Source organism: Crotalus tigris, unplaced genomic scaffold, assembly GCF_016545835.1.
Source record: "Crotalus tigris isolate CLP2741 ecotype Arizona unplaced genomic scaffold, ASM1654583v1 scf7180000017861.769447, whole genome shotgun sequence".
Classification (NCBI taxonomy): Eukaryota; Metazoa; Chordata; class Lepidosauria; order Squamata; family Viperidae; genus Crotalus; species Crotalus tigris.
In genome coordinates this window covers 2,287-146,465 of record NW_024096682.1, presented here as the reverse complement: position 1 = coordinate 146,465, position 144,179 = coordinate 2,287, and the positions used below count along the sequence as shown (strand labels likewise).

General features: G+C 38.5%; 3 protein-coding genes across 3 annotated transcripts; 2 read left to right on the top strand and 1 right to left on the bottom strand.

Annotated features, from left to right (window-relative positions):
* Nucleotides 1-6,036: 6,036 nt before the first annotated feature.
* On the top strand, nt 6,037-10,313 carry FABP7 (fatty acid binding protein 7). Its single transcript, XM_039343539.1, has 4 exons — nt 6,037-6,397; nt 7,558-7,730; nt 8,804-8,905; nt 10,025-10,313. Exons 1-4 carry the CDS (start codon nt 6,325-6,327, stop codon nt 10,073-10,075), a joined length of 399 nt encoding a protein of 132 aa, XP_039199473.1. The 5' UTR covers nt 6,037-6,324; the 3' UTR covers nt 10,076-10,313.
* Nucleotides 10,314-51,862: 41,549 nt separating this feature from the next.
* On the bottom strand, nt 51,863-55,487 carry CCDC185 (coiled-coil domain containing 185). Its single transcript, XM_039343538.1, has one exon. It carries the CDS (start codon nt 55,083-55,085, stop codon nt 53,004-53,006), a length of 2,082 nt encoding a protein of 693 aa, XP_039199472.1. The 5' UTR covers nt 55,086-55,487; the 3' UTR covers nt 51,863-53,003.
* A 20,721-nt stretch (nt 55,488-76,208) lies between these two features.
* Nucleotides 76,209-124,543, top strand: CLVS2 (clavesin 2). The gene is made up of 5 exons (XM_039343536.1): nt 76,209-78,537; nt 87,279-87,453; nt 116,070-116,180; nt 117,993-118,213; nt 121,213-124,543. Exons 1-5 carry the CDS (start codon nt 78,149-78,151, stop codon nt 121,298-121,300), a joined length of 984 nt encoding a protein of 327 aa, XP_039199470.1. The 5' UTR covers nt 76,209-78,148; the 3' UTR covers nt 121,301-124,543.
* The last annotated feature ends 19,636 nt before the right edge of the window (nt 124,544-144,179 follow it).

The window sequence follows — 144,179 nt, the reverse complement described above, 5'->3', positions numbered from 1 at the left end:
CAACAGCACTGAAAAAAGTGCCTTATGACCGGTTCTCACACTTATGACTACTGCGGCATCCCCATGGTCATGTGGTCAAAATGCAGATGCGTGGCACTGGTTCATGTTTATGACGGTTGCAGTGTTCTGGAGTCATGTGATCACCTTTTGTGACCTGGCAAGCAAAATCAACGGGGAGGCCAGATTCACTTAATAACCGTGTTACTAACTTAACAATTGCAGTGATTCACTTAACAACTGTGACAAGAAAGGTTGTAAAATGAGACAAAATTCACATAACTGTCTCATTTAGCAACAGAAACTTTGGGCTCAATTGCGGTCATAAGCTGAAGACTACCTGCATTTACTACTTTGGCATTTTTGGTTTACTTAGTCAACAGTAAACTTAGGTTTACTGGGCCAACTTAGGCCAAAAACGATAGATTCTCTTATAAACTGATTTTATCTACTTTAAAAAAAAGATGGACACATACAATGTTCTCTTCGATGTATACTTTTTGTTTCCAAGAAATGCATTACCCCGCTATATAATTGTATGAATTGATGCATAGAAGCATATTTATCTATAAACTTAAAGCCAGATTAAAAAAAAATACTTCTGCTTGTAGAAGGATAGCTTATATTTGTAGCTCTTCAGCCAAATGAGTATCTTAGTTTCATCAAATTAGTTTCATAAAGTTATATACTAGTCTGAAAAGAGTTCCCATTGTATTCTAGTCTTTCAAATTCTTTTATCCTTGCACTTTTTCTTTGGGCTGCCATGATTTCCCTTTTCTACCAAAAAGGTCCTCTACGTTTCTGAAAAACCCTGATATAATTCTGCTATGCTCTAGAAGCCAATAATGTAGCCTAGGCCAACTCTCAAGAAAAGAAGGAAATAACTTGGTTGTCAGCTAGACTGAAGAAACAAAAAAAAATGAAGCTGAAATTGCTACTGAATAGAAATATTTATAGACTTAAAGTTATATTGCATTATGTAATAATTATAGTAAATAATTACATAAAACATAAGGTGATGTTAGATGACCACAGAGTTCAACATCACTTCATTATTTTGATATATGTTTACTTATAAAGGAGAATATGGGTTTGAAATGAGGGGTCCTTGATGCTCTCTGAGCTTGCTTGTTTTCTTGCAGACATTTCGTTACTCAAACTAAGCAACATCATCAGTGTTACTAGTTTGGGTAATGAAACGTTTGCAAGAAAGCAACCAAGCTCGGAGAGCACCAAGGACCCCTCATATGTTTACTTCTTCCATAGTTACAATCTTGTAACTGTTAAATTTATAAGTATGCGTATTTATAAGTATGCATATAGGTTAAAGTGTGCTCCCTAAGGTAACATTGTAATGCCAGAGTACATATTATAATACAGAAGGGGCAGGAGGGAGGGAGGCACTTGAGGAAGATCAAAAAACCGACTAGAGAATCCTTTTTATTAATAACGGAGTACTTGGTAAAATACATACATACAGTACTTACATATAGTATTCCTTTCTACTCAGCCATCACTAGCATGCCTTTATTGTGCTTTCATGGACAGATTCAGCTGTTTTCTACAGAGGATTTCTCCTTGTATCCCTGATTGAAAAATTAAAATTGTTTTCTCGTCAGTTTTATTAGTTTCATCTTTCCTGGATAAAGCCCATGTTAATATTCTCTGAAATATTCCTGTACTTGGACACATTTCTTTACAAGAGGGAACAGGCTAAATAGACATGCATATAGGTAGTCCTCAACTTACGATCATAATTGAGCCCAAAATTTCTGTTGCTAAGTGAAACATTATGAATCACTGCAGTTGTTAAGCTAGTAACACAGTTGTTAAGTGAATCTGGCTTCCCCATTGACTTTGCTTGTCAGAAGGTTGCAAAAGGGGATCACATGACCCCAAGACACTGCAACGGTCATAAATATGAGTCAGTTGCCAAGTGCCTGAATTTTGATCATGTGACCATGGGGATGCTGCAGTGGTTGTAAGTGTGAAAAACAGTCACTTTTTTCATGCTGTTGTAACTAAATCAGTGGTTCTCAACCTTTTTAATGCTGCGACCCCCAACCGGTCGTAAGTCGAGGACTACTCAATCGGTCGTAAGTCAAGGACTACTCAACTGGTGCAGCACCGTTTGCAGAATGGGACTTTTGGCGGGCTCAGCAGGGCAGAGACAGCCTGGACAATTCCTATTGGCTTTTGAAAGCCAATAGAATTAGACTCTATTCAAGAGAGTCTATTCTATTGGCTTTCAAAAGCCAATAGAATAAAAGGGAGTAGCACAGCTAAGGAAAAGGAGAAAAAAATGGCGGACTGCGTTGTTTGGCGACCCCCGTGAAATGATCGTTTGACCCCAAATGGGGTCCCGACCCACAGGTTGAGAACCACTGAACTAAATGAATTGTTGTAAGTCGAGGATATTCCTTTTGATAATGAGCTCATCCACATATTCTGCTTTTGGGGGGAAATTGTTTGTGGAGGACAAGTACATAAGGCACTGGTTCTTCCTCGTTGCCAACCTCTGCTGAGACAACTTGAAGTTAGCAAATTCCCCTAACTGGCACTGGCATAGCAGGTCTGCTTTGGAGCCATATTCTCCTACACCGCCCTCCCCTCAAATATTATCCCATCAGTACCTATTGGGCCGCAAAAGAAACCAGAACTTTGGTTTTCACAGCTATGTAATTTGATGCATTTTAAAAATAACATTGAGCCACAAAGGGGCACTGCCTTAGAAAACAAAACTGTCAGCCACATTCAATAGACCAGACAAGAAATTAACCTCACAGGGAGGCTAAAACTATTTTTTTTATTGAGATTGGCTATAGTAACAGAATTTTGCAAGTCTGATTATGTTTTACCTCCTCTTTAAAATTCAGTGAAGTATTGGTTTGCATTCCTTCTGAATTTTATCAATCCCTCATGGACTTAAAATAATTTTTACCACTCAATGCCTTGGCAAAGGTGTTTGTATATCTCCATGAATGTCATCTTCCATACTCTGTACAAAATCCCCTCTTGAACTCTAGAACCTCAGAATTTATCAAGGATTTGCTCCTGGTTAGCCCAAAACATGGCAACAACTAGATGACAACCAAGAGAGACAGAAATCCTAACCGGCCTAGCTGTGGAAACATCTGATTCAGTCACTGAACAATTCACTTGCTCTGAAAACTTTCTTCGGTTATAAGACAGAAGCATGATTTATGTTAATATAATTTTTTCCTGGCTCACTGATTATAGAAAAGAAAAAGAAAAGACGGCTGTGTAGATGAAACCAAGGATAGATGTATCACAATTACTCAGGAAGAGTATAAATAGGTTTCCTAAAGGTATTTTCACAAACATCCAAGTGAAACTGGAATTATTAGGTATTTTGACTTTCTCAGAGATTGGGCTCATCCATGAAGTCACTTGCATGCTTTCCCCTCAGAACCAAGATGAAATCATGTCAACATAGATGACATTGGCCTGATCTAGAATGGAGCTGTTCTGTGCTGCTATCCATACAGCTTTACTGCACAATTTTGTAAAGCCACAACCAGAATAACTGATTGATTGATTGATTGATTGAATGAATGAATGATTTTCTTAAATCAAATTTATATGGCCACCCATCTCACCCAGTGACTTTGTGTGTACAGTGAAACCAAATATTAAAGTATGTTGCAACACCATAAAAAGAATAAACATGGTTAAAACAAGACTATGAGAGGGAAGATGTTTACATATGGTTTAACCAGCATGCAAGCTCAGGGTATCCACAGGCTTGCTAAAAAAACAACCCCATGTTTTGAGAGCTTTAAGGAAAGCCATAAGGGTTAGGACTAATGTCACCTCATGAGGGATGGTGTTCTACAGGATGGGTGCTATGATGGAAAGGTTCACCTCCTAGATCCTGACAAATGGAACTCCTTCACAGACAGGACACACATGTACTATACATTTCCTACTGTCATTCAATAAACTCTTTCTCGTTAGTAAGGGCCACTTCCAAGATATCAGATCTTGAAGTACTCACCTCAATTTTATGATAAGATAACCTTTATTGTCATTTTTACTGTGAACACACTGGCACACATTAAAAATGAAATTCTGTTGCCTACTCTCAAAAGTGTACACATACATAACATACATAACACACATAAAACATGGTATATACATTATGTACTATATACATGTATATGTATCTATACCCTTACATATAAATAACATATAAATATTAATCACTGTCCATTTTGAATACATAACGGAAGGAGGAAGCTTTAGAGTTCACAAGGACTGTATGGAACAAAACTGTGACTGAATCTGGATGTTCTGCTTCAGATACTACGGAGCCTCCTCCCAGAAGGCAACAAGGAAAGCAGGTTGTGAGGAGGAGGTGTAGTATCCCAGACAATCCTGCGGACCCTGCTCAAGCAACGCTTATATGCTATGTCCTGGATGGAAGGGAGGGAACTGCCAATAATCTTTTCTGCCATCCTCACCACTCTCTCCGCCACCTTCCTGTCTGATGCATTGTTACGCCATTTCCTCACTGGGGTTGCCTATCCCTTTAAAACAAGGTGTATCCATCAAACACAGTCTCTGCTGGTGGCATTCATCCCATCATGCTGTATAATGTCTATTATACCATAATTGTCTTTGTGCCTTATGACATCTACTTTGCTTTCCTTACTATCCCTATTTAATGGATAGTGTTTATTTAATATCTGTATTTAGGAGCTGTGGTGGCACAGTGGTTAGATTGTGGTATAGTTTGATCCTGATTGGGGCTCAAGGTTGACTCAGCCTTCCATCTTTCCAAGATTGGTAAAATAAAGACCCAGATTTTGGGGAGCAATGTGCTGACTCTGTAAACCACTCAGAGAGGGCTGTAAAGCACTATGAAGTGGCATATAAGTGCTATTGCTATTGCTAATGCATTATTTTACAGACATTTTAAGACAAGGGTGTCCAACCTTGGACTTCAATTCCTAGAATTCCCTAGCCAGCAGTTATGGGAGTTGAAGTCCACAAGTCTTAAAGTTGCCAAGGTTGGAGACTCCTGTTTTAGGATAACAGGTTAGACTCCCTGTGTTCAGTCTTCCTTTTCTTTTATGCTTCTGTTTCCTTTCTTTCTATGTTAAGCTGGGAGTTTCCCCCCCAAAAAGTTGTTTCACTGCTGTATTTAATCCATTACATGACAGTTTGTTAAGTAAAAACATATCACCAGTTGTCTTGGGTTCCTTTGGCTGAAGAGTTTACTAGATGTAATAGTACTACTAGACGCTATTTCATTTCAGTATCTACAAATGAGTTTGGGGGAAAGCTCTTTGTTAAGCCATCACACATTTTCAGTATGCTTCAAAGAAGAAACATGTTGTCGAGTCCTTTGTGGTAACAATGTTCAGCTGACATACTGCATTGAAGGACAACCTTCCTTGTCCTTGACAAAACTATGTCTTTGTAAATGATCCTGTGAACAGGTTTTAGTGATTATACTTTATTGATTTCCATCAAGGGAGAAGATGGACAGGGAGGAAGATTTCTGAATACGTTTTTTAAAAAATAAACTCTAGTCATAGGAAATTTTTTAAAAAAACTCAAACTAAGTTATATTTTACTTCCACTCTTTCCCCAAAAACTTATTTGGCAAAAATATTGAATATTCAAAAAAACCTGAAAAATATTGATTGACTATAACAGGATAACCAAAAAAATACTAAATATAACAAGGGGATAAGCAAGAAACTATGACTGCATTAGTTATAGTTTTGTAATACAAATTCTTTTATTCTAGCATTAAAGGGTCCAGTCTAAAATCCAATAACTTTTGCTTTTCTTTCCAACAGCATCCAGCATTCTTTTAAAATTGTCACCCGCATAGAGTGTCAGCGGAAATGCATCTGATTATCTTATTGTGCAACTCCCATTCCGAGGCTACAATATCCCTTGCCAAGTTTTCAGACAGGACTTAAAAGACTCTCACATCATTTGGCATTCCTCTCGTTTGCAGAAAACCCTTTTCTTCTCTCTCCCTCACGTTTCCCAGGCTCAATAGGATGGCTAGTCCAACCAGCTCTGTTGACCCAGTGGCCTGATCCAATCATCAGCTGAATATCAACCTTCCCACCAGCTTTCACTCCCCACCCCGTCCCACCTCAAAGGAGTAATGGGAAAATCCAGGAGGAGGCAACAGTTTAAATTGTTTTCAGTTTCATTGGATGTTCCCTCAGTGTGGAAGCTGAGCAGGAGTAACTGTGCAGGATTTAAACCGAGTTTTAGGGAGAGTAGCAGTTGCTATCATAGCAGCTTTTGTCTCTTTCTCTCACTCACCCCACAGTTAAGATGGTTGAGGCATTTTGTGCTACTTGGAAGCTGATTGACAGCCAAAACTTTGATGAGTACATGAAAGCATTAGGTATGTAGAAGCAGCAGCATATAAAATCATCAATGGATTCTTTTTTTTTTTTTAACTTATATTTCTTTCAGGGTGGTGTAAAGATTACAGAGTTTGGATTTTGCAAAGAATGAACTCACTGGAGTAAAATCATGCTAAACGGTACTTGGAACTGAAACATAATGATTTTTAAGCATGTGAACCACATGTTTGTGTGTGTGTGTGTGTGTGTGTGTGTGTGTGTGTGTGTGGTTCAGTGAACTGTGTACTATTATTTAGATTAGCATGAGCTAATCTTCATCTTAGTTAAACCAGACTAAGGTCTGGACTGAAATTGATTCTGGTAACAAAACTAAAATGGGAGGATATATATTGTAAAAATGCATGTTAGTCAAATACATGATTACAGTATAAGAATATTTATTTCAAAGATTTTTTGTAATGTTCCATTAAATTCAATGAATCGATAGATTTGTTAGATTTTAAATATGTGAGTGTAACCAAGTTGGAAAGCTAATTTCTCTTTCAATGTAAGAAAAATGGATTGCATGGGGTTTGTTACTTGTCTGTTTGTAGAAAATAGATTGGAGGGTGGGGAAGAGGGAGAACTGAAAAAGTATTTTGCCCAGGTCTGTGTATGATATGTTTTGTACATCTCTAGAATATATGGGAAATAAGTGGTATTCAGCACAATAACAAATCCATTTACAAATATAGGTTGTTTAAATTAAAACAATCTGAATAAACATAAATCTTCTGCCAAGAACCTAAAGTAATAATTTGCATCACTCCATATTCTCATATTCATCACTCCATATTCTTGCATCACTAATTTGGTGAAGTCAAATAATATTGAAAAGAACAGGGGGTTTTTTTGACAAAGAAAAGTGCAAGTTCATTGAAATAGAAGAGCTATGTCAAAAATAAAGTTCACGTATTGTCATTTTATTTGTACATTCAGAAATACATTTGGCTGAGTACCTTGGAGTCTTCTATTCAGCTCTGCTTAGAATTGTAACTAGATCATTACTACTTTTGTTACAAAGAATTGTTCTTGATTTAACAGCAACAAGTGCTGTTTTGGTTTGGTGCCTTCAGACAGATTGCTTCTTTTTTATTTAGGAACTCCAACAACATAAAATGGATGTTTCTGGTTTTTTAATTTATTTTATATATTAAAGGAATTGGCTTTGCTACTCGTCAAGTGGGGAATGTTACCAAACCAACTGTGATCATCAGCCAGGAAGGTGGCAAAATGGTTATTCGAACACAGAGTACTTTCAAGAACACAGAAATAAATTTCAATCTTGGAGAAGAATTTGATGAAGTTACTGCAGATGACAGGAATTGCAAAGTAAGTAAGAAAAAAACAGCCTTATTTTATTATTTTTCAGAGTTGGCAGCAAGAGATTTTGAATGCAGAAAGATATCTTTAGTCTAAAACAAAGATAAGAAGTTCTTAAAGAAACATTACAGCTTAATTTCAGTGTAACCTACACTGATGTAAGAGAAAGATAAAAAGATTCATCAACTTGCTTTGCAATTTAAGTTATGATGCTAAGCATATATTTTCAAACTATGAAAGATCAATAAAATATAATTGAAGATACTTTAATGATTGTATGTTTGTATTATTTTTTGCTGAGGCTTTAACAGTGGCAAACCACCTGCTCTGCTTATCAGGAGACTTCCAAGGGCATGAGAGAAAATACACTTCACCTCTGAATCTCATACTTGTTGCCATTATGCCTTATTTTATTGGGATTCCTGAAAGGTTCAAAATTTGCTAGGTTCTGTTCCAGACTGGCTTTTTAATCTCACTAGAAGTTCTGTTTTGGTTCCTATTTGAGGCACTACTTAATCCTATGTCTTAAACTGAAAATGTTTTAAAGCTGAAGTCTGTTAACTGAAATGCATGCTAAATACACCTTTAATACGAACAGGCATACAATTGCACACAGAAGAAGAATTTGTTTACCGTATATGCCGGCGTACAAGGCGACCCGGCGTATAAGACGACCCCCGTCTTTGGCGTCGATTTTAGCGCTTGCAGAAGTCGCCTTATATGCTGGCATATACGGTAGTTTTCATGTTCATTTTTATAAGTGATCTGCTAAAAATATCTTACTAACAAATTCATTTCTTTGAAACTAGTGGTCCAAAGGGCACCAAAAAGTTCAGATGGCACTGTGATTGTGTAGTTTAATCCCACCTCTTTTAATGTGAGTTACAAGGCTTTGATCAAGCAGCAACAGAAATCACCAAGAATTTTCAGACCACTGCAGCATATGCCCCTAGTGGTGCTTCATCATTCAAAAACTGAAGTATTTTGTAACTCTCCTTCAGATAAAGATTTTCAAGTTTAACTGTTAAAGATGAATGAATTGTTTGGGCAATTTTTATGACACTTTCCATCTATTTCCACAGTCAGTTGTGAGCATGGATGGTGATAAATTGGTTCACGTACAAAAATGGGATGGCAAGGAAACAAACTTTGTTAGAGAAATTAAAGATGGTAAAATGGTCATGGTAAGTAAAAAAAAAATTAAAGTTAAAAAGGCTCCTGAAGGTTTACTATGGCATAGATATTATCACAGGGTCCTCCTTTCCATACCTAAGTACTGATCAATTATAACTTCTAAAAACATACCCAGTCCCATTACTTTTTGTAGCTCTATTGTTAATTACAAAACATGTGATATTTGTCATATATAGTGATATTTCTAATATATAGTGATATTTTAATACAATCATATCACTTCAATGTTGACAGAGATTAAAGCAACTGAATTCTCTCCCAGAGTCTCATATTGCAGAAATATGACATTAAAAAGAAAATATCTTTTTTTTTTCCAACAAGATGTGTTAAGATACTTCCATGGACTTAAAAAATTGACCTCTTTCATGTTTTTTCTTTAGTTTTGTTTGGAAACGGCATTTTTTAAAATGGAAACATGATTGATTTAGAGAAATTCCTGCATTATAAAGTACTTTTTTCTTCATTAACCAACCATCCATTATTGCAATCTAGAGCCAATTCAATTATTTCAAAAAATGTAACATACCTGATAATCTTGTAATGTATTTATTAATGGACTAGCTGACTATGATATTTGTAAGGGAAATCTGTAACAAGTATAAATAGGGCTGCAATAAACAAGAATGAAATGTGACTTATGAATAGCACATTAACACATAAAAGAAGCAAGCACAGTTCTGACTGGTTGACTAGAATATATTATGCAAATATAACTTCGTTATGCAAGGCTGAAAATTGAACATAAGGGAATAAGCATGAACACAAATTGCATAGGGAGGGTCTCCCCACACCAACTTGTGTTAAAATCTTTCATTTGTGTTCACTGTTATTTACAATTTCTCTACATCGATATGAAAATTTCAAGTTAATTCATGCAGCAAAAGCATGAAGAACTGAAATAGCACTGGGTCATTTGCTTGCTATGTTTGGATAAATTGTCTTCTATTATGATATTGCAGAAATGTAACAGATTCAGATATTTCAAGAACATCTAGCTTTTGCCCCAGTGTCTTGTCAAAGACCACATGATTCATTTATCTCTGCACAATTATGCTCAACAGTCTATATTTGTTGTAAATTGTCTTTGTTTGTACTCACTGAACTTGCAGACTCTCACCTTTGGTGATATTGTTGCTGTACGCCAATATGAAAAAGCATAACATCCGTCAGCTTATTGTCCGGGGTATTAATATTTCTGGATGGAAGAAGACCTGTCTTTAGAAGCCATCTTTGAAGTAAAAATTGCATTGCTGATATGGAAAGAACACCAAGTGCTACTTTGTTGTTGTTGTTGTTTAAAAAAACCTCTATGCTATCAACTTGGAAACATTTTACTTTGTAAATCACTACAAATAAACTTTGCAATAAAATCTTGAAATGTCTCCTTTTACAACAAAAGGTATCCTGACATTATTGAATACTTGAATTGAGTTGAGTTGAGTTGAGTTGAATTGAATTGAATTGAATACTTTATTTGCCAAGTGTGATTAGGCACACAAGGAATTTGTCTCCGGTGCAGAAGCTCTCAGTGCACATGCAGAATCATCATCATCATCATCATCATCATCATCATCATCATCCCAATAAGAGGGAGGAGTAAGAAAGATAAAAAGGATAAATAATAATGCTGCAGCCATACTACGTGGGCAAATACACATAGACAGTAGATGGCACTGTGAGAATTAGGTGTTCAGCAGAGTGATGGCTTGAGGAGAAAAAAACTGTCCCTGTGTCTAGTTGCTTTGGTCTGCAATGCCCTTTAACGCCGTCCTGAGGGGAGGAGTTGAAACAGTTTATGTTCAGGATGTGAGGGGTCTCCAGATATTTTCTCAGCCCTCCTTCTAACTCATGTAATATACAGGTCTTCAGTGGAAGGCAGGCTGCTTGCATGTTCTTTCTGTAGCCTTAACTATCTGTTGGGGTCTGTATCTGTTCTGTTTGGTTGCCTCTTTGGTTGATTTTATAAAATCAAAGCCAAATAGAGCCAAAATACCCTGGCTTAATACTAAGTGTATAGTGGTCCTTTAAAAACAGTTTTAGTAAATAAGTGCTTTACTTTAATAGTTTGCAATAGTAGACAAAAATTTGGCTAAATCTCTCCCCTCCGGTTATCTGTCATAGACTTGCACGTTCTCTCACAAAGAGACATGGTTTCAATGATACATACAGATATCAATCCTTCCACTCAGTTTACTTCTACTTTTCTCTCTTCCTAATTCTTAGGAACAGCCTGCTGTCTCCCTCTAACACTTCCTCTCATCTCCTGATTAATTGCAATTCATGGACTCTCCAATCTTTATGCTGGAAATGTGTTTCCAGAAACAATATGTGTGGAGGTAAAGTTTAATATGTGTTTTGTAAAATTTCATAACCCATGGAAGCTTACACCATAATTAGTTAATAAACTGTTATTAGATGGAAAGGCTTGTGTTCCACTGCTTTAATTCTTCAGAAACAGGGCTTCTTCAAACTTCTTTTTCTTGGCATGTTTAATGCAATGGGGGAAATGAATTGGGTAGACAAAAGCAAGAGGACTCATGGAATGGGCACCCAACTAATTTCAGCCCATGGAGAGCAAATCCTTCTCCTCAGACAAGAGAACATTGAGTTCTGTTAGCCCCAAACTAACAATTGCTGTTCCTCATACGTGAAAGAAAACAGCATATACAGAACTTACATACAGTGTCCAAAGGGAACTGTCCAAAGCAATTTTGAAACATGCTCAATTTACAAGGGGAAATTATTTCTCTGACCTGAGTATTCAGAAGAGAGAAAAAGTGATCTGCAAATGACAGGCACCTCATGATTTATCGCACAAATGATCCAGATTAATGTACCTGCATGAGACATCAGGCAATTGATGCAAATTACATAATTGCATTATTTGCATGATGACATTATCAAAGCTTTTAACAGACCAGGTACAGGTGGAGGCAGTTTCTTAGCAGGCATAAGTGTTCATGGTCCCAAACTCACAGCACACATGTGATTATGTCAACTTAGAATTGTTTAAGTGGTGCTTTCATTTAAATACCCACATAAGGATTTGTTGTTTTATTTTTAAATCCAAGTGATGCCAACATCATTTTTCACTGAACTTTTAAATGCTTAATATAAGTGAAAAGTGCCATAACTAAACAAAGCACTCAACACTGAACACCACACATTTTTATTGAATTCATGCTGAAGTTTATATGATGTTCAGTTATATGAAAGTAATTCCTAATATAGGAAAGAAACAAAGAAATCAACACTATTTCTTACTTCTAATAAAATGTTTGGTGATTTTGCATGCAGTTAATTGGTATTCAAAGGCTACAATTGAGCAAGGTTTATGGAAAGCAAGATGCCCTCTTTATCTTTACGTCTGTAATGTAGCAGTGATGCCGGAGAAGACTATATGTTTTTCTCAACGCATATTGGTTTGTAGGGTGGCACGGTGGCTCAGAGGATAAGACACTGAGCTTGTTGGCTGGAAAGCCAGCAGCCCAGGTTCGAGACCTGAGCTCCACGCAATCAGGTGAGCTCCTGTCCTCATCCCAGCTCCTACCAACCTAGCAATTGGAAAGCTTACAAAAGCAAGTGGATAAACAGGTACAACTTTAGTGGAAAGGTAACAGTGCTCTGTGATGTCATGCTGGCCACATAATTGTGGAAATGTCTTTGGACAGCGCTGGCCCAATGGTCTTGAAATGGAGATGAGCACTGTCCCCTATAGTCGGCAACGAGTAGCAGGGTAAAATCTGTAGGGACTCCTTTACCTTTTTTCTTAATACTGGTTTGTGTTTTCTTCTTTCATGTGATCATGAATCACATACACTTATTACATTATGTACTGGAAGCAACCATTCATAATTTTATGATCTATAATTAATACCAGAAATCAATTTTGGAAAACATTCTTTGATGGCAGGATTTTGCAATTCACAATGCCATCAAGATAGAGGAGCAGACCAAAGATTCAGTTGAAACAGTATTTGGCCCTTTAAGATGTGCCAATTAGCCTCATCTGGTTCTGGAACAATGCGATTCACTGTGGGTCCCAATGAGAATCTCACTTCAGAAAATAAAAGCTCTATATTTCTCTCTATGAGAACAATCCCCTGTAAAACTGATGAAGTGGCTTAAGAACTACAAAAATTTAGGATATTATAAATGTGTTAGTTATTAAGGCATGGCAACGCTCTTTGTTGTCATTATTTTAATGGATGAAACAATAGGTTCATAGTGTTGCATTGCTAATTTTAATAAACGGATCAATTTTAATGTTAGCCTATAACTATAGGAAGAGCACTAGGATTGGCTGGCCTAGATAGCAGCTAGGGTATTAGCTGGTGCCATATTTCTTATTGATTAAGCTATGTTTGGATGGGAAGGACCTTCAACATGACTGTTAGCAAGGGCTTGTATACTGGATTCAGAACTACAACTCATATATCCAGAATATGCTTTTCTCCTACCTGGCTATGGCGCTTTTGCGATGGTTGTTCTTTCAGAATTTATCACCCAGACTTGGTGTATAGGTTGGGGGCAGTGGACAGCAAGGAAATATATGCACTTCTTATTTACTGCTGTGACTGAATGGATGCCGCTTCCTGTATTGTTGAATTTGCAGAGGGGTTTTAAACCCCAGGAACATTGTTAGTTCTCTTCTTGACATGACTTGTTCTTGCCAAACCTGCAAAAAGTGAGTGAAGCTTAAGCTCATAGCCCATTCAGTGGGACAACAGAGTCTCTTGATGCTGAGGTCTGGCCATGATTTCTTGTACTGAGTTTCATAGCTTCTCCCTTTTGGCTACTTGTCTAGACTCTGGGCCTCTGTCCCAAAAGTCTGCTCTCTGCAAGCCTCCCCCAAGGGTATGTACATAAGGATATTGTCTTGCATAGGTTTTACTTCCTTCGGTATGGAACTGAAAAGTAGGCATAGATTCAACTACGGCAGGGTTTTTCCTAGTTGTGCCAGTAGGGCTGGTAAATTGGGGCTGTTGTGGCATCATTTTACATGTTATGTGTTGCAAGTTGCTGGAGGCACACCAAGTATTGTCCTAAACACCTTGACTTTTTCTATTTGTCAGTGAAAATAATATTGTCTGGCAGTCTTGGGTTAGCAACTTTTGGGTTGTAGTTTGGGTTGGGTTGTCAAATATATTTTAATTTTATTTTTTCAGTCTTCTTGGTGGTTTGTGTTGTCCTCCCTTCTAGTTGAACTGGCATATAACATAATTTATAACAATATTTCTGCTGATATAATACAATGCATTTTCTCTTCAACATAGCTGTGTAGGATTGATCTACTAATTAAGAAGATAATTAAATTATTTAAGCTTCCTGTTACACAAATAATCTGTACCATACACAGTTAATTGCATAGTGTATGTAGTAATTAAGCATAAATTATTGTAGGCCAAGGGAAATGTCACCTCTATTACGATGTCTCTTTGTTATCTTTGGAAAGCCATTCAGCTGCATACCTGTAGTACTGAAATAATGTACTTGTCTTACAGGGATTTACTATGAAAAATACTCAACCTTCAGAAGTGAAACATAAAAATGAAGCATTCATGCACTGAGAACAGAGTGAAGAACCTTTTGGATATTCCGTGCATCATTTCCGCAGAAATACCTACATAGACCTAGAATACTATGCAGATATTTTCAAATTCCTCAACTTCTAAACCTATGCTAGATCTGATCCTAGGATACATTAGGTGCAAATTTTACTGGTGTAATGGGAAAGTATAATGAGACCAATGCTAGGATCCCCACAAAGTAGCTTTTAAACCAGACCTAATACAGAAAGCTCTGCCAGTACTAGTTCTGACAAATTGCTGTACTCTTCCAAATGCGGAATCTTGATGTATGTGTGTGAATCTCTGCAAGACTCTGGCTCATTTGTGTAACCTTATTATACTCCTCTCCAGTGCTTGTAAGGTTTTGTGCCTATAGTAAAACACATTGTGTTTTTAATCCATTAATACAGCTCACATCACTGCTGTCTGGGTTGAAGACTCAAAGCGGATGACTGTCTTTCCCAGGCCTGCTATTCCCAGGGATGTGAGAACAAGTTGCTGACTTCATCTCCATGGAGAAAGCCATCATTTGAGTGGTGTTAATTTCCATGGCAACTAATTTATGGAGCGTCCAAATAAAAGCAAAAGACAATCAGGATCAAGATGGGAAGGGAGAAAATAAATGCCCAATACTGACTGATTTAAATGATAACTTTATGACAATACATTCTGGTATTGTATTCTTCATACACATTAAACACATACTTGAAATGAAATATTATTTACCCAACAACTCTAACTTCATTCTTCATTTGGCACACAGCTGCTGTCCAATAAAACTTTATTGATCTGTCAGTTCAAATATATGCATTAAAAAGAATGGCAGAAGAGTACTTATTGCTAACCATTCATTAGGATGAATGATTTATGCTTCGACACTAAATCCATGTAAAACAAAGAAGAGACACTATAACATGGACATTTATACAAGATATGAAAAAATCTTGAATTGCAGCAATCAGAGTATATTTAGGCTATGAATGAACTTGGAAACGTCATCAATTTTATCACAACTTTCTCCAACTTTCATTTATCAGCAGGTGTTCTACAACTGTAAAAGTGACATCACCTAGAAGAAATTTAGCAGGCGAAACCATGGAAACAGAAATACTGTACCTACAGAGGAAGTATAGGTGGGGAGTCAAAATCTTCAAGATGACAGATGGGACATCACAATGTGAGTTTGACCCTTTTCCGTGTGCATGGATGTTGATACATGGACACTTGATCTTAGCCAAAGGCCAAAAAAGGATAAAACTGGCACCACAATGCTCTGTCACCTTTCTGAAATTGATGCCTCTACCCACAGCTGCCTGTGTGTGGAGTTGAAGTGATTGGTATAAAACTGAGTTAGTAAGTATTTTATTATTTTAAATGTAGATGTGCTGGCTGGAAAAATTGTGATCTTAGTAGTAATTTAGATTATATAAATAGTTCCTTTGAATTTTCAAGAATATTATATTTTTATTGACAAAGCTTATTCCAGATCTGTAAATCTATGACAAATTTATAACTTTGAACTGTGTGCATGTATGTATAGAGCAGTGGTTCTCAACCTGTGGGTCGGGACCCCATTTGGAGTCGAACGACTATTTCACGGGGGTTGCCAAACAACGCAGTCCGCCATTTTTCCCCCTTTTCCTTAGCTATGCTACTCCCTTTTATTCTATTGGCTTTTGAAAGCCAATAGAATAGACTCTCTTGAATAAAGTCTAATTCTATTGGCTTTCAAAAGCCAATAGGAATTGTCCAGGCTGTCTCTGCCCTGCTGAGCCCGCCAAAAGTCTCATTCTGCAAACGGTGCTGCACCAGTTGAGTACCTCGACTTACGACCTGTTGAGTAGTCCTCAACTTATGACCGGTTGGGGGTCGCGGCATTAAAAAGGTTGAGAACCACTGGTATAGAGGATAATACTGGCGTATGATCCAAATTACACCCTTAAGCCACTCTTGTTTTCTGGTGAGGCAGATTTGACCCTAAATTGTCTTAAGAAAATCTTGTTCAGACTAAGAAATGTTGGCAAAGCTTACAAAGTATTCACTCTGAACAGCAAACTGTTATTACCTTCACTGGATAATTCCTTTTGCCTTTCCAACTTTTCATTCATTCCAGATTCCAGGAAAGCAATTCTAAATTGCTTTTCTTCTGTATTTAGGTCTTACCAGATATACATACATAGATGCACATAAAGGATATTACACACACACACACACACACACACACACACACACACTGGTTTTTGATGCAGGAGACCAAGGTAAAATGGCTCTTACTAGTAGAGGTCCTTGGACAAAGACCTCCCAATGTTTTACCTGCCTACCTCCAATACAAGATTACACAAACTACAAGAGTCATGCCAGCATGTCACCTGAATTTATAAGGTCCACATCAGATGTTGGGGAACCAGGACAATCAGATGACAAGTGGGCTACTGGAACAAACCATATATGGATGAGACAAGACAATTTGGAATTGATGGAATGCTAATACAACAGAAGACCTAATGAGAGGGGATAAATGAAATGTATTAGGAAATTATGGATGGATAGAAGACCTATATTCACACTACCTGAGAAATAGCTAGTTACCCAAAATTTCAACATGATGAAAAGGAAGCTGCTCTAACAACTTGAGACAGATTCAAGAAGATCAGATGAAAAGCTGGATGGGCAGCTAGCATTTGAAACTGGAACATCACTGCTATCCCCTATATTACAAAGCATAGCAGCTGATATGAGGCATAAGAGCTAGCTACAATCACTCTCAGGATTGATTGCCAAGGCTCAATAGACAAATACTATCAGATAGAATGTTAGTAAATGTCAAATGATTGCCTCATGACCATTCCTATTGCCACCATAAATTAATCTTGTAGATAGTTGGCTACACGATCAAGAAGAACAACAGCATACACAAGCTTCCCCTGGGAAATGAGATTAGAAGCTAAGAGCAAGGCAACTTGGAGAGAGGTTAGCCAGCTGGTAAAGGGTGTAGAGATTAAGGATAACACTTGGCTATTGAAAAAAACACAAGAATCTGACTCCATCTGAGGCCCTCAAGACTGTTAAACAAAAGGTCAAAACATGAGGTACAAGGCTAAGGAGATAATCTAGAAAAGCAGATGACAAGACGATAAATGCCCTGTTCTCCAAAGATCCATCCAATGTGCACTACCAACTATAGTGCTACAACATATTAACAGCAGAGCCACCAACAGCAGAAATTGAGCAGTATTGGGAAAAAGAGAAGACACACCACACCAGTGCAAAGTGGCTGCAAAGTGCCTTGAGAACAGACCACATCCATTTCCCAGAACAGGAACGAGTCACTACCATAGCAGACATCCAACAGCAGGTCAAAAATATGAAGGGCTGGACAGCACCTGGCCTGGACATGTTCCACAGCTACTGGATAAAAAAACTAACAGCAGTGCATGATAAGAGCTGTGGTAGCACAATGGTTAGAATGCAGTACAGTATTGCAGGCTAATTCTGCTGACTGCCAGCAATTTGACTCTCACTGGCTCAAGGTTAACTCAGCCTTCCATCCTTTCGAGGCCAGTAATATGAAGACCCAGATTTTGGGGGGCAATATGCAGACACTTAGAGAGGGCTGTAAAGCACTGTGAAGTGGTATATAAACCTAAGTGCTATTGCTATGAACACCTAGCAGCCCAGATGAACCAGTTGCTAGCAGTAGGCTCCTACCAGACTGACTGACCTAAGGAAACACAGTGCTAATCACAAGGGAACAGCTCCATCCAACAGCACCAATAACCTGTCTCCCTAAAACATGGAAAGTTTTATCAGGCAACATAGCCACCAAGCTACAGGACCACATGTGCCAGTACATGAACACAGCTCAGAAGGGCATTGGGAACAATACCAGAGGTCCAAAAATAGAGTCACCTAAGGCTCAAGATGTAGACAGACCAATCTGAGTACAACATGAATTGACTATAGAAGACCCTGCTACTCAATGCCAAACACCTGGATCTGTGAATGCCTGGTGGTGTACAAAATAAAGAAGTGACTAAGCACCTTCCTCAAGAACTCAGTGAGACTGTAGAAGATAACTGTAGAAGTCAATTCAGGACAGCTCACAAAAGGCCGTGCAGCATATACCAAAGTGATGCACTTTCCCTGATGCAGTTCTGCATAGGTTTGGACTCTCTCAATCAGATAATTACAAGGATTGGATATAGCTATAATTCAAGTCTGGAACTGACATCAGCCACCTTCTTTTCATGGATAACATCAAAATACATGCTATGAGTAAACAAGACATTTACTCCCTGATCCGTCTGGCACAAATTTACAGTGAGATATTGGGATGCCATTCAGACTGGAAAACTGTGGCCAGATGGTAGTCAAGAGAGGGAAAGTAGTTAAGATATAATATAAATATCTTGGTATCCAACATGGAAACTATGATGATGAGGAAAAGTAGACAGTAACATCCAAATGCGATCAAAGGATAAGACATGACTTGAAGAGCCAGTTCAAAGAGAAGAACAAAATCCATGCCATCAACATGTACATCCTGCCAGTCATCAGATACCCTCCTGGTATAGTGAGCTAGCTAAAGAAGGACATGGGGGCTGCCAGTGTGAAAACCCAGAAGATCCTCATAATGTATGGAGGCTTCCACCCCAAGGTCAGCAGCAGAGTGTACAGCAGCCATAAGAAGGGCAGGCAAGGTTTGATGAGTGTCAAAACCAATGTCCTCAATGAAATCTAGAGCATCTAGAGGTATATCAGCAAGATGGCACCCTAATATGAGCTGCTGAGACTGTGCCTGAGGCAACAGAAATCATGAGAAGAAGATCAAGCAGAGGAAGAGGCATGGCAAGACAAGTCCCTGCATGGGATTAATCATCAACAGATAGAACCTTCAAATTCTCAGGCCTTTCACAGAGGACCCAAAACTGAGGAAGACACAGACAATCCATAGGGCTGAGAAGGAATGTTTACACAAACACAAGCAAAGGGATGTATTTGTATGTATAAGCCATTTGGTATTCAATCATATAATGTGGATACTTCATACATATAATAAATAGATTGGTTAGAAACACTATACTGTCTCCTTTTTTACGTAAATATTCATACATATTTGAGCATTTAAGTACATGTATAAGCCCTTCTATACACACATGACTAATATTATAAAGTGATATTGCACATACATAGAATCATAGGGCTGGAAGGAACCTTGGAGATCTTGTAGTCCAATCCCCTGTCCAAGCCAGGAGTCCTTATACCATCCTTGACCAATAGTTGTCCAATCTTTTCTTGAAAACATATATACTCTTGTTATACTATTGGCAGAAGAAAAAGTCTGTTTCCATTTTATCACATGTGGGTGGTTCTTAACTATGAAAATATGTTTAGGCACTAAAGAGAGTCAGAGGAATTTTGTCTTTTGTGATTATACCTGGGGTAGGTTTAGAAGCAAATCATGAACTTCAGTGTTCTTCCCTCCATGACACCCTTCTTCTTTTACCCATGACAGATACGTCACAAGTTTCCCTGTTCAGGGAATAAGTATGTGTGGCTCTGATGCTTGATTTGGGATTATCTTTATGGGTGAAAGGGGGGCAGAAAATACTGGTAAAATGCAAAGAACAGGAGCTGTATTTGGCAACTACTCTATTTTGTGTTGCCCAGGGACAGATGTTCGCAGGGGTAGAGACATAAGTAGCAAAAGATGAAACATATGTTGCAATGTTAATCAAGTGAGTAATGTACTTGCAGAGGATGCTGCAATGCAAAAACAGAAGGCTGGAGTTTGCCTCAAGGTACTACAATGCAAGTGTAATCATTTTTTTCATCATTGATATTCATATATTGACAGTTTGTAATCCAATATTCCAAACTAAAGGATCTCCTGAGTTAGTGAATTGTTATTTGAATGCTGGGGCATGCTGTTTTGTGGCTAGAAAAGTATGAGTCTATGCTAAACCACTTGATCTCTGCACATGGAATGGGAATGGGAGATAGAAATGGAATGGGAGATAGAAGTCATGTTATCCTTTGCCTGACACAGATAATTGGCTAAGGATAGCCATGACTTATTATGTCATATTAACACAATCACCTGTGTGATACAGTCTTGGTAACTGAAAGTTGTCTCAAACTTTTCTACTAAATACTTTGTGGTTCTGCTATTCTATGCTCTCTAGTAACTTTCATTATTTGGATTGTGGTAAGTCACATGGTTCTCCATACTAAGTAAATCATCAATCAAAGTTTAGAGTAGTTTAAAACAGTGGTTCTTAACCTTTTTGACCAAATTGCCCCCTTGAGACAGTGAGGAAGTTGTCATTGCCCCCCTCCCCCAACATAACCTCTCAGTCACAACATAGGAAATAATTCTTCAATTTATGCAAACACTTTTTTTTGTTTTCTTTAAAATTGTCATCAGGACATATCGATACAAATAGTTTATTTCCAGTCTTTTCCCCATATCTCAACTGTGTGAAAAATGTTGGTGCCACCCGGCACTTTATTCCCAAACTTCGTGATACATGTATTTCATTATTATCTTATTTATTCAAGACACTTAAATTTAATGACCACTGAAAACAAAATTCAATTGCAAGAAAGTGAAATGCCCGAAAAGAAAAACAGTAACATTTAATGATTGAATTACAAGTGAAATTTAAGACGCAAAAAGAAATATAAAAAGGGCATAAGAACAAACCGCAATGCAGGAACTAAGAATTTCAAGATGAAAACTCTGAAACTAAATTAAGATTTGAGGAAAGTATATATAGTCATGCACACTGTAAAAAGCATTAAAAAGACAGAAAGAAAATATAATATCAAACTGGAGTGCATGCTAAAAAAAGTACAATACAAAGAGACACATAAAATGTTTTACAGAGCACAACAAAAATTAGAAAATGAAGCTGAAAACTCAAACTGTGACATCAACATTACAGCTGACGTCACAGGGGACAGCCACTCAGCATGTGATGTTTTGAAAGAAGCGCTCCCCCTTCCATCACTGCCCATTCTGGCCAATGGCACGCCACTGTATGGGTAGAGGCTGCTGCGCAATGCGCATGAATATAAGCGATGCGTATTCACATATGTGCCGAAGCTAGCTAGAGGAACATTTGAAAACACAATTCAATCCACTAATAGCAAGCGATCTGATGTTTTTGTATGACAGATATACAGCGATTCACTGTCCAAAGAACTCCCAAAACTTCTCGCTCCATCGCCCCCATATTGCCCCCTTTTCATTCCTTCGCCCCCGCATCGCCCCCTTTTGTTCCATCGCCCTCCTGAAAAATGAAATCGCCCCCTGAGGGGCAATATCGCCCAGGTTAAGAACCACTGGTTTAAAACATATATTTTAATCAAATACATATCCATGGTGATGTTTCAAGTCTTTAGAATTTAACAGGAATTTTGATCCCCCACTCCCCTCAGTATTATGTTTCCTTCTTTCACACTTAAAGAGTTTTACGATGTCTGGTTCTTCCTTCATTTCCTCATTAGATTTCATAAATTATGTGTTGCCATATTTCAGCAAGATTTTCCCCCAAAATATTTATGAATGTATATATACACATAGATATTTTTAATCATTTGTTCGCTATACTCATTTTGCTGTTTGTTGTTAATAACTGAAGTTCAATATTTTTTGAAATATCTATCTGCAGATCATCTTTCTAACCTATAGCAGTTCATAACTTGTGATGTTTATTTCAGTAATAAGAATTTGTACTTTTTTCAGCATTTATCAATTGACCTTAAATGATACTAAACTAATAGTATGTTCACCACTTCCTACCTTCTGCTTTCACAACAAATTAATTTTAATGTATGTGAAAAGAGAATGAAATACACAAAAGAATAACAGTGGTAATTTTTTTTGCCATCCACTGTTCACTGCAGTCTGCTACACAGCACCATCCTCATCCTCACCCCACTATTATTAAGGCTTATATGCCACTCCAATCAGTACAGATAATACTCAACTTACAACAGTTCATTTAGTGATTGTTTGAAGTTACAACGGCACTGGAAAAAGTGACCTATGACCATTTTTCACATTTATGACCATTGCAGCATCCCTATGGTTACATGATCAAAATTCAGAGACTTAACAACTGGTTCATATTTATGCCCCAGGATCATGTGATCCCCTTTGGTGACCTTCTGACAAGCAAAGTTAACGGGGAGGCCAAATTCACTTAGCAACCTTGTTACTAACTTAACAACTGCAGCAATTCACTTAACTGTGGCAAGAAGGGTTGTAAAATGGGGCAAAATTCACTTAATAACTGTCTTGCTTAACAACAAAAATTTGGGGCTTAATTGTAGTCGTAAGTTGACGACTACTTGTACAATTCAGAGGAGTGTATATTCTATAGTTTAGTATGTACCTTGAATTACAAGGTAACCCAATTATATTAATAAAGCAAATAAATTATGGGTCAAATTTGAGCTATGTTGTCTTGCACTGCAGGGTTCTCAAAGCTTTTTTGTGAGATTTTTATCCAAGCAATTTCTCCAGAATACTCCTGGTTTATTTTACTTTTCCAAAACTTTGCAGAAACCAATCTGGCATTTAGAAATAGGAATTAAATCAGTTTGTTATGTTGCATTTATTTATAAAATGTAAGAACGACAGACAATAAACAGATAACAAAATTCATTATAAAATGCTATTTGATGATCTCCAATTTCTTCTAAATCTTTCTTCAACCGAAAGGACTAAATGGCCTTTGCTGCCAACAGTAACAAATTTTAACAATTTGCTTAAAATCTATGGCCCAATTCCAATGAAGTGTATTGCCACCTATTAACTTCCTTCATGGTCAAATTCTTTAATTACTTGCTGAAATACATTTAAAAGGAATGGTGCATCATAATTCCAATAAAAAATGGAAAACCTCTATTTAATAGTGTTTCAGTGGACTGAGCTGCAGTTGGCATGATCAAATTCTCAATTAAAGTAATTATTTGGGGTAAGATGCACAGTGTTGAACATTTTGTAGGCCTTTAATGGCAGGCATGGATACTTAGTAGATGAATTTAAAATTATGTTAAAGAAATTAATTCTCAGGAATAGAATGGCCTAATACTCTTAATCTTTGCACTGCTGTATGTTTGAAATCATTGTTCTATTGACAACTCTGTACTAGAATGTATTTAACAAGTGAGCTGGCTATGCTTTATTTGTAGAAGTACGAAGAGCTTTTTGTACACTTTGCAATTATCACTAAAACAACACACTAGAGTACCCGAATCTCAAGTCTTTTTTTCCTATATTTCAGTGACAACAGCAAACTACACTAATGGGTTCTTATTGTCTAATGTGTCAGAGGGAATGTTCTCAAGCCAGCTAGACATATTCTGTTTTTATCTTTGCTGCTTGCATCGTTATTGGGCTTCTGCTTTGAATCCCCATTGTTTCAGTGTTAATTAAGAAGGACAAGGCTGGTGGAAAGGGAAAAGAAACTTCCTAATGGCCACTTCTCATACCAAGTCGGGAATAGCACAGCATACAGCTTTCAAGATGACACATTGTTCTCCTCTGTTGTTTCACACAAAGGGGGAAGCTTGACAAGGCCATATCTAAAATTTTCTAAAAGGCTTGTTTCAAGACTATCCAAATTAATCTATCCCTTTAAAAAGCCTATCCAAGTGTACAGTGGTGGAGCATGAGAAATTTGATATGAAACTAATTAGCACAAAAGAAGAGAAATTATTCTTCAGCTTTTCCCCATCTTACCTCCCTTTCCCTGCTCGCCACATAATTAAGAAAAACATATGTATTCAAAATATATATCTGCACACCCACATCCACACACATTTATAAAACTCTCACAGAGAATGTTGAATTTATATCTGGGGCAGCCAACTTTAATAGTCCACTTTATTTGAAGGTGGGTGACTTCCTATTCTGCCTCTACTAACACAGTAGATGTGGAATGTTGAAGATAATACCTCCATTAGAAAAAATATCTAGAAACTTTTTTAAAAAAATTAGAAATACAAAGTTTTTCTAGTAGCTTTTTTCTTAAGAAATTTTATATCAAACCTTCAAACACAAACTTACTGTCTGAATATTTCATTTGATGGGAGTCATGACTTGAAATATAGATAACTACTGTACAATCCATATTCTAAACACTGATGATATTTTTAAAATGTCAACAGGCTACATAGTATCACAAATTATTTGAAAACTACCCAAGGTATAACGCATAGGGAAATAAATAACAAACCTAAGCTGCCTATATGATGGTGCTCAAAACTTTTCACGTGCAAGTTTAATAAATAAAAAGTAAATATTCTGAATATTCTTAGATATACTTTGAGGCAAACATTTGGCCAGTATACTTGTACTTACTAACCAACAATTTTAATCAGAGCTTATACATGAAGTAGATTTTTACTTTTACACTGAAGTCAGTATGAGTAGGAAAAATACAGAGGTAATTGTACTCTTTATTTAAAGACATATTTACTACCTCTTTTCTTCCTGTCTTTTCCTTTTTTCCAATATTAGAGTAAGACTTGAACTGATTTGCAAGTTCCTGTCTTGTTCAAGGACTTGACCCTTGTCTTCAGTTATGAAGAACAGGCAGTAATGACTTCTTAATCAGTACATCGTTCTTGAAATTTAATGAAGCACAGTTGTTCAACCTTTCCATCTTCTTCTTCTTTTTTTTTTTTTAATTCTGAGATCTTCAGTAGTTTCTCCTTAAATCTCATAGGAGAAATGAAGGAGTCTAGAAACTTCAGTGCATTATTGCCAAAGCTTATGAGATTTCAGCTTTAATAGCAGGAGGAAGTTTATTTGACTGATAAATCAATTTAGTGTATGCAGTTTATTAGTGCGACTTCTATTTTGTGAGTTGTGATGATCCAAGTTTATTTTATGAAGACTACAGTACTATGTAATAAACCAGTTCTGTTCAACACAATATTTGTTCTACAGAGATTGTACTGTGTATAAAGGCTAATCATATAATATGTATGCTGGCTCTACAGAACTCAGTTAATACCAAACGTTTTGGTATTTATAAAACAAACCAATACTGTGACTGTTGCGTCCTTGGCGGGAAAACAGACACGAGAAGCAGCTGGAGTTCTCAGTTTCTTTTATTCAGCGTTCAGCTTACAGGAAGATGGCTTCAGCCTCGCCCAAACGCCTCGCAGCCTCTTATATAGGCAACTCCCGGGTAAATGGGTTACTTTTCCCGCGCCAGCACCCGCGCATGCGCACGGCGCTGGCGACAGCCTGTCTGGTCCCGGGCAGCTTTGCACCTGCCCGGGACTGCCTGCAAACGCCCGAGCCGTTTGCAAAGGCTCGGGACATAACACCCCTTTCCCCCGGGCTAAAACTACTACCAACATACAACATTTATTTTATATGACATTTTGCTCCCCAGTGCTCCCACTGTTTACTGGCCTTTGCCTTGCCAGCAATGTTATGTAGTCTTCTAGGTACTTAGGAGATTTCTTTGCTCTCTGTGACCTTCTTAGCTGTGGGTTACTGGCATAAGTCCCCTGACTGGAGGGAGGCGTGAGCCTGTTCTCTCTATTGTGCCCTGGTGTCTTCCAAGGACTGTGCCCCGATGCCTGGCCTGCTTGCTTGCCCACCGGGCTCGTCAGGCCAGGGCTTCTGTTACTTTGTGACCTGGTTGACCTACCTAGCTGTAGACCCTCAGGCCCCTTGAAGTGATAGCCGCTGCTGGGCGTCTCTGTAGAACCTCCTAGGTCAGTCCAAGACCTGTCAGGAGGCTGTCCATTCCCTGAACCCCATTCTGTGCTCGGGCTCGTGTGGGTTTCTGTACTTTCCCAAAACTCAGGTGTTCCCTGATTTGTGCTAGGGTTGTTGTAGTCGGGACTTGGTTCCTCGACTAGCTCTGTGTATGTTTGACCCCCTGTAGGATTTGGGGTAAGGTCAGGCCAACTTTGGGGATTGTGTGCCAGCTCTCTTGCGGGGAATGATTTGTTGGGATGCCCCCGGGTATCCTCCGTGACTGGAGTGCTGTGTGACGTGTGTGGAACGTGAGTATGCCCCCGGGGTGACTCCCTGGCTGGAGTAGGCGTGGATGCCTGGTAGTTAGGTAAGCTCATGGAATTCTTGTTCGGAGCTCTCGCGGAACCCTGGGATGGGCCGTTTGTGGCTCCCTCAGTGGAGATGGGCAGCAGCTCGTGCCCTTCCCTTTGCTCCAAAGGGTCCCCCTCCCCCCCTGGAAAGGACCCAGGAGTCTCAGCAGAAAAGTCTCGCCTAGAGCGAAGTTGGTCAATGTGCCGACGTAGGACACGACCGTTGTCCAGGGCAACCTCGTAGGAGAGAGGACCTGTGATCCTGGACACAGAAGCGGGGACCCATGTATGACCAGGCCCGTAATTGCGAGCCCAAACCGGGGCACCCACAAGTAGTTGTCTAGGTGCCCTAGGATGTGAGGTAGATGAAGGCAGTCTGTCCGGATGCAACCGGTCAAGTCTAGTAGTAAGTTGGCGCCCCCAACGAAGTTCAGCTGGACTTCTCCCTGTAGAAGTGGACGGTGTGGTGCGATAAGAAAGGAGAAAGTCAGCCAACCTGTGATGCCAGTCCCCGTAGGTGAGTCTCTTCAAGGCGTCCTTTGCGATGCGCACCATGCGTTCAGCCATACCGTTGGTGGACGGGTGAAAAGGCGCAGACGTGGCATGACGAATCAGGTTTGCCTGTAAGAAAGCTTGGAATTCGGAGGAGGTGAATTGAGGGCCGTTGTCGGACACAATGACATCTGGCAGCCCGTGTGCAGCAAAAATCCCCCTCAGTACCTGAATAGTCTTTGCAGTGGTGGTGGATGAGACAGGCACAACCTCAAGCCATTTTGAATGGCTGTCAACAAGGACCAAGAAGAACTGGCCCTGAAAGGGCCCAGCGTAGTCAATGTGCACCCTAGACCATGGGGACTGTGTTTCCTCCCATCTATGCACAGGAGCTTGGGGCATCTCTGGGCGAGATCGTTGGCAGAGGTGGCATGCGTGCACCTTAGCCTCAATATCTTTATCTAAAGCAGGCCACCACAAGTGGCTTCGTGCAAGAGCCTTCATACGGACAATGCCAGGATGACCCTCGTGGAGGGATTCTAAGACCCTAGTCCTCATTGAGGTGGGAATGACAACTCTGTTTCCCCAAAGCAGACAACCCTGAGAAAGGGACAGTTCGTTTCTTTTGGACCAGAAACTCTGAAACTCAGGACTAGGGCAGTGCTCAGGCCACCCGGACAGGACCCAGGAGCGGACACGTGAAAGTGTGTGATCTGTACCCGTTTCAGCGGTAACATCCCTGGCACTAAGAGGGAGCTCGGGCAAGGCTTGGATTGATAGAATGTTGACAGCTGGCGCGGGGTCAGCTTCTACTACTGGCAGAGGCAACCTACTGAGGCCATCAGCATGGCCCATTTCTTTCCCAGGCTTGTGGAGTAATGAAAAATCATATGCAGACAAAAAAATAGACCACCTAAGCATTCTAGGGGAAATGATGTGGGGAGTCTGCTTACGTGTGGTAAACAGTCCCAGCAGAGGCTTATGGTCAGTGAAGACCGTGAAATGCCTGCCATATAGAAAATCGTGGAATTTTTTAATTCCAGCAACAACAGCCAGAGCCTCCCTGTCTATCTGAGCGTAGTTGCGCTCGGCAGAAGACAGTGTTCTGGAGTAGTATGCAATAGGAACCTGAGTTCCATCAGACCTGAGGTGACTCAGGACAGCTCCAACCCCGTAGGGGGATGCATCACAAGCGATGCACACAGGAAGAGACTCGTTGAAATGTGCAAGAACACTGTTAGAAGTGAGCAAGGCCTTGACTTCTTTAAAGCAAGCCTCATGTGCTTGTGACCACAGCCACACAGCTTGTTTGTCTAGTAGCCTGTGAAGAGGCTCAGCTACACTAGCTTTATGTGGAAGAAAAGAATTGTAGAAATTCAGGAGGCCTAGGAAGGCCTGAAGTTCGGCCTTAGACTTTGGCCTGGGTGCTTGTAAAATAGCAGTTAGTTTGGATTCAGCAGGATGAATCCCAGCAGCATCAATTTTGAATCCCAGAAATTCAGTAGAAGGCACCCCGATCTTGCATTTGTCTTTTCTGAGCTTGAGGCCTGATTCCCTGAATCTTAACAGGACAGCCCTAAGTCTTTCAGCTAGAATGTGTGTGGAGTCTCCTGCAATCAAGACATCGTCAAAGTAGGGGCAGACCCCTGGTATACCTCGTAGTGTGTTTTCCATTACGCTTTGGAAAATCCCAGGAGCGACATTTACTCCAAACTGTAGCCTTTTTACTTTAAAGGCTCCCCTGTGGGTCACAATGGTCTGAGCTATGGCAGCATCATCATCAACAGGCAGCTGTTGATATGCTTGAGCTAGGTCAAGCTTTGCAAAAACACGCCCCCCCTTGAGAGAGGCCAGGATGTGACTGACCACAGGAACAGGATAGGCATGTTGCTGCAATGCCTTATTGAGTGTGCATTTGTAATCAGCACAAATGCGAATGTCCCCATTTGCCTTTAGAGGCGTGACAATGGGGGTCTCCCACGGGCTGGAATCAACAGGTTCTAGGATTCCCTGTTGGATTAGTTTGTCTAGTTCAGTGTCAATCTTACTTTTTAAAGCAAAAGGGACCCTTCTTGCTTTAATCCTAATGGGAGTGACAGTGGGGTCTAGCTTTAAGGACACAGGTGGTCCTTTGAATGTGCCCAGCTGGGGGCTGAAAACATCTGCAAATTCTTTGCAGACTTCCTGTAGGTCGAGTGTTTGTAAGCTGTTGAGTCCTGTGACGTGTATCCCCAGGGCCTCAAACCAATCGAGTCCTATGAGACTCGTTCGTTCACCCCCTACTACTAATAAGTCTAGTGGACCTTCAAAAGCTCTTGTATTGCACGTTAAGGGTGGCCTCCCCCTTAACACATACTCTTGAGTTCTGAAAATCTGTTAATACAATATCAGAAGGCCTTAACTTGGCCTTAGACCCACTACTGGAACAAATCTTCCTAAATGTATGCAATGAAATGATGGACAGGGCAGACCCTGTGTCTAGTTCCATAGATAATGGAACCCCTTGTAGCTTCACGTTGAGTGACAGCTTTTTCTTCATGGGCTTGTGTGTGCCTGTTCTACAGATGCTTCTTCGCGAAGCGCAAAACCCTACCCTATTCTGGCTGGGGAATCTGGTACCTTTCAGGCGTTCTTCTTGGGGTTGTGCCTTTCGTCGGCTCAGACACACAGCTGCAATATGCCCTTGTTTGCCGCATGCCCGGCAGGTAGCGGAGCGGAACTTGCAGTCGGTTCTCCTGTGGCGACCTCCACAGCCGATGCACTTGAGCGGAGCCGAAGAGCTTCCCTTCTGGTTCTCTTCCTTCGCGGGGTGTAGACGGTCGACTTCCTCGTCCGGATCCTCCTCGGAGTTTCGTCGGACGTCTTCCTGGTGCACGGACGCACCCTCTGCACTGTTTCTGATCGGCCGCATGTTTTTGATGGCGCTGCCTGCTGCTTCTTCTGCGGTGACTTCCCTTAAGGCGTCTTGGAAGGATAATTCTTCCTTGGCAAAAAGTCTCTGTTGTAGCTCTCGATGCCTTAGCCCGCACACGAATCGGTCCCTCAGTCGTTCCTCGAGGTCCTTGAACTCGCAGGGCTTGGCGGCCTTCCGTAGCGCGGCGATGTATTCCTTGGCTGTTTCACCGGACCGTTGATCCCTCTGCTCGAAGGTGTGGCGCCATGAGATAATGGACACCTTGGGGTGGAAGTGCTCTTTCAGCAGCTTCTTCAGGTCTGCGTAGCTTACAGACTCTACTGGAACAGGTGCTACAAGATTTTCTGCGATTTCGAAGGCGTCTTGGCCGCAAACGCAAAGCAGGGTGGCGGCCTTCAAGCTATCTTCCCTCACTTGGTTTGCCTTGAAGTAGTTCTCCATTCTGGATACGTAGGACTCCCACCGCTCTGGATGTGAGACGTCGAATTCCGAAAGCCTTCCGATTTTCGCCATCTTCGGATCTTCAGGAGACGGGTCTATCAGCCAGCCTACCCCCGAATGCGCACCGGATTGGCGGGTAGCTGCCGAGTCGACGCCGTTCCTCTTCCGCCGCTCAGGACTCCTTGGGTAAGCTTACACTTCTTCCTTTCCAGGTAGTGCAAGGCATCCCATCCTCGTCGCCAGTGTTGAGTCCGTGGCGGGAAACAGACACGAGAAGCAGCTGGAGTTCTCAGTTTCTTTTATTCAGAGTTCAGCTTACAGGAAGATGGCTTCAGCCTCGCCCAAACGCCTCGCAGCCTCTTATATAGGCAACTCCCGGGTAAATGGGTTACTTTTCCCGCGCCAGCACCCGCGCATGCGCACGGCGCTGGCGACAGCCTGTCTGGTCCCGGGCAGCTTTGCACCTGCCCGGGACTGCCTGCAAACGCCCGAGCCGTTTGCAAAGGCTCGGGACATAACAGTGACTGTAAAGTTCTCCTATTTTTTCTTCCTCGCTGTGATACTATGGTGATTTTATTGCAATCTTCAAAATGATTTTGTTTTCATCTCCTGCTTGAAAAACCAAGATTAAGTTACAATATCCTAGTTAGGAAGGAGAGGAGTGGAGCATGAAAGTGCAGCATGTATTGTTAATATAATAGCCTGAAATTTGTTAAATTAAAATCATTAAATCTGAAGTGACCCTAAATATTGCATTTAAATAATAATCATAACAGTAACTCTGTTAGTGGTCTGGAAAATTGTAAAATGGAAGCTGTTAAGGAAAAAACAAATTCCCTAAAGCCATGCTGTTAAGCTAGTCATGCAGCATCCAAAAGAAAAAAATGCTTTATTAAAATGAGAAAATGTAATTTTTTCTATTTCACTCACAGGTTTGTGACTTCCTTCAAGCATGGAGATTTAACTATTCAGAGGTTCTGTATTAAACACATTTATACCCAGATATCAATGGAGTCAACACAATTCCACATCTGTAGAATATCTGAAATACCCATTGTGGCCAAAAACTGTTAGTATGAAAATACACCTGGATTTTCTGTCTAAACTTTTTAAGTGTTTACAATTTTCCTCAAAAGCACCCACATATGGTCACAAAAAATAATAATAATTTTTCACAAAGCATTGCAGAGTTCTTTTGTTTATTTTTAGCCTCAGACTTCTATATTAAAAATATCCTTTCATACACCATCTGCTGTTTCACATCTCCTTTTATTTGCAGGCTTATTTTAAAGACTTTCATTTTTCCTTGTACCAATTTCATGAAAAACCTATTTGTAATGCTCAATTATTTCCCTCTTCTTCTAGAGGGAATTTTCACCTCTTTCATTGCAACCTCTTCTGTCATATTCCATACTGATCCAAAAAAGACTCCAGTATTGGACCACAGAGAGATAAAGGGGTCTTAAAAAGTCAGAGTGATTTATGACTGTATTGTGAGTGGAAAGATAGGATTTTGAGGACTGTATCTCTTTTTATGAAATAGTTTTGTGTTCCTGTACCCAAGAGTGAATATTACTGTTTGAGCAATACCATACTAGGAATGGTAGTAATTTAGCATAATTGCAGTATTATTACACAAGGGTGAAGGAAAGAGAAGCATCTCCATTTATTTTTATGCAAATGCTCTTCATAAGGAGTACCATGTTCGGTCTCTTGATTTTCTTTGATGGTATGCACATTTTTTAAGTACAGTATTCTTTTTCTTCTTGTTATAATGCAAACAAAGTCATTACTAAAAGCCAACATGGGTTTGTCAAAAATAGATCATGCCAGACAAATCTTATTGCATTCTTTGACCAAGTGACAAAATTAGTGGATCAGAGGAATGCTGTGGACATAATTTACTTGGACTTCAGTAAGGCATTTGATAAAGTATATCACAACCTACTACTTGACAAGATAGAAAAATGTGGGGTAGACAGAACCACCACCAGATGGCTCCGTAGCTGGCTGACCGGCCGTACTCAGCGAGTGGTCCTCAATGGAACTGCATCTATATGGAGGGAAGTGTGTAGTGGGGTGCCCCAGGGCTCTGTTCTGGCCCAGTACTCTTCAACATCTTCATCAACGATTTGGATGAAGGGATAGATGGGGAACTCATCAAATTTGCAGATGACACCAAGCTGGCAGGAATAGCCAACACTCCAGAAGACAGGCTTCAGGTACAGAAGGATCTGGACAGACTTGAACACTGGGCACTAACTAACACAATGAAATTCAATGGTGAAAAAAGCAAGGTTCTACATTTAGGCAAGAAAAACCAAATGCACAAGTACAGCATAGGTGGCACCATGCTCAATAGTAGTAACTGTGAGAGGTACCTCGGAGTCCTAGTAGACAATCAGTTAAATATGAGCCAGCAGTGTGCGGCAGCTGCCAAAAAGGCCAACACAGTACTAGGCTGCATTAACAGAGGGATAGAATCAAGATCACGCGAAGTATTACTACCACTCTTCAATGCCTTGGTAAGGCCACACTTGGAATACTGCATCCAGTTTTGGTCACCACGATGTAAAAACGATGTTGAGACTCTAGAAAGAGTACAGAGAAGAGCAACAAAGATGATTAGGGGACTGGAGGCTAAAACATATAAGGAACGGTTGCTAGAATTGGGTATGTCTAATTTAACGAAGAGAATGACAAGGGGGGACATGATAGCAGTATTCCAATATCTCAGGGGCTGCCATAAAGAAGAGGGAATTAAGCTATTTTCCAAAGCACCTGAAGGCAGGACAAGAAGCAACGGGTGGAAACTAATCAAGGAGAGAAGCAACCTAGAACTAAGGAGAAACTTCCTGACAGTGATAACAATTAATCAGTGGAACAGCCTGCCTCCAGAAGCAGTAAATGCTCCAACACTGGAATTTTTTAAGAAGAGACTGGACAGCCACTTGTCCGAAATGGTGTAGGGTTTCCTGCCCGAGCAGGGGGTTGGACTAGATGACCTCCAAGGTCCCTTCCAACTTTACTATTATTATTATTATTATTATTACTGTGTTCTACATATGGGAGACTTCACAGGAAGTTCTGCTATATTTACCTTCCTTATTGAGAGACCAAGGTCATTTTGTGCAGCTTCTCCCTGTTTTAATTCTCTGCAAGACAGTGGATTGTTATAGAGCATTTCTACCATTAACAATTCTCTACAAGTGGACTGTTATATAGCACCTCTGATCAGGTTTATGGTATTCTTGCTCTGGAGGGATGGACAGAAACATGTAGCAACTGGCCATTGTGATGCATTTACGCAACATTTTGCTAAATCATTCATATTTGCCTGAGCCTTGGGCAGAGTCTCGTACAACATGATCTGGGCTTCATTTCCCCCTGTGGACTCCAATTAAGTGGACAGGATGCTCTGTAGCATGGGCTTTGCTGATATGTTTCGAGAGCTGTAGTGTTATGAGTAGCTGAATCAGCAAAATGGCCCACACCTCTTTCAGAGGGAAAGTTGTTCTGTACGCCTTGAAAAAAAATGGAGATATAGCCGCTTCAGGAGAGGCTTTCCCTGCATTTGACTATACTGGAAAACTATTGTCCTGTTTCCAGCCTCCCCTTTTTAAAACCAGTTTGTCTATTTTACAAGTCTTAAAACTACCTAGATGGAAATCAACTCCAAACACCATACACTTCCCATCTTCATTAATTCAGGTTAAAAAATAAAACAATTAGCAAAAGAACAATCTTCAAGGAGGTTGTTGAGAATCTTCTTGTGATAGGGTTTCATGTACCGTGTGTCCTAGGGCAGTGGTGGTGAACCTATGACACGGGTGCCAGAGGCGGCACTCAGAGCCCTCTCTGTGCCTTCAGCTGGGTTTTATAAAATCTTTTCGCTTTAGGCCTCCGCCGCTGTGTACAAAAAAAAAGGTTCAATCAATCAGTCAATTTCAAATTCTCGCAGAAAAAAAATCTTGCAAAGTTGGAATTGATTGATTGAACTTTTTAGTCCCACCCAGTCTGCTGTTACCACTGCAGCCACGCCCACCCAATGGGCCATGCCCACCCAATGGGCCACACCCACCCAATGGGCCATGCCCACCTAATGGGCCACACCTACCCGGCACCCGACAATGCATATGTGGGTTTTGGGTTGCAGTTTGGGTACTCGGTCTCTAAAAGGTTCGCCATCACTGTCCTAGGGTAATGGATTATCAGAGTTCCTTTAAATCGGGATTAGGATTAGAATTATGCATGGAATAAACTCAGATGTTGTGATGGATTGGTTCTGGTTCTGCTCTTCATTATCTTATTGAACCTACTTGACCTCACAGAGTCATTCAATACTATTGACCAGCTTTTGGGTGGCTGCTGCAACTGTTGGAATTATGGCTGATTTTCTACAATGCTTCTACAGCATTCTACAAAGATTATACCAGTTGATCTCAGGGTGGTTAGAATGAGAGGTCAGCCTAACAGTCTCTCCTCTAAGCAGTGTTGGTCTAATATTTAACATGTGCATGAAGTTGCTGGGTGAAGCTATCTCTAAATTTGGATGAAGTATCATCAATGTGCTGATGATAGTTAGCTATAGATCTCCACTGTGAGTTGGGTAAGAGATACAGTAGAAATTTTGATCTACAACATTTCTAGTGGTTACAGTTGGGTAAAGTTAAACCCTAACAAAGTCCGTCCAAAAACCATCTGGTTGTCTAACTGCTGTAGTAGTAATTCTGAATAGGATATTACTTCGACTGAAGAATAACAGAGTTGGAAGGGACCTTGGAGGTATTCTAATCCAACTTCCTGTTCAGGCAGGAAGCTCCAAATCATTTCAGACAAATGGTTGTCCACTCTCCTCTTAAAGCAGCTCTACAAATTAGGAGTCATCCTGAACTCATAGGTACTGCTGGATTTGCAGGTGGAGACTAAGGCCAGAGGGATCCTTACCCAGCTTTAGTTGCTGTAACAATTACAACCCTGCCTGGAGCAGGAGGCTCTGGTGATGGTGACATATAACTTCAACATCATCATTAGACTAGATTACTACAATACATTCTATATAAGGCTGCCTTTAAAAACTATTCTGCATTTAAAGCTGGTGCAAAATGCAGCAGCCATGTAGCAAGTGAGATCCATGGCATCATATGGCTGGTATTGTATTGGTTCCCAGTAGTTTCTGAGTAGAAATTACAGTGCTGGTTTTACACAGCTTGGCTCTTAGGTACCTTCAGGTCTTCTTCCTCCATATCTCTGTTAAGATGTTTTGTTTGCCATATATACATTCTATTTTGGGATGGAAACTAAGAGGTGATATTTGTCCTTGATGGCCTAATACAAGTCACTCCCCCCACCACCTGACATCCAAATGGCACTGTCCTTAGCATCATTTGTAATACAGCTAAAAATATTTTTTTCTATAGGGCCTCTGTAGAATAACACTGTAGTATTTACTATTGGTGCTTTTAAATCTTATTTTATTTTAATGCAGTCATTATGAGCCTGTTAACTATTCTATTATTTTTATGATTTATTATTGAGGACTATATTTTATTTGTTTTAATTATTGTTAACCAGTAGGAATTCTTCTTTGATTAGAATGGTATACAGATGTTAATGATGATGCTGATGATGATGGAAGGGACTTTGGAGGTCATCTAGTCCAACCCCCTGCTCAGGTAGAAAACCCTATACCAGTGGTTCTCAACCTGTGGGTCGGGACCCCATTTGGGGTCAAACGACCATTTCACGGGGGTCACCAAACAACCCAGTCCGCCATTTTTTCCCCCTTTTCCTTAGCTGTGCTACTCCCTTTTATTCTATTGGCTTTTGAAAGCCAATAGAATAGACTCTCTTGAATAGAGTCTAATTCTATTGGCTTTCAAAAGCCAATAGGAATTGTCCAGGCTGTCTCTGCCCTGCTGAGCCCACCAAAAGTCCCAGTCTGCAAATGGTGCTGCACCAGTTGAGTAGTCCTCGACTTACGACCGGTTGGGGGTCGCGGCATTAAAAAGGTTGAGAACCACTTCCCTATACCATTTCAGACAAATGGCTGTCCAGTCTCTTCTTAAAATCTTCCAATGTTGGAGCATTCACAACTTCTGGAGGCAGGTTGTTCCACTGATTAATTATTCTAACTGTCAGGAAATTTCTCCTTAGTTCTAGGTTGCTTCTCTCCTTGATTCATTTCCATCCATTGCTTCTTGTCCTGCCTTCAGGTTCTTTGGAGAATAGCTTGATTCCCTCTTCTTTGTGGCAACCCCTGAGATATTGGAACACTGCTATCATGTCACCCCTAGTCCTTCTCTTCATTAAACTAGATATACCCAATTCCAGCAACCATTCTTTATATGTTTTAGCTTCCAGTCCCCTATGTTATAAATGTGTGTGTGTGTGTGTGTGTGTGTGTGTGTGTGTGTGTGTGTGTGTGTGTTATACAGGGCATATTACTGAAAGCTAATGCCATACATCAAAGAGAAAGAAACCCCAAATGATGGATATTCCAACATCATTGCAGCTTTAATAACAATTAATACCAAGAAAGTGTTGATGCTACAGTGCTAGAATAAATAGATCCTTGGCATAGCTGTACTATGGGCACAGATTTAATTTACCACCAAGACTGTAGGATTTCTACTCTCGGTAAATCCTTCAAGTGGCCTTGAAAGAATAATGTGACTTAAAGCATTCATTAAGCATCAGTATTCGTTCTATACTATTAAGATTCAAAACACTTCCACAGTAGAATGATCTCTTTCAAAAGAAATTAACATAGGATTCCTTTGTGAATACACTTTTAATTGGCAGTTTTACTTAAAACATAAATAAAAATAATATAGCTACACAGCAATAAAAGTTAAAAAGTCCTTTGGATAGCTCTCTATATTATATTACAACAGAGACCATGAACTATTGAAGAATAATTAAGAATAATATAAAAGCACACCTTGGTGATAAAATAAGCTACATTTACTCAGGGCTGACTTTGACTGTAGAGAATATAGTTAGATTTTCTTTGTGATTATATTTATTAATTAATTTATTTTATTTATTTTAAATGCTTGTCATTTTCCAGCTATAACCTCCTGAACTAAGATATACAAAACTGAAACAGGAGGCAGTATAAGTTAACATATATAGCAGCATAAGTTTGCAATATATAAGAAACAAATCTATCAGTTAAACACTCTAAGTTTCTGGAATAAGATATTTGAAAATGTCAGGATAAATACAGAATTCTTAAACAGTGCGCCCAAAGTTCTAGAATTAGATGATACAACAGAATGAAACTTGAATTTCCTTATAACTGGACCATTGATGGCTATACATCGATCCTGGAGAAAAGTAAATAGTTGCCATAGGTTTTTTTTCCAGCTTCCTGGCATTTTTAATTTTCTACACAGAAACTTTCTAGTTTAGCAGCAACAACAACAACAACACAAAAGAGATCTATTGAACGATCTCTATTATTCCAAGTTTTGCTTATGTCCTTGAGGAGTTGTTTTCACTGAAAAGAAACAAGAAAACTCTCTATATCATCTATCTGTCTATCTATCTATCTGTCTATCATCTACCCATCTATCTATCCATCTATTTAAAAAAAAATAAAGGAGTTATACAAGTATCTGGAAAATAATGGATGGTATATTACTTTTAATCCTGTTATGCCAAAAATGTTTTTAAGATACGCATTTCTTCCTAACAGTACTATTAGATTTTCATACCATTAAGATCATTTAAAAATTACACATAACCATATAAATACACATAACTTTATTTATTTATGAAATGCTAAATTAATTCATAATCCACACAGTTTTTGGCCTTTTGATCTAGATCACCTATGTAGGAAAAAAAAACCCATAGTTGATGTGTCTTAAAATTGCTAAAAGGGCCAGAAAAATAAAAAGGCTAGCATATACTGAGGAAAGTTTGAAAACATTTATAATACAGTGCTATATAAATAACATAAAATAATGTAATGTTACCATTTTCAGAACACTATTCATCTAAATTAAGAATATATGTAACTTCAGTATTTCCACAAACAGGTCTGTAAAATACTCCTCAAAAATAATTTGATCCTATAATGCAATATTGAAATAATGTTCAGTGTTAACCAGAAAGCAGTGGAAACATTTATTTTAGTTACATGTCTTCCTTTAGTTAAGCCACAACAAAACACTGATCAGATGCACATTTGTTTATACTGAACAGCTACGTGTGAGGCAGGGACAAGGGAATGCTAGAGTCCGTAGAACAGGCTGTGCACTCAGCAACTGCACACATTGGCAGCCTCTCTTGCGTGTATCCTTGGAATGTGGGATAGTTGTGCAGTGCCATGTGCAAGGACCTGACCCATGGTCATAATCTGCAATCATCCGGTTCCTCCCAGAGGTGGTGTAGACTAGAGAGTAAGGAAGATGGCCTTGATGAAAATATGCAGACCTCATGTACCTTCAAAAGGGCTTAAATCATTTTTTGAGTCCAGCACAGATCAGGCAAATGTCTTTCTCATTCACAGGAGTATAAGAAGGAGGAAGGGGAAGTATAGCATAATCAGACTTACATGATTATGTTATTATAGTCAATCTATGAGAGCCAGTTTGGTTTAGTGGTGAGGTCATCAGGCTAAGTTCCATTTTAGCCATGAAAGCCAGCTTGATGATCTTGAGCCAGTCACTTTTCTCAGCCAAACTCACTTCACAAGGTTCTTGTTGTGGGGAAAATAGGAGGTGTGTTGGATATGTTTGCCACCTTGAGAGTTATTTGTAAAAAAGAAAGAAAGAAAGAAAGAACTGGCTGAAACGTTGCAAAGCAATTTCTATTTGTCAATCCCTCTTTCTAAAGGAAATATTCAAGTATTTATTTTTTAGTATCGTTATGTCATTTGCCATAATTGTCATAATTTCTTGGTTCATATTCCTTTTTAAATATAATTTGGCACTTCATTTCCATGGTTTTCCCCACCCAACAGCAGAAAACATTCCCCCAACAATGCAACTCTTTGTTAAGCAGGAGCTGAGTAACAATTGGGTTGTATAAAATAGCTTTGAGGCTGCTTTTTATTGAAATCCTTCCATCCATTCTCACCATGTTTGGCACAGCTTCTAATGAGCCTGCCTGAACTTGAGTAACCTCTCTGGCAATTTGTAAGGAAGAAAAATTAGATGGATCATTTTATTCCATGGGTTGGTGATGAGGTAATTGGTTTTCATTACAGTATTTTCTTTTATAACTGACACATCTCAACTGGAAGACCCAGCACCCTCTGTGAGCTTATGAAGTCCTTCACAATTCCTGGTTGCCAAACTCAGGATCTTGTGACACTGCAGGGTTATTTTTTTTTCCCCACAACTAAATTCCAATTTTAGAAGGGCACTTTTTCTATAACTGACCTTCCTTTCATTTCCTCTTCTAAATAGTCCAGTGCAGAATGATTGATTATCCTCATTAGAATACTTCCCCCAGCTAAATCAAAATACATGGTCATATCCAACAAGTGTGAGGAAGTGAGAGAAGGAGAGTTTCAGAGTAACATTACAAATCAGTGAGTTTTCTTCAAAAGCAGAGTTCTGACCTTGTGATTTATTTCTTTCAACAACCATCATTTGATTTAGCAATGCTTTGAATAATAATCTGGAGGTACAAAATTTCTTTTTTTTTTTCCTGCAGTGGAAATGCAGCTGCTTACATGATGGAAAGATATGACTGACAAAACAATGATGGGAGAAGCATCTGAGAACTCCAGATAATCATTCTGATAAAGCTTTTTTTTTCCCACCTCATTTTTGCTTCCTATTGGTAGTAATCAGCAAGAACACAAAAGCAGGAGAGTTCAGTTTTTGCTTTTTATTAGAAATTGTATTGCAGCTGCTTCACACACTATAAACTTAATAATCTCATTGTCTGCTTTTGATGAGTATTTTTCCATTTGCCACCTAAAACCTATTTCCCCCACCATTCTCGGTGCCCAAATTACAAAGAATGATAACGTCACCTAAAATATTTCAGCAAAATAGTAAATTTGTAATCTCAATGGCAATTGTGGATATAAAAGTGAAGAATATCTCTTGTTTTAAGGTTTCTTTTATAGCAGCTGTGTTGTCTTCACAGGACTGTATATATGACACTCAGATCCCTCTAAAGGAAGGACGGAATAAAAATGAAAGGCACAAATAAAAATAGATCCCAGGAGCTCATTCTTGTGCTTCTATGTTTTGTATCTCCAGAGAATGGAAGATGATTTCTGTTCATAGCAAGAGTATTGTACACTTCATAGTAGCAGAATGGGTGGATGAAAAACATGCTTAGAATGAAATAAAAAAAAACCCTGAAAAACTCTTGATCTTTGTTGTGCAAGAAACTGCACCAGCTCAAATTGTCCATGAACAGCTCCTAAAACATGACACTCAGCAAATATTATACAACTCTTGATATCAACATCAGCTGCTTTCCTTTATTTTATGTGTTTTTGGATCATCTTATACTCTTCCATCTTATGAATGAAGGTGTAAATGTCTTTCTGAAGCTTTCAGCAACCAACATTAAGAACAACATATTGCTAGAGTGTTATTTGTTTACAGCAAAAGAGTAACCCTAAGGCCACATACTATAGCCATCAGATACATTTTTCCACAGCCTTTGGAAATCTGACAATCATTGTTGAAAATTGATAGTAAATTCCTATTGTTCTGAAGTAGAAAAATTAAGCCCTGAAACATCTTATCATTGTTAAAATACCAGGAAATTATATATCTACAAAAATGTCTCATAAATATTAATCTCTCCCATTCTCTCATCACCTTTATGATCCACAGCCATTTCTTGCCTTCTTGTATTAAGTTCAGCTTTGTCCTCCAGAGACTGGCTCATCTCCAACTTATAAATTCTGTTGCTTGTCTCTGACCTAAAAGTCTGGCTACATTTGTGAAAGGGTCTCCCCCATAGCTTATAGAGTTGCATACTTACATAATATCTATCTTATCTGTAGTCACTAGCTGTTAGTAAAAGAATTGGAAACAGCCTGTCCTTGAATACAAGAATTTCTTTGCTTTCATGCTTCATTGGTGTTTTGTGTGCTAGTGAATAACTTTCCTTCATCTGTCTTTTGAAAGAACAGATTCAAACTCCAGCATGAAGGATTGTAAACTGTCTGCTAAACCATGCTTGGATAGAACATGAGTGGCTGCCGCCAATCATGATGGACCTTATCCATTACATCATCACCAAACAAGGGCTAATCCTAACAATCCCACTCTTTCACGTCTGGGCAGTGTTTCTGTGATGAGGAATGGCTAAGAAAATGATAGGAATAAAAATGATAACTCCCAGATTTATTTATTGGTGGGTTGATTCTGAGGCGCAGTAAAATTGTTAAATATTTTGTCTGTATGGTAATAAGGAAAACTTGAAATGTTATATCCTAGATTCCAACAAGTAGTCGTCATAGGTTGCATGTAGAAAAATGGACATGAAAGTGATGAAAAGAAGTAAACATTTATTTTACAATTTGTGTAAGATACAGAGAAAAATAAGATAAATAAATTATTTCACCATTTTTTGTAGAAAAAATATTAGCAATTAATAGATAATAGTATCTAAGCTGGGGAAGATTGAGGGCAATAGAAGAAGGGGACAACAGAGAATGAGATGGCTGGATGGAGTCACTGAAGCAGTAGGTGTGAACTTAAATGGACTCCAGAAAATGGTAGAGGACAGGAAGACCTGGAGGAACATTGTCCATGGGGTTGCGATGGGTCGGACACGACTTCTCAATTAACAACAACAACAAGTATCTAAGCATCCTTTAAAAAGTAGACAGCTCCAAGTACTGCTATAATTCTGAGTATTAAAAAATGTTTTCCTGAAATCATCATATGTACGCATACATACTAAAGCTACAGATCATTCAAAGGAACACTATAGTCAATTCTGGCAAAAGGTTTTTCAGTCCATGCAAATACATGCTCGGAAAACTAAGAAAGCGTATTGAAGGTGGCTATGTCAGACGTTAGTTTAGCTGAATAGTGAACTTGGATGGGTTAGAACATAAAACATAGACTAATAGAGTTGGTGTCAGCTGTCCTCTGCCTGCTGCCAATAAACTCCAGACACAGAAGGAACAAGTGACCAGCAAACTTTAATGCAAAGAAAAAGTCAGCACTGGGAGTGAACTGCTCCCAGCACTTTACATAATGTGCCCCGCCCACCATTCCCACCCCAATCAGCAAGACAGCATCCGGTCCATATGGATAAAAAGTGTAGTTCAATGTCCGCTTTTCCCCCTTCCAGACACACCAATGCAGCCTCCACTGTTCCAGCTGTTCTATCAGGCAACCAGGCAGCACTCTGCCTCCTTCCCCCTGTGCCCGGTGGGAGGGAGAGGCAGCTGAGGTGAGGCATAATCTCCCCAGCGTCCGGCTGGCTTAGCTCAAATGCCCAGCCGATGGTGGGGACGTCTCTGCCGTCCGTTTCCTTGGAGGGAGGCACCCATGGTGTCTGGCGGCCTCATGACTCCCAGCTGCTGGCCAGGAGCCCAGCCAACTCTCAGCTGATTTCCAGGAGCCGGGCCAACACACGGAGGCTGGGCCGATTCCCAGCTGTTTTTCGGTAGTCGGGCAACACATGGCGAGTCTGCCAACTCCCAGCCAAAGTTCGCATGCTGGGCCAACTCCCAGCTGGCTGTCGGGAGCCGGGTGGTGTGTAGCGGACCCGCTGGCTCCCCACCGACATCCAGATGCTGACCTGACTCCCAGCTGACTGTCGGGAGTCGGGCGGTGCTCATGGCCCCCCTGCAAACGTCGGCCGGCTGCTGGCTGCGTCCTTCCTGTGTCCCACTGGCTCATGGCAAGCCCAGGGGCTTGACAGTTGGAAGGGACCTTAGAGTTCTAGTCCAAGCCCCTGCTCAAGCAGGAGACCGTACAGCACTCCGGAATAACAAAAAGCAGACTTGGAAGGGATCTCCTGTGGGTTCTCTGTGAAGCTCCAGATGAGCTTGTATTGATATTTGTGCACATGGTTATGATACTTCTCAGTGAGCTGTAGCCTTGGAAGATCCATGTCTTCACAAAACCGAAAGAGATGATATCAATAGAAGAGAATATATGTAGCTGAGGGTTGAACTGTAGAGTCCTTGGTGCTCTCTTGGTAGAGCCAAACTCATAGAGCTTCCCATTAGGAAGAGCTGAGTTTCATGCAGCACTTTTATAGTTTGCAAGGGCGTGTTTAATTCTTTGTTGTTGTTGCTAATCTATTAATTTAAAGTTCAACAAGACAAAGGAATTACCAGAATGTAGCAAGAGCCAAGAAGTGTCTAATGTTGAAAGAGCCAAAAGTGATAAATAAGTCATCCAATTCCACTGAAGAAGGAATAACTCTTTTCTCATCAATTCTGCCTTCCAAAATAGTTAGCAGTAATTGAAAAGAGATTAATTGTTTCAATGCTCTTGTAAAGCTAGAACAGTCTGCTGTGAATGTTTCATTAACAAATATATACACAACTGTAGTAATCCTACAAACGAATAATGCAGAAAAAAGAACCATAGCTTACTGGTCAAGCACAGATTCATTGCCTGATATCTGGAGGTGGACTGGTGAAAACATTTGTCTGAAATTCTGGAAAGTGACTGTACCAAATTAGATGGGATAATCATTTGACCTGGTATATTTTTTAAAATAGCATTTTTTTCTTCAGTAGATCTGCTGTTGCAGTGTATTCCAAGTTACTTCTGTTAATGGCCTATAGGCCAGGGGTAGGCAACCTTGGCTCTTTTATGACTCGTGGACTTCAACTCCCAGAATTCCTGAGCCAGCCATGTTGGCTCAGGAATTCTGGGAGTTGAAGTCCACGAGTCATAAAAGAGCCAAGGTTGCTTACCCCTGGCCTATAGCATTTTATGTTCCTAAGTAATAGAATCTAATCTTACATTTATAAAGTATAGTTTGCTTCAATTATTTCTCCAATTTCAGTGGAATCATGGTGGATTCACATATGTCCGTAGGGTAAGAATTTAACACTTTTATCTGTATTTCAGGGGCAGGCTGTTTAAAAGATAAGGGATGCCTGTTGGGGTCCAGCAAGTGACACTGCTTTACCAATGAGACCCAGAGCAGCCCATTCTGTCCAATCTGATAGGACAAGCAGGAATCAGTTTGGGGAGAGGTGATCCCACAAGTAACTTAGCCCATGCCATGTAGGGCTCCAAAGGTGACTACAAGCATTTTGAATTGTATCCAAAAGCCTATTAGGAAACAGTGCAGCTCAGATAGCAGCAGTGGAGAAAGTTGCAGTGCAAATTATTGAATGTGGCATTGAATTTGGGGTCAACTGAAGCTTTCAAATGCTTTTTCAAGGACAGTTTAGAACAGGGGTGAACTTCAACTCCCAGAATTCCTGAGCTAGCCATTCCTGAGCCATGTTGGCTCAGGAATTCTGGGAGTTGAAGTTCACAGATTGTAAAAGGGCCATAGTTCCCCACCCCTGAAATGTGTTGTAGTAGTTGATGAACATGTGTCCCAATTTATGAATTTTTGCAGGCAGAAGATTTGCAAGAAAATCTTCTCAGTAAGATTTGCTAAGAGGCAAGTGATAGAGTTCCAGAAATTCTGACAATTGAACTATTTCCCATCTCTGATTAATATATTCCAGTTTCCTTTATGGGGTTGATATTTTATTATCTGTCAAATTGTTTCCCATGATCTGATGAGATGGCCAGCCTTCAACTGATAATCGAGAAGATTGTATCTTCTCAGTCTTTATCAGTACAGACACAAACTCTTGTACTAAGTAGTTCTAAAAATCCTAGGAACAGAATATAATAATATAATAATTCTGGCAAAATGACAATCTGCTAAGGAGCAGTTTGTTTGTCTCTTCCTTTGTGACCTGTGCAAACATTTTGGACTGTTTTGGATAAAAACATTGAAAACAGAAATCCTAATTATCTTGTTCCTCAAGGGTATGTCCTGGCCAGGCAACCTCTTTTTTTAATCTATCCCCCAAAATTGGTGTCAGGCAAGTCTGTGTGATTAATTACCACAAAGGACATTCAAAATGGGAACAGCATATCTATCCACATAAGAAATGTTTTTTTGGGGGAGGGTTTGGCGTTATTTCATACACATATTTTCAATGAAAGGGAGGAAAGAGTCATGTCTTCCCTTTCTCTCTGTGTGAATATGTTTAGAAAATAAAATAGCTCAAAGAATGTCCCATAGGAAAAATAGGGACCATTGTAACAATTGAGATATTTCATAATTCCCTCTTTTTAATTCCATTTCAGGCCAAATGTGATGTCTCCATAAGCAACAAAATAAAGCATTTAAGGAATATGTGTGAAATCATGACCTGTAAAATATAACATTACTGTACATAAACTGAATGTTGTGCAGTTTTTGCTTTTCTGAATTTGTTGAACGCCTAAAAAATCTTAAGTAGCCTTTGTTAACTATTAAGAAATTCCATCTGTATTAACATAATGCAAAGATAATACTTGTTGAGCTGTGGCAGAATCCAGCTGTATTTTTGAATATTAAATTTTGAAAAAAACCAATATACAAAGTTTTGTAATATACAAAACTTTGTATATTGGTTTTTTTCAAAATTTAATATTCAAAAATACAGCTGGATTCTGCCACAACTCAACAAGTATTATCTCTCAGGAAGACATTTTTTTCCCTATTTTAAAAAAAAAATGTAACAAAAATCACATTAATTCAAAGGAGGAGAATTAGTATTTATCTGATTCTGCCAGGAGTATCAATAGAATTTCAAATGCTTCATGTGTTTGAACTGAGTCATTTTTCCTAGAAATACAATTTAGACACATCTGTGAGATAGAAAATCCCTTTTAGACATAACATTTGCTTCTGAATAAATGGAGACAGTGTTATTCTGCATTGTTTGATGTGTGTACATTGTAGGAACAAAACAATTGCACTACTTCCAAATCTCTCACCAACAGCTCTTTGGAATTATAAATAATTTTGTAACTCTTTAGTGCCCTCTTCTGTTTCATTACAGGAATGCTATACTGATAAGGAATACAAACTTCCAACAGAAATACATCCCTATTCATACCAAATGACTTATTGGGAAGTGTTACAGTACTTGTGAAACAAAATAGTGTTCCTCATTTTCAGTAAGCCAAGCACTAGTAGTGACATTCTTACATCCACACAGAAAACTTTAATCTATACTGTATCAATTTCTGTAACGACTTTTGAAAGCACATCTAAATAATACTTATTTACTTAAAAAGTACACCCCAATACCTCTGCAAGATAACTGTTCCAGTTTCATTTTTAAAATAATATCACGTTAAGTGTGTACTTATACCCATGCATAAAAAAACTAATTATTAGTTGGAAGATAACATAGGACAAGCCCTAGCTTTTAAAATTGGGTAATGACTTTAACTTTACATTAACCACAACCCTAGCCTAGACCAATAGTATAAACCATCCAGTATTCCTGCAAAGAAACAGTTGATTTTTATTCTACTAGTATGGGACAGATATTTCAATAACTATGCAAACAACATTAAAAAAAAGACTTGGAAAAGACTGGAATTACATGAGAGGAAGCAAAACCCTTACAGCTTGTTGAAACAGTTGGAGAAAAATTGCAATGCAGCATAGGAGGACCTTAAGAATGTGGTAGAGTCTCTACCTTCCATGTCATTCAGGAATTCAGGTTATGTTTCTATGACAGATATTTTTCTTATTCTTGCTAAAGAGAGTACAATTATGTAGCTTTGTAGATTAGGCTTCCCTTCAGACCATGGTAGAATAGAATAGAATAGAATAGAATAGAATAGAATAGAATAGAATAGAATAGAATAGAATAGAATAGAGTTCTGGAAGGGACCTTGGAGGTCTTCTAGTCCAGCTATTATTCTGAAAATGCATTGGATATTTTTTGCTACCTCTGTTTTTATGAGACTGCTTATATCTGATCTTTCCCCCTGTTAAAATTTCCATCAGAATAAATTATGCAAGGCCATATCTTACCCCAATAGGAATCTCTATCTATTTCAAATGCATTCCGACACCAACAATATGGGATCCAAGATATTAAAAAAGTTTATAATACAAGCTTTGTATAAAATAAAGCTCACAAAACTCCCATTATCCAGTTCCTTGTTAATACAAACATATACCATTTCAGACAAGGGACTGTCTAATGTCTTCTTAAAAATCTCCAGTGATGGAGCACCCACGATTTCTGGAGGCAAGTTGTTCCACTGGTTAATTGTCCTCACTGTTAGGAACTTTCTCCTTAATTCCAGATTGCTTCTCTCTTTAGTCAGTTTCCAATCATTGCTTCTTTTTTCTTTTTAATGTTTTATTGATTTTTAACAATTACAGTCTTTAGTGCTTAGTAAACAACATGTTGTGTGGGTTCACATATTAACATTAACTTCTTCAATGTAAATCTGTTCAGTACTGCACAATTCAGTGTTTTTTTTCTGATCCTCCTTTCTTCCCCATATTTTTTCCATTTTCCCCTCATTACATAATTACAATTCTTGCTACTGTTGATGTAAACAAAATTAAATATAAACATCCTCATCATATTTTACTAATATTATACAAATAACAATATCAATTCATAAATTAATATCATGTTTTCCATGTTCTTGTTAAAGTTTGATTTTCCATCAATATTTGAAATATATTTGTCAGTTATGATTTTCTCAATATTAATTACATTTATAAAGCTAAGAATTTTATTCATACCAGCCATTCTCTTATTTTCATATTTCCCATATCAAAAAAGAAAGAAAGAATGCTATTTTAATTCTAAATCATATCTTTCATTATAAAAGTCTAATTATATCTAAGGATCATCCATTCTTTTAATCATATTCAAACAGATATTTAATCCTATAATGCCCCCTCTAATAGGTCAAATCTTCTGTTTTTAAAGTCTAACTCTCTAAGACAAGTTCCCTAAATACAAGTCTTGTCTAGTCTCATAAATCTTAATAAGGGTAGAACAAAGTTTCATCTAGTTTTCTGGTCTTTATGTGCAGCCTTTATAATCCAATAGATTCCAGAATATGGGTCCAGTCCTAAAAACAATATTTTGTAGTGATCCTTTCTCTCAGGCATCCAAGAATTGTCAGTCAGGCAATATTCAAAGTGTTCAAAATGTTCAACCACTCTGAAAACAGTTCAAAAGTCTCTCCCAGCCAGATGTAGTCAAAAGTCATTTTTTTCTTTCTCTCCCAATAGTTCTTGAAATTAGAGGTCCAAGTTCAATAGGTGTTTATAATCCAAGAAGGTCAGGGTGATAAGTATGCCAAAATATTTCTCTTTATTGCCAGCTGTTCTCCATTAAGTTAGGAGTCACCAAGCAGCCAGGAAGCTAGTTGTAGTGCTATATTCAAATCCACCACTAGATTTCACTCAAAATCAATTTTCCACTCTTAAAACAAAGGGTTGATTTCTTATATTTCACCTCAATGTTTTTTTTCAAAGAGAAAATCTTAACAATTATCTCAATTCTCAAATTTATCCAAACTGTAGCTTTATGTTACTTCCACTTCAGTATTATGTATTTCTGTCCCCCATGAAAATTAAAACATTGCTTCTGTTCCTCTGGAAGGATTGGGCTATCCCCTTCCTTCTCACATTCAGAGGTTTTTATCTTCTTGGGAGCCTTTCCCAGGAAATTCATTTGTAAAATAGTAAAGAAAGGATCAATATTCTCACCCAGTTCCAAACATGCTGTTTACAAACTGCTAATTGATGCTTTTTTCCTTCGGTTGTCAGTGGCTAATGGCTGGCCAAATGTAGCCAGTCTTTCCCCTGCCAGTTTGGAGGGCTTTCCTCAGATTGAACGGAAAGACCACCATCTCTCCATGATCGACGAGGCACCCTTCCTTCTTCATGGCCTGTTCAGGGTGACTTTAGGTTCTTTTAGGCCCGCAGCAGGGAGAAATCGGACGTAGAAGGCAGAGCCCTACCTCCCTTCATCCATCTCGCTGCAATGCCAAACCAGAAGTCTTCCAACCATTGTTTCTTGTCCTGTCCTCACATTCTGTGCATATGCTTAATTGAGCATAAAAGGAAACACAGTAAAGCACAAAGCAGAAATCCAAATGTAATGTTACTAATTAATTAATAAATTAATGACAAAATTGGTTGAGTGGCTATAGAAATTGAATGAATGAATGAATGAATGAATGAATGAATGAATGAATGAATGAATGAAATAATTCATGCCTAGAAAAAGACATTGTGGCTTTCCCAATTGGTAACAGGCATATTTTGCATAAATGTCACAGAAGCCAGTAATGTCAATTATGAGCACACCCAAATGATAAATATACTGAAGGATTACAACCCAGTGTAGAAATTTATCATTTCCTCTACTCAAGAATTACCCAGAGTGTTCTTCGGGTTCCACTCTTTTTCTAGCCTTCCCCTTGTATAACACCATATATGTCAGAAAATAGATGCCAGATGCAGAATTACAGTTAATCATTGTACTATATTTGCAAACCATCCCTGCAAGTAGAAGCACCACCATAAAATTCCTTCAATTCTCAATCCATGAAGACATTCCAGAAAAAAATGGTATAGCTAAATGTATCAGAGATTGCTGATTAAGCATGATCGGTAAACTTGCATTCAGCGGCTTTTTCCAAGTATGTATTAGTGCAACCATGAAAGATTTTGTCCAAAAACTAGATTGAAATGGAGTTGAAATCATCTCTGTTCATCAGGATAACCTGCAGAGATTCAGCATAGGTATGAGAGTTTCATACAGACAAAAATATGAGTGATCTGTTGCAGAAACAAGGGACAGACAGAACTGTATCTTTAAGCAACACATTCTGTAGGGAAAGAAACCAAAAAAAGGTACAAAAGGGTTTGAATGTTGATTCTATAAATACGGCTTAGTCTTGAAACATTGCTCTGCTGGAATTCTTTCACTATGACTTTCTATTTTTTTTTTTTTTTTAAGAAAAGTGTTTATCTGAAGTTCTTTGATTCTTCTGAGCTTATGGTTCCAGTTCTCTGTGGAGTCAAGCCTGACAATAACCCCCTTAAGCACATTGCCCAGAAAAGGCTATTTGTGATGAGCAGTATTTGTAATAAATCTCTGGATTATTGGGATATAAAGAATTCAATGAAACAAGTTAAGTAAGTTCTACGGTTCAATCTGATTTGCTTCCATTGAGGTATACAGGAACTAATCTGCTGTATTACACCTAGTAATAATCCAGAGCCAACAGTACAGCTTTATTTCTCCAGACTCTGATATTCCACCAAACAGTTGTTCAAGGAGCTATCTGAATACATAGGATCTCTTACAGACATATGTTTTCTGCAGTTCTGCAGTTAATATAAATACAATTAAATAGTAGGCTAAATAAAAGAGAGTTTTTCCCATTTTCTCCCAGCAGTATGTGATACCATCGGAGAGGGAAATTTTTGTTATCACTGACATGGGGCTTATGTATAATGTGTGTAATAGAGGAAGGAGTATGTAAGCTAGAAACCCTGATCACAATCATGCTGCCTTTGGCCTTGATTATTAGTGAGGTCTCAATCTACCATCTACTGCTGCCTAAGAATCTCAGAAACAAACCATTGCCAACTCCTTTGAGTTAGTTCAACATGGAAGTCATTCATGCAATGTAGATCTTGGTCTCCATATTCTTCTCTAATATTGCATAAATATTAACTGGTACGTCTAGCTAAGACACTAATTCTAAAAAAAAAAGTATGTCAAAGCAAATCTTATCAGCTTTATAGCTACAGCTGATGAGAGAAATGAAATGTAAAAAAGAAGTTGTAAGATATATTTATTGTGCTAACTCCTGGCAAATTCAGTTTCAGTTCAACGTGCTTTGAAATACTTTCTACCAAGTTTTTATGAACACCTACCAGTGTTTCGAGCACTCGTGTCTTTATTTTCTCCAGCCAACTTACCAAATATAGAGGATGTTTATTTGAAGATTAAATCTCAGAATATAAACATCAAATAATACAATTTCATATTTTTTAGAAATGAACAGATTCTGGTCAGGCTTTATTTCTAAATTATCTTAAATGATATATGGTTAGCGCGTATGTGGTTGCCATCAGAAATTTATAAAGTTATAAAATTAACATTATGAAAATTTACAAAATTAGCATTGGCAATACAATGTCAGTCCTAAAGTACATAGGCATACAATAACAAATTTCTAATATCCTAAAATAATACATTCATGTCTGTTAAATCCTATGAAAGACTCATAAACTTCAAAGGACCAACTGGGATTTGTGATTAGCATATGGACTGCAAATTATTGCTTGATTTATTTAGACCAGTGTTTCTCAACCTTGACAATTTTAAGGCATGTGGACTTCAACTCCCAGAATTCCACAGCCAGCATTGCTGGCTGTGGAATTCTGGGAGTTGAAGTCCACATGCTTAAACTTGTCAAGGTTGAGAAACACTGATTTAGACGTACAAAAATAATGGTTTGAAATGTATTACTAGATGTTTTTCATTAAAATACTAGTACAGGTAGTCCTCAGCTTACAACCATTCCTTTAATGACTGTTCAAAGTTACAATGCCACTGAAAAAAGTGACTCATGACCAGTTCTCACACTTATGACCGAGGCAGCATCCCTTCAGTCAATGATCAAAATTGGGGTGCTTCTCAACAGGTATGTATTTACGATGGTTGCAGCATTTTTGGGGTCCCGAGATTCTCATTGCAACCTTTCTGGTGAACAGCTGATCAGCAAAACCAATGGGGGGAAAAACCAGATTTGCTTAACCACATGATTCCCTTAACAACTGTAGTAATTTGCTCAACAATCATGGCAAAACAGGTCATGAAATGCAGAATGACTCACTTAACAACTGTCGTATTAGCAGCAGAAATTTGAGGCTCAATTGTGGTCATAAGTCGAGGACAGCCTGTATTAATACTTGATTGGCCAATGTATACTTTAAACTGAAATGTTTTAAATGTCACATTTGGTAAAACATTAATTTTTAACTCCAACTGTCCATGGTAAAATATGATTTTAAAAATCATTGTTACAGGAATATTCAATCAAAATGTGTTACATTAAGTCAGGGGTAAAATATGATTTTAAAAATCATTGTTACAGGAATATTCAATCAAAATGTGTTGCATTAAGTCAGGGGTAAAATATGATTTTAAAAATCATTGTTACAGGAATATTCAATCAAAATGTGTTGCATTAAGTCAGGGTAGGTAACCTTGGCTCTTTTATGGGCTCAGGAATTCTGGGAGTTGAAGTCCACGAGTTATAAAAGAGCCAAGGTTGCCTACCCCTGCATTAAGTCATTGCTAAATTCTGTGTCGCACTAAGTTGTTCATAGCAGCTATGTGGATAAAGGTCAGTATTTCCTGTTCACAATAACATTACAAATGCACACCAGAGCTCTTTAGTGTATATTGTAAATTCCTTTAAACCACAGTACTTATCAGTCAAACAGTAATTAAGGCTGAAATCACTTTAGTGTACAGCAATGCAAAGTTCTGCAAAATGAATGCATTACAACCATCTACTCTGGTTAGAAGACAGTTTGTTTCCTTAAACTTCACTACAGGCCTCTGGGGCAATTTGCATTTCGGTGGGCATCTAAAGCCATTGGATCAAATGTATTGTGGTTTATCAGATCTCTCATTTTGTCTCTAAGGCCATAGGAGGCTCTGGCTATTCTCCTAGAGTCTTCAACAGCTGCGTCCTTGTACCTTAGAAGCTGATTGCTTTTCAGATCTTTTCTTCTTAAAGCCTCTTGCAATTCCCGCAGGTGGCATTTTTCATCATACTCGAGCTTCTGTTTACGGCAATGGTGATTCCTTTCCTTGGCACTATTAATTTCTTTTATATGTTGTGCTCTGTCTTGCATATTTTTGGTCATGATTTCCCTGGCCTGCTGTATCTTCATCTCAGCTATTTGCAACAACATCTCCTTGCGCCTTCTCTTTTCCTCCTCCGTCTCTTTAGCTCTAGCCTTCGCCACTAGGCCTTGCTCTTCATCCTTGTATGACTTTTCTTTCAGTTCTCTATTCCTTTCTTCAAGCAGCTGCTCAAGGATTTCCTGAGACCTCTGAAGCTTTTGTTCAATGCAAAGCCTCTTGTACAACTCATCAGCTTTCAGCTTGTCCTCGACTGGGTCTTTCATTTGCATGGGCTTGAGTTTCTTATAGTCATTCAGGTCTACTTTTCTCTTCTTCCTTTCCATTTCCTTTATAAGCCTCTTCTCCAGGGCCTGCAGCATCTTCTCTTTGCATGCATGAGAGTTCTGATCTTTGACATTTCGGTCCATCATCCGTTTATCCCAGAGTTGCTTTTCTTGGCAACGTTTCCTATACTCAGCCTGAAGCCTGGCATTTTCAAATTTCTCTCTACGTCTACACTCCTGCTCTTTAGCTAGCTTCTTCCACTTCTTGTCACGCAACAATATATCCCTCTCCCTAGCGGCCATTAATTGCTCTTCGTCTAACTTAACCTTGGCTTTTCTTTGATCCCGGTCCCTCTGCCATTGGTCCATATTGTCTGCCAGCTGGTATTGCCTCTCCTTTTCCAACTTCGCTTTGTGCTTCTTCTCCTTCCGCCTCATCTTTTCCCAGGCCTCAGAGACCTGGAGCTGCCTGTCCTTCATCTCTTCCTCCTCCTGATGCCTAGCTAACATCAGAGCAGCAAGCTTTTTGTCCCTTTCTGGAATCATCTCCTCGTATCTCTTCTCAGTCAGATCCTGGAGGCTGATCTGAGGGTCTCCCTTCTTGCTCTTGTGGTGACTGTGGTGACGGTGATGATGTGAATTGTTGTTAGGGGGCAAATAAGCCATTGGGTCTTCCTCCTCATACTGTCTCAAGGAATGCATCAGGTCTACCAAGCTGGGGCTGCTTTCGCAGGGCTCCTGCCAATCCCTTCTTTTGGTTTCCTTCTTCTCAAGCTTGGGAGAAGCTTTGTTGTCCATCTGAGTGAAGGAAAAAGAAGACGGGCAGACTGACGGTGGCTTGCTGACGTCGGTGGGAAAGTCGGTTCCATATTCCAGAGCTCTAGTCACAGGACTGGCCCATTGGTCGTCCCGGAGCAGCTCCTCCACCCGGGTGCACCGGCCTGCCGGGGAGCGGCCGGGCAGCTCGTGGTGGGGCTGGAAATCTCCGCCGTAGAGGGTGGTACAAGAAGTGGTGCAAGGAGTAGCGCAGCCCTCGCCGGCCGGAGCGAGGTAATGATGCTGCTGCGGCAAGGTGGGGCGGCGCAGGCGGGCCGAAGCGGCGGTGGCGATGGCTGGAGCCTTAGCGTGCGGGAGCGAAGCGCCCCTGTACTTGCCTTTGCGCGGCAACAGCATTCCGCCTTCGTCGCGGTACATTTGCGCCAGCTGGAGGCGCCCAAGGCAGCCCTCGCCTCCCGCCGCTTCGGGCTCCGAGCTGTAAGCCGGGTCCGGGAAGCACTGCGGCGGAGAGAACCGGCCGGGGCTGATTCGCCGGCGCGTCATCTCTTGCTGGGTCTCGCTGCCCGACAGACTGCAGCAGGACACGACGGGCGGCTTCTTCCGGCCCTTGTTGGTGCTGGGCGCGCCTCGGTCGCTCGGGTAGACGCGCCACCTGCTCTCCGCCCCAAGACACTGGCCCGTCCCCCGCCGCGGCCGACGCCGCTGCTGTTGCCGCTTCATGGCCGAAGTGGCCTGCCCGCTGCTCACGCAGCGCCTTGCGCAGCACAGTGAAATTGAGCGCGCGTCACAATGGGGGACACGGGGTCCCTCCTCCTCCTGGAGTCCATTACGACGCGGGGCCACAATGTGACCCTGCCCCACTCGCCCTTAGCTGGCCCTGCTTTCTCTTCTACCGAGGGAAAAAAAGACGGCGCGAGGGTTCCAGGCTCTAGAAGTTAGCTAGAATCAGACGTTCTAGTGGCGCAGTGGTTCTCCGGATCCCAGCGGAACTCCAGCTTCCCATAAGATTAGTGGAATGGGACACTAAAGTACCACGTGGAATCCCATCTCTTGTTAGATCAGAAGCCCAGATATTTTGATTCAAATGCAAACTAGAATACCACAAGCCCATTTCGGAATTTTCATTAAATATGGTGGTTCTTCCAGAAAGAATATGGCATTCCCTGAGAGAAACTGTCACCGGAGCTTTCATGAAACAACTTAGTTGTCTGAGACGTTACCTATTCACCAAAAAAAAAAAAAAAAAAAAAAAGGCTCCCCAGGGTAGATGTTACAAGATATAAAATAAATAAATAGAATGTTTTTAAAAGGCATAGCTGCAGAATTTTTGTATAAGTAGAAGACAGGAATAAATTCCAGGAATCCTAATATATTTTTAAAAGCATTTATTTATTAAAATGATTTGTGTGCTGTTTACTCAAATTACTCTAAGTGCAGGGTTATATTAAAACATCTACAAAATCCACTAATAGTAATATCTTCCAATTTTTTAAAAAATAAATGCCATCTTTCATTAAAACTTACTTCTCCAAACCCCTACAAATGATGAAGTGGCTGTGCCATAAGACAAATGACTAAACTAGTGAAATTAAATGGCAGAAGGGAACCAGTGTGGTATAACAGTTAAGGCATTGGGCTGGCATCTGGGAATCCCCCCTTAGCCATGAAAGCTGATTGGAGTTATCTCAGTCTTCCTAACTGAGGGAGTGTGGAGGAGGTGGAAGGGAGCCTGGTAAAAAATCTAACAATAATCCATTCTACTTGTGTATGTGAAAATCTCTGTCAAATATGGGTACATTAGCTTTTCTCAAAAATCGGATTTTTGTGAGTGTGCAAATGCACCTGTGAGCATTTCCTGTGTATGTATGATCATTAAAAACTCATGAATTGACAACATTTGCAAAAAACAATGACACCTCAGGATCATCTGTTAATTTAATACAAAAATATGTGATATGTTGGGACAAGTGCTCATAAGCAGAGTTTACCAGCAATTGGAGGAATATTTTCTTTATTTTTGTTTCATAACCCAGATTCTTTCATTAGCTAAACATGTTACAAGAATTGGTTCCTTCAGTAATAATTTCCAACAATGGGAAGTTCAGCAAAATACAGGTGTATTGTAAGAAAGAGAGTGATGGTTACATACAAGTGATACCTAACCAATAATCTGCACTTGAGCAATATTCATTCATCTGGTGGGATCGACAGTAGAATTCTAAGCTCCATGATTCTGGAGGACCAATCAATTAATTTATACACCTCACTACATAAAAACTGCTCTTCCATCATATTGTTGAGACTTGTTTCTTTTACCATTAGAGCTAATGCAACTAACACAGCTATGGTGAATTAGTGCTGTAAAAAAGTCCAGTGTTAGGTAAAAGTAGTAACAATAACAACAACAACAACAACAACAACAACAATAATAATAATAATAATAATAATAATAATAATAATAATAATAATAATAATAATAATAATAAAATTTGGAAGGTACCTTGGAGGTCATCTAGTGCAACCCTCTGCTCAGGCAGGAAATCCTATACCATTTTGGACAAATGGCTGTCCAGTCTCTTCTTAAAAACCTCCAGTGTTGGAGCATTCACCACTTCTGGAGGCAGATTGTTCCACTGGTTAATTGTTCTAACTGTCAGGAAGTTTCTCCTTAGTTCTAGGTTGCTTCTCTCCTTGATTAGTTTCCATCCGTTGCTTCATGTCCTGCCTTCAGGCACGTTGGACAATAGCCCCTCGTCCTTCTCTTCATTAAACTAGACATACCCAATTCCAGCAGCTGGTCCTTATATGCTTTAGTCTCCAGTCCCCTAATCATCTTTGTTGCTCTTCTCTGTACTCTTTCTAGAGTCAACATCTTTTTTACATGGTGATGACCAAAACTGGATGCAGTATTCCAAGTGTGGCCTTACTAAGGCATTGTAAAGCCCTCCCTAAGTTTATTGAAATTAGCTCTCTTGAAGTCCAAGACTCTAGTTTGACTGTGTTCTATTGCTTGTGCTTCCATAATGTTGAATTCCAATATTGCATGATCACTTCCTCCCAGGGTTCCTATGGCTTCAACACCTTCTATCATTTTATCTCTGTTAGTGAGAATTAGATCCAAAATGGCCAATCCCCTAGTTCCCTTCTCTACCTTTTGGGAGACAAAGTTGTCTGCTAGGTTTGTCAGGAATCTGTTTGATCTTCCACTTGGTGCAGAGTTTGTCTCCCAGTTGATGTCAGGGTAGTTAAAGTCCCCCATTACTATTGTGATGTGCTTCCTACATACCTTAGTTAGCTGACTAGCAAAAAGTTAATCTATTTCCTCTGTTTGATTGGGTGGCCTGTAGTATACACCTATGGCAATGTTATTTAGACTGATTCTTTAGGGGAAAGGACTAGCCTCTTTAAAGGAAGCTATCAGTCTTTTTTGTTTACTTTTGCGACTTTTTGAGAATTTGCAAAGAATTTTAGCTGTTTTTATTTCATTAAAGTAACATTATTACCCTAGATATGGATGTCAGTTTTATTCCTACAACTTGTGAAATGTTCCTGTTGATTTGAGTTCTTTTCTCTCACAACCTTTCTTCTTTTTGTCTAATCCTGTTTCTGTGATGACCCAGGGCACAGAGGCAATACAGTCAGCTGGCAATTCAAACTGCCCTTTAATTGCTCCAAATTTTCCCACCTTTCTGGCAAGCCCCAGAACAGAGTAAGACACACACACCTTCAGCAGCCTCTGTTGCTGTTTCATATACAGTTAGATTAGAAGAGTAATTTACTCAAGGCCACGTAGATAACAAGGAATGAAACATACATCCAAAAGCTAATGAGTCTGTGGAAATACAAGCTTGTCTGAACAGTTTCAGAAGAAAAGCCAAAATATAATCCAAGGTCTTTGAGCACAAATCAAGTTTGTCAGCCAGTCCAATAGTCAGAGTTTCAGGGTTTCCAAGCAGAAATCACAACACAGAACAAGAGATCAGAGAGTTGTTTCCAAGATCAGCAACAGCACACAAAACTCCAAGAAATCAGCATTTGTTCCCAACAAATGCCCCTCCCCACAGCGTCTCCTTAAGTCTCAGTCTCCAGGTGTGCCTTGTGGAGAGAGGCAGGATGCTCTCCTCCTGAGTAGTTGAGCCTGTCTGTGTTGTTCCCTCCTTCTCTCCACTCTCCATGCTCTAAGATCAGGAGGGAGTGGCCCTTGCTCATCGCCTGAATTGTCTTTCATGTTCATCCTGTCCCAATCCGGAAAGGCCCTGTCTTGGCCTGCTCTTCTCCACATTCCTCTGACGTCACAGACACTTCTCCCTTGAATTCCATAGGGTCCTGTGTTCCAGCTCATTTTCTTCAGCAGATTCAGGCTCTGACAGAGGCATGACAGTATCTATTTGCTCAATTTCACTTCTGAAGTATAATGTTCACCCAGCGATCCTATGTATCTTGCTTGTTCAATTTTGCATTAAAATTGTAAATCAAAGGTAAGGAAAATGCTTTTGGAGGTGAATAAGAAGGAAATATTCTCTAGAGACTTCAGCAGAGAGTCCTAAGGAGTCAATGAAAGATCATACATTTGGGAGGAAATTGGTCAATTTTCTCAATTCTCTATCCTGGAAATCTTAGTTAAATCACAGCATAGTTTTTGAGTATGTTATGTTTACTCTTTCACGGTTTTTCCTCTGCTGAAATTTCATTCTAAGAAAAATGTGGCTGTTCTATGCATTTTTTAAAAGACACAATTTCTAAAAAAAAATCCAGTGTCAAAAATGAGCCTTTGGTTACACAGTTTTTCTCCTCATTCCATAACGTCCTCATAAATTATTTGAAAAGAAGAAAGGACAGTGCCATCTGCAGCCTTGCAACATTTGTCTGTGAAACTACATATGTTACCCCCATATGTTTTCTCTCCTAAATTAGGGATTTTTGAATTTACCCCTGGAAGCAAGAGCTCATGTAGCTCCGGCAGAGATTTTTTCGAGCATGAATATCTAAAGAAAGTAGTGTCAAAGTGTCAAAGCATTATGAAAAAAGAATGAGAGCATGTAGGCAATATCTGCACATCTTAGAATTGCTACGGTTGAAAAATACTTTTGTAGACTCCTTCCATCCCCTATAAACACTACTGTATCTTTTGTCGGTAGATATTATTTGTATTCTAATATATGTGTGTGTGTGTGTGTGTGTGTGTGTGTGTGTGTAAAATGGATATAAACAATAGCCCCAAATTGACCTTCTTGGAATATTTATTTACAGATAGTCCTCAACTTATGACGACAACTGAGCCCAACATTTCTGTTGTTCAGTGAGATATTTGTTGAGTTTTGCCCCATTTTACAACTTTTCTTGCCACTGTTGCTAAGTGAATCACTGCAGTTAATAAGTTAGTAACCCGGTTGTTAAATGAACCTGGCTTCCCCATTGACTTTGCTTGTCAGAAGGTTGCAAAAAGTGATCCCGTGACCTTGGGACATAGCAATGGTCATAAATGTGAACCAGTCCCCAAGCAACTGAATTTTGATCACACGATCATGGGGAAGTAGCGAAAATCGTAACTGAAAAACGGTCATAAGTCACATTTTTTCAGTGCCATTGTAACTTTGATCATTAAATGAACTGTTGTAAATCAAGGATTATCTGTATTTATTTATTTATTTATTTATAAATTTATTTACCACTCAACTCATTTCAAAGCAACTCTGGGTGGTTACAACATAAAAACATTAAAAATCATTAAATATAAATATACCCAATAAAATCATAATATAAATAGAATTAAATCATTTACACAAGATGGAGAATGAGGCAGCCAGATGCATGGGGTGAGCGGAGGTGGTGTTATCTCTTACTTAACCACCTGGAATTTGAAGGTCTCCTACTGGGGCCCCAAGCCATCTGGCAGAGCCAGTTCTTAATATAGGCCTTGTGACCATCCTGCCTGACTGGAACACTTTTGCTGCCCTGAATCGTGGACTTAATAAACTGACTCTGGGTTTAGATTCCTGATCTCTGCTTGAGAATTTGCTTTTTACTTTCTGATTGCCTCTGGCTCTTGCCAAAATGGGCCTGTCAGTCAGTGCGCAGGGTTATAACAGCTGAATTGAGCAGCATATCTAACTAGGATGTTTATAAACATTATCCTGAGGTTCTAGGCATTTAATTCAGGACACCTGAGGGAATAGATTTTACATTATTTAGCAGGATCCTTATACTTGTAGAAACATTAATGTTGTGAAATGCAAGCAGAGGCTTATAGGATGCTTCAGCAAAGACCTGGCTTCCAGGGTTAAGGACAAAAAAATAATTGTTTAATCTCATCATAACTTGATGAGTCATAGTTCTTTAGATTATAGTGCGTTGGCATAAAGCTGTGCCATAAACCATGGTTTACAAATCATATCAAAACTTGCCTGCTGAAGCCTAAATGTGAAATCATAAAATCTTGAGAAGATAAAGACAGAGCAAAAACTAATTATGTTACTGCACTAAGAATGATTATACAGGATACATCACAAACAGACACATGACACTCCCTTTTGTTCAGTGTAGCATTTCTTCTAAATCTTTCTTGGCAGCCCGTAAGTTTAATGATTGGTATATGATTGACAAGGCCATATGTTTTTGTGCGTTAGTACTAATGCTCTGGTCCGACACCTCCTTCTCCTCTTCTGAATGTTAATGACATGAAGTTTGTCCCAGCAGAATGAATGAAAAGGATATCAGTCTCCCAAGGCTTTGTGCAGATGTTAGGATGTGACAGCTGCATTTGCCTAAGAGAGAACTCAACAGCTACAAGGCCATCTGGCCATAGAGCATACACTTTAAATTATCCAGCTACATGTTTGAGAAATCTGTAGTGAATATGAAGAAAGTATTATCTGGATACTGAATGTGGGCAACGCTGCGCTCTGCTTATAAGAAAAGAATGTGTAGGTTAAAAATGGGAACTGCACAGGTCAAAGTGATTTCTTAATATGGTATCATTGTCTCCCCCCCCCCCCAAAAAAGCTGAGCAGTAGCTTGTAAACATGATGTTGTTTATGGCCAGTCGCTCTCTCTCAAACCAATCTACCTCACAGGTTTGTTATTGTGGGGAAAATAGGAGGAGAAAGATGTGTTGAAGGTGTTCACTGCCTTGAGTTGTTTGTAAAAATAATGAAGGCAGGATAAATAAATGAAAAAAATAATTAAAATATAAAATAAATAAATAAAGTCACACTATCGTCTGTTAGATAAAGATTAGTTCTCTCACAGCCTAGTATCTATGCAGTATTGACTCGTTCATTAGATTTGTATCCCATCTCTACCTATAATGCTGACAATAGTGCATATGGCTAGTTGTCAAGGTAGTATGAGCAGAGAGACCCAAAAGCTCTTCCAGAAGATCTCTGGTCATTTCCCTTATGCCAATTGTAATGGAAAGTAGGAATGGCCTTAAGGAAGAGGAAGAAGAGGCACAACCGACACAGAGATTAAAGAAATTTGAGTCCAAAGCAGAAATGCAATTTGAGAAAAATGTCTCTGGCTTGACTGCCCGTAGTTCTCACACAATTAAAGGGAAGGAAGTGGGAAGCATACGCAGATTTGCAAGATTCTTTTTCTGTTACCTTATAATAAAAAGAGTATTATTATTCATAACTTTGGCTTCCTAGTCTAGTCTGCCTCGAAGGTTGACAGCCACTGTCAAAGGTGCTGTTAGTCCTGGGGCATGGAGGCAGGGAGAGATGGTGAGATAAAAAGACCCCTTGTGAAAAAGGCAGATCTTATCCAGTCCCCTCCAGGTACACTTTCTTAAGGTAGTAGCAATATGTCTCTCTTCTTCCACTGAGATCCTGGTTTGAAGTGTCAAGCAGCATAAAGAAGGAGAAGGCAGGATTTATACCGACATCCTATAAATAGCATTACATTAGATCACTTTGGAAAGGCAGAAACTATTTCTTCTTTATGGTCTGTACCCACTAGTTATGCAGGTTGCTAGGAATGGATTGCTGGCAGACAAGTCGTATCTGTATGCTTTCTGATAGAATCATGCCACAAATCATAGGAGAAGCAGTTAGGAAGGCTTTCGCCAACTTCACCAACCATTTATGGTTTGCATGGATAAACAGATACCAGTAACTCATGCTACTGCTACTGCAACATACTCTATATGAATCTGCCTTTGAACATAAAGTGGAAGCTGCAACTGATACAAAATGCAGCATCCATATAGCTAGAATAGAATAGAGCTGGAAGGGATCTTGGAGGTCTTCTAGTCCAGCCCCCTGCTCAAGCAGAATCTATACCATCTCAGACAAGTGACTGTCCAGTCTTTTCTTAAAAACCTTCAGTGATGGAGCACCCACAATTTCTGAAGGCAAGCTGTTCCACTGGTTAATTATCTTCACTGTTAGGGAGATTCTTCTTAATTCCAGGTTGCTTCTCTCCTTGATCAGTTTCCAATCATGTTTCTTGTCCTGCCTTCTGGTGCTTTGGAGAATAATTTGACCCCCTCTTCTTTGTGGCAGCCTCTCAAATACTGAAATACTGCTACCATGTCACCCTTATTTCTTCTTTTCTTTAGACTAGCCAAACCCAAGTCCTGCAGCCGTTCTTCATATGTTTTAGTCTCCAGGCCTTGGATCATCTTAACTGCTCTTCTCTGAACTTTTTCCAAGGTCTCAACATCTTTTTTGTAGTATGGTGACCAAAATTAGTTACAGTATTCCAGGTGTGGTCTCACTAGGGTTTTATAAAGTGGTACTAATACTTCACGTAATCTTGATTCTGTGCCTCTGTTTATGCAACCCAGAATTGTATTAGCTTTTTTGGCTGCTGCTGCACATTGCTGGCTCATAGCTGGCAAATAGGACCAGGGATTTTGGCATCAGAGGGAAATGAAAGTGGACTGGAGGTGTGGAGGGATGCACTTTTGCTATGCAGAAGAGCTGTTAACAATTTTTTTGTGGCATCATTGGAAACAAAGCACAGACAGGCTCTTTAGCAGTAGCTAACACATTCCTACACCAAAGTGCTCAGTGTGGGCTGAGAGGATATTCTCCTTAGTTGTGGATTTTGAAGGCAACACACAAGGCAGAGAGAAAGGCTTACTTTAAGCTTTCTGAGGATGTGAAGAAGATGTCCACTGATCCCTCAATTGTATCATGATACTTGATGTGGCAAGATGTGGCCATGGATCCCTGGGATGCTGTAATACCCAATAAATGAGGATTCCAAACACAGGGGTATTCAGTATGGCAGGTGATCATTTCATCACACATCCTTGGATACAAAGCATCAACCTCCAGCTGTTAGGAAGTCCAAAGTGAGGGTGCAGCAGTTTTCCAAAAGAGATTAAAAAGTTATGTTTGCAAACTTAGTGTCCTTTAAAAACCTTCACAACAATTGTGAGCAAAATGGCTAATCCCATCATCTCCCAGTGTCAAGCTCGTGGAAAATTGCTGTCCCATAGCCTCCATGTGAGAAGCAGCCATCTCCTGTCCTCCTCTAATCTGGAGAGTTCTAAGGAAACAATCTACTTCTCAGTTCTTCATTCTTTGTCACAGTTGTCAGCTCCACTTTCAACTAAAATTGTCTTTAGTTCACCATACCTTCTTTAGAAGTTTGGGGTTCCAATGCTCTCTATTATAGCCTCTGGTCTAATCTTTTATCAGAAAGCATCTTGAATATGTTCAAACTGCATCTTGCTTCCTTTCAATTTCGAATTTAAACCAAATGGTGTCACACTTGAATCCCTACAATTTTAATCTGTGTTTCAGTGAGCAACGTTAATTCATTACAGCTGCTTTTTGAGCTATAGATGGCCCCATGTCCAGAACCAACCAGTCAGGTATACTAATTTGATCTTACAAATCAAATTATTTTCTTCAGTATTTATTTATCCTAGGTTATTCTGTATCTATTTATCTTAGGTTATGCTGAGGAACCTGACATAATTTAAAGCAAAAGGATTTCATGAGACTTTCCTCCTTGCAGGGGAAGGAAAAGATTTTAGGTTGCAAATATATCAGCAGAGGTGTGTTTTTGTTTTGTTTTAAAAAATGGACAGTTTCAAGATAAAAATGAAACTGGGCCAGAAACCTGATGCCCTCCAAATGCCTTTGGACAGGAATTCCAGAATGCCTGCCCAAAACATCTGAAGACTCAACACAGTGAAGATGCCAAGTTGGAAACAGTTGTCAATGACTACATCTTCATTTTGAAAATACTGTTTGCTTCAAGAAAATGGGGGGGGGGGGACCTCCAGCCATTCTGAAGTGCCTCAGTTTTCTTTCAATATATATGTTATATTTATGTTCTATTGCCTTTTGTTTGATTAATGTAAGCATAGTTTCATTGATGTTTTTTATCATTTTTGCTTTATACTCTTGGAAGTAGAACATCTTCTAAATCAGTTTGATGTTGCAACTGTCATCAAACATGTAATGATTTTCCAACTCTTCTGCCTTGAAGTTATATGAAGAGAAGATTTATTCATTTATCAGGGCAGTATTATTTGCCCAGGGCAAAGACAAGTTTTAAATAACTGGGATAGAAGAAAAAAAAATCAAAGAATCTAGAAGCTTCATAAATTGATTTACAAAGCCATTAATTTTTATAATGTCGTGTACGTTATTGTTGCTATTATTTTCCTTTTGGGATCCTAATGACCATTTTTTAAAAAAAAAAACAATATTCCTCTAGCACATTCATAAAAGTGATAAATTTCTTCTATACTGCACTTTGTAATCATTACTGAAGATGACTTTAAAAAAAAATCTACCAGGCTATACGGATCGTTGCTTCAGTGCTGAATTAATATGGATCATCCCAGAGAGATGGATTATTTTCAGCTTTCATTTAACAGGCTATGCCCAGACAAGAAGCATCTTTAAAATCTTGGTTTCTGATTTTGTTTTTTTATCTTGTAGAACTACAATATAGATTACACTTAGTTTTTATTAGTGTTCAAAAAAAATACACCATGATTTCATGATAGTAGGAAGGCCATGACTGAGTGAACCTCTGCATATTTGAACTCATCCTGTCTTCTTTTAATTCCTCCCCTGCTCACTCACTACAATACTACGGTACAGGTATGCAAGGCTTACACTGAAATTTCCTATGTCAACATATTCACCATAAGATCATAATTCCTGTATTTCTTTTTTTTAACAAGGAATAAAGGATGTTATTTGGAATGTAATCTTTCACAACAGGATTTAAGAGCTCAGCAAAAACAATATCTACAAGCTTTGTTCCAAGAAAACCAAATATTAGATCAGTGTTTCTCAACTTTGACAGCTTGAAGGTGTGTGGACATCAACTCTCAGAAGTCATAGAATCATAGAGTCAGTTCTAGGAGTTGAAGTCCACAGATTTTCAAATTGTCAAGGTTGAGAAAGACTGGTTTAGATATTGCTTACTCCAAGATTTGCACTTGTTTTAACTATCTGTCCTCCTTCTCAAAAGAGATGTTCTTATATAGGCATATAGTCATAGAATAAGCTTTTTTTAAAATATGCACACTTTTTATTTTCAGGTAGCTAATTCCACATTTCAAGGCAAATATTAAATTCTCAACTTCTGGGATTTTCTTATGATGACACAAATGGGCATTTGTAAAATGCATTTTTATCTCTATGGATCGACATCGATTATATGCAATCAAGTTGGTGTTGACTATTAGGGACTACACAAATAGACCTTCTCCAGGATGAAGACCTGTTGCAACCTGGCCTTTCAGGTTACTCAAAGTTACTGCCACTATTGCTGTAATTGAGTCCATCCACTTTCCACTGTTGATTGTTCTTTTCTCTTTCCTTCCACTTTTTCCAGCATAATAGGTTTCTCAGTGGATCTGGATCTTTTCATTATTTGTCTGAATATGACAAATTGAACCGGGCTACTTATGCATCAAGTGAGAAATCTGGATTGATTTGTTTTGAATCTATGCATTTGCTTTCTTGGTTGTCTATTGTCCCATTTCTATACATGTCCCAGAAAAATGTTGCTTCTTGTTTGAATATTAAGAATGAAAAAGATGGCCAGACGTTTTGAAAGGTTTTGAAATCTGGAAAATCTGATGTAATTACATAAATATGTAATGTGAAATGCCCACATTCCTCCCCAAAACATTTTTGGTTTAGGGAGAGCAGATTGGGTATCACACATAAACCAATATGGAAGCTAATCTTTCCTCCCCTCCCAAATTCTTCTGGGGCAAAGCAATAGTGAACATCCTTAACAATGTAATTTTACTTTCAGAGAACTGAGCTTCTGATCTTTTATGTAAACCAGTTATCTATGTCAACAAGAAAAGTATTTGCTGAAAACTAAGGATTTCATCTGGCTGCTCCTTGAAATAAATATAATAAACTCTGAACATTAAACAGTCTTACTTAGAAGAAGGCATCAGTTCAATGGCACTATTAAACAAAAAAGTGTAGATTCTTAGATTTACAAGTTTACTCCCAAAATAAGTTAATACTATGATAAATATGATTTTTTCTAGGATTGGAGTTATATTTCCACTCTAATATTCTGCACTTTCAATCTTCACATGTATTTAGATTTATATACTGCTCCATAATAGCGGTATACAGCACTTTACAGCGCTCTCTGAGCAGTTTACAATGTCAGCATATTGCCCCCAACAATCTGGGTCCTCATTTTACCGACCTTGGAAGGATGGAAGGCTGAGTCAACCTTGAGCTGGTCAGGATTGAACTCAAGGCTGTGGACAGAGTTAGCCTGCAATACTGCATTCTAACTACCGCAACCCCATGGCTCCTTTCAATTTTTAATTTATGCTTCTCCACTGGCCAATTTCCATGTTTTGGATAGCTACATTCATTTTTATTACTCACCAACACTCTATTCCAATGTTTTTACAATAGCTATTATAGAAAGCTGGAAGATTTTTTAGAATTGCTTACAGAAACAACTAAGTGTGGATTTAAAAATGAATTTAGTGGAATAGGACAACTCACCATAGCCAACTCACCACAGCCAACTCACCCTGGCCAATTCACCATAGCATGGGACAACTTGCCACAGACCAACTCACTGTGGGACAATTCAACAATTCCATTATTTAAAATAATTAAAAATTATTTTAATTTTTTGTCATTCACATTTCATTTTGTCCCTCTTATTGCATCCTCTCTGAAGGGCCAGTTAGTAGGCACTGTTTGCTGCTTGATTTCTGGCCCAGCTTTCATTCACCAACCTGCTTTAATTTGCTTTCTTGACCTGTTGGGCTTGAGAAATTAAAACATACAGATTGATTGACCAGATTTGATTGACCTTGATATTACATTTTGATTTAGTCATCTCCATCGTGTTTCTTTGTAATATTATTTGATGTAAGAAGAAATTTCAGGGCGAAGAAATCCTTTAAAATAATACTTGGGTTTATATTTACATACTAGCGTAAATAGCCATAAAAAGTTGTCATGCTATTTATTTGAAAAAGTGGAAAGACTGTGTTTCTTTAATTAACTCAAGTGTTCTGAAGGAATCAATTCTAACCAAAGACAGATAGAGATAAATATGTCATCAGAACTTAGATATCATTTCTGCTTAAGTAGACATGTTAATTGTAAGCTTTAGAAAAGTATAGCGTTAAATTGTTAAGGGTGATTTTTATCTTATGTGAATTTTACTGTCATATCTTATTGTTCAATTAATAATTTATTTACTGAAATAACTGATTGAAATTACTGAGGTGATTAATTACTTTTTCCCCCTGAAGAAAGAATATGAATAAAAACAGAATTGTAAGAGAAAAGTGGTGTTCGGTCAGACTCATAATCCATTTTTCTTTTTATAAAAGAACAATGGATCAAACTATAGACCAACACTTTGTGTTTTCAGGAGAGAACAGGTACCAAAACATTTATTATACTAAAATAATTTTTTAAAATATCACTGTAGAAACAATAGAAACAATTTTAAATATCAAAATAACAAATGGCTTCCTTTTACTTCAATTATTTAAAGGAAATGGAGACCATAATTAATCTCAAAATAACAGTGCAAATAAGTTGAACAAATATTTCTGTACATAGTTTAGAGACAGGGAAATAGATTAAGAGCTTTCCAGATTGTTATAGAAGGTTACAGTTCACAAACTACTCATACTATAGCATTATTTAACATTTGAAATAATCTTAAAGATCTGAAATAATCCCATTCTATCAACTATAACTAAAGAATACTATACACATAAAAGAAACATATGGCATCAAAAGAGAAGAGGGGGGGGGATTTCTTTCTGAAAGTTAATGCTAATTTCTTTTCCTGACAAATGGGAATGGGAAGAAGCAGCAACAGGGAATTGTTCTTAAAGCAATGGAGTGGACTTTCTACCCATTCACTAAACAAGAAAGCAAATCTCTCTGTATTCAGTAAATAGGGCTAAGGAACAGCATCTAATAATTCTCTGTAAAGAATTGTCCCCGTAACTCCCAATGTTTGTAACAATGTGCATTATCATTTCCTTAATTGTTCTTACATTGGGAACAATAGTCTTGAGAGGTTCTTAGGACCTAATGGAATGATATATGTTGCTGTTATTTTAATTATCTAGTAAAATTATTTCTATATTTATTTTTCATATTTTAAACTTCCCATATCCCTTTTTATTTATTTACATAGGAAAATACTTTTGAATATACAAATCAGAAGACCATGAATTCTAGACCCACCTTAGGCGTGAAACCAGCTGGGTGATTTTGGGCCAGTCACTCTCTCTCAGCCTTAGGAAGAAGACAAGAACAATCCACTTCTGAAATCTTACCAAGAAAACTACAGGGACTAGTCAAGGCATTTGTCAAGAATCAACAAGGAGTTGAAGGAATAAAAATAATAGTAAAGTAGAGATTAAGGCTTTCTCAGGAAATAAAATCCTAAATCTACAAGTGAACACCATTTTCCTTTTATGGACAAAGATGACCACATGACCACATGAAAACATGTTGACAATGTTTAAATGTTCTGTCTTATGAAAAATAGATCTTGCAATTAAAGAATGCCATGTGCATTGTACTGTTCTGTGTATTTTCAGAAATTGTTTCAACAATTGAGTGTTAAAAATAATAATATAGACAACTGGAACTGGATCAAAGGCATCCTGGCTCAGATGCGGATGGGAAATAGGTTAAGGAATCATATTGGTGCAATAGTTGATAAAAATGTAAATAAAAGAGAATTTGGGAAAACTGATTCCCAACAAATGCAGGTCTTGCTATTCTGCCCTGATAGCATTAAAAACAATTACAGGTTTTACTTGTAAGTTTGGACCAGTTTAGTAACCAGGACTGTAAATGAAGCAAGTTATTCAAAAGGTAATACAGGCTACAAAGCTCTCCAGAAGATTTATATTGTAATGTTGATAAAAGGACAAAGAGAGGCTCTTTATAAAATAAGTGTAAAGTATGCATATTGGAATAAAAATACTAAAACCATATGTGCATTGATGGAATCTGAACTGTAGGGACTACAAAGAAAAAATATTTTTGAGATAGTGGCACATAGCTTACTGAAAATGTCACATCATTTGGAAAGGGAGAATGAAAACAGAAAGGCTATGCTAGGATGTGTTCTAAGAACAACTGAAAGTAAATACAAATATAAATTGTAGTGTGGCTGCATTTGTAATACATGTAGAAATTTGAATGACTAGATCCAGGAAGAGGACTAAGATGTTAAAAAGAACATCCAAAATTATAAAAAGAGTGGACACCTGTCCTCTAAATAAAGGTCATAAACCCTTCAAGACATTTCAGTTATCAGTTTGACAATATTAATCTGCAATGTTATAAAAACAGACTTAATCTTAATCACTAAGGTTTCAACAGGCAGGAATGCCTAAATGATGCTGACTGTTAAAGTAGCAAAATGCTGTTGTATGGGAAACCACTAAGAAATTTCATGGCTAGAGACTAAACTGCAATTTTAAAAAAAAAATCCAGAAAACAACTCCCTTCTACTTTATTTATGTATTCATTCATTCATTCATTCATTCATTCATTCATTCATTCATTTTCTATAGTTATCTACTGTATCTCAGTAAATGACTCTGGGTGACTTATAATTCAAAAAATAGATTATAATTAAGACACTAAATCATTTTAAAATAATAAAAAAACAAAAACAATAACAACATCCAAAATAAATATATACTATATTGTTGCCAAGAAAATGACGTGAACTTAATTATAGTTGCATCAGAAATAGAGTTTGACTTAAGGAAAATGTTACTTTACTGTAGATATTATTATAATTAGGTTCCTCAATAACATTTCTTTTTTCTGGATTCAGGTTTCAACTTTATAAAGAAACCATGGTCTGCCTATTATCTAATCAAAATTAGATACTTTGAAGATTACTACATCTGAAAGCAATTGAATATCCAGACATATTTTTATCTGATATGTACTTGAATTAATTTTTACTGAATGCAGTGATATTTGTTCCCTGACAATTAATCTATGACTGCAGTCTAATTACAAATATGTTTCCATAAGGAAGATTTCCTTTATCTGATGTCAAATCAAGTTTTGAGATTTTTACTTTCCTCTATTTAAATTCTACTTCATAATCGTAGTTCCAAATGAAGAATATAGTTAAACAAAATGCATAATTCAGAGTTTGACAGGAAGCTAATTCATTATTAAGGTCCAACCTAAAGATGCTGAAATATTGAATATATACAAGAATCAGCTACGGAATGCCTGTAGTTTTAAAAATTTGTAGAATCTTGTAAGAAGTTCAAATGGAGATACACACACACACACAGGGAATTTTGATTATGGAATTCATTTATATAATCAATCACTGGTTGGGTTTGTTTTTAGCTTTGGACTTTAAATGACAAGGTTAGATATCACAAAAAGAGTTTAACAATTTGGCCACCAGTAACAAAAATGACAGCAAGCTGCGTTTCAATTACATTATAAACATGTACAAGTAAAGGTCAGCAAGAACTGGTGACATTTATATATATATATTATGGGATCTTTCCTTTGACATTACATGAATGTATGTCCATGTTTGAAAATATATTCATCATGTTTTGAGGAGTGGGACAAATTTGTGAAACCAACAGTTACCTTCTTTGTTGAAGTTATGTAACAAAACACTAGTTTTTCTAGCACATGAAGGAATGGGTGTTGGTTTTTAAAGTTTTTGAACTATTCAGAAATGTATGCATCATCAATAAACATTCCGGGAAAATATAGTTCTTAAAGTTACTGTATAAATGTTGGACATTAACTAGAAATTTTGGTTTAGCACTTTTCTGAAAGAGCAGGTTTTTTTTTTTTTTTAAGATGGACTTAGCCTCTGTAAGCTGGGAGTCAGATTAGCATGTGCAAAGGAAGGGTGTAGGAGAAAGGAGAAGATGCACTGGCTGGCTCCATTCCATTTACTCCATGCCCTTCCCCTATACCTGAAACCTGTTAATTGGATTAATAGTTCCCTCTACCTCAGGGATCCCCAAACCCTGGTCCGTGGATTGGCACCGAGCCGCAGCATGCCAAAAACAGGGCCGCAGAAACAAGCAAAGCCCCATCTGCGAGATGCAGGCAGCATGCAAAACCATGCCCCCTTCAGTCCACAGAAAAACCTCTTTCTATGGAACTGGTCCCTGGTGCTCAAAAGATTGGGGCCACTGCTCTACCCCACTTCCTGTCTCTGATTTGCTTTCTGTCTTTCTTGCTTGTAGCCTCTTGGCTTCTCGGTTGTATTCCATCTTGCTGCTAATATCTGCCTTTCATTTGCCTTTCTCACACTCTCTCACTCTCATCCATCTTGTCTTTTGTCTTCCCCCCTCTCTCTCTCAGTCTTGCTCATTCTTCAGATCATTCAAAAGATCAGCACTTTTATTTTTTAAACACAAAGATAGTGCTCTTTCAAATGAATTAATGTAATGTCCGAGAAACACTTCAGAAAGTATGTGTGTTAGACATTACATGAGTCGATGCCTCTGGGCTAGCCAGGTGCCTGGTCATTTCTCATGGAGAACAAGGAAGATGACCTTGATGAAGACTGGCCAAATTCATTATCAAAGAGATGAGGGGAAAACATGACTTAAATCCAAAACAAGCAGACGGAATGGGAAAGCAGCTCAGGAGGAGACTTCTCTAATTTACATAAGTATAGAGGAGGGGGACTAAAGCATAATTGGACTTGCAAAAATAACAGAATAATAGAGTTGGAAGGGACCTTGGAGGTCTTCTAGTCCAATCCTCTGCTCTAGCAGGAGACCCTATACCATTTCAGACAAATGGTTGTCCAATCTCTTCTTAAAAACTTCCAGTGATGGAGCATCCACAACTTCTGAAAGCAAGCCATTCGATTGGTCAATTGTTCTAGCCATCAGGAAATTTCTCCTTATTTCTAGGTTGGTTTTCTCTTTGATTAGTTTCCATCTGTCGCTCCTTGTTCTGCCTTCCCTTACTATGGCCAATCTTTTTTTTATTTTATTTTATTTTTAACCAACAAAACAAAACAAAGCAAAACATAACACACATACACACACAGTATATACTCCTCCCCCCTTTTTTAACAGCAATTATGTAACGGTAATCTTCTATTATTTACATTTCCCCCCTTATTCTTCTTTAGAATATTTGTCCTTATTGCCCCGTTGTTTCTTATTTACATTTTTCTTCCTTCATATTCTACTTCTTACTAAGAATAATTCATATTATTATTATTATACATTATTATACACATATTTTCACTTTTGACCTTTCCATATTTATTCTCCTCTATTATTTCTAGTCTCCAACCAGTCATACCACTTGTTCCATATTAGATAGTACTCTGTGACTTCCTTTTCTTTTATCTCTTTATGGCCAATCTTAATACAAGTAATTCTAGCCTTCTTATGAAGTTTATTTCTTAGTCTGGTTTATGCAGTAGGGTGAACAGTTCAGCAGCCTAAGCCAAAATGGCCATGTACAATAAAGTGGAGGGGAGTTGGGAGGACTTATACATTTTAAAATGACCAATAAAAGCTGAGCAGTGTCAATGATAGATTCTAGATTGTGTTGATTGCAACAGTTGGATAGGGAGAAGACGAAAAACACTATTTTAAAATTGGAACAGATGGAAAAGATCTATTCTTCTGTTGTGGATTGGTATCGGGAAGAAGGCAACTTCATGAGGACATGTCATTTAAAATTATTACAACTGGAGCCTTTCACAATACTAATTAGGTTGGAACTTTTGCAAGGTTATTCAAAGGTTTATGTCTTCAGGCTGTCCAAACATGAAATTATACTTAATAATTAATAACCAATCAATACATGTTATTAAATGGTATTTAAAACTAATTATATGCAAGGCAATCAGTAAGCAGCTGACAACTTACAGTGAATTTAGCACAAAGAATATGTGAGGGAAGCAATCAGGTAAGAAGCAGTAAATAATCTACCGAGAATTTAATACATTCAGTTCAGTGGGAGAAAAACAAAGGCTGAATTCAAAAATAAAAAGCTGGTTAACTTTGATGAAGCATGCACAGAGTTCAGCTATAGCTGCAGAAAGCAATAAATAAATAAATATGTAATGTCTTGCTGCAGCAACTAAGGAGAAAAGATTTCAAATGTCTTGTCACTCAGATAAGGGTAAAACATTCCCACACACATGCACACCTTTTGAGCAAGTTGTGGGACACAGCTTAACTTGGCAAAGAAAAAAAAGGTTGCCTTCTTGGTAACTAAAGTGGAAAAGGATTTCTGGTTTAAGAAGCAGGAAACAGTGGCTTTTCTTTTGCTGCGATGGAATATATTTGCTGGCTTGCGATGGAGACACGTTAGCTTCTTTCTGATTCAGAAGGAAATAAAACTAGGAAAAAGAGTTGTTTAACTGAAGAAGAATTCCTCCTCCACCACCCTGAATACTATATTTGAGAAACATTTTTATACTTTTCTTGGGCAAATTTTAGCAACTTGAAATAAACCAAAACCAACTTCCCACCTAGGATTTGAAAAATAAATATTAAATGAAAAGTCGAAAGGGGAGGGAATGATTTTTTTCCCTCCCTTCTTTTGCCTGGACTGAAAGGGAGAGGGAAAAGAATGGCGATTCTTTAAGATGATGATTGGTGAGAGGCAGGAAATTGTTCGGAATGACCCCCAAACAAATGGTACTGTTCGATCAACAGCAGCTGGAGATGATAAATTGAACTACGGGATTATCAATCATCTAATGACTCTATAGACTTTTTTCATGTTTGGCATCAAAATATTATAACTATTTAGCTAGTTACAAATCTTACTTAATAACTACAGGGAATCCTTAACTTACAGCCAACAATTGGGACCAAAATTTCTGTTGCTAAGCAAGGCAGTTATCAAGTGAGTCATGGCCTTTTCTGCCATTTTGAGTGATCACTAAACAAATGGTTGTAAGTTGAGAACTACCTGTAGTACAGTTTTTGCCCCCTGAGCATATCTTCAAATCGACAAATGTCACTCAAAGGATAGGAAAAAAAAAACTTTCAGGAAAGCAGGTAAGGACAGAGAATCCTGGGAATCCTTGCCAAAGCTTTGTATTTTTTGCCAAGCAAAATGGAGCCTCTCTTTTAAATTGCTGTCAATCTTTACCCAATGTATCTGGAAGCTTCCTGCCAAATTCCCTTTCTAAAAATCTCTCTCTACAACAAGAGAGAGCTAATGCTATGCCCGAGAAGTAGCTTTCAGCAAGACCTCATTAGTTTGGCTAAAATATTATGGGCTATCACTGTCTCCATTCCTATTTCTTTAATCTTTTCTTGCTGAAGGAAAGTACATAAGTAAGGGTAGATAGAAACATGCATCAGTTTGGGAATATTAAAGGAATATTGGAAGGATGGTGAAAGACCATCTTTAGAACGAGGTTAAAAAAATGAATTTAAAATTACAAAAACACAACAAAAAAGGCATATGTTTAAAAGTCATATGATAGAAGATGCAGGGCTATACAATAATATATAATGGAGTCTAGCAGCATCAGCTTTGGTTAAAAACTTTTCCTCTGGGCATGAAGAAAGGATTGGGCAGAGAATGTTTAATTCCTTATATTTAATGCATGCAAATATCTTTCTGTAGATCTTCCACTGTCTTTTAATACTATAATTCAATCATCAGCTATGCAAATAGGGAGGTTGAGAGGATATTTAAATAGACTTTGGGAGGGGCTTCAAATTTCTTCCTTTTCATTTTATTCCTGGCTTTGCCACAGTCAAACCCTGAACTGAACTGGGGTACTCTCTAGAAAGAGCAAATCATCCTTGCGCTGCAATTAGATGGAGGTGAGGATAAATGCAAAATAAACCCACATTGCCTAATCTTGTCACTGAATCCAGTGTTTGAATGTACAATATTTATTTCTTAGTATATTCTGTGTTTCATTCAGGAGTTTGAGGCAACCTACATAATACTCCCTCTTCTTCTCCACAAGAAGCCAGTAAGGTAGGATGAACTGAAAGAGTGAAGAGTGAATTTCATGTGTATCACATGTGTATATAGTGGAGACAGTAGGAGACAAGGGCAAAGTAGATTTGGCTCAATTTATGGTAGCAGTGTATGGCTTTGCCCCAGATACCATTTCTGAAAGATTACAAATAAGAAGCTGTCAGTGAGAATTTCCCTTGTAATATTTCCACATGTGTTGCTGGTTGGAAGGGGCTTGAACAATATACCACCCACTTCACAATATTGAAGGGGGGGGGTCGGGGAGGGAGAATTGCTTTTCTTATTAGAAACACCCCGATAATATTATTAGACCAGGCCTCGCTTCACCCAATGCCCCCAAACAGCTTTAAGTAACTAGATATCCCGCAGTTGGGGCATCGCAAGCAAATGGGCGGTGAGAGTCGATGGGGGTGAGGGAGGGGAGGAATCTGGGGTGACTCCGGAGGATGGATTGACGGTATAGATATATAAGCGCTCCGCTGATCGAATAAGAAGTGCCGGAGAAAGCAATGCGGTGGAAGGCCAAGCTGTGGTGGGACTCGGGGGCTATTATTGGAAAACTGCTCTTCCCCCCCCCCTCCCGCGCTGTTCCGCCGAGGCGTCCTCCTCCCCGCACCACAAACCCAGCCTCCGGAGCCAGAGAGGAAAGATCGGGCTGGGTAACAACAATGCGAGGGGCTCGGGCGGGGGATTTGATCTGAAGTAACTTGCCCCGGCGGCTGCCGCCCAGGGAGCCTTGATTGACGTAGACCTGCTGGAAGCGGCGCATCCATCACCAGGCTGAGCCACAGCAGAAGTCACCGGCCGCTCCTGCAGGAACACAAAGGCGGGCGGGTAGCGGGGAAGCTCTTGACTACCGCCGGCCGCCCAGCTTCACCTTTCCTCTGGCAGTAGCTCTGCGTCCCCCGAAGAGAGCGGCGAGGAGGACACGCCGCCTCCACGCCCTGGTGCCTGGACAACCATTGCAGAAGAGGGAAGGGGGCAGCGGACGGGAGAGAAGAAGGGAGCCCTGAGCCCACAGGCCCGTCCTTGATTGATTGGCTGTTCCTTTTTGACCGCCGCTGCCTCCCATCCAAAGGAGTTGCTGTCTTGGCTGATGGATGCCGGAAGGTGCCGCATTGCCTGGTGTATGTTTGTTGGCTGCTTGGCTGGTAGGCATTACTTGGCTGTTCCTTTTTGTCTCTGAATGCCTTTCTTCCGGCGGAGGCTGGGATCCCTGCGAGGCGAAAAGACCTGCTCCATCAGTGAGTGAAAAGGACCCAGATTTCACCCCCGGCCTCTCCCCGCTCTCTCCCCCCCCTTTTTTTTTCTAGAGGCGACGGAGAGGGACAGACGGCAGCCTTGCTGGTACTAGATGAGGTCACTGTGTAAGTGGGCAGGGGGAGTGAAAGACGCGGTAGAGGAATACATCCCCTGCTTTGGAGATTAAAAAGCTTGGGGGTATCAGAAGAAGCAGCTAATTGATTAAAAAATAATAATAATCCAACTTATCCAGCTGATCAGCACATGCCTCTTGAACCCCTACCACAAATTGGTTTTTAAATGCTATTCAGGAATTGTTCAGAGAGAGTGAGGGAGGCAGAAAAAACACCTTTATTGAAAGCTTGGTATTAGGTCGTATTTATTGAAATTGCAGTTCTTTAGCTATTTCAGCAGTGCCAAGGTGAAGATCTCTAATTTGCAGGGAGAAGTGGGTGGAAATATTAGAGTGTGCCTGTGGTGGAGGAATTAATTACCTCAACCTCTTCTGCACTCCCGGCAAAGTCACTGGCTGTTTGGCCTTGTTCTCTCTGGCATCATAATGCTGATCTGTATCTGCTGATCAAGGCATTTTATTTTAGTGCTGTTTTTTTTTCCCTTCACCCAATTGTTTAAATCACTATTGAATGGGAAGGAGGACGCCCGTTCTCTCTGCTTGGGCCCTGTCAGAGCCATTATTTCTAGTCATCAACAGGCAATTGCTGCAGAAGAAGAATAATTGGGCTCAACTAAACGTGAGTTATAGTTTTCCTGCAGCTTCAAGCTGTGGACAGGTGTTGGAAGGCTGGGATTTGGGGCTGAGAAAGGAGAGCAGAGCAACAGCATTGTGTGTGTCTGTGTAGTTAATTGGGAGATGGAAAGGGCAGATTGGAATTGAGGTGCATATATTAATTGAACTATATTAGACATTAGTGTTGGAGAGATTGGTAGCAAAGAATTACCTAACTTGTTGGATACTAGAAATGGAAGGGAGGGTTTCATAAATCAAAACCAAGAGACTGAATTTCAAGCTTTGTGGCAGTTTGGAGGTTCCACCCCTTCTTCTGTGCAAGAAGAACCATTATCGGACGAAGCGGCACAATGACTCATTTGCAGGCAGGCCTGTCTCCAGAGACTCTGGAGAAGGCCCGATTGGAACTGAATGAGAACCCAGACACTCTGCACCAAGACATCCAGGAAGTTCGGGACATGGTGATCACCCGACCCGACATTGGCTTTCTTCGCACAGATGATGCCTTTATTCTTCGCTTCCTGAGGGCCAGAAAGTTCCAGCATTTTGAAGCATTTCGCTTGTTGGCCCAATACTTTGAGTATCGTCAGCAGAACCTTGATATGTTCAAGAGCTTCAAAGCCACTGATCCAGGCATCAAGCAAGCACTCAAGGATGGCTTCCCCGGAGGGTTGGCCAACCTTGATCATTATGGCAGGAAGATCCTGGTACTATTTGCTGCCAACTGGGACCAAAGCAGGTAAAGATTTTAACTCATGGGGGGAAGGTGGGATAGGCTAAGTTGCTCATCTGAATCCACCATGGTGCTGCAGGCTATATGTTGGATGTCATCATAATGGGTTCAAATCCCCTTTGGTTTAAGTGATATTCCATTCCAAACTTATGATAGGAATGGCATAAGAATCTTTATTCTTATATTGGCTCCTGCACATTAGAAACTTTGATTCTAATGTGCAGGAATGAAATTGTTTTTTTAATTCAGCGGAAGGAGCTAGATTAATTTTTAAAAAGCTCTTCCCAAACTTGAAATTCTATGATGGAAAAAAAAATAATGTGCAGAGATTAGGTGTGCCTATAGAGCAGGGGTCTTCAAACTTGGCCCTTTCATGACTTGTGGACTTCAACTCCCAGAATTCCTCAGCCAAGCACGCCAAGTTTGAAGACCCCTGCAGTAGAGCTTCGATTATAAGATAATGGTGAAAACAATGAATGGAAACTGATGGCTCAAGGTAGCTTGCTACTTGGAATGAAATGGTAAATATGGTAAAAATGGTAAATCCCTCTAGCTCCCCATCAAGGGGGGGAGAGAGATTTGTTTCTCATGAGTGACTAATCAGAAGTTTATTCTCAATTACTCTTTCTTGGATCCTGAACAGAAGGTGCTAATGCAATTAGCAATTTGTCCCCTGACCTGGTTTGCCAATTTATTTATTAAAAATCTTTCTAACTTGCCCTAGGTCCAACTGATTCCAGGTTAATAGACAACAACAACAATAACAAAATATTGAAACAAAAGTACAAGTACAAAAAAAAAAACACAATGGCAATGGCAAATTAAAAGACAACCAAGGATAAAATTGGCAGGCAAACTAAGGCAATGGACACCCTCAAAACCTAATTGTAATTTAAGGTTTTAATGCTGGTGCCAGTTGTGTACCTCTGAAAAGTTCATTTTTGGATTAGTTATTTATATATCATTTAGAGCTGCCCATCTCCTTCATAGAGTGACTCTGGGTGGTGAATAAACAGTCAAAAATATTTTAAAAAACCTATATATAAACATTATGTTAAAAATAGTTAAAAATAAGAATAAAATAATTAAAATTTGAAAGGCAAAGGAAGGACTTCAGAGCGCTAACCAGCCCCAAGGCTGGGTGTTCCTCTGTCATTCCCAAGCAAGTTGGCAGAACTAGCTCTTCAAGCATTTCCAAAAGGCCAAGAGAGGGAGGGGGCACCTCGCCTCTGGGGGAAGAATGTTCCAAAGGGCAGGGGCAATGGCAGAGAAGGCCATTCTTGAAATTTTTAAACTGATGGGATCTGCAGCATACCTTCCTTGCCTAACTGAGTGGGATGAGCCAAAGTAATGAGCCAAAGATGACTTGTCAGGTAATCTGGCCTGTATAGGGCTTTAAAGGCCCTAACCAACATCTTGAATTGGATCTGGAAGCAAACAGGCACCCAATGCAGCTTTCACAGCAGAGGTGTTACATGCACCATCCTTGGGAAGCCCAACATTGCTGATGTGGTCCTGATCTGTATCAACTAAAGTCTACAGATACTTTTCAAGGGTAGACCCATGTAGAGCACATTGCAGTATTCCAGACAGGAATTAACCAGGGTGTGAATGACAGAGCAAAGGGCTTCTTTATTGAGGAAGGGCCATAACGGATGCACAACATGCAGTTGAGCAAAGGCCCTCCAAGCCACAATTGCCATCTGCTCTTCAAGCAAGAGCTGTGAGTACAGGAGGACCCCGAGATTATACATCAGGTCTGTCTGGGTAGTGCAATTCCATCTAAGACCAAAGATGATAAACTCCCAGATGCAGAGGGCTCCTCATCTATAGCCACTCCATCTTACCAGGGTCCTGCTGAAGTCTCTGGTTCCCTATCCAGGGCCCCACAGCTTCCAGGCATCCCAGTTTAGGCCTCGGCCACCGAGGCAAGAATAATGCAGGAGAAATAATATTTTGGCAATGTTGTTACCCATGTTGATGTTTTCTACTATTCCAAATGAACTAGGTTTCCCAAGGTTTAGCAACACCTATAAAATTTAAAGGCAAATTTATGTTTCTTCTTTCTTGGCAGATTCAGCATCCGTTTCTTTACCAGAAGCAGGAATATTAATATAAAAGAACTTATCTATGAAACAGGAAAGTGATATGTTCAAACCTGCTTTGACAAAATTTCTATTAATTTTAATGTCCTTCCAGTTTATCCTAGTAACATGATGCCTTTTGTGAATGTTATAAAGCCTAAGGTCTGTCCAATATTGAGTTAAAGAGTTCTGATTCATGAAGAAGACTTTTATGCCATCCTATTCTCACTTCTTATTGATATATTTTATTTTATTTTCATTGACAGTTCCTTGAAGGAGTTCAAGGCAGTAGACATGGTTCTCCTCTTTTATCTTTTACAATAGTCTCTTGAAGTGGGTAAGCACTTGAGGATGGCTCAAGGTAGCTTGCTACTTGAAGTGAAATGGTAAATATCATGTTTTCCCACTAGCTCCCCATCAAGGAACACAGCAACCCAGAGTGATTGAGTTAATTGGGTATTTGTGGGCCACAGTGGCTTGTTTCTTTCTTCTGAGAGGTCAATACAATCATAATAAATTAAATGCAGTAACTAACAAACCATATGCTGTCTTTCTTATTAAAAAAAGTCATTACCTGAAAGGATTGCCTGGAGTACCTACAATAGATACAATCTTGGAAGACTGAAAGAAAATGAATGCCTCACTTAGGGGTTTCATTATTGGATAGGGAAGCAAGGAAAATTTGAATGATGCAGTGAGATAACCTGCCCCTTTTGGACTGTATTGTGATGTCACATGCACAGACAATAGGGATGGAGTTTATGGCACAAGGCCACAATGTTGCTTTCATAATTCTGACATCCCTTGGCCTCATATCCAATGAAGAAAGTTTCATCATTCTAGTGAAAATACCAAGGTCCAGTGGGTGTGGCTCTGACTGGAGTAGTGATTTGAAACTAGGATGTTCTGATCTTATAGTGTTTACACTGCTCAGATTAAAATTTGTTCTACTGTATCTGCACACAATCTAGATGCTTCTTTATAGAACAGTTGTTCTTTTCTTTTGACTATGCCTTATTTTATATCAGCATAGCATGGCCACTGGATGACCTGAATAGTGTATGAGTTCAAAAATAGGGTTCCACCTCCTCTGAGCTCCACTGAAGTTGGAATCAGAATTAATTACCTAGATGCTCAACTTCAGACACTGCAATTCCTACACGGTAACAGGGTAAAACACATGGTATAAAATTAACTGTTGAATTGAACCTTTTCCTAATGTAATCATTTTGCTCAATGGAATATGACTGGGCTGCTATTGTATGAAGGGCAAGAAACCGTTGCTGACAGAATGTTAGTAGTTTGCACAAGTGTTGCACTCCCTTTGTACTTTTGATCTAGTTTCTTAAAAACAACAAGAACCATGTCTCAGAGGCACAGAGTCTGCCAATGAAGTATCTTAAAACTGATTAAGTGCCATCAAGTTGGTGTTGACCCTTAGTGACCACATGGACCATCCATTATGATCTATCCCTGGCCTGGTCTTTCATATTTTCCAGTGATGTACACATTGCAGCTATAACTATCTTAAAATATATTGATACATTCCAATGGTGGGATTCAGCCAGTTTGCACCAGTTCGGCAGAACCAGTAGCTAATTTTGTGTTGCCCAGGCCCAGAATGGACTTCCGGAAGCGGCATCCACATAGAGAACCAGTTGTTCACATATTTGAATCCCACCACTGATGCATTCCCACTAAAACAGTCTGCTAAAACATAGTTCAGTCAGGATCAAGAGAAAGGATTAAAAACAGAAAAAAAAACCAAAAACAAAACAAATAAACAAAAAGCTCATAGCAGGGAAGTGAACTATCAACTCCAAGCAATGTCATTAGACCTGTAGTCCTGCCAACATTAGTCTGATTTCTACAGCATTTAGATTTCTTCCTCATGCTGATCCTATATCTGTTATGGAATATTAGATAGGTTAAATCAGAGACTGTATCATGTTGGCTTATTCCTCTGGAACGTCTCCTTTGCTGTGGATGGATACGCTTTAGTAATGCATTTTCAAAGAAGAGGTCAGGTCTATATATGTTAGAGCTTTGCCTCCTTATCTCACCTGCTTGCACTGACATAACTCCCTCCTTTTTTCTGCATAAGTTGGGATAGCTCAGATGTTTCAGTTCCATCAGTTAACTTTTCCCAGACTTTTCATGTCTAAGATAAAAGAAATGTGCTTGTCTGTAAATTTATTATGCATGCCTAATTGTCTGCTGGGTCATAATTATATTGAAGTAACAGGTGATTGTAAAAGGAATAAGAACCATGATATAGACCATCTTACCACTGCCACTATCAGCTTCTCATTTGAATAAGTCCAATTAGCAAATTCCTATTCCAATTAAATTGGAAATAGATTTTGTAGAATTTTGTATGTCTCTCATACATACATACAAAAATGGCAGAACATGTCCTTGTGCCAAACATTTAAAATTCATGTTGAGTGGTAGAAAAAAAATTGTACGCTTAACATGGAAATCTATAAAAATGACACAAGGAATAGAATTCAACAGATTCCGTTTCTCTCATCAATACATCTCTATGTTCAAAAAGCATAGCAGGGAGTCTTCTAGGTTAAACAAAAATCTTACAGAAGTCCTTGTTGCTTTCTGAGCTTCGTTGTTTGCTTGCAAATGTTTTCATAATCCAATGAGGGAACATCATCAGCACAGATGATATTGCATAGTCAAGCAATAAAATATCTGCAAGGAAACAATCAAGCTCATCAAGAACTCCATAGTTCAACACTGAGCTACATATATCTTCTTTTAAAGAAATCTAAGTAGAAATCCTCACTTACCAAGACTTATGTACATAATAGTCACACAGCAGTGCTGTGCAAAGCTTTGAAGAGATGCTTTGCTCTAATCTAAACCTCTATAAGGTTATCATTACATTGTTCCTCTAACTAGCAGGTTTGGGCAATCCCACCGTTTGGACTGTCAGAATATTCTTAAGCAAGGCAGGCAGTTTGGGCAGAACAGCCCTTTCTTGAATTTTCTCATGGGGTCAGATGAATGTTGTTTCTGCAGTGCTGAGTACCTAAGTGCCTGAGATAGAACACACCTTCTTCACACAGCCCTATTGCAAAACCCTGAAAATATTCTACAATGTGATACATCTAGATGTTTCTCTTAATCACTTGTCCCACATGGGTGGAAAGGTCTATGCTTGCTTGTGCTATGTTTGCTTCGTTCTTATAGCGAAACTATCAATGCATGGTGCGACAAGAAATTTTGTTTATCAGTTGGTTTGTTGCAGAGAGTGACACTGATTTAGGGATGGAAGAGGAACAATTGGCCCAAAGTCACTCAGCTGACTTCAGTATTTAAGGGAAGACTAGAAACTGGTCTCCCTTGCTCCTACTGTATCACTTTAACCACCATACCATGTTGGCTGTCAGCTATCTACATCTATATACAGTAGATAGAACACAGAAAGGATAACTTAATTTAATTGAGATAAATGGTTTGACTGATGGGTAGCTGTAGCCCTGATGCTATTTCTGAAGAGTGCTACTCAGGATAATTTCTTTCACTCGTTTTCTAACCTCTTCAATTTCAGTTAAAAGTTCTATGGAAAAGTTGGCACAGGAATAGACTGTATATGGTTTAGTGGGATCAGTATCTAACTCAAAAGCCTTGCTGTTTTATTCCCTCCACGTAAAGGTTTCATTCACTGATAAGATGAATAATAACCAGGAGGACCCAGATTGTTGGGGGCAATGTAAATATATATATACATTGCTTACTGGTGTACACCGCTTAGAGAGTGCTTGCACTTAAAAGCGGTATATAAGTCTCACAAATAAATAAATAAATAAGTTCATTGAAGAATAATAATAAGGATCACTGTCTTTAGCCCCATTTCTCCACACTCCAGGAGTTCAGTGAGAAGAAGCTTTTGTGTGTCTAAAGTTGTAGATGAGCACAATTCAGACTCATGGTGCAGATCCATAAAGTTCTCCTTTCCTCTTGCTGCTGAAAGCAGGAATGCTCCTGCCTCCTATTTTTCCCACAACAATCCTGTGAGGTAGGTTGGGCTGAGACTTGATAGTGGAAATAAGTACTCTCTACTCCATTCCCAAGACTAAAGTTAAATAACACCAACACTACTACTAAAGGTGATTGATTTAAGGAAGTAAAATAATTACATTCCAAACCAACTAGATTCTGTGTTTAATCCCAGTTTGGAGCTTTTTCTGCAATTGAACAGAACTATAATCTAACAAACGCTATCTGTTAAATGTTCTCATTTTTCCATTTGTATTGACATAACCTCATACTCCATCAATATGAGTAATTCATAGCATAGTTACAGAGTTCTCTACATGCCTTTTCTGGAGTAACTTCTGCTGTTTTCAATAAGACTTATTGTGACAAATGTCTGTAAGATTGTCCCTTGATTGTATGAAATTTCATTTAAATCCACTTTGAATTTTGGAACCGAAAGAGGAACATTTTGCTTATTACTACATTTCCAGTTGGGTAATTGAATCTGTTTTGTTAAGGCATAAAGACTTTTAGAAATGGCATAAACAGAGGTTTTCTAACAGTATGAATAAATAGGGACATTAGACGCTGTAAAATAAATCACAAATCCTAGATTATTCTTTAGACATTAGAGACACACCATCAGATTTACAATGTGACCCAGGAGATGCTCTATAAAAGCTAAGTTTCACTGAAGTCAGCCGAATTTAATTTAGAGATTAATTTTGTTGATTGTTAATACTAATCTTATCTGCTACCACTTCCCTGATCAGATTTAAAGGAGGCAAAAACAGAATATAGCTCTTCTATACTATGAACATTGTGTTTTATCTAGCAATCTGTGGAGCCCACCTAGTGAGAACCTTTACGGCAACATTTTCATATGATCAGATATGGAAAAACACTGAATGCTTATTTTCAACATGCTGAAACGTAGTTGAGAAATGCAGATGAAAGAATCTTGAACCTATTTCTTAGTAAAGAAAAGAATCCCTATTGTAAAAAAAATGTTTTTAAGGATGTGAAACTGGTTAGTTTCCTAATAGGTTCCTTGTCAATATTCTCCTTTGTATTTTGTTAGGCATGGTACATGATATTTCTGAATTATAAATCTGATTGCTAATTAAAATAAATAACTGATTGACATTTTTGCAGGTGCGTAGAACTGTCAACAATCTTTATTAAGCTCAGTTTAAGTACCTGGATAAGTACAGTAGCTGGGATATATTGTGAAATAACTGTAATATCGTATGAGGAAAGAATGGAATATTAAAACGTGAGAATGGAAACATCAGATTTCTTTAGATTTTAAAATCTGAAAACTACATAAAATGAATTAAAATTTCAGCAAGTTTTAATTAGAGATGAACTGAGCTCTGGAGAAATTTTTTAAAGAACATTTACCTAATTCCTGTTTGCGTGCAATACGCTAAATCAGTGTTTCTCAACCTTGACAATTTTAAGGCATGTGGACTTCAACATTGCTGGCTGTGGAATTCTGGGAGTTGAAGTCCACATGCCTTAAAATTGTCAAGGTTGAGAAACACTGCACTAAATAAATTTGTATTTAATTTTATTTATATGCCGCCCAATCCCAAAGGACTCAGGGCGGCATACAGAGTTAAAACAATCATAAAACAATAAAACAATACAGTCATACCGCGAGTCCGATCATATCCCGGGCCCCCCCGGGGACATCAGCCCCAGGCCTGCCGGAACAGGAGAGTTTTAACGGCTTTCTTAAAGGCCGGCAGGGTGGGAGTAGTTCGAACCTCGGGGGGAAGTTGATTCCACCAGGTCGGAGCCACCGGGTCGGAGCCAGAAAAGGCCCTTCCCCGAGGGCCCGTCAATGTGCTTTTTTTCAAATTTCTGCTCCTTCCATCTATCTAGCTTACTGTAACTGATCTTGCAATTCTTTTATGACAAATTCTGATGTGGATTACTTTTTTCAATGCATAGAGAAATCTTGTTTATTGTTTAAGAACACTTTCTCTCTCCCCCACTTCCTCCTAGCAATGACTGAGCCAATTATTCAAAGGCTGACTCATACAACCACTGAAAATGTGGTTTGTCACATTTTGGAGACTCCACAGGTTTTTGCATTTGCATGTTCAGTGATGCTGAAGGTAACATAAAGACAAAGGAGAGAAGAAATCAGATTTCAAGGGAAAAAAAATAAAGCAGAGTTGCACTTAGTCATATAACTTGGTTGAGAATTTCATCCAAGTTTCATTCTGGTCATGTTCAGTGCAAAATATTCTGTTTGTATTATGGTTTTTCCCAAAGACATTCTCCTAATTTATCTAATCCTCTCCATCAACCTTCTCCACAGACTTGTTAGTTCTAAATTCGGTGTTATTCTGGGTGGATATTGATTCTGTTTATTGAACAAAATGTAATGAGTTTGAAAAAAAGAGGTATTGAGTTGCTCAGATGCTCAGCTAGATTATCTGGAACAATTATTATTATGATATGGTCTTATCTGAATAGCTGCTGTTTAACTTTCCCAATCTTAACTCTATTAAACTTAAAGAAGGCTTATATGTGTGTACTTAAATAGCTACAGTAATCATATTTCATGAAATCTTTACCACTTGAAATCTTGAAATGTTGCCTAATAATATTATTGGTTATCTTAAGGCCATCTTTGCTTTTATTTGTTGACAGATACACACTGGTGGATATTTTACGTGCCATACTTCTTTCATTAGAAGCCATGATTGAGGACCCAGAACTTCAAGTAAATGGATTTGTTTTGATTATAGACTGGAGCAATTTCACTTTCAAACAGGCTTCTAAACTGACACCAAGTATGCTTCGATTAGCCATAGAAGGCCTTCAGGTAAAATGATTTTAAGCATTATTCATATTTCTTTTACTCTTCTCGTTCCAGGCATCTCTCTCAGTTCTTCCTGACTGTCTTTAGCAATCTAACAATCTTTTTTTGCAGTTCTAACAATTGAGATTTTAGATGTCTATGTATGTTTTGGAAGTTGTGAATGAACTGTAAAGAATGAATTTGATATCTTCAACTTATAGTGCTCAAGGTTTGAAGGTCTTATTTGATTTCTCAAATTTAGGAGCTCTATGTTGTTATTAAGAGCTTGAATATAACAAAGCAAGCCAAGAAAGCAGATATACTATTGGGTCATATATCTTATGTTATTATTCTGAAGTGATGTTCTTTGTTCAGTGAGAGCTACCATCAAGTGCTATACACTGTGGAACAGTGAAACATTAAAAGACATTTATACATTGCTAGTACTCCTATTTAGGCAATACACTCATGTATAGATCTAGAAATACAAGGAGCAATGATCAACCTTTCTTAAGTCAGAAAGAATAGTATAATTATAAGACAAATTTTATGTGTTCATGTATGCACTCAGCCTTAGATCCACAGGGCAGCCCTGGAACCAGCCCTGGAACCAACCCTGGAACCAGCAAGGAACTGCCCTGCCACCTCTGTCCTGCCCCCCGAGTGTGCACACAGGATATGGCCAGTGCCGGTGTCCTGGGTGAAGTCAGCCTGCAGGGTAAGACAGCCAGCAGGGATGCCAGATTCTGCTTGCACACGCACCCAGGGGGCAGGGCAAAGCTGCCCCATGGATCTAAGGCTGAGCATGTTCTGGTTTTGATGGATGCAACCAGGTTGTAGATCACTCCCAGTCAGCCTGGGCTGGGCTGAGGTGCGGCGGACTGGTCCTTCGCTGTTTCCAGAGCAGGTCCCTGGACCATACGGAACCACATGGCTGGCCCCCGGGCCTTGTGTTTGACATGTCTGCACTAGAATATAAACTGAACACAAATCCCATTCCTTACTAGCACTGATGATGTTATCTAGTTTGGGTAAGGAAATGTCTACAAGAAAACAACCAAGCTCACAGAGCACCGAGGATCTGTCAGATATTTGTTAACTATTTTTCATTGCAACTTTCCATGCATGATGTATTTCTGAGGGCAACTTGTAACATTGGGTGATGTACAGAAGAGCGGGAATGACCATGAGTAAGACCCACTCTCAAGACAACCTTCAGATAAAAAGCGCCTCTGTTCAGGATAGGAATGTAATCTGAGAAAATGTCTCAGAAAAGCCCCTCCCTAGTTCTTATGAAGATAAAGGGAAGGAGAAGGAAACATTATTGCAAGATTTGTTACTATGGCTTCACAAAAAAAGTTGTACTAGATGATATTGGATTCCTAATCTAATCTACCCTGAAGGGATGATAGGTCTTCAGTCCATGGATAATTGAAGCCATAAACAATTTCCCTCCTTGTTGAAAAACTAATCTCTTGGCAATGATAAAGACAAGCTACCAGAGGAAGGTTAGTTGTTCATAACTAGAGTATGGTTGCCCTTTAATGAAATATGTCTCAGTTGTTAAAATTGCTCTGAACAATATGGTTCTAAATGATGAAGGTTTAACATGTTATTTAAAAACTAAAATGTAATGATGCCAGATGACTACATTGTACATTTTATTTTGGCATGATATAGTGTGAAAAACCTGATTTCCTCAACTTGGCATTCTCTAGATGTGTTGTGTTACGTTTGGATTATTTCCACACAGCAGTGGGATGATGGGAGTTATAGTTTTTTGACAGACTACCCCTGGTAGAAGAAAAACCTCCATGGTGAAACTGCAACCTTAATACACTATCCAAATATTGTAGTTTTACTGCAAGCTGCTTTTAAGGAAGAAAATGCTTCCTTCACATTTGAAGTAATGAAATATTTTAGAATTTCTGTGAGGCAAATGGTTTTTACATCTGGGTGAGCATTTATGTGTTCTTTTTTTAAATAAAGATATTTTATTGTTTTTTTTAATTCTTAAAAAAAAAGTACTCAGGACACACCGTGGTGTTTGGGTAATCAGGATGTCACAGGTTCCAACTAATGAAGCACTTCAAAGAACTTTCAGGCATGTTTCCTAAAGTCTTTATTACAGAGCTACAATTTTGCCGGTCACCATCATGGACGTATTGATGCCAGAATCTGACTTCCTCTCGCTGGCATCAATCTTTTCTTGTTAAACCCCTCCCTTGTCTTGCAGTCACAAGTCACATTATCCAATTAGTGTGAAGGTCAAAAGTTTACTTCCTCTTTCTTTCCCGGGCTTTCCCCCCCCCCCACTCTAAGCTGTGTATTAACCCAGTAATTACCAGACAGTTTTGCATATTGTCAAAGCAAGAATATACAGTATTTGCAGCATTGACACAGACACTGAAAAGTAAAAACATAAATAAACAACTCAACTTAATACATTCACTGTCCCCTCTCTATTTCCCTCAAATAACATAATACGTTTAAAATATTCCATTTCTAAATTAAATTTCTATTACTACTAAACCTGTTTTAAAACTTTATCAATTTACAATTACCATAATCAAATTTAACTTTAAATCAACAAGTTATCAATTCAGGTATCCCTTTCAGATGTATTCTAGTTCCTAAACTCTCTCATCCCTCCTTTTATCACCAATCTCATTTATTTCTTCTTCCACTACACAATAGCTATCTTAGTTAAAAAATAATGTTAAACCTTAATTAATTTCAATTCATTACACAAACTTCAAATTTTATCCAATTAATTATCATATCTCATCACATCTATGTTATTGTACAAAAAGATCATCTTACTAATTTAAAACACTCCATTAATTATTAAAACCATCCCAGTCTAAAAAATCAACATTTTTTCAATTCCAATACATAATTTTCATCAAAATAAATCTATTATTCCAAAAAGTATATTCTTAATCTATTTAAAATATCTATTCTAAAAATCACCCTCATATATATATTTCTTGCTTCTAACTCTAAATCATAATCCTTAAAACATTCCATTTTAATCTATTACACAATTTTAGATTTCTCTTTTCAGTCTAATTCTGGCTTTTTTTCTGTGCCAGGCAGGTTTCATAAAGACACTTCCCTTTCAGCCAGTAGATGCATTTTTGTTGCTTGCAGTAGCCTTTGAAAGGATAGAAATCCTTTATGTGTTCTGATACAGACCATTTGAAGAGGATTTGCCAAAATGTTCCTTGTACTTCTACAGAGCTCTGATGTAAAAAGCACTTTCACAAACATGTTTTGTGGACAGTACCCAGCAGAAAGTTACTGGATTCTGTTGATAGTGTCTTTTTTTTTTTTTTTTTTTGCAAGCAGATCAGTTTTGCCTTTTGCAGCAAAGATGTGCACAAATGTGTTTGATGCAATTTCTCTTTAAGTATAAAAAGAAGAATTGCTTTGCTGAGCATGGGTGTGTACACAACTCATGATTATTCTTTTGTTCTGTGTGTCATGGAGGTGAATGAAAGCTGCTGATTGGGAGGGATCATTTCTACTTTCCAGGGTGGATCATCTTTTCTGGACAACAGTTCCTTCTGCCCCCCACTCCACAATTCTGGAATATTTAAATACTAGGGTGGAAGGAGATAGTCTGTCTTCTAACTGTCTGCGAAGTTAAGTGCAGGTATAGACAACATAGAAGTAGAAGAAGAGACTTATTGTGAAACTTTAAAAAAAAAGAAAACTAACCCTTTAATGGGCTGACTAGAGTTGATTTAACATTTCCTGTCAGAATGACCTTTTACTCCAGGTGAGATACTCAATGGAATGGGTTTCTCTTGTGTGAGGAATCAAAAACAGAGCCATTCAGCTTGAATACTTATATCCTTGGCGTAAATTGTTGCTTTAATTTGATGATTAGTGTTAAAGCTAACAGATCTGGGCTATAAAAGTTTGTTTGGTCACTAAATGGATGGGCGGAAAGACTCAGAATTTAATGCAACCATTGTTGTCCTCTAGTAGTCAAACAAATTTTTGCAGCTTGTTTGCAATCTCATGGTTTTCTAGCACCGGAACATCCAAAACTGTTCTGGATTTTGTTTTTTTCTGACTGAATCTGGTATTGTTTCATCCAGGTGAAGGCCAGTCTTGAATGGGTGACTGGAACTTTGGAAATGCAAAATTTTGTTTTGAATTTTCAGCAAAATATATTTTCTAGCTCATGGACACTTTAGCTATTAGTTCCTGTGGGGTGGTGATATGACTGGGGCCAGATGGAGCTAAGTTCAAGTAGTCCATCAATTGTCACACTCCCAGCCTAACAACATTGTTATTGTAAGGGTAAATATGAAGAGCGATGTCTCACACACTGCCTTTAACTCTTTAGAGTTAAAGCAGAATACATTAATAACAAAATAAAAATATTTGTAAATGTACAAAGATTCTAGAAATAAATACTTCAAATACTATAATAGTATGAAACATTTCCCTCAAATATTGAACAATTGAAATAAACTGTCTCTAAGACATTGATGCACCATCAGTGACACAACATTAACAACAGTTAAGATAGTGAAGTCTTCTATTTCACTGTACATTAGTTGTGTTTAAATCCCTGCCTCAAAAATACCTCCAGAGATAATTATGAGTCCTTTCATTTCCTACATTTTTTTAAAAAAAGAAATAATTTCCACTATCAAATATTAATGAATCCTTTCAAAAAAAAATTAATATTGATAACTACTGATAGGTGAATCCAACTGATTTCATTTATGATGTCCTTCTCATCACTAGCATATTGTGAAACTATGACCTTACATCTTAAAAGCCACTTGCTGAATCTGAGCAAAACACTGATGACAGTCAGAAAACAGGGAATGTTTTATGTTGTTTCTTTGACACAGTGTTCAACATATACACCAGACGTTTGCCTCTATTAACAGGGCATGTTAGATAAATATTGCTACATAAAACATAATGTTATCTTGATAAACTCATGTACTGTTTCATCAGTTAATTTGAATTTGATTTGCCTCACAAGACTTTGCAAAGCTCAAAATGGCTGGCTGCATACAAAATACTACCATTCCCGGAAATGAATTGCTTTTATAGGAAAAGGAAAAGGAACTAGAAATTTATAACTGCCTTGGGATTATAAAAGGGAGGGAAAGATAGCTCTCTCCAGAGAAATTGCAGAGCCTGCAAATAATGCAGACTGTTCAAGGATTGGTATCAAAATATCTTGAAGCTTCAGAGGAAAAATGCAATGTTTTTATGAAGTGTTGTAAATTGCCTAGGATCAGTATTTGAAATAGGTGACCATATAGACCAGGGCTTTTCAACCTTTTCACCCATTGTACCACTTTTAGGATATGGCAATATCGGAGTACCACCAGTCGCCTAGCAAGGTGTCAAAAACTTGATGACCCCCCCCCAAAAAGGAAAAAAGTGATAAAGTACAGTTAGTCCTCGACTTACAACAGTTCACTTAGTGACTGTTTGAAGTTACAATGGCACTGAAAAAAGTGCCCCCCCCCAAGGCACAGCTGAGCAAGACACCTACCTGCCCAACTGGTGGCACTCTTCCTCCTGTCCGAGGTTTCCATTGTTGTGACCATTTCTGTTGAGGATAGGCAGTGGGGGTGGGATGGGGATGTTTGGTTTATTCCCCCCATCTGCTGGATGGTTGCAGCAGGTTTTGGTCACTTCACATGACCCTGGGACACTGACCATCATAAATATGAATCAGTTGCCAAGCATCTGAATGTAAATCATAAGACCCTGGAGATGCTGCAACATTCCAGCTGATCGGTGCTTCTTCTGGGCTCAACAGAAGCACCAGGATCAGCGCCGAGCTCCAGGAGCTCCATTGAGCCCTGACAGGCCTGCAACTCCAGCCATCTCGTTCAGGCTTGTGCGGTGCTGCCACCGGTTCAGCTCATTCCCCTCCCCCGCTTCCACTTTTCTAGGATGGTTGCGTACCACCTGCCAGGTGTCAATGTACCACAGGTACCACTGATTGAAAAGCCATGATATAGACTCTGGAAGTAACCATCAGACTCAAAAACCAAGAAAGACATGTGTTGATTCTTTCAAGTTCTTTATTGTTGCATAGCTTCAGAGAGAATCTTGCCAAACTGAAGCAGTCTGCTATCTGCATGTTATATACTATCTGTAAGAATCTGAATATTAATGGTTAGAGCAAATTGGTGGTAGATAAGAGCCAATGGAATTCAAGGTGGGCTGGACTTAGATCTTTTGTGGGTGCAAAGGGATTTGAGATTGATGATGCACTTGATCCTTCCCTTGGGCTCCACCCGGTCATCTATTACATCGGCTTCCTTAGGTTTTTTGTTACTTTTTCAGAGCTTGGTGCATGAAACTGAAGAAAGGAGTTTTCCCTGAGACAGGTAGAAGTCAGAAGCCCTCCCTTCTCTTAGTTCCTTTTTCCAGGGATCAAAAAGTTGCTTCATAGGTTTTATTGTTCCAGACTGAAAGTGATCACACAACTTGAACCTCACAGGTTCTTGGATATGCTCCGTATATCAAGAAGGCAGATAGGAAGAAAAATGAGGAATGAAAAGTCTAAGTAGAATGCGTATGAAAGACAGAGGCAAGATGTGGAGTGATGAGTGGGCACAGGAGAGAGACAGATAAGGGGCTACACCAGGGATAGTCAACCTTGGCTCTTTTATGATGGTAGTCAACCTTGGCCCTTTTATGACTCGTGGACTTCAACTCCCAGAATTCCTGAGCCAGCTGTGCTGGCTCAGGAATTCTGGGAGTTGAAGTCCACGAGTCATAAAAGAGCCAAGGTTGACTACCCCTGGGCTACACCAATCATCCCGCTAAGCCAGTGGTGGCGAACCTATGGCATGCGTGCCAGAGACGGCACTCAGCACCCTCTCTGTGGGCACGTGCGCCGTTGCCCCAGCAGAGTTCGCCAGAGTAGCGAGCACGTGGCGTTTGAAAGTGACAGGGCAGGAAGTGAGCAAGCAAGCGGGGTTGGCCCCCCGGGGATGCCCTGGAGTTGGCAAGGGACTGGCCCCGGCCATGCTCAGCCAGTCTGCCGTGACTTCAGCCATGCCCATCCATGCCCTGCCCCCCCCCCCGAGGGCACCATAATGCTGATGCAGCCCTGGCACTTTGCATCATAAATAAGTGGGTTTTGGGTTGCAGTTTGGGCACTCAGTCTCTAAAAGGTTTGCCATCACTGTGCTAAGCTATTCAGCATGTGACCACAAAACTCCTTTTTATCACTCCTGCTGAAGAGTTAGTCCTTTTTAATCGCAACATAAAATAGTGATTCTTGGTTACCAATTTTCGTTAGTCAATAGCTCAAACAAACTTTGATTTTGTGATCGGACTTCTTTCTAAGCTGAGTTGATAGATGAACTATGAAAATAAGGCCTGCAGAACAAATGTTTACCATTTTTCATAACACCAGGCTGCTGAGAACATGTTAAGAGAACAAATATACAGGTGATTGGTACGGTAGAACTTCAAAAAAATCCCTTTAATACATTTATTTTGAGCACGTTAAAGTGGCTAGTATTATGTTTTTGCTCTGTGGATCACGCCAAAGACTTTGTAGAGGTAAATGGTGATGCCAAAAGTCTCTCGCTGACATTGTTCCACTAATGAAAAGACAAAGACACAATGGAACATGGTGCGATTCTTCTTCAGACTGCCATCAAGAGCAGACACATCAGACAGAAGGCGAAAAAAGGAAAACAGCTGGGGACCAGCTTCTTTGTTCCTCTCTTCAAGAGGAAGAAAAGCAACGCAGCAGAAATTTCAGGTCAGGTTGGGCTGCTTCAAGGCATAACATGGTTCTCCAGTGTGAAACAGGATTTCCCCATCATTGACAACTAAAACTGAATTCAAACCTCCCAGAAACTTTGGGAATGCTAGAAAGAGCTGAGAAAGTCATAGCTTAGCTCCACTACTTTAGGCTTGATTTTCCATATGTACAAAACCAGATTGGGAGAGAAGCAGAGAAGACAAAGAGAAAAGAACTGACAGAGAACATTTTCTCTATGCTTCCCAGATCAGAGGCTTGACTCTTGAGAGAGCTTTACTGTTTCTTCTGCTGTTTGCTAGATTGGTACAACAAGCAGAAATATGGAGAAAAGAGTATGTAGGTCCTTAGTGCTCTCTGAACTTGGTGGTTTTCTTACAGACGTTTCTTTACCAAACTATGTAACATCATCAATGCAACATCATCAGAAAATATGTTAGAGAGAGGAAGATTTCTTCTTGTATGCCATCAGTTCTTTCTCACTCCAAACCTTGTCTTAACCCTTCTTATAATTATAATATGCGAGTCCTATTAAATATTTTTTATCCTTTTTTCAAGTTTCTTTATTCTCCTCTTGAAACTTCCTCATCACAGGCATTAGTTTGTCTTTGACATATAGAGTTTAGTTATGTAGGCAAAGGCAATTTGTCTCCCCCTATTTCAGTATGTTATTTTAAATCATATTTTATTGCTTATACAGTCTGAGCTGCCAGACAACTAGAACTTAACGTGCAATGAAACATGGATGTGTGCGTTATGCTTTCTATATCAATTTAAGATGATTTCGTCTCCTCAAAGGAAGAGTAAATAAAAAAATAGAATATAGGCAAAAGATATCTTTACCTTGTCATCCCCATTTGAAGCCAATCCTAAAGATAGATTTATACTCTTATATCTATTCTCATATTTATATTCCTATACCCTGAGTATATGTTGGACAGAAACTACACTGCAAAAAAGAGCAAATAGAATAAATTTATGTTATTGAATTTGTTACTAATTGGAATTAATTGCTAATAAAATAATGTACTCCATTTATAACATTGATTCTTTATCTGCCAGCTCCAGCCCTTCTCTTTCACCACAGACAGAGAAACTGTTTTCTCTCAGACACACAAGCACACCATTCCTTTCTCCCTGCAAAAAATGATGAAAAGCAAAAGCAAATGGGGACTGAAATGAGAAGGAGAGAAGAAGGAGTAGCTGCCTGGGGGGGGGGGAGCGAGAAAGAAAGAGAAAGGAGGGAATCAAAAGAGGATAAAGATGAGGTGAGAAGAAGGGAATTGGACTCTATTATCTCCCCCAAACCTCTATGCTTTTCATAAGCAGTACGTGCAAATCATTTCCATGCCCTGCTGATTTCTTTGCTTACAATAGCTTCTATTTAGTGACGGTAAGATGAATCTCTCCTTCTCACTGTTAATTTGGGGGGGGGGTGAGATGGGGAATTCATGCTTCTGTCAGGTAAAGACAGCATTTTGATTCCCAGAAAGTCCTGTTATGTTCATTTAAAATGGCCACGTATACTCTTTCCCCATTGACGATCAAAGCAGGCTTACAATTTGAACACATTCAAGTGCTGCAGTTCTTTGGAGCTTCAGCATAAGAAAGCAAAGAATGGGTCAGGTTGTAGAACAGCCTGTGCAGCTTCCCAGACTTTGACTCATTTTGATGAGTTCTCTCCTTGGGGCTAGACATATGTTGTCATGTCAGCTGTTGGAATGGAATCATCAATCAGCCTATAGGGCAGCTTTGGTGGCAGTAGCAGTGTGGAGAAAAAAAAACATGGCCACCTGTGGAATGAAAATTAAATAAAAGCATTTGTAATTTACTTCCTTTTCTGCCAACTGAAACAGTAATGTTAAAATTCCTGCAAAGGAATAGGGGTCGCTCAGGATAGTAGCATTCTCTTCTGCATTTTAAAGGGAGATTAAAATTGTTCTACCTCACCATCACTCCAGCAAAAGAAAAAAAAAAGAAACACAGAATAATCTCATTACAGGTGGTCCTTGACTTACAACAATTCATTTAGTGGCCGTTTGAAATTACAATTTGAAAAAAGTGACTTATGACCGTTTTCCACACTTACGACCATTGAGGCATCCCCATAGTCATGAGATCAAAATTCAGATGCTTGGAAATTGACTCATATTTATGACAGTTGCAGGGTCCTGGGGTCATGTGATCACACTAACTTAACAACGGCACTGATTCACTTAACGAATCTGGGAAGAAAGGTCATAAAATGGGGCAAAATTCACTTAACAAATCTCTCACTTAGCAACAAAAATGTTTGGCTCAACTGTGGTCGTAAATTGAGGAGTACTATAAAACAAAATAATTTGGATAACCATTTGTAAAGTCTATCTAAGTGAACATTATGATTTTAATACCTAGCTAGCCCTGAAGAGAAATATGACAATAGTGATACCACTTAGACTTATATACCACTTCACAGTGCTTTTACAGCCCTCTCTAAGTGGCTTACAGAGTCAGCATATTGCCCCCAACAATCTGGGTCCTCATTTTACCTACCTTGGAAGGCTGGAAGGCTGAGTCAACCTTGAGTCTGATGAGATTTGAACTGCCCAATTGCTGTCAGCCGGCAGTCAGCAGAAGTAGCCTGCAGTACTGCATTCTAACCACTGCGCCACCAAGACAAAAGAGTAAAAGGGCCACCTTCTCAACTCTTTGATGGAAATATCTATGTGACCATCAATAAGGAGCTACTTGATACAATTATGGTCATTTTTGAGTTGGATTGTTTTGTCAAACACTAAGGCATATGTAATGGAATTCTCAGAGGATGAGAATGGAAATGGTAGTTTGCAAGGATGAAACATTTATATATTCCCACATTACAGGCAAATGGTAGCACCGTCTCTCTTGCATCAAAGAATTAGAACCTTGGCAACTCTTTAAGATGTGTGAACTTCAACTCACAGAATTCCCCAGCTAGCTTCATAGATCTGATGAAAGTTTGATTCTGTGTAAATCTGGAGGTCCTCCAGTGTAAGACTCTGATGGGAACTATTCTTTGATCAGAAGACAGGCTCCCAAATAGAAACCTTCAATGAGATTTTTTTTATTATTATATTATGTGGCTGCCCATTTAGCTGCCCAACAAAGTGACTCTGGGCAGCTAACAATAATTAAAAACAACACATAAACAGCAAAATAAATGGACTTTTGCTGAGCGGTAGCTGAGATATAACAGCAAACAGTACAACCTCCTCAAGGACTTTAATTGATACTCCAGTCCCCATCCTTGGGACACAGCCATGTTTTCAAGGCCTTGTGAGAGGCCAATGGGATTGAGGCTAATCTAATCTCTAGGAGGGAGGGAAATCACATTCCATAGGATCCCAAAAATATTTCTGCATAATTCCATATTTAATCTCATATCGTGTAATTCAGATAATAATTCTATAAATCCCGTTCTCTCTTCCCTCTTATTAAAGGCTGGCAGGAAGGACATATTAGAAAATAAATAGTAAATCCCAATGTGGGTAGCTATCCACAGAGAGTAATCACAAAGCTGCCCCTATAGAATCCTTTTCCCCAAATTTTTTTTGTCTGTCCAATCTTCAACAGATGTAGTCTGGGAATGTATGTCCATGAGTGGTGGTTGCTGTTTCCGATGATAAGGAGGCAAATTCTCAGTGACTCAACTACTATTGATGGATTTAAATTCTTGGTTTTTCTAATATAAAAGCTTTCTGGTTTCTTTGTTTTGCTTAGTCTGAAGACCTAGGACATAAAAGATGGATATATACCTTTATTATGGAAAAAATATAATAAACCTCTTCCAGGGTTTGGGATATAGGCATTGATGCATGACTGCATGTATTTCTCCATCCTTTTGTATGTATGTACCTATATAATCAGGTTAAAAATGATAATGAAATAATACTTTCAAGTTAAGGTCGCATCAAATCATTTTTAATAATTGTAGTAGTAGTAATAGTAATAATAATGATAAAGTTGGAAGGGACCTTGGAGGTCATCTAGTCCAATCCCCTGCTCCGGCAGGAAACCGTATACCAGTGTTTCTCAACCTTGACAATTTTAAGGCATGTGGACTTCAACTCCCAGAATTCCACAGCCAGCATTGCTGGCTGTGGAATTCTGGGAGTTGAAGTCCACATGCCTTAAAATTGTCAAGGTTGAGAAACACTGCCCTATACCATTTTGGACAAATGGCTGTCCAGTCTCTTCTTAAAAACTTCCAGTGTTGGAGCATTCACCCTTCTGGAGGCAGGTTGTTCCACTGGTTAATTGTTCTCACTGTCAGGAAGTTTCTCCTTAGTTCTAGGTTGCTTCTCTCCTTGATTAGTTTCCATCCGTTGCTTCTTGTCCTGCCTTCAGGCGCTTTGGAAAATAGCTTGACTCCCTCTTCTTTGTGGCAGCCCGAGATTTTGGAACACTGCTATCATGTCCCCCCTTGTCGTTCTCTTCGTTAAACTATTCACACTCAATTCCAGCAACCGTTCCTTATATGTTTTAGCCTCCAGTCCCCTAATTATCTTTGTTGCTCTCCTCTGTACTCTTTCTAGAGTGTCAACATCTTTTTTACATCGTGGTGATCAAAACTGGATGCAGTATTCCAAGTGTGGCCTTACCAAGGCATTGTAAAGTGGTATTAATACTTCATGTGATCATGATTCTATCCCTCTGTTAATGCAGCCTAGCACTGTGTTGGCTTTTTTGCAGCTGCAGCACACTGCTGGCTCATATTTAAGTGATTGTCCACTAGGACTCCGAGATCCCTCTCACAGTTACTACTGTTGAGCAAGACACCCCCTATACTGTACCTGTACATTTGGTTTTTCTTGCCTAAATGTAGAACCTTACTTTTTTCCCCATTGAATTTCATTTTGTTAGATAGTGTTCAAGTCTGTGGTTTTATTTCTAAATCTGTTTGTAGGCCAGGTAGGCAAATGTGACTATCACAATATTAAGTTGGAATCACATGGATATCTTACATAGAAAAAAAACCTAAAAGAAAAACTGCAGCTGCTCTTTATGTTTTTGAAGCAATTCATTTTGAGGGACACTAATTTTTCATTTTAGAATTCAATATGCCTGAAAGAGGAAGATGATCTTAAAGGCAAAAATAGATGCAGTAAAACTTAGAAGTCTTTTTTTCCCCATCAAGGAAAAAGAAAATAAACCTACAAAATAAGAGACTTCCTTCATTACCTACTTGGTCAAGACTAGGATAGAAATTAATTTAGGTTCATCTTTTACAGAGAAAGATCCTGAATTATCACTAGGAAAGTCAATACAGTATAGGAAAGATTTTACCCTGATATCTCCAACTTCATGAACCTTGCAATTTGTGGTTGAGTTTATGGCTGCTTTCCTTCCAGAATAATCTGATCTTATTCTGCACTCTACTCAAGATAGCACAATATTTTGTGCTTGCATGTTTTTCAACTATTCCTCGGTTGTTTTACTTCTTTGGAGGGCTACATTTTAAGTATATTTTACTTCTCCTCTAGAAAATACTCATTTCTATTTGGCAATTTCTGTTTTAAGTTTAAATTTCAACTCATCTGATTTAGTTATTTCTACAGGTAATTGTCCATGTATGAAAAAAAATTCTTTTAAGAATCTGCCCTTGCCCTGCATCGTTGGAGATGCCAAATGTACTGTATAGGTCAGTGCCATCTATTCATTTTGAAAGGAGCGAAATTGGCTGAAGAAATTAAATCTACACCTCTGAGTCAGATGCTGTAATTAGGAATACAGTTTTTCATGCATGCATAATTCTTACAAGTCTGTACTTAAAAAAAAAAAACCAAGTTGACTGAAGTAACCCACTTGGTACTAAAGAATTGAAAATTATGTGGGGTACTTTACTCATTAATTTCTGCTGGGATTATTTAATCCATATTATATTATATCAGGCTTTATTTTATGGCTTCATCTGTATCAGTTTTTGATCACTGTGATCAACTTTTGATCAACTTTTCCATCTCTCTCTCTCTCTCTCTCTCTCTCTCTCTCTCTCTCACTCACTCACTCACTCTGTGTGTGTGTGTGTTTGTGTGCCCTATCTGTGTGTGTGCGTGTGTGTGTATGCATGCACAGATATTAGGGGACAATGAAACAATATGGTGGGGAGGCAGAGTCTGTGCTTCCAAACTCATCTTTGAAATGGATCTTTAACTTGACATGTCCCCTTCATCAGTAATTTCAAAGACTTCCCTGTCTTGAATAGTGCTTTGGAAGCTCTACTGTTATTTATATGCCTTTTGCCAGCTTTGAGAAATGAGCACAGATTTTTTTTTTTTAAAAAAAAATAAAATTAAAATACATCCATCAAAGGCATAATGTACATCAAACTCAGCAACAAACCAGCTTATATACCAATGGGCTGCCTATTTTAAAATGCTGCTGCTGGAAAGATTGTAGAAGAGAATTTTTGTAACCTCTGGCAGAGAATCTCATGCTTGGGAGAAACCATTCAAAAGGCTCTGACCTCTGACCAAATTAAGTTCCAAAGAGCTCAAAATGATCCATAGCACATTTAGAATATTATTGGTAGTATCATGCAACTAAGAAGGTACAAAATAAGACTGATTTTCAGATTTTTTTTCTTAAGGGGAAAAAATAGAGGCCCTCAAACTTGTTTTGCATGCTGGTTTTGTTAAGTTCCACCAATACAATTTCCACTTAGTCTGTTGTCAACAATGCATTATAGCAAATCAATAACAACTTTTGAGAGTTTAATTTCTTTGAGAAAAACAGCTGCCTTTTCTTATAACTATATGTACAATACAGTACTCCTTAATGCATAGTCAGTTTTTGCTCCATGTAAACCCATCGAAGGAACTGTGCTGAACAACTTCTTGCAAAAAATTATCTGTTTCTTCTGAGGGAAAATAATTTTGTTTATTTTGTTTGGTGGGATGAAACATAACTCGAATGCACTGAACTAGTGAAAGCAAAATCAACACATCTATCAGAGTAAAATATCAGTGTTTTCAGCAAAGATAAATTTACTTTATTTAACAGATCATATGCCAAAAGACCTAAATAGGTGGGGGGAAATGATGTTCATCTGGTACAGTTTTGGTACTCACTATATTGTGGGGGTTTTTTGGGAGGGGGAGTTACCTCAAGATTGGATTACTGTAACGCGCTCTACATGGGGCTACCCTTGAAGAGTGTTCGGAGGCTGCAGTTGGTTCAGAATGCAGCTACGAGAGCGATTGTGGGCGCGCCAAGGTACGCCCATGTGTCACCTATCCTCCACGAGCTGCACTGGCTTCCTGTGGGTCTCCGGACGCAATTCAAGGTGTTGGTTATCACCTTTAAAGCCCTTCATGGCATAGGGCCAGGTTACTTACAGGACCGCATACTGCCGCACAGTTCCCAGAGACCGGTGAGGTCCCATAGATTGGGCCTCCTTCAGGTCCCATCGGCCAGACAATGTCGGCTGGCGGGCCCTCGGGGAAGGGCCTTTTCTGTGGTGGCTCCGACCTGGTGGAATCAACTTCCCCCCGAGATTCGAACTACTCCCACCCTGCCGGCCTTTAAGAAAGCCATTAAAACTCTCCTGTTCCGGCAGGCCTGGGGCTGATGTCCCCGGGGGGGGGTATGATCGGACACGCTGTATGAATGTATTTATTTTATTGTTTTATTGTCATATTATTGTTTTAATTTTGTACGCCACCCTGAGTCCCTTGGGATTGGGCGGCATATAAATTTTAGAAATAAATAAATAAATAAATAAATAAATAAATAAATAAATAAATACTTTCAAGTCAGTCATAACTTCTGGTGACTTCCTGAATTAGCCCCTGCAGATTTCTCTGCAAGGTTTTTCAGAAGTAGTTTGCCTTGTTTGCTTCCTAGGACAGAGAGAAAGAGATTGGCCCAGGGTCACCCAGCTGCCTTCTTGCCTAAGGCAGGAGTAAAACTCCAGTCTTCCAGTTTCTAGTCTGGTGCTTAATCACTACACCAAACTTGCTTTCTCTCTGTTGGATTGCTAAATTTTTACTCTTGGCTGGGGAAGAAAGGAGTCACAGTCCTTTCACTTAGGGCACACCAAGTAGGAGAGGCCAATCACATAGCTTATTTTGGAGAAAACACCGATACTGTTGATATGACATATAAATTGACAAGTGGGGGGAGGGCAGAGCTTTTCATGTCGAGAAAAGTGCTGCCAATGCAACACCACAACTCTCCCTGCTCTTAGTCATTATGCTGTTAGTCAGACTGAAAATACAGTAGCTTATTAAAAAAGACAGCAAAGGCAATGTGCTGGAAAGAACAAATCAATGGAAAGATATATTTCGTGCTTTATATTCACGTTTTGACTTTTACTTGCCTAGATTATTTTTTTTAAGAAACACTCTCTAAAATACATAATTTTGAAAAGCTTTGCTGCCTCTTCGCTTTTGTCCAAATGACAAGCTGTCATCAAGCATTTACCTCCTCAGGTTTCACACACATTGCATGCCTAACGGAATGGAAAGATAAATAATCACTGCTCTTGTCTGTGGAGGGTTCACTGCTGGTGCTTGTTCCTCACTCACAGCATGAGGGAACGCCGCTAAAGACATTCACATCTGCAATTCAAGGCAGATCAGTTAACGATGCTGCTTTTAGGTATTAGAGAGCAGGGATAAAAATTACATCAGAAATGTCCCTGAAAAATGGTGAGTTATCAATGTAATTTCCTTTGTACTTGAATGCAAACCAGTTCCCTAGTAATTTGACAATTACCATGGCGAACCTGGTTCAACATGCAAACATGCATTAAATTGTCTAAAGACACGCAGATCTTAGATATTTAGGTGAGGGGCAAACATAGACTGTGCCAAGATTTCTTTTAACTTGTAATGATTTTGAAGAGCAGTAGGTATGTTTTTAAATGTAATAGAAACCATGAAAATAGAAATGGAACTACCTGCAAAGCCTGCTTGTCTCAAGCGTTGAGCGATTGGTTTAGCAGACCAGGTTTTCATTAGGTATAAAGAGAAGTAGAATTCTTCCCTTGGTCAGTGGTTTCCATATAACTATCTCTGTACTGATAAAAGAGAATATTTGTAACTCAGGGTTGAATTGTGGATCCTTGGTGCTCTCTGATTTTGATGGTTTTCTTGCAGACATTTCATTATCCAACTAGGTAACATCATCAGTGATCTCTGTCTCTGTCTCTCTCTCTCTCTCTCTCTCTCACACACACACACACATATATGAACTTCACAATTTTGTGACATAGAGTCTCTGCTCAACAATCTGTTTTAGTAGGAGAATTTTTTTCAATAAGTCAGACTGCTGTGACATGACCATTTTGTTGCTACTGGAAGTTTTATCATTAGTATTTATCAGTAATTTTAATTGATACTTTATGTTAATATTTTTATTGTGTGTCTCAACATTACCATTACACTATCCTGCATTATCCAGCACCTATTTTGGGCACCTCTCACTTTGCATAATCTAGTTTTTCTGTATCAGAGATAGACACAAAATTATGGGAATATCTATGGTCATGATAAACTGCATCCCAAATACGTAGGGATGCAACACAGAACTGAAAATTAGCAAAATCCAATGAGTATCTTATGCACGTGGAAATACGCATACAAAGCACCAATGCAATTAACAAGGAAAAGGACTCTAATATAATCACAATCCAAAGTTATTAAAATAAATGTCTCAAAAATATATTTAAAATATGTTTTTAAAAGCTGCCAGTGAAACACAGCTCCAGAGAGAACCAACATTAAGAAATCAGTTCTACCAGTTAAAGACTGTAAAGAACATCTTCATGAAAAGGATGCTAGGACATTATTTCTCAAAAGAGAATTTTAAATTGAGACATAGCCATGCAAAAACCACTCACACATTCATCAAATGCACCCTGAAGTTTATGAGATGCAAAAGAAAAAAGCCTCTTAAGTCAGGGAAAGCTTAAAAAAAAAAACATGAACAGAAATGTTACTTAAGTCCAGACAGTGATTAGAAGCTCTCACACATATCAAGATTCTCTTAAGAATTGGCAATAATTAAAAGCCATAACATTCTGGAGTAGCTATAACTTCTGAACATTTTCAGAGATTAGGTAGAGCATATTTACAACAATCTAGTCAAGATATCTTGGTTAGGATAAAACTGCACCTGGTCACTAGTAACACTTTTGAAACAAGTTTAAAAAGTCCCCAAGGGAAAAGGTAGCTAGTAAGGCATTGCCAACAAACAAAGTGTTTATAAATATTGCTCCAACAATTGTTCTGAAAGTGAGGACTTTTGAATTTTGACCCTCAGAGACTTAATCAAAGGTCAGTTATATGTAAGATTATTACAGTAAACCATGAATGGGTTGTATTGGTAATCCAGAAGGAATTTCTTGGCATCTGATACTCGCAAGTATTGTCTCATCTGGAAGACCTGTCTCAGAGTTGGATGACTCTGTCCTCCAAGGGTCTTTCCGTTCCACTTCAGAGTGTTCTGGAGTAACTGCTGCTTCATCATTTTATAATTCAGAAACCTCATAATTTTTCTTTAAGAGGAGGTGCCTGAGAAGAAGGCATGGCACAAAGTATACTAAAACAGTTGGCCATCAGTGAATCATTTCCACTCCTTTGCTTTCAAAGCTTTTTCACACAGCAAAGCATATGAGCTTTATATTAGAATGGGGCTTCTATCAGGTGTATGTGTAAGAAATTATATGCCTTAATTATAGGGAGCATGCAAAGGTGAAAAGCTTCGTTGATTATAGCTTTTCATAATATGTATCCAAACTCTTCATGGGTCTCCATGTCATCAGAATTGAGTTCAGTCTGCTTATGAGAATATACTATATGTGTAATTCAGGGTGCAATATTAGCATAAGCTTCTTTTATGCCACTGATATGTTGGCTTCATTATACTTAACATAAGGGTGACAACTAATTAAAAAGCTTGGGTGTCCTATTACGTAATTGACTGATTGCTGGGATGTCTTCAGCATTATTCTTTGTGAAGTTATCTTTCAATGGGTAGGTTTATTGCTTGATAAATTTGCCTACATTACATTACAGTGCTACATTACATTATACCTGGATTTATTAGTCATGGCTGTTTTATGTTTGACATTTCCAAAATTAGGCATCTTATATGCCACTTATGGTGGCACATTATGCATATTTTGTACATGAATTGGTGCTTGAGAGACAAATAGAATTATGAATGTTCACTAGTTTAAATTCACATTTACACTCTCCAAGGTAAGTAATTTGTTCCAACTGTAAACATTACAATTTCATTGGTGAAGTTGACACCAGCACAAAGCACTGCTGCATAGATTTCCATAGGTCAAAGATTTTCTTTTGTGTCTTGCCATGCAAATCTCAATACATATTTTTATAGTAGATAATAAATCATCTTGAATAATGTTATGTAACATGTTATTATTATTTATCAGAATTGTTCTACATATTTCTTAAATCTTTATATTATATATTCATTTAGGAAATCTGTAGAACATGTGATTTACACAAAGTAAAGAGCCATTGCCTGCTATATATGACAGGCCAATGATCAGAACTGGATAAAGCAAATGTTTATATTGTGATCTTACTTAAAAAGAAGCATCTAACTTAATAAAAGCCAGTTTCAATGATTCATATGTGTTGTAACTGCTGTGGCACACAAAACTCAGCTGCACAGTAAGAGCTGAGTTTTGTGTGCCACAGCAGTTACAACCCAGATGAATAATAGAAAACTGGCTTTTATTAAGTTAGATGTTTTTAGCCCTACCAACTCAGTATTATGTATGCTGATCAGCATTCACTTTCTAGAGTTTCAGATGACTCATCTGAATATCTGGATATTCAGCAAGCAGAACATTTGCTCTGCTGTTGATATCTGTCTCCCATTGATCATTTGACTTCTCATAAAATAACTCCCAAAATGGAGTTTTGGTTTGGCTTCAGCTTGGATTTATTCAGTTAGCTTGAAAGCAACTTTCTGGGATTTTTAAGAGCCCTATTTTGTCAACAGGGACAGATTTGATGCATGAACTATATATTATTGCGTTTCAGCACCTTGAGGCCTCTGGACAGCAGTAGCATAACTGAAGTTAAGAGGAATCTATTAGATTAGAATGTAACAAAATTGTTCCCCACAGTTTTGTAAGTAAATAATTTCCCCTAAATATATTATACCCATGTTAAGTGCAATAGGTTTTCCTGAGACTTTAAGGAATACTTTAAAGTCTTCCCTTTATTTTTTAGAGGTTATTCTATTTTCTGTGCTGGTGATCAAGGGAGCAAACATAGCACTACCTCTTTTCTTTTCATTTTGTTTTTTCACCATAAGAACTTTGTGAGGAAGGATAGACTGAGAAATAGTGCCTGGTCCAAAGGCATCCACTGAGCTTCCATGGCTGAGAACGAACATTGCTATTAGGTCTCACTGACTTCCTAATGTTGAACAGGAGGTCCCAATCCTGTGCTTATCATAAGGCTTGTGTGGTATACTGATTAAGATGTTAGGCTAGAAGTGAGGAGACCCCTATCCCTGTCCATTCTCAGATATAAAAAAATTCATCATGTAACCTTGAACTAGTCATCCTCTCTTAGTCCAACTTACCAACTTGGTTGTTGTTTTGGAAAAATAGGAGGAACCTCTATGTATGCCTCTATCAGCCTTCTCAGATAGACAGGAAACACAACTAGATGAATGATTTTTTCTTTATTGTAAAGCTATATTAGTCATCCCCAGATGACTGCTGTATGCTGCCTAAAATCATTTCTGATGAGATGACTGGCTATATAAATTTAATTAATTAATAATTATTAAATAATCTTGAAAGTCTGAAAGTAGAAATTTCCTACCATCTTCGTTAAGCTCTGAACGCCTTCCTCCACCCAGTTGTAGGCTATGGCCTCTCTTATCTCACATTTCCTAGGCATTCCCCCCTCCCCCATTTCCCAAATTTATTCTCATGTAGCATTACAGCCTACTCATGCTCTGAAATGAAAGACGGGAAGTACATGTAATACATAAAGAATAAATAATCAATAACTTTATTGTTAAAACATTCCAGATCTTTTTTCCTTCAAATGCTCTAAAAACAGACCTTGAATAAAAAATAATTCAAATGAAACTGCAAATGCTCAGAAAGCAACAGAGAGATGCTCCCATGGAGAAGCGTCAGACAAGAATGGAGGAAGAACAATTAAATGCACATACAGGAACAGTACAGTCTCAGCCCCCTCCCCACAGTTTTATTAAATGAGGCGTATAAACAGATGGTAACTCTGAGAGAAGATACATATACATCGTTATGCATTTCTAAAGAGCAGTGACAGATGGATAGCAGATTATGTTTCTGTTTGTATGCCAAAGGCCATCTTTTTGCACATTGGTATCCCTTCTTAAATTTGAACACAGGTCATAAGAAAGTAATCTCCCATCACAGTTGCTACAAAACAGTAAAGTGAAAATGATTGAAAACGATAGTCGGGTTCACCAGATGCAAATATAGTCATTTTACGCATATGCCAAATTGCAGCTGATGGATGTTCAACATGATTTACTCAGAATAAAATCCAATACTTAATGGAAGTTACTTCTCAATAAGTTTGCATGGGATGTCACCATTCCACAACTACAGTAGATAGGATTTCCTTTCCAGAGCTCACCATTCAACCTCCCATCTCTCCTTTCTTTATCCCTTTAAATTAAAGGCCTAATGGCTTGGAATCCAAAGAGCTGAAATCTATATAGTTTTGCAAGGGTGTTAAGATACTCACTGTACCTTCCATGATATATTATGGGTTTGAAAACAAGAGGGATTGTGGTGCTGTCCTGATTTCTATTCATAAAAAAACAACAACAGATGTTTGGAGTACATATCAACAATCTCGAAATCTCTCTCTGTTCTCGAGAGAATGTTGGCAGTCTGGATCTCTCATCCAGCTTCCTTTTCAGCCATAATGCTTTGACAATCCACACATTGGGCAAAAATTCAGGCATGTTCTCAGTCTATCAAGAAAAGAGTAGTTCAGTATTGACTATCGCAATGTAGACCCAAAGTACTGGGAAACCTCCACACAAATGCCAACTTCAGGGTGTTCTGCTGCTGTTTTGGGGATTGCTGGCATGCTAAAGGTATAAAAATTGGTATATTTTTCTCTGTTAATTCTGAACATTTATTCAATAAAATCCTCTTTGGCATTTTACTCTGACCTAACTTTACTGCCTTTGAATCCTAAAGAAACCCATTGGTTTCAGACTACTCACTGGATTGTCGACACACAGACTCTGTAACTAAGAGTTTGTTTCTTATCTTGCATAAACTGCTTCTGAAAGAAAGTTACTCCATCTTGTTCTCTATTTTTCCGGTCTTCATGTTTATTCTCTTTGAAATCTAATATTTTATTGCTCTAAACTTTCCATCAGAGACCCTTTCTGCCTTCCTTTCCTTCATTATTTCCTCCTGTTTTCTTAGTGATAGACACTAACTCTTATCTGACTTTCCTTCCATACTGTGTTAGAAGTCTCTGACTTTCCTTCCATACTGTAATAAAAAGCCTCTAGCAAATTCTGAACTAAAACTTGCTGAAGAAGTGAAAAATGTTTCCCTCATTTCACAAATCTCATAAAATCCCTTCACGTTTGCTGTCTTTTTTTCTCTTTAATATGTATACATGACTTGTTGTCAGCTCATAATACTACTCTTTTTGTCATTTGACCTGTCCTGCAGATGTCTCTGGTCTAGTAGTTCTCTTTCTTAGCAACCTGTTCTGTGGTTTAATGGGCAGAAATTTCTTACTTCTTCTATAAGAGGCAGTCCTCAACTTATGACAAGTGAATTGTGCAATTGTTAAGTGAATCCAGCTGCCCCCATTGATTATACTTGTCAGAATCTGGCTAGGAATGTTGCAAATGGTGATCACATGACCTGGGCTTCTGTAGCCATTGTAAGTGCCATTTGCCAAGAGCCCAAATTTTAATCACATGACCATGGGCAATTGGTTGTAAATTACATTTTCAATTCCATTGTAACTTCACATGGTGGGTAAATGAATGGTTGTAAGTTGAAGATTACCTGTAATGGTGTTTCATTTATGACAAGAAAAACTTACCATCCTTGTCTTACTCTCCCTAACGAAGAATGTTTTTTTTTCTTCCATTTTTTTTCTTATCTTTTGCTACAGTAAGTAGCAAAAGCCCCTTGCCAATCAATAATTATTTCTATCATAAATAATGGGTTGCAATGCCTTTGGAAAATTACTAAGAAGTTTTTCTTCCAGCTTCCTCTGAGGGGATTTTTCTTACTTAAATGGGCTCCTTAAATGTAATCATACTTCTTATATTGTCTGTTCTCTTTCATTCAAAATGATACTCAGAAGGCCAGACTCCCCAAATGATGGAAATTGAGGGAAATATGCAGGCATACCTATAGAAAAATCTGAATTAATTTATTTAGAAAACTTGATTTTCCAATAAACCAATTGTTGTTCCTTTTTGTAATGTTCTTTTTGCTGTCACGAGGACAGAAAAGATTATGCTTTATGGATTTGTTTATAAATAAGAGATGAGATATGGGATGAAGGGATAACATTGTAACTAAAGAGGTGAAGAGTTACTAAATTTTTTATACTTGTGATAATGAGTGGAAGTCACTATATACATTTCTTTTTATTATATTCTTATTTTTCTTCATACTTTCCGTTTTTACCTTCTCGTTTGCACTTTTCACTCTTTCTGTTCTTTTCATTCTTTTTTTTTTGCATTAGATTTTACTATTGTAACACACACACACACACACACACACAGGATTTTAGGAAATGAATGAGACTCTCAAAAATAGGCTTGTCACTGTCACAATCTCATGCAGCTTTCCAAGCTTCTGTTTCAGTTAATTAAATGTATTAAACATTTCTTTTGTTCCAAAGCTAATAAAATGTACAACAGCTGTTTGCTGGAGGCAGTCTTGAACTGGTAACAGACCTAATGACCTCAGATATGGGTGATATCCAGTTAAGTCCTCCTGCTAAGGGAATCAATGTCCTCATTTAGTTTAACGAAGAGAAGGACGAGGGAGGACATGATAGCAGTGTTCCAATATCTCAGGGGTTGCCACAAAGAAGAGGGAGTCAAGCTATTTTCCAAAGCGCCTGAAGGCAGGACAAGAAGCAATGGGTGGAAACTAATCAAGGAGAGAAGCAACCTAGAACTAAGGAGAAACTTCCTGACAGTTAGAACAATTAATCAGTGGAACAACCTTGCCTCCAGAAGCAGTGAATGCTCCAACACTGGAAGTTTGTTAAGAAGAGACTGGACAGCCATTTGTCCGAAATGGTGTAGGGTTTCCTGCCTGAGCAGGGGGTTGGACTAGATGACCTCCAAGGTCCCTTCCAACTTTATTATTATTATTTATTATTATTATTGATGGATCATCGCACAGTCAGCCGGATGTTCAGACTGGATTTGGCATTTTGTCTACCTATCGAGTCCTTACCCAGGACCTGGGATAGGCAGATGTGGATGCTTGATGGTATTACAGATATCGTCGCAGGATGGAAGCAGTTCCTAGTAAGGCCGCCTTTTGCAATTGACTAATAGCGAATTTGTCAATGCCAATGGTGTTCAAGTGGTGCTCCAGTTGTTTTGGGATTGCACCCAAGGAGCCTATACTATTGGTACTACCCTTGCTTGCTTTTGCCACAGTCTTTCTATTTCTATTTGTAGGTCTTTGTATTTTGTTATCTTCTCCAGTTCTTTCTCTTCTATTCTGCTGTCTCCAGGCACTGCCACGTCCACTATCCAGACTTTTTTGTCTTTCTTATCGACAATTGTTAAGTCTGGGTTGTTATGGTGCAGGTGCTTGTGTTGTTGTTGTTGTTGTTGTTGTTATTATTATTATTATTATTATTATTAAAATGGGAGGAGGGTGCCAAAATTGAAGATTTCTTTAGAACAGATGGTGGGACAGAAGCTATGGAATACAGGCTATCATTCATATGATGTTGGGTTTCATTCAGCACATTTAGTTTATACATTTCTTTTAAGGATGTGGAATTTATTGATTTGGTTTGATGAGTAATATGTCATCAAACTATAGGGTAAATTTAAATTGTGAAATAATAGGCTGATAACAAGCACACAATTTATTATTGCATAAATAATATTGCATGTGAAAATAATGGCCTTGCATAGTTTTGTGTCTGACGTAAATAACTAAATGAAGTAATTCATCACATTTCCACAATGATGTCACAACATGCTTGATATCATTGTGGCTTGCAGTTGATACCTCTGTGAAGCTGATAATCCTAAAAGCTTCAAAATGATATTTGGCTTCAAAATGATAATATTTGCCAGCTACCCTTGCTCTTATTGTATCCATAATACTGACCTTTAATAGATTTCTGAAAAATGTATTTTAATATTGATTCCTTGCTGGGTGCTAAATTAGATGTATTAATAAATTACAAAAGGCTACACTGTAATTCAGAGCAGTTACAAGAAGGACAGCTAGACATTATTGTTCACCCCAACACAATAGCACATCAACTCAATTTTCAACAAAGAAGTTTGATAGCATGCCCTGCCCACCTCTGTAAGTGTGTATAAGTAGACACCAACAGAAACCTCATCTATATCCAAGTTAAAGCCACTACTATAAAATAGCAATATTCTGCCATCAAACTGCTTTGTTCTCCAGATGAGTAGCTATCAAGGCAGCAAGGGGGAGATAAAAACCTCTCATCTCATTAATGCTGATAGGAAGCATTATAATTTAGTGAATAGAGGGCTTATATTGAAAAGTACATGATGCTCAGTGTTAGTGTCTAACCCTGTGTTTGTTACTTTACAGCTACATGGAAATGGATGTTTATCTTCTGAGAAATGAAACTAAATTTCTATCAGTTTTCTGAATCGTGCATGTTGATTCAGCTAAGCATCAGTATTCTTAGAACCAAAACTGGATAGTCAGGATTTCTATTGCTAAGCTAGATGATTGTTAAGTGAGTCCTGCCTGATTTTACAGCCTTTTTTGCCACAGTTGTTAAGCGAATCACTACAGTTGTTAAGTAACTGCAGTTACTTGTTTGCCATGGTCCTTAAGCGAATCCGACTTCCCCCATTGACTTTGCTTGTCAGAATCAATCTGGGAAGGCTGGAAATGACAATCAACTAATCTGGGACACTGCAATCATTATAAATATGTGCTGTTTACCAATCACCTAAATTTTGGTCATGTGACTAAGGATGCCACAATGGTCATTAAGTGTGAGGAACCAATCCTAAGTCACTTTTTTTTCAGTGCCATTGTAACTTTGAAAGGTTGTTAAACAGATGATTGTAAGCTGGGGATTACCTGTAGCCCCATCGATCAACAGTTTCAAATGGTAACATAGAGTGGAAGCAGACGAGCTAGCCATTGGACTAGTATAAAAAGGCCTATGGGCTCCAGATTTCATCTAGCATTAGGGAGAAAAAGATAGAGATGAAAATAAATCGCTGTTGCCAGACTACTTTCATGCTAAACTTGTTCTTTTATATTCTTATTGGGTGGCTTTTTCTGTTTTTGCTGAGCATACATCCTACAGCTATTCTATAGCTTTTTTTAAAAAAATATAGTAACATCAGAAACATCAGAAAGGTCATTCTTGATCTATCTTAGCTTCTGCTAAAATGAAAAGGGGAGACATTCCCTGGAATGTTGCAAAATGTCACATATAACAATTTTGTGGAATGTAAGGATTGGAATAAACTTGGAGACCACACAGGACACTTCTGTCTTATAATTATATTATATACACAGTACATATATACATATACATACATACATGATCCATCATTCAGGAAAACTGTCAAGGACTATATTTTAACTCAAGAATATTAATGAGATGGAAAATATCAATAGAATTCAGAGAATTGGAAAAGATTTTTTTCAATGTTCATTTAACAATTTTAGATTGAAAGTGTAAAGACAACTAAGGATCCCCAGGGCAAAATAATTGGCTGTAAAATGTAATGAACGTTAAGTCTAGTTTCTTTATACCTCAGGAAAACTAGCTATGCTGCTAGATATTCTCCGAGTTTAGGTCAGCACTTTTAAGAGTTTTGAAGAAATGGACAACTTACCAACATATCTGATTCAAGAATATTGATGGAACTCACTGAAATGGGGAGAAATTTCTGTGATGCAAACTGGTAATCTAATATTAGACCTGATTATATATTAGAAAGGAGAGTAGGCCTCAGGGATGAGTGCTCTCTCTTTGTTTCAACATCTACATCAGGCTGGTGTGTTAGTTCATCCATTGCCATGGGGTGAGTTACCATCAGTATGCTAATGATATCCAACTATCTATCTCAGCCTTTGGTGAGTTAAGCAATGCCATGAACATTTTATTCAGTGTATGGAGATTGTGAGAATCTGGATGCGGAACAACAGGTTTCAGCTGAATCCTGGAAAGACTGAGTAGTTCTGAATCTTGGGATGTATTGATTCTAGGACTATGCAATCTTTACTCTACTGATTCATCTGTATTTGGACTACTCTGTCCAGTTCTCGGTAGGATATTTATTTAAAAGAGAGATGAAGAAGTTCTGGTAGAATGGAAAAGATACCTCCAGATAGGGGAGCTCGCTTTCAAGCTAATTATTGAGGGTTTTAAAAAGCTTTAATTTTTAACTTACAAAACAGAAGAGTGTGGTAAAGTATACTTGCAATTTTCAACAATAGAAAAGGTTCTACTTACAATAAAGGACAGCTCTATTCTTAGTTGAAATTTAGAGCAGAAAAAGATTGGAGGATTGAAATGAAAATGAAGGAAATTCAGGCCAAATATTTAGATTAATTTCTTGACACTCGGAGCTGTTGAACAATGGAACACACTATGATAAAACCTTACTGGAGATGTTCAACTAAGAGCTAGAAACATAATAGCAAATAAGCATGCAGTGTTCATACTTTGGTTATTCAACTGAAACCCAACAGTTATACGCATAAATAATTTAACATGGAATAATCAAGCTGCTGTTTTAATTTATTAAAACATTTAAATCCTCTCCTTCCCACCTCTAATTTTTAATCAATTATTCCTAAGATGCTTAAGAACGTACTGTATGTAAAAACATAATCATAGTTTCAAATAAAAATTAAACGCATGTAAATTTGTGTACGTAATATGGAAAGATTATATGGTGGCAAATAATATAGGCTGAAAATATGTGCATTGCTGCTTGGTAGAAATCATCCTCTCTCTTTATTAGAATTCTTGTCCCAGATTTGTAACTGGATACAGAATTACTGTCCTGGAGGGGAAGACAACTTTTGTTTAATAAGCTTGCATAAGAAAATCTCTAGTCTGAAGACATGATCTTAAACATACAGCTTATCTGTAATGGTGTGTATCTTAATCTTTATAGTGAAACCTGGGTGCACGTTTATTGTGAGGATGAATTTGTGTAAGTCCTCAACTTACAACAGCTCATTTACTGACCATTCAAAGTTACAACAGCACTAAAAAAGTGACTTATGACCATTTTTTTCATGCAAACGTTGCAGCATCTCCATGATCATGTGATCAAAATTCAGACACTTGGCAATTGACTCATGTTGCAGTGTCCCGGGGTCATGTGATCCCCTTTTCTAATCTTTTGACAAGTAACTTCAATGGAGAAGCTGTCAATTTCAGTGATTCACTTAACAACTGTGGTAAGAAAGGTCATGAAATGGGGCAAACTCATTTAACAACTGTCTTGCTTAGCAACAGAAATGTTGTGCTTAATTGTGGCCATAAGTCGAGGACTACCTGTTTTCACAGCTCTGTTAAAGATACAGAGAAAGTTGCTAATAAAGTAAAATATCTCATTTTTATTTGATGTTCTCTTCTAGGACAGTTTCCCAGCGCGATTTGGAGGAATTCATTTTGTCAATCAGCCATGGTACATTCATGCCCTTTATACAGTTATACGTCCGTTTTTAAAGGAGAAGACAAGGAAGAGGGTAATTTTATTCATCTTTGTTTCCATCATATTTCCATAACTTTATGAAATGACTGATAGTCTTGAAAACTAAAGAACAAATACATGTTTCCAGTGTCTTGTTTTGTGACCTTAATTATATACATATGACAGATAAAACATTAATGCAATTAGACTTAGAATATTCTTTATTGGCCAAGTGTGACTGAATACACAAGGAATTTGTCTCTGATGCATAAGCTGTCATTGTACATACAAATACTAACACATTTTAGAATACAGCAAAGGATAAAATGGATTTTCGATTCATTGTTTCTTGAACGGCCCAAGTCAGTCCCATTTACTAAAAGCTGAATAGTTATTTGCACAGCTGCCTAAGCAGACCTGGTGCATCTTAAAATCACTGTTCTGAAATGGGGGAATTAAGCTATGTAATCTTGGTAAAAAGCATTATTTCTATATATTCACATAGTCCATGACAGATGTGTTCATTGGAATCTCATCCAGCAGCTTAAAGATAAGTGTTGGTTGAACACTAGGGTTCAATTTGTTTCTGTATTTCTCGTCTGATGCTTATCAATGCAGCATGTAAAAATAGTAAAAAAAAAATCATTATTCTACTTTGAATTGGAAGTGCACAAGGTGGAAACACCATTAAATCCACACAGAGAATGACATGCATACATTCACCTGAAAACCATATCTCTCACTAAGGTCCCAAGGTGTCTTTTTTTTTCAAGCTGCAGCCAAGTTTCAAAAGCATCTTGAAATAGGGAATTTAATAAGCTTGCTCTTTGGAAGCATAATGCCAAATTCTATAGAAGCTGAAGGCAGTTAAGTTCTTCAATTTTCCAGTTGCTTCTCTTTGTGACCTAATGAGTACCATTCTAACAGAATTGTCTGTCAGTAACCTCTTTGAATTCTTGTAAACTGTTGCTTCTATCATCAGTGATATTATCCAGTCACCTTGTCTTCTATTGATCTCCTTTTTAAATTGTTGCTTAGTATTCCATTCCAATTGTTACTTCTTGATCATCATATACATTCTTCAAAAGGCAGAGGGAAAAGCCTGGGTGTACTCATGTTTTTAAAGGCTAACCGCAATTTGTTGTGGTCTACCTAGTCAAAACCTTTGGGTAATTAATAAATTAATAAATAGTCATCTTTTTGGACTTTTTGTTATTCAATGGATCATGGGCATCTGAAGGCTTCAGATCAAAATGGGGAGAGATGCATTGCACCATTGGTCTTAAGCTCTGCCCCTCTTAGATATGCATGTAATTTCATGATGCACTACCATTGGGGTGGAGCTTGTATTGTGCCAATGTAATATATTTTCATCGTTCTTCCCTTTTTTTCACTGTATTGTGGACTTGGGTGATCCTAACTCTTCTAAATCAGTGGGTGCATAAGCCTCTTTACAAATATTTTAGTAATCCCTGAATGGAGCTGAAGACCTTAAGGATCCATTAAAAAAAAATCCTTTAAAAAAGGCACCCTGACATGTCATAGCCCAAAATAGCTTGAATGTTCCCCATAATTTGCCTTGTGCAATTGAGAAGGACATGCTTAGAGCTATTTGGATTATAGAAGAGGATTCATTTTCATTGGATTCCAAATGTTATTTGGAAGTAGAAATATGAGAATATGACTAATCTTCAGCAGCATCTTTAGGTAACCAATTGCATTTTTTTTTTTTTAAATCTTCTGAAACGTTTGGGAAATCTTCTGTGGTAAAAACCGCATCTTTGAACTGTTCAGCTTTTCAGATAGCTACATTTATTATTATAGATTCTGATAACTTTACAGCATGTTATATTCTTCTTTTCCCTAGATATTTCTCCATGGAAACAACCTCAACAGTCTGCACCAGTTGATTCATCCTGAAATTCTTCCTTCTGAATTTGGAGGAATGCTTCCACCTTATGACATGGGCACATGGGCAAGAACACTGCTAGATCACGAGTACGATGATGACAGTGAATATAGTGTGGACTCCTATAACACATCTGCAAAAGAAGTTGAAAAGGAGCTCTCACCCAAATCCATGAAGAGGTGAGTTCATGATGCCTTCGGAAGCAGGAGATGCCTAGGTGATCTCCCAGGTCAAATAGACAATAGAATAACAGAGTTGGAAGGGACCTCATAGGTCATCTAGTCCAACCCCCTGCTTAAGCGAGAGACCCTGTACCATTTTTGACAGATGACTGTCTATGCTTTTCTCTTACATTATGGGACCCTAATTTTTTTTTTTAAAAAATAGGGATGGGAAACTAAGTAAATCTTTGGATCAGATTGGTCACATGGCAATCTGGAAGTCCTTCTCTCCTCCTTGAACACCCTCCTCTGGTGTTCTTTCCTTTGCTTGGAAGGCAGCTCAATTCTCCTCCCTGTCCTTCTCTATATAGAGCAGTGGTTCTCAACCTTTTTAATGCCGCGACCCCCAACCGGTCGTAAGTCAAGGACTACTCAACCAGTCGTAAGTCGAGGACTACTCAACTGGTGCAGCACCATTTGCAGAATGGGACTTTTGGCAAGCTCAGCAGGGCAGAGACAGCCTGGACAATTCCTATTGGCTTTTGAAAGCCAATAGAATTAGACTCTATTCAAGAGTCTAATTCCTCTAAAAGGGAGTAGCACAGCTAAGGAAAAGGGGGAAAAATGGCGGACTGCGTTGTTTGGTGACCCCCGTGAAATGGTCGTTCGACCCCAAATGGGGTCCCAACCCACAGGTTGAGAACCACTGATATAGAGGATTAAAGAATTGCTTCCAATCTTGTTCAGATCAGAACAGTTGCTTTCAGCTTCCATTTGCAAGCAGAAAACTCCCTTTCTCTATATAGGAGGAGAAACAGAGCCTAGAGGAGGAAATAAAGCAGTATTATGGATGAAGATGCTCCCTCTCTGGATATAGAGATGTACTATTTACATGGCATCTATGCATCATTATGCTTGTGCATAATAAGAGAGGAGACCAACTTTTCATTCTTCAGACACTTCCACCAAAAAAAGAGAGAGGGAGAAAAACCACATTTGCAAATTTATCAGACCTGGGAAACTTGCTGTACCTATGCAAGCCACACTGACTGTTTTCCCTAGGAACTAAAGAATGTCCATCCTGGTAAATGTAGTGAAGCATATGCTCTCCAGGGCCTTGGACTGAGCCCTCTCAGCTGTCCTTGTTGCTTATCCTTTCCCCTTTCCCACCCCCTCATTGTGGATTAGTATTCCCTCTGCATTTGCTGATAGCTGTCACTCATTTCTCATTTCATGATCTCTGGGCCAGAACATCTACTAACTGGTTCCCATTGTTAGAACGTCATTACTATTTATTTAAGCAATGACAATAAAACTGATACAGGGAACCATTTAAGGATGAGTTGGAGTGGGAAATCAGTTGATTTTAAAGGTCAGCTTTGAAGCTGAGTGTTAGCTTGAAAGCCTTGTAAATAGGCAAGTTTTCTCACACATATGCAGATTTTCCTCACTTTACAGTAGGTGAATTTACTTTAGGCAGGTTTTGCAGGAACATGACCCTAGCACTGTGGTAGTGAACCTATGGCACGCATGCCACAGGTGGCAGCAGAGCCCTCTCTGTGGGCACACGCAGCGTTGCCCCAGTCCTAGGCCTTCAGCTGGGTTTTATAAACCCTTTTCGCTTTAGGCCTCTGCCATCTTGTGCAAAAAAAAAAAAAAAAGGTTCAATCAATCAATCAATTTCAACTTCTCGGAAGAAAAAAAAATCTCACAGAGTTGGAATTGATTGATTGAACTTTTTAGTCCCACCCAGTCTGCCGTTACCACCGCAGCAACGCCCACCCAATGGGCCACGCCCACCCGGCACCTGATGATACATAAGTGGATTTTGGGTTGCAGTTTGGGCACTTGGTCTCTAAAAGGTTCACCATCACTGCCCTAGCACAAAGCAAGTAAAGCCTGTGCTTAGCATGCACAAGGGTATAGTTAGCATGCATTCATCATACCAACTTGTATCTCCCATACTATTTATCCAGATGCTGCACAATTCTTTCAATACCAAGTTAGACAGTATTCCTGGGGAAGGAATTGCATATAGATCTGCACTTCTGTGCTGGGATCTGCATATAGAAGAGCCTTATGGTTCCACAGAGGTTGCCGTTCGTTGCTGAGCTGCTAAGCTGTGCAATATTCCAAATCTGCTGAGCTGAACTTTGCTGGAGGATAGCACCCATGCCTAATTCTACTTGAACTGCCCACATCGCTTCAGGCAAATGTTGCAATGCCCTCTTTTAGATCTTATTTTGTAACAGAGCCTTTGCCGTCCTTTTCACGTACAATATTCATGTGCAGTTTCATGTACAATAAACTGGGGACTTTCCCTCACAGGAACATTATCCTGTGTAAGCTGTCAATTGCCTATCAACTTTTGATGGAACCCCTCCTTATCCCCTAAAGCCCTCTTTCAGATGGATGGTATAAAAGGCTGCTCCCTAACCAACCTTTGCCCATTCCTCTGAAGACTTTCAGCTGTAAACTTTCAGATGCACTTTTTGCTAGTTGATCAGCTTGTCTTCCTAGCTATAGTGAAGACTTTTGAGTGGAGGGCTCCCGGGAATGAAGAGCGGGAGCCATATAAAATAAGAGGCAGAAAAGTGCTCTCTAGCAACATGGAATCAAACTTTTATTCAGCCTTTACCTCCCCTAATGGCAAAAGCAAGGCGAGAGGGAGGTAACTGGGAAGAAAATCACTCCCACCCATCTGGAAGTGGCAGCCTCAAAGTGAACCAGCTTTTAAAAAAAGAAGGTTGGCATTTAGGTGGAGAATGCATGTCAGCAAAAGCCACAATAGACTGAAAGGAGAGGCCTGCTGGCCAAATCTGACCTTTAAATCACTTTTTCCATTGCTGCTTTAAGAAACATGGCTGTATTTCTTTTCAGGAGGGTCTTGCATCATCCATCCTGTTCCCCAAGCATATTTTCTGGTTGCTGACTTGCTTTTTTATAATGCGAAGGAGCTTGCCTTTTTGTTGTTGTGAAAATGAGTCACAATTGGTTGTTGCTTAATATTTTTCTAGGTCTCAATCTGTTGTGGACCCCGGAGTGCTCAAGCGCATGGATAAAAATGAAGAAGAAAACATGCAGCCATTGCTTTCACTTGACTAGCAGTCTGAGCATCAAATATGAATTAGGGTGGAAGCTATTGCTTTTCAGAGCCATCCATCGAGAAAGAATGTACAAGTTGGAATCCTATTTTAACGTAGCATATTCTAATGAGGCAGCAGGTTTTGCCAGGCATCCTAGCTACCACTCAACTGGAAACCAGGGTGGGGAAAAAAATAAACAGGAGAAAATATCAATAATATATTCTCTTAAGTGCCAACCTGTTTGTAAATAGTCTTTTCCTTCTCTGTGCATTTGTAAGTAATGATAGGAATTATACTACAGGAAAAAAGAAAATAAAGTGGCCATTAATGTGTCCGATGAAGGCACTATAAAAGAACGGAATGAACTCAGACAAAAAATAGAAAATCAGGCCCTAGATAGATGTCATCCTTTTTATACAAAGCCATATCTCCACTGCCATACTGCTTTATTCGTTTCTCGCAGTTTCCATTTAGCAAGATAAGATCCATAAACATCGTAACTCAGATTTGCTGGTTTAGAAGATTGCCACAAACCTTGCCAGAGCTCATCACGGAGATTATAAAATAATTCACTGTGGGTTGGGGGGAGAAAGAAAAGAAATAGTTATAGAGACAAGAAGCTAAATACCATTTCTTGGTATATTTTTTGGAGACATCTGATTTTCACAATCTGAATTTTGAGAGCTGTTTGGTTCCTGAACATGGAAGAAGTCTCATCTTGGTTCCGTGTCTGAGAACTTTATCCTTGTGGAACCTATTTCGTAATCCTCTGCTCCTTCTACTTCGCAGATGGATGAATCGTTTCTAAACTGTACGAAACAAAAGTCTGGATACATATCTATATATTTTTACCAGTCTCTATACATGTAAAGTGTCATTGGTAGATAAGTATATTTAATCAAGGATTTATATAAAAAAATCATACCTATTTGGTGTGTTTAGAGTTTATTATATATTGTATATTAAGGCAATGTCATTGTTAACTTAGTAAAATATTAAGTACATCATCCTCCTTGGAGCAAAACTCAATTGTTAGAAGAATGGTGTGCTAAGGCCATCTTTTGTTTGTGATGTAATTGTGTAGATGAGATATGTGCCATATTAGACTGAAATAACATTTTTACCTCAGAAGATCAAACAGTACCTGAAGTGGACTGTAGTTTAGGAGTGTGTCTTCATCTTTGATTGTGCTGATCTGCATGTGTATTTCTGCCGTACATCAAAACAAGAATTGCACCCTACAACTATCTTTCCTTCAGAAAGATTTAATATTACAATATAGTTGAACAGGAATGACAAGATCTCTTGCTTGCAAAAAAAAAAGTATTATGAATAAGCTTTCAAGGATACTTGAAATCCTTGGCCATGATGGGATTCATTGTAATCCTAATTTTAAAAGGTCTTTGGTTGAAAAAAAAAAAGCATGAATATGTTCTGATCACTCTGCTCAATTCAAAGATTATCTCTGCAGGCTTCATGGGTAAACTATTACATCTCATGTTGGCTCTACCATTGTTGTGTGATTCAGACGTTTACTCTTTTCATCAGAAACATGTTTTCTGGTGAGTCATTTCCATTACTAATTACTATTAATATAATGTGAGGCTGTAGTACCCGCTAGACCATTTTATATGCAATTGAATGCTAAGATAAGAAAGGCGCATTTGCCTTAATTTCTCTTTACCTTGTGTTGATTTTGACAGTTGTGTTCTTCATAGTCACAGGCATTAACTTGATTGTGTTATTAAATCATCCTCATTTTGGTGGTATAGGGCTACATACAAAGTTACACCATAAACTTCCATCTCTCTTGTGGAGTGTCCTCAGGAGGATCCTTGTAGGGGTGAGCATAAGACTTCAGTAAGAAAGTTCCACTTGGAATGTATACTTTTTATATCTAAAATGTCCTATGTATTAAGCAGAAAATTCTCAGTGGAAGAATGTTGAATTATTGCATCAGAACTGATCGCTACTGGTAGAAATGACTTAGCAAGACTTGATGCTGATCACATCAGAGTTCAAGGCATGTCTCTGAAACAACACTTGCATCTCTTAGGATATGCTACAGCTTCCTTGGAAGGATTACAAAAAGTAAGCAAAAGGTGAAGTCTTCTTCACATTGAACTTGACATGGTGATTATTCATGATTTTTTCCTGAATAATCACTGCTACTGCCTTCTTTTTTATTTCTTTATTTTTGCTTCCTAGTCTAGCTTATAGCTTGAGATTTCCTGAGGGTCTGTCATCCAAATATTAAAAAGATCCAATCTTATTTCACTTTCCTGGCCAGCCATGTGTTATTATGTATGGTCACTTGCTGAGACATTAGAGCAGGAGTCCCCAACCTGTGGGCCATGGTCCACTACCAGTCCATGGTCTGTTCACAACTGGGCCATGTGAGTGGCTGGCTGGTGTGAACGTGTACGTGCTCGCACACAGCCCCACTCGTGTGAGTGCCACAGGTGCTTGCGGTTCCACTCGTGGGCACTTGCAGCTCCACTTGCGTGAGCATTGTGAGTGCGCATAGCCTCACTCGCAAAAGCAACAGGTGCTCATGCACACACACACGTGTCTGCCCCTCCTATACAACCATCACCTCTTCCCCCCGCCCCCCCCCGGGCTGCTAATCCGGAAAGATTGGGGAACTCTGCATTAGACTACATGTCAATGCATTCAGAATTACTGCTGAAAAGATATTGAACTGGCAATAGCAATCAGTCTACTTTCTTTAGTCAAGTACTTATATAAATCATGTTTTGAAGCATATTTGTCACATTCACATTTTCTGTTTTAAGTGCATAGAGAAAAAGAAAATGGCCAGTTTTTTGGCATCTAATTTTGGCTTTAACCTATCTTCTTGTACCGTCACCATCAGAAGGAAGAACTTGACACATCTGTACTGTCCCAGGGTAATTTCAGGCTAATAAGTTAGAAGTAAGTCAGTTAATTTATATTTGTCCTTTGAAGGTTCTTGAACTTAAAAGTCTTCTGAGCACCTTCTGTACATTCTTGTAAGGCTTTATAGGAATAAAAAACAGCTGGACAATTAGACCTTGGTACACATAGTCCTCAACTTATGACCACAATTGAGCCCACGGTTTTTGTTGATAAGTGAGACATTTATTGAGTTTGGCCCCATTTAACAACCTTTCTTGGAACAGGTAATTGAATCACTGCAGTTAAGTTAGTAACACCGTTGTTAAGTGAATCTGACTTTGTTTGTCAGAAACTCACAAAAGGTGATCACATGACCCCAGGACATTATAATATAACGATCATAAATATGAGTCAGTTGCCAAGTATCTGGATTTTGATCACATGACATGGGGATGCTGCAATGGCTGTAAGTGTGAAAAATAGTCATAAGTCATTTTTTTCAATGCTGCTGTAACTTTGAACAGACACTAAATGAACTGTTATAAGTCAAGGGCTACCAGTCCTATCATCTGGTAGAATTAGGATGGTAGAAAAAAATATCTTTTTGGATCTAATGCTCAGCAATACAAGCAATAATTATACAAATACATTCCCCCCCCTGTAAAATAGGAACAGAACAAAGGCACTTGGCTTTTCAATATTTTGCAATATTTTGAGGGCAGTATCAAAACACCTTCATCAATTACATCATAATGTTTATGGAACAGAAGAGAGAAAATGTTTAATATGTAAAGAGTTATGTTCGATGTAGTTCGTTAACTCTATTTAATTTTAATTACATGTTAATTTATCAGTTTCATCTAGATTAATTAAATCAAATTTAGTATTCTGGCTCTGCCCAATTTTTGGAATAATGCCATTTAAAAGCCACTTGTGAAGATTAATCCAGAAAGGAGTGGAATGAGTGATCCTTCTGTGGATCATTGGGCTGGAGTGAAAATGTGATTAAATTGCCTTTTAATTCCAGAGATGGTTTGGGATAAAGGGCTTCCCTGTAGTACCAAATCTCTCTCAAATGATTTGAAAGGGAACAGCCTATAATCTTCACTTCAGCTATAATCTTGAAATTCTGAGAACAAGTCAATCACTGCTGTCCCATTGGCTGATCATTAAAAGCTAAAGCTTTCCCCTGTCCAGTTGTGTCTGACTCTAGGGGCGATGCTGAGCTCCATTTCTTAGCTGAGGGAGCCAGCGTTATTCCATGGTCATGTGGCCATGTGCTGTTACCTCCCCATGAAGTGATACCTATTTATCTACTCACATTTACATGCTTTTGAACTGCTAGGTTGGCAGGAGCTGGGACAAGTAACGAGAGCTCACCCCATCACATGACACTCGGACCTGAAGTGGGCTCTTAACATTGCAGCTGACAAGCTCGGCGACTTTAACTGCTGACTCATTGTGCCCCTCCCCCAACTGATCATCAGGACCCTGCAAAATATATGTATATATCATTCAATCTTATTTAAGCTCATACCAGCCTTGGAGCAAGAGAAACCCTCTTCACCTTCATTGTGAACCTGAAACGAAATGAAATGCCTTCTTCCTTTTCAGAAGGTTTTGCCCGGTTATTTTCAAAAAAGAAAGAAAATTCTACCAGGCTCTCGTTTCTTATGTTTTTAGAAAGTTCATGAAGAGTTGTGAAGGTGGCGTAACAGAATGTCACCCATTTTGCAGCCCATTTCTCCCAGTGCCTATAATGGCTATTGGCTGCAGGTGGAAAGCATGGCAATATGTTGTAAGTAAAAGCAATTTTTTTTTAGGCTGTAAGAAGAAAAATTCATTGTACCGTCCATAGTCCATACAAAAGAAACATAACAATAAAAGCAAGCAGCTCGGAGCTAGGCACAGCAATTTGATTTATAGAAAGGGGGAGAGGAAAAAAAATCTCTTAATTTTACCACTGCTGAGTCAATTCAGCATTTTTTTAAGGAGCTTGATCAAGATCAGGAACTGGGGAGAGAGAGAGAGAGAGAGAGAGAGAGAGAGAGAGAGAGAGAGAGAGATTTCCTTCATTGCAGGAATGGACTGCCTCATGCTTGGCAGAAAAGAAAGAAATTGTTGCAAGATAAATTCTTCTTTGAGATTGAGATTATAATTGGAGTTGCACATCAGCTGAGCCATTCATAAATCAACTAAACTGCCATGTTCAGCCTAATCTGGAGGGATCGCAGAGACCTTGAGCTACTTTTCGAACTCACACTTGCCTCATCCTATAGAAGCGTTCAGAGATATATTTGCATAAGCAGAGAGCTTGAGGAACCCTCTTCATTTGTGTATAGTATTACAAAAAGTCAGTACAGTTTCTCTCTGCTTGCCCTCCTTGGTTAAGCAGTGAGGGAGGACCCCCAAAAAGCATTGCAAAAAGATGGGCTCTTTCTATAGGACTGTATTAATTCATCTTCTCTTTTTTCTTAAAAAGAATTGAACCTCTGCTTGCTAGAAACAAGATTTTCACTGAGAAAAAAAAATAGGCAGTATTCTAATTATTTGGAAATATTTTATATTTCATGAGTCTTTCTCCCAGATATACAGGTAGTCCTTAGCTTACAACCACCATTGGAACTGGAATTTTTGTCATAAGCCAGTGCAGTTATAAAGTGAATCATTAAGACCAGATCCAATTTTATGACCATTTCTACCGTATCCATTAAGCAAATCACACCTTCTTAAGTGAATAACATGGTTGTTAAATAAACTTGACTTCTGCAAATGACTTTGCTTGTCTGAAGCCAAGGAAGATGACAAATTCCAATCATGTGACTGCAAGACACTGCAACTCTTACAATTGTGAGTTGGTTGCCAAGCGCCTGAATTGCAATCACATGACCATGGGAGTGGTACAATGATTGTAAGTTTGAGAATGGGTCATCAGACATATCTTCTGAGGCTATCGTAACTTTTAATTGTCAGTAAACAAATAGTCATAAATCAAGGATGTTTGTGCCATAGTTCTTATTCACAGCAATAGGGAGGTCAGATTTTTTTTTCTTGGCATCAAGGGTCAAAATTATTTAATCTAATATAAATAATCAATGATCAATACTACACTTGAAAGGTTCTGCATAGACCAAGACAAAACTGTGTCTGGTATGATTGTTTGGGATTTATTTTTTGCATTTGAATTCTCAACTCTATGTGTGCTTAATTGCAATTTATGAAATGTCTAATTGATCTATTACTACAAGGAGCATTTGGAAAGATTTCTCAGGATGTAACAGATTGATTATGCATTATTCATCATCCACCTTTTAGCAAAAATAGAGATATTCCAGAGGAAATACTCCCCTTGTAGAAAGTATGGTCTTCTGAGAGCAGTGACAAATACCACTTGGATAGTACATCCTATTTAAAACAGATGCAGATTGGCAGACAGTGATGGTGGAGATTGAGGAAATAGAGAGCATGCTACATTATTTAATCCACAAGTAGATGGGCAGTTCTGTAGATCACATGTGCCCATCCTCATAGCTTTTATAGACTCCCAATTTCTGCCTTAGTTATTGACTCAATCAGGCTGAAGAAATCACACTGCCTTTCATCAGCACATATATTCTTATATATGTCAGCTGTGATCTTACTCTGAATCCTTACTTCATGGGCAACCTCTTCCTCCTGCATCAACATGGGGGAAGCCTCTCCTCCCAGTTTGCTACATAACATTCCATATCCCCAGTTGTGACTTTCAGGCCTGGGGGGGGGGAACATATTGCTTGCTGTTGATTGGCATAAAGCTTACCACCACCATTGATGACATTACTCCTGGCTCAAGTTTAGCTCCTTCAGTATTTGTTTTTCAGACAATAAAAAGATTGATAAAATAGACTTATGGAAGGTGGATGAGGACAGCTATGGCACACTCTTCTCTTCCTGCCCTCTCAACCATGAAAGCTGAAGTTGCAATTTGACTTTAACTTACTGAACCATAATTAATCACAGTACTGAAAACCAGTTAAAACCATCCTATTTGTATTTTACACTCTGATGTGAATTACGAATTAGGAAATGTGGAAAGAGTTCAGGAAAATTTTGGAAACGTTTTAAAAATAATACAGATAGTCCTTGACTTTCAACCACAATTGGGAGTGGAACTTGTATCATTAAGAGATGCAGTTATTAAATAATGAGTCACACCTGGTTATGCAATTTTTTTAACTAAGGTTCCAAAGTAAATCCAGCTTCCTCCATTCATTTTACTTTTTGTAAGCCCCTAGGAGAAGTTGGAAATGGTGATCACATGACCCAGGATGTTGTAACTGTTGTAAATACTGTACCTACCAATTTCCAAGTGTACAAATTTTGATCCTGTAACTGAGGAGTTAGTGTGAGTTTGATCCTCATCCTTATAATAGTAATCTGTGACAATAGGTTGTAAGTCATTTTTCTCAGCACCATTCTAACTCTGAATGACCACTAAACAAATAATTGTAAATCGGGGACTTCCTGTACTGTGGATTATCCACCTCTAAGAATTCTGCATGTAACTCTGAGCAATGATCACCTTGTGAAGTATCCAAGAAGCCAAGCTTAGTGTTACTAATAAACCACCAATTTCTGTACCCCATTCTGTGTCCCATTCAAAACTAAAATATCCTCATCCATTACCCATTTCTCTCATGCATTGTCTACTGCAGTTGTGGATCTCAACAAAAGTTTGTGAAGTTTCATAAATTTATACTATAGATACCTTTGTCAACATTTCACTTGTAAGCAACTTGGCTTATTGTTGGTTTTCTGTGCTTCACAAAAGTTCTGTTGTCTGCTTCTCAGATCATCTGCATATGCCAGTATGGTGTAGCATTTACTGTACAGTGTTGGATTAGGATTGAGCTGTGGCAGTTTACAGGCCAAATTTGAGCCAATTGCTCTCAGTTTAGCCTACTTGATAGGTTTTTCCAAGGATAAAAAAAGGGAAAACCCTATGTAAGCCACCTTGATTCAGGGAGAAAAGATGGCATAGAAATCTACTAAAGAAAATAAAATTTGCATAGAGAGAAGACTGATTGATTGATGTGACAAATGTACACTTTACAATAGGTAAAATCCAGAAGCGTTATCAGTGTTAAGTATCATCAATAACTGTCCTGTTTCATCACATAAAAAAAAACCAAGAAAAAGACCTTTCATCATAATCTTATTGCCAAATAAGAAAACAAACCAAGCATAATGTAAATTGGAAAAAAAAAAATACTCTCTAAGACAGGGGTGTCAAACTGCCAGCCCCCAGACCAGACACGTCATCTGGAAGCCACACCGATCCCATTTCCGGCAATGGCAAAACTGGCCCAATACGTTGTGCGACATCACGTGACGTCACGAGTTTGACATGTCTGCTGTAAGACAGGTCTTTAATCAACTTATTGTAATGGGATATGGAAGAAAAAATAAGTACCTATGTTTACAAGTTAATAATTTAATAATACATACTTTAATCTTGATTTCAAGTACCTTTCATGATTATTACATTTTCTGTTTTTTTTTTATTCATTAGTTATATCCACAGTTACCCCAAATGGTACGTAGGCCATGATGTCATTCTGCAAATGAGGAAGTTGTATAATTACATCATCACTTCTGCTACAAATATGTAATTCATGTCATTTGCAGAAAAACACGAGGATACCTGCTTGTATATGCCTCTACCCCCAAGACATCTATGGTTACTTTTCCTTGTTAGTTTTTTCTGAGTAGAATAGAATTAAATAGAGGAAATAAATGATACAGCAAATAATGTTTACATTTTATTGATGCAGAACATTTATCAGCCTAATTATTTGTAAATCCTGAATTTTGCATGGTGGGGAGCAAAAAATGTCTTTTGTTTTTCATGAAAAGGTTCAAATATTTCATTTGCAAATTAAATTGAATGCTGAGATTTAAGAAATTAAATCTGTTCTAATCTAAAACTTCAAGTGGAGATCAAGTCTCCTATATTTGTTGTTGTTGTTGTTAATTGTGAAGTCGTGTCCGACCCATCGCGACCCCATGGACAACGTTCCTCCAGGTCTTCTATATATGATGATACAAAACTTTCACAAAATTGCTTTTTTTCAAGCTTACAAGGTGAATTGTTTTATGGGATGCATATTCATGCTGTTGTGACAATTTTTTAAAAAAATGGATGAGAGTGCTCTAAAGTATCTCAGGCCCCCAGGCAGAATGATAAGGATGACCCATCTCCCAAAACTGGCAAAGTAATATGAGCTTTTGAATGTTTGTGTGAATTGGGCCCAAACCACACCATAGACAAGAATTTTGCTGAAAGAGATCTTGTTTATTGTTCTGTACTGTTTGGGAAAAATTGCATTTATTGTACTACATTTGTGCCAAAACTGATTGGTATATGTACATGAAATAGAACTTTTTCATATCCATTTATTCACACAAAACTCTTTGAAAAATTGTAACAAGCCTTTTCACTGTTTATATAAACAATATATATTTGAACAAAAATAAACTCCTGAAGCTAATGCGAACAGAGGGCTTCAATTTTGTCAAAATAAAGCTTTGATGAAAAAAAAAGCTTTAGAGAATTCTGATTTTATGTGACAATATTTCGCTAATCTTTCCATGCTGTTATTTCTGAAAACCAGCATTTTCTATTTAGGTTTTTGAAATAATAGCTTTCTGAAATGTCCATACATGAAATCAATATGCATTAGCAGGTCAGGATATAAAAACTTTATAAATAAGAAATGCCATGTTAGAAAACAATTGTTTTATCTTTTGCAAAATCCCTAATCTTTCGATAGGACTCCTATCTTTTTGGTTGTCACTTAAAAAGCATGCCATAAGGAGAACGGAGGCTGCTTTATTTATAATTCCTTTCCTAAATGTTTCTAACCACTGAAATGATATTGTCCACTATTATGGCAGCTAACGTTACATATTCCATTTCCATGATATACAATGAAAGAAACAAGTTGTTTTCTTCTTCTTCTTCTTCTTCTTCTTCTTCTTCTTCTTCTTCTTCTTCTTCTTCTTCTTCTTCTTCTTCTTCTTCTTCTTCTTCTTCTTCTTCTTCTTCTTCTTCTTCTTCTTCTTCTTCTTCTTCTTCTTCTTATTCCTCTTCTTCTTCTTCTTCTTCTTCTCCTCCTCCTCCTCCTCCTCCTCCTCCTCCTCCTCCTCCTCCTCCTCCTCCTCCTCCTCCTCCTCCTCCTTCTTCTTCTTCCAACCCAAAATTCTCTAAAAGAAATTCACTGTTACTGCCAGGGGCAGTTTTGTGACAACAGCCCAGAGGTGGGATTCAGCCAGTTCGCACCACTTGGCAGAACCGGTAGCTAATTTTTTGTTGCCCAGGCCCAGAACAGACTTCCAGAAGCAGCATCCACACAGAGAACCGGTTGTTCACATATTTGAATCTCATCACTGCAACAGCCCCATTTCTCACCATCTATTTAGACTGCATCAATATAACATGAATTTTCCCTGCAAGGGAGAGGATCAAAAAAAGCCAAATTAGCAGCCCCCCTCCGACTGCACAATCAGAGACCAACCACATAAAAAAGGGCAAAGGCTTTGGTCATGTGGACATGGCTGGCATCACGACTTTTTTGCCATAGTGTCTCTCTGCTTCCCAGACATCTCTATTTATATTGTACTCTATTTATATTGTACTATATTGTGATGAAGAGTTAGTGACCAGAGTTGAGTTTTTAACTTTGTAACATAATTCTAAACGACTTCCTTACAACAGTTCTGCTATCTTTATTTCCTTTAGACTCCCTCAATGCTATGGAGAGGAGGTTTGTCCTAATAACAAGAAGGAAAGATTTTTTTAAAAAAAGAAAAGAGAGCAAAGACAGAATTAAGAACATTTTGCCTGTTTTTACTTATGTTCTCACTTTCCCATGTTGATGGCAAACAATCTCTTCCATATTTGGAAAAGACAATTTATTGGTCTTATATCTATACAGTATTATTTCTTTATTTCCTTTTTGCTTACATCTTCCTCTTTTTCTCATCTCCACTAAATTCTGGCAGATTACATTGGCTGTAAAAGAATCTTTTCTCATCTTGCTAAACAAGCATCAACATGGTAAATATGACTTAGTATATATATGTCAACATATATCAAAAAGTTGCCCAGAAAATGGAAGATCCAATCCAGCAAGTGCTCACAAGTAACAGTGGGTGATATTTCTGATAAGGATATTGTGTCCTAATTGTCCCAAATTCAACTTACCAACATAAAGGATCCATGCCTGAGTATTAGAATGAAAATGTACATGCAGAAGAATAAATTCATAAGTTTGCATGCATTGTGCTGGCAGCCATCTAATGCATAACCTGATCTGATTATGTGCCATCAAATTAGTATCAAATGTTAACAATGATATAATGCAGTTCCTCTATGACAAAGGTCCCCAATCTTTTGGGCACCAGGGACCCGTTCTGTGGAGAAAGGTTTTTCTGTGGACTGGAGAGTGCGTGGTTTTGTGTACTGCCTGCATCCCATACATGGGGCTTTGCTTGTTTGTGCGGACCAGTTGCTGGCATGCTGCGGCCCGATACCGGTCTATGGACCGGGGGTTGGGGACCCCTGCTCTATGACACACTATCCATAACCTGTATTTCTAACAGTGCAACCATTGCCACTCTAACCGAGCCCATCTATCTTGCTACTGGTTGTTCTCTTCTTCCCTTTCCTTCTACCTTTCCCAACATAGGAGCCTTCTCCAGAGAGCTGGGTCTTCACATAATGTATCCAAAGTACGATAATTGGAGCCTGATAATTTTTAATCTGGCCCAAGCCTGTATATTTTTCTGCTTTTCTTCTAGCACTACCATATCAGGTGTGCAAAAAATCTGGATAACCACTAGTTGGAAACGGAGGCATAGATTTGCTTCTATTTTGTGGTCATCTAAATTTTTTTGACCAGATATGGTAATGCAAAAAAATTACTATTCATCGGAGGAAGAGCTAGATGATAGAATGGTGGAACTGGATTCCAGGCTGGGGGATGAAACTGAACTATTGTATCTGAGTTGCCACAATCTAGATGACCACTAGACAACAATGGTTTTGAGTTGTCTATGGCTTTGTTGCCATACAAGAGTTATTTGCCATCTTGAAGTTCAGGTGCAATAGTTCCATCTTAAGCTTGCAACACTCTTTCTGCATCATCATCAAATGTTAGATTATACCCTGTTGGTTTAAGGAAGAAAGAACTGTGAAACAGATCTCCCTCTGTGATCCCACTTGGAAAGATCTCTTGTTTCTTATCCCTGGGACTTGCTCCCATGAGTATTTGGATTAAACCCTTAATAAAAACATAGTCCTTACAACATGTAAAGAATCAGGTGTGTGAATGTTTTATTGAAATGAGGCTACTTTGAAAGTATTCCTATTTTATATATTTTCAGAAGCTGTTATCTAGAAACCAAATCTCAAGACTAGTTCACTGTTGGAAAGATGCAATCTCCCTTTGTTCGTTTATAGCCAAATTTGCAATAATTAGCCAAAGTAAGTAAAACAAATGTACCCATATTAGCACCAATCTTGTGGCACTCTTTCATACCTTGCTGAACTGCAATTCAAAGCTGGTAGGGATCTTCTCATTAGACCAGATGGTTCACAGCTGGCACGCTCATCACTTCCAAAAAAGGTTGACAACTGTAAAAGAGAAGCACAACAGTTCTCCATTAGAGAGATCTTGGCAAGATTTATCACCCCTGGCACATGGATTTTCTGAGCATTTTGTTCCTTATAAACTGAAACTATACATTTCAGGTTTTTGAAACTTGGTATGTGCAAATCCCGGAGTCACTTCTACAAGCACACCAAATTTGAATATGACTGTCATGACTTACTACTGTAATGGGCAGGCTCCATTATATTTTTTAACTTAAGGACTACCTGTATGTGTAGGCTAGACACATAAATTGGCATAAATTGGTCTGTAACTTTGTCTATATGTTTCACAGTTTGACAGGAAAACTCAGAAGTTTTTTGTTTTTGTTTTCATTTCAACCTCTTGATTCTTGCCCTGGTCTGCTTTCAACAATAGGCCACCCCCTGTTTCACATGTCAGGGTTTGTGATTTTTCCAGACTACACTGTATTTTCCCTTTTGTGAGCTAAACATGCAAAGCATGGTTAACCATTCCTTATAGGGGTTGGTTTATGGATCCCTAAGCATCCTGGTAGTTCTCCCTCTGAACTGGTTCTGATGTCTTCATATCCCCTTTAAAATGCTGTGGTCAATTTTGGACACAATCCTCCTAATGCAGGCTATAGTTATATAACGTAATGGAACTATTGTCTCTTATAACTTGAACTTATTATCTCTATTAACGTATCTCTATTAATGTAACCTAAGTTTGCATTAGCACTTGTAGCTGCAGCATCACATTGCTTGCTCATGTTAAGCTAGTGGTCCACTACTATTCCTAGATGTGTATGAAAATTCTTAGTCATCCAGGTCATGGTTGTCCCAAAGATGTTTTTTTTCAAGAGGCAGCTGGACTTTCTTGTTTTTCTTCTGCATGGTGAGTATGCATCACCCAGGAATAACTGAGGGTGGCCAGGCCATTATTTTTACAGAATTCATTAATAAGCTTGGAAAACTGAGCACAGAGTACTGCATAGCGATATTCATATTTTCCCAGTGGGACTAGAGTTATCACTTTGAAGCAATCTGGCATGTAGCCAGGCCTTTTTATTTTTATCAAGGATATTCAGAATTATTTATAAAAGAAGAAAGATGGAATAGTCCCAGAAGATAACACAGGAATAAGATCGATCCAGCCATCACCCATCTATGAATACAATAACCACTGCAATAAATCTCCAGTTGTATAATCAGCTGGATAAAAAAAGCTTTTATTTTTCAAGCTTCATGATATCTCCCATTTGTTTTACTCACATTGTGAATATCCCATCAGAATAGCAACATTGGAAGTAACAACAGGTCAAAACTGGAAATTATTACACAAAATGCATATAATTCAAGAATTATAGATTAATTTATTAGCTGAAAATAATTTCGTTATGACACCAAGTGGAAAGCGGTCTGATTAAGTTCACTAAGAATATGCTTAGTGAACTGATAGTGATAGGGAAGAAGTTAAGGTAATATTCAAAGATGGATAAATGGAGAATAAGGACATTTCAATGAAAAGAAAGAGATATTTGAACATTGGCTCACATTTTTCAAGAAGCATTCACAGAGGCAGAAAATGTCCAGAAAAAACAGGTAGAAACTGGTGATTTTTTTTAATACTAGCTGTTCAGAGTTTCTGGATGGTAGGTAAGATCGTGATGCATTTTTTATTTAAATAGGATTAATGGAAGGGTTAGTTTCAAATAGCTTTATGCATTTTTTAAATTTATAATTTAATTTATAATTTCAGTAAGAACTCCTCTAAGCAGTCTACAAAGAAATTTGGACATTGCCCTTAGAACTGATCTTCATACCAGATTAACCTTGAGGCTAATCTAATACACAAATATTAATAGAACAAAGTCAGGTAAATCAGTCATATGGCTGTTTATATGGACATGCACAGGTGATATTTCTCTTAAATTGCTATTCCAGTAATTTCTTAACTATTCACAGAAATGCAATTTTCATGCCACTAAAGCAAACATGAACTCCTAAAACTGCACAAAATATTTGACAATCTTGGGCATGGTTCTCTGAGGTTACCAAAAGTTATCATCAATTGTAATTTTCAATGTGAAAGAAGTTATTAAGTGCACAATTAGAGAAGAATCTTGCTAATCGTTAGGAAAGTCTTCTAGTGACTTTGTGAACATGTCTATGTAGGAGGCTTTTGGCAACAATGCAAAAATGGTGGGATTTTTTTTTTTTCATTTTTCAGTCTAGCTTATAGCCTGAGCAGCATGGTGGCCTAGAGATGAAGATGCTCACCTCCCACTTGGAAGATTGAGAGTTCAATCCTAGATAGCGGCAGATGTTTCTCTCCTAGGGTGCAAAGAAAAAATATCTGCTGCAAACTCCACATAGGTATCAGGAAGGGCATCCAGCCAGTTAATGCTCTCAGCTCAATCCAGTCACCCATACTCAAGGTCATAAAAGAGTCTAGCTTATAGTTCTTGCATTTCTTAGTGATATCACATCCAAGCACTAACCAGCTCTGACTGACCCTCCATAGCTTTCTGAGATCCAACAGGGTCTCTTAGCTGATATCCACTTTAATTATATTTAATTTTCATAATATGTCACTATACATGAAATGAATTCAAATGTAGTTTTTTTTCCTCTCAGCCATCTCACTACAGGTAGTCCTTTACTTACAACAGTTCATTTAGTTATATTATATATAACTATTTATTCAATTGCAGATGAATGAATTTATTGATTAAATGAAATTTTATTGTAATTTGATGTCATTCAGAACTTTTTTTTTTGTTCTATTTAATGAACAAAATTTACACACTAATATAAAGATAGGATATGCACTGTGATCTTCCCTGGAAGAGAAAGGTTTGAAAAATCAGCAAAAAAAAAAAAAAAAAAAGACCAGTATCTTTTGGCATACAAAACAGGAAACCAGGCAAGACCTTGCAAACAGTTCTCCTTGGCCTTTGGTTTCTAGATTGGATAAATACACTATCATGGAAATAATATTGATTTATTCAAGAAACTCTGCTTTGACATTTATTTTAAAGTAATGCTCAGATCAAATCCTTTCCCTACAGACTGATATGATTTATTACAGCTGTTCTCTGACTACAGCTTTTATATAGAGGGGAGAGCTGGATAGTCTCATGGCCCACTATTGCTACTTAACACTGGAGGAAAAAGGGAAAATTTATCTCTTTTATTTGTTGGTTAGATTTATACTCTGCCTTTTCTCTGGGAGCTTAATTGTCAGCCCTTCAAGATAAGCCAGGTCCGGAAACATTTATTAATTTAATTATTTATTTATTAAGTTTATTTATTAAATGTTTATGTCATCCATATCCCTATAAGGTGATATTAACAGACAGGGGTTTTTTTTTTTTCATAGAATGCCCAGAACGGAGTTCCGGCACCTTTTTTGGATGGAACCTTGTAGAGTAGGCAAGGCCGGGTTGTATGACATGTGTGAGTTCTGGCACCTTTTTTTTTTTTTTTTTTTTTTAGAAAAAAAGCACTGACAGACATTAACAGAATCTTGAAAGTCTCAGTTTCCCTATGCCTCCTATTATACCCAAGAGAACCAAGGCTGGCTTACCTTGAGTTTCTTTCTCCTCCACTCTTCCTTGACCTTTCCTTAATGGTCCTTGCATGTTTCTTCAAAGTCTAACAAATTAAAAGACAAAAAGGACAAATACAAAAAATGGAAAGAGGGGCACATAACCAAGGCTGATTATCAGCAGACAACCAGAACATGCAAAGAAGAAGTCAGGAAAGCAAAGGCTCAGAACAAACAAAGACTCGCAACAGAAATCAAGGACAACAAAAAAAAGTTTCTTCCAACATATTAACAACAAGAAAAAAGTCAAGGAAACTGTAGGCCCACTAAAGAAAGAAGATGGCAAGGAAATTACAAGCTATAGTGAGAAAGCAGAGCTGCTTAACTCATACTTTGCATCAGAAGACAAACTCAGGATCCAAAAAGATCTTGACAAACTCGAACAATGGGCCTTATCCAACAAAATGAGTTTCAATGTGGAGAAAAGCATAATCCCACACTTAGGCAGGAAAAAACAAAGCCACAAATACAGATTGGGCGAGACCCAGCTTAAAAACAGTAACTGTGAGAGGGACCTTGGAGTCTTAGTGGACGATCACTTGACTATGAGCCAGCAGTGTGGAGCAGCAACCAAAAAAGCTAATACAATCCTGGGTTGTATAAACAGAGGCATAGAATCAAGATCACACAAAGTACTAGTACTGCTTTACAAGCCCTAGTAAGACCACACCTGGAACACTGCAGCCAATTCTGGTCACCATATCACAAAAAAGATGTTGAGAGTTTGGAAAAAATTCAGAGAATAACAACTAAGATGATAAAAGGCCTGGAGGATAAAACATACAAAGAACAGCTGCAGGACTTGGGTTTGGCTATTCTAAAGAAAAGAAGAAATAGGGGAGACATGATAGCAGTGTTTCAATATCTGAGGGGCTGCCACAAGGCAAAAGGGGTCAGGTTGTTCACTAGAGCACCAGAAGGAAGGACAAGAAACAATGGTTTGAAACTGATCAAGGAGAGAAGCAACCTGGATCTAAGGAGAAACTTCCTGACAGTGAGGACAATCAACCAATGGAACAGCCTACCCCCTGAAATTGTGGGTGCCCCATCACTGGAGATCTTTAAGAAGAGACTGGACAATCACCTGTCTAAGATGGTGTAGGTTCTCCTGCTTAAGTGGGTGGTGGTGGTGGACTAGAAGACCTCCAAGGTCCCTTCCAGCTCTATTCTATTATTATATTTGTACATCTGTACACTAACAATATGTCATAATTTTGTACCTACTGTCATAATCCTATGAGCAAAGTTTGAGAGAGAGAGAGAGAGAGAGAGAGAGAGAGAGAGAGAGAGAGAGAGAGAGAGAGTCATGTAGTGAGTTTCCATGGCGAAGGATAGAATTGAACCTGAGGTTTAGTCCAACACTTTAATCATCACACCATATTGGCTTTAGATTAGAGAGCTAGAAACCAGGAGACCTAATTCTAATTCTGCCTTAGGTCAGTCATTCTATCTCAGCCCTTGAAAGGATGCAATGGCAAAGCTTGGCCAGGGAAACTGCATTGATTGACTCATCTGTTTAGGAATAGAATAGAATAGAATAGAATAGAATAGAATAGAATAGAATAGAATAGAATAGAATAGAATAGCTTTATTTGGCCAAGTGTGATTAGACACACAAGGAATTTGTCTCTGGTGCAGCAGCTCTCAGTGTACATGCAAACCAATAGGGTAATAATCATAATACTGATACCAATAAGAGGGGATAGTAGAGAAGATGAGAAGGATAATAATAATATTACAGCCATACAACATATGAATGTGCTTAGACATAAGACAGTATCAGGAAGATTAGGTGTTCAGCAAAGTGATGGTACAAGGGGAAAAAACTGTCTCTGTTTTTAGTTGTTTTGGCATGTAATGCTTTGCAGGGCATCCTGAGGGAAGGACCTGAAACAGTTTATGTCCAGGATGTGAGGGTTCTGTAGTTATATAGAGCCCTACAGTGCTATTGCAGAATCCCTCCAGTTAATTATACACAGTGTGAAGAAGTGTTCTCTTTCACTGTTTTAAATTATCTTCTAATCACTTCCCTGCATAGACCCTGGTTGAAGAGAGGGAGTCCTTGCTGTGATTTTGTACACCTCAGTCATGTCTGTCCTCAGTCACCTTCTTTACCAGCTAAAAATAAATCTCAAACAATCTGGACATCTACCATACCTTCAGCTTTCTCATTTGTCACTCACTAGCAACATACTATAAAATTAACCTGGGGTTTCTCTGCATTATCCTTACTAGCTGAAAAATTCAGATGCTTTCAGGATGGTGCTTTATGTGTAATTGCAAGTCTGGGGCTTGGAGTCAATACCATCAGCCAATCATCACTTATGCTTTGCCAGTCTGAGCTAGATAATAGCTGAACACAGATAATGTCAGCTAAATAATGCTGATGCTTTCTATTTCAAGATCACTAAGTGTTCAGTTTACTGCCACCAGTGTTTTTAGTAGTCCATTAATTGTCAAGCATCCCTTCATAAAAAGACAAGCAATTAGGTTTCTAGCATTCTATTGCTCATAAATTTCCATGCATTTATTTACATTTATTTGCCTGTAAGTCTGCAAAGCATTATCCAGACAGAGAAGAAGTTACAAGTGGAAATCAATAATTGAAACTATTAACAAGTGAACTGAAAGCCCTTAAAAGCTTTCTGTTCACCATGAAATCAAATCTGTGTCACAGAATGAATGCTCTAAAAATAGCAGGTTAGACAGTCCTGTAAGAATATTTGGAAATGCCAACAAAATTGCATTTGAGGGCCATTCCTAATAACAAAGATCAACATACTGTATCCATAAATGAAACTCAGTGAAATGATATTTAGGAACTTGGGGAAAAAGCGATGCAGAACAAAAACATATAGGAAGTCCTAGATCAGGGGTCCCCAACCCCTGGGCAGCAGTCTAATACTGGGCCTTGAAACTTTAGGAACCAGGGTGCAGATGTAGACGGCAAGCGCGGACCACATGCTCCATTTGTGCAAGCAGCAGGCACCAGTCATGCAAATGGAGCTGCATGCGTGAGTTTGCCTGCTGCCCAGGCAGAAGCATCTCCTCTCCTTCCCGTCCCCATCTATTCACAAAGCCGGAAAGGTTAGGAACTCTGACCTAGACCGACAATCACAATTTGGACCAGAATTTTCATTGCTAAGCAAGGTGCTTGTTTTGCCATATTTTTTTTAAGTGGATCACTGCAGTTGTTAAATGAATCACACAGTCATTAAGCAAATCCAGCTTTCCCATTGACTGCTTGTCAGAAGCTGGCTGTGAAGATTACCAATGGTGATCACTTGATTTCAGGACACTGCAAATTTGTAAATACATGTTGGTTGCCAAGCGCCTGAATTTTGATCACATGACCACAGAGATGCATCGTTGTAAATGAGAGGACTGGTCATAAGGCTTTTTTTTCAGTTATATTGAAATTTTGAACAGCCATTAAACAAATTATTATTATTATGGATCATCGCACAGTCAGCCAGATGTTCAGACTGGATTTGGCATTTTGTCTACCTATCGAGTCCTTACCCAGGACCTGGGATAGGCAGATGTGGATGTTTGATGGTATTACAGGTATCGTCGCAGGATGGAAGCAGTTCCTAATAAGGCCGCCTTTTGCAATTGACTAATAGCGAATTTGTCAATGCCAATGGTGTTCAAGTGGTGCTCCAGTTGTTTTGGGATTGCACCCAAGGAGCCTATGACTATTGGTACTACCCTTGCTTGCTTTTGCCACAGTCTTTCTATTTCTATTTGTAGGTCTTTGTATTTTGTTATCTTCTCCAGTTCTTTCTCTTCTATTCTGCTATCTCCAGGCACTGCCACGTCCACTATCCAGACTTTTTTGTCTTTCTTATCGACAATTGTTAAGTCTGGGGTGTTATGTTGCAGGTGCTTGTCTGTTTGAATTCTGAAGTCCCAGAGCACTTTAATTTTATCATTTTCTATGACTTTCTCTATTTTATGATCCCACCAGTTTTTGCTTACAGGCAAATGATATTTTTTGCAGATCTTCCAATGCACCATTGTTGCTACTTTGTCATGCCGCTGCTTGTAATCAGTCTGTGCAATCTTCTTGCAACAGCTTACCAAGTGGTCCACTGTTTCTTCAGCTTCTTTGCATAGGCGGCACTTACTGTCTGTTGCTGTCTTCTCAATTTTGACTTTGTATGCATTTGTCCTTAAGGCTTGGTCTTGTGCAGCCAGAATTAGTCCCTCGGTCTCTTTCTTCAATTTTCCTGCTCTTAGCCATTGCCAGGTTTTATTATTATCTGCTTTCCCAGCTATTTTTTTCATGTATTGGCCATGTAGTGCTTTGTCTTCCCATGCCTCTATTCTGTTCTTAATTTGGTCTTTCTTGTAGGCCAGTTTGGTCTCTCCAGTAGTTAGTAAACCTTCCTGATATACTAATTTCAGTGCATCTTCATCATTGTTCTTCAGATATTCTTCCAAAGCCATTTTTTCTTCTTCAACCATCTGATGTACTTGTAGCATTCCACGCCCACCTATTTGCCTTGGTAGATAAAGTCTATCAATGTCACTGCGTGGATGAAGGGCATGATTCATTGTCATTATTTTTCTGGTCTGCCTATCCATTGCTTTTAGTTCTGCTTGAGTCCAGTCCACTATTCCAGCTGTGTGCCTAATGACTGGGATTGCCCAGGTGTTGATTGCCTTTATGGTATTTCCTCCATTGAGTTTGGACTTTAAGATCTTCTTCACTCTCTTGATGTATTCACCTCTAATCTTTTTCTTGACTTCAGTGTGCTTGATGTTGTCAGCTTGAAGGATACCCAAGTATTTGTAGTACTCTTCCTCATCCAGACTCTTAATGTTATTTTCGTGGGGCATCTTGATTCCTTCAGTTTTCACTATTTTTCCTTGTTTGATAGTAAGTGTGGCACATTTGTCCAAGCCAAACTCCATTACAATATCTTGGCTATATATACGGACAGTGTTGAGCAGCGATTCTATTTCAGATGATGTTTTTCCATACAGCTTCAGATCATCCATGTAAAGGAGGTGGGATAGTCTGGCAGATGTTTTTGATGTTTGATAGCCATGTCCTGAGTTATTCAGTATTGTTGACAGAGGAAACAGTGCAATAACAAATAGTAATGGTGATAATGAATCTCCTTGAAATATTCCTCTCTTGATATTAACCTCTCCCAGCTTCTCACCATTGATCTGCAACTGTGTCTTCCATTGTGCCATCGATCTTTGCACAAATTTTCTGATGTTTCTACTGACTCCTGTTATTTCTAGGCACTTGATTATCCAATCATGTGGCAGAGAGTCAAATGCCTTTTTGTAGTCAATCCATGCCACATTCAGGTTGGTCTTCCTTCTCTTGCAGTTTTCCAAGATCATTTTGTCTATTAGGAGTTGATCTTTTGTTCCTCTGCTATTGGGGCGGTTTCCTTTCTGCTCAGGTGGAAAGAGATTGTTTTCAACTAGATGCTGTTGTACTGCATCAGCTACCACACCAGTTAGTAATTTGAAAGTTGTTGGTAAGCAGGTAATTGGCCTGTAGTTACCTGGTGTTGCCCCTTTTGCTGGATTTTTCATTATTAGGTAGGTTTTCCCAGTTGTTAGCCACTTTTCAATTTCTCCTCCTTGTAGTATATTGTTGAACTGCTTGGCAATGAGTGGGTGTATAACAGTTAGATGTTTCAACCAAAACCCATGCAGTTCATCTTCACCTGGTGCTGACCAATTTTTGATTTTCTTTGCTCTTTTTTCTACCATTTTTGTTGTTATTACTAGTTCTTTCATTTCAACTTCTGTTTTATTTGCATCCACCTCTTTTAACCAAGCCGCATCCTTGTTGTATTTCTTTGGGTTATCCCATATCTGCTTCCAGAACTGCACTGTTTCTTCCTTGTCAGGTACTGACTGATTCCTTGCAGTTTCTCCATTGATGGATTGGTAGAAACGTTTCTGATTGGATTGAAATTGGAGGTTCTGCCTATAGTTTGCAATTCGAGCTTCATATCTAATGATTTTCCTGGCTATAGCTGTTATTTGTTGCTTTATTATTTCCAGTGCTTCCTTGATCTTCCTTGTTTCTAAGTGGTATTTCTTGATTAGGTATTCTTTGGTCTTCTTGTTCTTCAGCTTCTTTTCTTTCATCTGTTCTAGCTTGCTTCATGTTATCTTAACTTGCTGATCTTATTTTCTAGTCTAACCTTCCATTTTTCTGGGCATGTTTGTTGTTTTTCTTCTTTGTTGATTTTGCATCCCAGGTATTCTGTTATAACTGCAGCTGTGCTGTACATTAGTTGGTTTGTTTCTTGCAATGAATTGTGTTATACTTGATATTGCAATATTTGCATCTTTTAATGATTGTGCTAGATGTTTCTTTGAAACAAGCTTCAATGCAGGTAGCCTTATTCTGTTGTTTTTGTGCTGTTCTAGATGCTCAGTTATTCTTTGTTTCAATTTTTATTTCTTTAGTTAGAGGGTTTTTTCTTCCTGAGGAAGAGGTGCCTGGTTTCAAATGAGAACAGTTGTATATCTCTGCTGGATTCCTTCACTGCAACCCACCTGGTTTGCCTCTATATTCTGAATTACTTCTGGTAAGGCTTTGATTTCTTTGCCCTGGGTAAACCTTTGCAGTTTGTCCAATTCTGTTTCTGTGAATACTTTATTTCGTGTTATAAATCGGCGTTGATCTGCTAGTCTCTGTTCTGTTATTTCTGATTCGGGATGTTGTTCTTTCCAGAATTGGTGCATTCGTTTAGATATCCTCTTCTTGTTGGA

What these genes read in the sequence shown, in the direction of transcription:
- FABP7 (XM_039343539.1), top strand. Translation starts at nt 6,325, where the DNA reads ATGGTTGAGGCATTTTGTGCTACTTGGAAGCTGATTGACAGCCAAAAC. An exon ending in TGAGTACATGAAAGCATTAG is followed by an intron (nt 6,398 to 7,557) that starts GTATGTAGAAGC and finishes TATATATTAAAG; the next exon opens with GAATTGGCTTTGCTACTCGT. An exon ending in AAGATGGTAAAATGGTCATG is followed by an intron (nt 8,906 to 10,024) that starts GTAAGTAAAAAA and finishes CTGAACTTGCAG; the next exon opens with ACTCTCACCTTTGGTGATAT.
- CCDC185 (XM_039343538.1), bottom strand. Translation starts at nt 55,085, where the DNA reads ATGAAGCGGCAACAGCAGCGGCGTCGGCCGCGGCGGGGGACGGGCCAG.
- CLVS2 (XM_039343536.1), top strand. Translation starts at nt 78,149, where the DNA reads ATGACTCATTTGCAGGCAGGCCTGTCTCCAGAGACTCTGGAGAAGGCC. An exon ending in GCCAACTGGGACCAAAGCAG is followed by an intron (nt 78,538 to 87,278) that starts GTAAAGATTTTA and finishes ATTTGTTGACAG; the next exon opens with ATACACACTGGTGGATATTT. An exon ending in TCACCCAAATCCATGAAGAG is followed by an intron (nt 118,214 to 121,212) that starts GTGAGTTCATGA and finishes ATATTTTTCTAG; the next exon opens with GTCTCAATCTGTTGTGGACC.